General features: G+C 48.5%; 4 protein-coding genes, 3 long non-coding RNA genes and 1 other non-coding gene across 10 annotated transcripts; 4 read left to right on the top strand and 4 right to left on the bottom strand.

Moving 5' to 3' along the window:
- Positions 1–12,485: 12,485 nt before the first annotated feature.
- On the top strand, positions 12,486–13,964 carry LOC136381238 (syncollin-like). Its single transcript, XM_066349734.1, has 2 exons — positions 12,486–12,891; positions 13,803–13,964. Exons 1-2 carry the CDS (start codon positions 12,503–12,505, stop codon positions 13,807–13,809), a joined length of 396 nt encoding a protein of 131 aa, XP_066205831.1. The 5' UTR covers positions 12,486–12,502; the 3' UTR covers positions 13,810–13,964.
- A 2,272-nt stretch (positions 13,965–16,236) lies between these two features.
- On the bottom strand, positions 16,237–19,953 carry LOC136380460 (F-box only protein 50-like). Its single transcript, XM_066348239.1, has 6 exons — positions 19,291–19,953; positions 18,528–18,590; positions 18,390–18,441; positions 17,657–17,752; positions 16,936–17,074; positions 16,237–16,813 (listed from the first exon to the last, which is right to left on the bottom strand). The coding sequence occupies exons 1-6, from the start codon at positions 19,601–19,603 to the stop codon at positions 16,673–16,675; spliced, it is 804 nt and encodes a 267-aa protein (XP_066204336.1). The 5' UTR covers positions 19,604–19,953; the 3' UTR covers positions 16,237–16,672.
- A 14,441-nt stretch (positions 19,954–34,394) lies between these two features.
- PAK4 (p21 (RAC1) activated kinase 4) lies at positions 34,395–86,737 on the bottom strand. 2 transcript variants are annotated; one of them, XM_066348233.1, is made up of 10 exons: positions 86,563–86,737; positions 45,694–45,767; positions 44,178–44,433; positions 40,938–41,399; positions 40,290–40,727; positions 38,838–38,971; positions 38,478–38,604; positions 37,287–37,412; positions 35,880–36,014; positions 34,395–35,377 (listed from the first exon to the last, which is right to left on the bottom strand). In XM_066348233.1, exons 3-10 carry the CDS (start codon positions 44,379–44,381, stop codon positions 35,222–35,224), a joined length of 1,782 nt encoding a protein of 593 aa, XP_066204330.1. In that variant the 5' UTR covers positions 44,382–44,433; positions 45,694–45,767; positions 86,563–86,737; the 3' UTR covers positions 34,395–35,221. The 2 variants fall into 2 exon arrangements, with proteins under 2 accessions (XP_066204330.1, XP_066204332.1); XM_066348235.1 differs by lacking the exon at positions 86,563–86,737 and adding an exon at positions 55,363–55,524.
- Positions 47,838–50,193, top strand: LOC136380854 (uncharacterized). The gene is made up of 3 exons (XR_010746997.1): positions 47,838–48,389; positions 48,767–48,936; positions 49,958–50,193. It is a non-coding gene; the product is annotated as an uncharacterized lncRNA (long non-coding RNA).
- LOC136380466 (uncharacterized) lies at positions 55,369–94,915 on the top strand. Of its 2 annotated transcripts, XR_010746952.1 has the most exons (4): positions 55,369–55,450; positions 55,988–56,154; positions 66,082–66,294; positions 94,602–94,915. It is a non-coding gene; the product is annotated as an uncharacterized lncRNA (long non-coding RNA). The 2 variants fall into 2 exon arrangements; XR_010746953.1 differs by lacking the exons at positions 55,369–55,450; positions 94,602–94,915 and adding an exon at positions 67,977–72,524 and having other exon boundaries at positions 55,767–56,154.
- Positions 94,916–96,968: 2,053 nt separating this feature from the next.
- On the bottom strand, positions 96,969–97,073 carry LOC136381616 (U6 spliceosomal RNA). Its single transcript, XR_010747108.1, has one exon. It is a non-coding gene; the product is annotated as a U6 spliceosomal RNA (small nuclear RNA).
- Positions 97,074–100,775: 3,702 nt separating this feature from the next.
- Positions 100,776–118,757, bottom strand: ACP7 (acid phosphatase 7, tartrate resistant (putative)). Its single transcript, XM_066348238.1, has 13 exons — positions 118,470–118,757; positions 117,450–117,729; positions 109,682–109,882; positions 109,192–109,374; positions 108,209–108,332; positions 107,928–107,990; positions 107,720–107,834; positions 107,516–107,623; positions 107,371–107,428; positions 107,209–107,276; positions 107,038–107,109; positions 102,728–102,865; positions 100,776–101,624 (listed from the first exon to the last, which is right to left on the bottom strand). The coding sequence occupies exons 2-13, from the start codon at positions 117,568–117,570 to the stop codon at positions 101,559–101,561; spliced, it is 1,317 nt and encodes a 438-aa protein (XP_066204335.1). The 5' UTR covers positions 117,571–117,729; positions 118,470–118,757; the 3' UTR covers positions 100,776–101,558.
- An 11-nt stretch (positions 118,758–118,768) lies between these two features.
- LOC136380467 (uncharacterized) lies at positions 118,769–132,460 on the top strand. The gene is made up of 2 exons (XR_010746954.1): positions 118,769–119,140; positions 132,208–132,460. It is a non-coding gene; the product is annotated as an uncharacterized lncRNA (long non-coding RNA).
- The last annotated feature ends 9,118 nt before the right edge of the window (positions 132,461–141,578 follow it).

The raw sequence follows: 141,578 nt of genomic DNA, 5'->3' as shown, positions 1-141,578 counted from the left end.
TCCTGGTTATTAATAGGAGCAATAGAAAACACCATTACTCCCTCATATGGCCATAATTGATAAGACTGAGGGAGAATTTGAGATTATGCTCCCTGGCATATGTCACCAGTCTGGCTCAAAGAAACTCTCATTAAAAAATTCTCTACTGGTTTAGATATTTCTTACATTGACATTTGGCACCATCAGCAGGATTCCAAAGAAGCCCACCCAAGCCCACCCTTTGGACCCGGGCCACGTGTTAGGTATAAACAAAGGCACATTGTGCCCCAGTGGCTCCTTGCTTCCCTTTAGCTGAACTTGGGTGAGTTTCTCTGAGGACCGCTGGCCTTGCTTTCTGTAGCAGGCCATGACAATATTTGAGCTCTTCTTAGAAAATCCTCAAGGTGGATAATGGTTGAGAAGAAGAAAGAAAAAATATATTAAAAATAGCAAGTGCTTGAGTTTAAGAGCAACAGGACTGACAACTGTGCGAGGGCAGGACTCAGGCTCTTTGTCATAGTGTGTGTCCCACTGCCACCCAGTTCGGGGCCTGGCACAGAGCAGGCACTCAGTAGATGTTTACTGAATAAAGGGAGTAAATACTTTCAGAGGACATTTCTTTTCCATTTTTATAAGAGAAAGTTTATTTAGAAAGCCACAGAGGTAGAAGAAATGAGCCAGGAAACAAGGCATAGAGGCTAAACAAGGGGAGCTTAGGAGAAAGAGAGAAAAGCTCCTGTCAGGGATGGGGGGGCGGAGAAGATAGGGGGTGGTGCGCTCATGTGTTAGTGGTAGGGAGAGGACATCTCTTGACGATGACTGGGGTCCCCCTTTAACCTTGGTTATTTTGGGGTCTTCAGCCCTAGAATTTCAGGCTCAGTGGGACGAGGGTGGGGCTGAGAATCTGCATTTCTAAGGAGCTCCCAGAGGATGCTGGTGCTGCTGGTTCAGGGACCACACTTTGAGGACACTGTTTCTAAACCACCCAGCTATGGCTGCTTTGGAGGGTCACATTAGCCCTTAAGAAAGAATCCCATTAGGTGACAACACACAGAAGTGCTGTTAGTGAGTTCTGATGAACCAGCATAAACTTGAATACTGATCTGAATATTTTCCTGTTTTTATTCAACAGACAGCATTTTCATTTAACTAGTGTGCCACCTATAATGCTGTTTATGATCAGGTACTACCGTGATTGAGACTACTACTTTCTTATTTCTTCTAGCGGCAATTTCACATGTATACCAAGCTCCTTTTTTATGATCTAGTGAAAAATATCAAATCAAGGTTGTACATTTTAATTCCCTTGTGTTTGTTACTTCAGTAGGAAATGAGCATCTCAATCAAGAAGCAATATGGAAATACCTTAAATCAGTGATCCCCAACCTTTTTTGGGCCAAGGACCGGTTTAATGTCAGAAAATATTTTTACAGACTGGCCTTTAGGGTGGGATGGATAAATGTATCACATGACCAAGACAAGCATCAAGAGTGAATCTTAGACAGATGTAACAGAGGGAATCTGGACATTTTTAAAAAATAAACATTGTTCAGACTTAAATTTAAATAAAATGGAAATAATGTAAGTTATTTATTCTTTCTCTGCGGACCAGTACCAAATGGCCCATGGACCGGTACTGGTCTGTGGCCCGGGGGTTGGAGACGACTGCCTTAAATAATAGTTTTATAGTTTATTGTCAGGTATTATTTAATACTTTTTCATTAATATTTTAAAACTCTTATATAAAAGTTTACACTGGTGGATGATGTCAGAGTGATGGTGGTGTGAGAGATACTCTTGATCTCTTCCCTTGAAATTTCAACAAGTTGAACAACTATAATGCAGTGAAGGAATACCAGCTGGGCTTGCAGGCATGTCTGAAAAATCCACACACTGAACAGACTAAAAGTGGGACACGGTGAAAAGGGTGGCAGAAAATAAAACACAATTGTGGTGGGCTTTGGAGAGGAGAGGAGACAAACCTGGAGTGACTGAGTTTCTTTTTCTCTACTGGACTATGAGGAGGAGGGAAGCTCAGGCTCTCTGGATTTTGTCTGAGGGGTACAGAGAGGGAAACTCAAAGTAACAGTCTCCTTCTGCTTGAAGGAGCAGAGAGACAGAGGGGCAGAGAGGGAGATTAACCAAAGCAGCCAGAGTGTGAGGTCACAGCCAGTGTTCCCATGGTTTGCCTGCAGCCTTCACTTGGCAGAGACAGAGAAAGCTAAAGTGCAGCCCCCAGCCTCCCAGATCCCACTTTCCTCATTTTGCAGTACAAAGAGTGGCAGAGACAAACCCCACAGCCAGCTCTCCAGACCCACTTTTTCCCCTGAAAAACAGAGGTGCTCCACGTCTGGTCCCAGGTCTGTTGAGACATTGGAAGGAGCCCCTGGAAGCCTGAGATCACCATTTCTAGAGCCATAAAGCCAGAAAGCTGAAGTGATAAGCTGAAGCCATAAAGCCCTCACAACATGCCCCACCCACCAATGGGACTGTGACCATGCCTACATCATTGTGACAGCAACATCTCAGCAGAGGACAGCCCAGGAACTTCACAGAGCTAAAAGTTGTAATACAGCAACACCTACTGGAAAAAACTCTCAAACTAAAAACTTTTTCTTTTTCCCCTCTTTTTTCTTTTTTCCTTCTTATTCTTTTTTCTCTTTTTCATTTTTTGAATTTCATTTTCTTTAATTTTTATATTTTCTATTTTTATTTTTTGTGGGTGGTTTTTAAAAATTTTTTGTTTGCTTTCAATCTTTTTTCCTGTGGTTTTTTCTTTTTCTTTACTTGTCATAATTGTTTAAATTTTAATATTTTTTATTGTATTTAAAAACTTTTTAGTGTTTTTTTGTTAGGGTTCTTAACAACACCACTCCCAAATGCCATGAAGGAAGAAGAAATGAATACCATGGCTACACAAGACAGAGACTTAGTTCAGAAAGAAAATAAAAAATCTGCAGAAAAAAATTTCAATCACATAGAAACCTTGGAGTTAAACGACAGAGAATTCAAAATTGAAGTTCTGAAAATACTCATTGAGATGCGAGAAGACACCATTAGGCAACAATGAGCTGAGAAAACAAACTAATGAACAAAATGAATACCTCAACAAGGAGACTGAAACTTTAAAAACGGAAATGAAGAACTCAAAACATGAATTGAAAACTGGGGTAGTAAGTTTAGCTTACAGAACAAGCCAGATAGGAGAAAGAATTGGTGACATCGAACACAGGCAACTAGAGATGCTACAGAGAGAAGAGGAGAGAGACTCACAAATTAAAAAAAAACAAAACAAAAACAGAGAGCCTGAACAGGCAGTGGTGCAGTGGATAGAGCATCAGACTGGGATGCAGAGGACCCAGATATAAAACCCTGAGGTCACCGGCTTGAGTGTGGGCTCATCTGGCTTGACCATGGGCTTACCAGCTTGAGCACGGGGTTGCTGGCTTGAGTGTGGGGTCATAGCTATGTTCGCTGGCTTGACCTTAAGGTCCCTGGCTTGAGCAAGGGGTTGCTCACTCTGTTGTAGCCCCCCAGTCAAGGCACATATGAGAAAGTAATCAATGAACAACTAAGGTGCCGCAACAAAGAATTGATGCTTCTCATCTCTCTCCCTTAGTAGATGTCTTATATATTTTGGTGCTCCGTGATTTGGTGCATATATATTAAGAATTGGTATGTCTTCTCAAAACAATGTCTTCTTTATTATTTTGAAATGTCCATCTTTGTCTCTGGTTATCCTTGTTGTTTTGAACTCAGCATTGTCAGATATGAGTATGGTTACACCTGCTTTTTGTTGTTGTTATTTGCTTGGAGAATCATTTTCTAACTTTTCACTTTGAATCTACTTTTGTCCTTGCAGTTTAGATGTGTCTCCTGAAAGCAGCACATGGTTGGGTTTTGATTTTTTATTCAATCTGCTACTCTGTGACTATTTATTGATGAGTTCAGTCCATTTACATTTAGGGTAATTATTGACACTTGATGATTTCCTATAGCCATTTTATGTTTTGTTTTCTGGTAGCTCTGTGTCTTATTTGGTTCTTCTCTTCTGTGTTTCTGTCATTTGTTCTTGTTTAGTGGTATTCCATACTTCCTAGAACAATACAATCTTTCTAGACTGAGTCATGAAGAAGAGGAAAACCTAAACAATAAGCAGGGAGGAAATAGAAACAACTAACAAAAACCTCCCCAGAAACAAAAGTCCAAGACCAGATGGTTACACTAGAGAATTCTATCAAACATTCAAAGAAGATTTGCTACCTATCCTTCTCAAAGTCTTCCAAAAAACAGAAGAAGAAGCAATACTCCCCAACACATTTTATGAGGCCAGCATAACCTTCATAACAAAACCTGGTAAGGACAGCACACACAAAAAAAAATACAGACCAATGCCTCTAATATATACAAATGCAAAAATCCTAAACAGAATATTAGCAAATCAAATTCAATAACACATTAAGAAAATAATACATCATGATCAAGTAGGATTTATTCCAGGAGCACAAGGATGGTTCAACATATGAAAATCAATCAACATAATATAACATATCAACAAAACAAAGAACAAAAGTCATATGATCCTATCAATAGATGCAGAAAAGGAATTCAATAAGATACAACATCGCTTTATGTTTAAAACAATCAATAAAATCAGAATAGAAGGAAAGTACTTCAACATAATAAAGGCCATATATGACAAACCATCAACTAATATCATACTAAATGGTGAAAAAATGAAGCCTTGTCCTTTAAAATCAGGACAAAACAAGACTGCCCACTCCTCCTCTCTTATTCAACATAGTTCTGGAAATTTTAGCCAGAGCAATGAGGCAAGAGAAAGAAATAAAAGGCATTCATATTGGGAAAAAAAATAAAGGTATTACTTTTTGCAGATATATGATCCTGTATATAGAAAACCCCAAAGAGTCCATCAAAGAACTATTAGAAATAATAAACCACTACAGTAAAGTCACAGGATACAAAATCCATATACAGAAGTCTACTGCTTTTCTATATGCCAATGATGAAACTTTGGAGAATGAACTTTAAAAATATTCCTTTTACATTTGCAACAACAACAAAAAAATACCGAAGAATAAACTTAACAAAGGATGTGAAGGATCTATATACTGAAAACTACAAAACATGATTGAAAGAAATGGAAAAAGACACAATGAAATGGAAGAATATTCCATGTTCAAGGATTGGAAATATCAACATAGTTAAAATGGCCATATTACCCAAAGCAATATACAAATTTAATGCAATCCCCATCAAAATCCCAATGTCATTTTTTAAAGAAAGAGAATAAAAAATTACCAGGTTTGTATGGAACCATAAAAATCCCTGAATAGACCCTGGCTGGTTGGCTCAGTGGTGGAGCGTCGGCCTGGCATGTGGTAGTTCTGGGTTCGATTCCTGGCCAGGGCACACAGGAGAAGTGCCCATTTGCTTCTCCACCCTTCCCCCTCTCCTTTCTCTCTATTTCTCACTTTCCCTCCTGCAGCCAAGGCTCAACTGGAGCAAAGTTGGCCAGGGCACTGAGGGTGGCTCCATGGCCTCTGCCTCAGGTGCTAGAATGACTCTGGATGTAACAAAGCAATGCCCAGATGGGCAGAGCATTGCCCCCTAGTGGGCTTTTCAGGTGGATCCCGGTTGGGCGCATGCAGGAATCTGTTTCTCTGCCTCCCCCACCTCACTTCAGAAATATACAGAAAAAAAACAAAAACAAAACAAACAAACAAAAAAACCTGAATAACCAAAGCAATCATGAGGAAAAAAATGAAGCTGGAGGTATCACGCTCCCTCACTTCAAATTATACTATTGAGCCACAATAATCAAAACAGCATAGTATTGGCAAAAACAAACAAAACAGACATACAGACCAATGGAACTGAATAGAGAGCCCAGAAATAAAACCACATGTATATGGACAAATCATCTTCAACAAAGGAGCCAAAAACACACAGTAGAGAAAAGAAAGCCTCTTTAATAAATGGTGCTGGGAAAATTGGAAAGCCATATGCAAATGAATGAAACTATACTACAGTTTGTCCACCTGAACAACAATTAATAAAAAATTGGTCAAAGACCTAAATATAAGACCTGAAACTATAAATTACATAGAAGAAAACATAGGTACTAAGCTCATGGACCTTGGCTATAGAGAACAATTTATGAATTTGACCCCAAGGGCAAGGGAAGTAAAGGCAAAAATAAATGAATGGGACTGCATCAAACTAAAAAACTTCTGCAAAGCAAAAGAAACTGTCAACTAAACAAATAGGCAGCCAATTAAATGGGAGATGATATTTGCAAAAAAAAGTTCCTATAAGGGTTTAATACCCAAAATAAATAAAGCACTCATAAAGCTCAGCAACAAACAAACAAAACAATCCAATTTAAAAATGGGGAGAGGGCCTGACCAGGCAGTGGTGCAGTGGATAGAGCATCGGACTGGGACACGGAGGACAAAGGTTCAAAACCCTGAGGTTGCCGGCTTGAGCACAGGCTCATCTGACTTGAGCATGGACTCACCAGCTTGAGTAAGGGGTTGCTGGCTTGAGCATATGTGCCTAATAATAATTGATGCTTCTCATCTCTCTCCATTCCTGTCTGTCTGTCCCTATCTATCCCTCTCTCTGACTCTCTCTCTGTCTCTGTAAAAAACAAAACAAAACAAAACAAAAACCCTAAGAAACATTGGTATGTAAAGACACATGCACTCCCATGTTCACTGCAGCATTATTCACAGTTGCCATATCATAGATATGACCCCATGGTCACTTGCTTGAGTCCAAGGTCACTGGCTTGAGCAAAGGGTTGCTTGCTCTGTTGGAGTTCCCTGGTAAAGGCACATATGGGAAAGCAATCACTGAACAACTTAGGAGCTTCAACGAAGAATTGATGCTTCTCAACTCTCTCCCTTCCTGTCTGTCTGTCCCTACCTCTCCCTTTCTCGGACTCTCTCTGTCAAAAAACAAAAACAAAAACAAAAAAAATGGAAAGAGGACCTGAACAGACACTTCTCCCAAGAGGACATACAAATGGCCAACAGATATATGAAAAGACGTTCTTCTTCACTAGCTATTCGAGAAATGCAAATCAAAATTACAATGAGATACCACCTCACACCTGTTAGATTGGCCATAATCAACAAGCAGAGGTGGATTAAGGTCAGTTGAGGACCCGAGCACAGAAGAAAATATTGGGCCCTTTAAAAAAGAGAGAGAGACAGGAAAAATAAAAGCACATGTTAACCATATTTTTAAATAAATAAAAAATATTATGTACTATTAATGTTAAAATTGCACATATGAAACCAAACTTGGTATCAATAGAAAAATGTATAGTTGGGGTTTTGCAGGGCCCTTCAGAAGTCAAGGCCCAGGGCACATGCCCGGAGTGCCTGCCATTAAAGCTGCCTCTGACAACTAGACAGGTAATAACAAGTATTGGAGAGGCTGTGGAGGAAAAGGAATCCTCATTCACTTCTGGTGGGAATGCAAATTAGTACAACTATTATGGAAGAAAGTATGGTGGTTCTTCAAAAAATTAAGAACAGAATTACCATACAATCTAGCAATCCCTCTACTGAGTATCTACCCTCAAAACTAAGAAACAGCCTGACCAGGCGATGGCGCAGTGGACTGGGATGCCGAGGACCCAGCTTGAGCGCGGGCTCATCTGGTTTGAGCAAAGCTCACCAGCTTGGACCCAAGGTTGCTGGCTCAAGCAAGGGGTTGCTTGATCTGCTGAAGGCCCACGGTCAAGGCACATATGAGAAGGCAATCAATGAACAACTAAGGTGTCGCACCGAAAAACTAATAATTGATGCTTCTCATCTCTCTCCGTTCCTGTCTGTCTGTCCCTATCTATCCCTCTCTCTGACTCTCTCTCTGTCTTTGTAAAAAACAAAACAAAACAAAAAAAAACCTAAGAAACACTGGTATGTAAAGACACATGCACTCCCATGTTCATTGCAGCATTATTCACAGTTGCCAAGACATGGAAACAACCAAAGTGTCCCTCGATAGAGGACTGGATAAAGATGTGGTAAATATAATATATACAATGGAATACTACTCAGCCATAAGAAATGATGACATAGTAACATTTACAACAACATGGATGGACCCTGAGAACATTATACTGAGTGAAATAAGTAAATCAGAAAAATCTAAGAACTGTATGATTTCACACATAGGTAGAATATAAAACTGAGACTTATGAACATAGATAAAAGTGAAGTGGTTAATGGGGAAGGGAATGTGGGTGAGGGGAAGGGGATGTGAGGAAACGGGAAGGGGTAAAGAGGGACAAATATAAAGTGATGGAAAATCATTTGACTTTGGGTGATGGGTACACAACACAATCAACAGTTCAAATGCTGTAGAGATGTTCACCTGAAACCTATGGATTCTTATTGATCAATGTCACCCTGTTAAAGTTAGTGTTCTAGCCCTGGCCGGTTGGCTCAGCGGTAGAGCGTCGGCCTAGCGTGCGGAGGACCCAGGTTCGATTCCCGGCCAGGGCACACAGGAGAAGCGCCCATTTGCTTCTCCACCCCTCCGCTGCGCTTTCCCTCTCTGTCTCTCTCTTCCCCTCCCGCAGCCAAGGCTCCATTGGAGCAAAGATGGCCCGGGTGCTGGGGATGGCTCTGTGGCCTCTGCCCCAGGCGCTAGAGTGGCTCTGGTTGCAACATGGCGACGCCCAGGATGGGCAGAGCATCGCCCCCTGGAGGGCAGAGCTTCGCCCCTGGTGGGCGTGCCGGGTGGATACCGGTCGGGCGCATGCGGGAGTCTGTCTGACTGTCTCTCCCTGTTTCCAGCTTCAGAAAAATGAAAAAAAAAAAAAAAGGTAGTGTTCTAAATAAAATTTTTAAAAATTCTTTTATTACATAATCTAGTTTTTTGTACCTCTTTTATTATTCTTATTTAAGTATTAAATGCAGGAAATGATAAACTACCTTTCCGTGTACCTTTTCTTATACTTAAAACAGTCATTAAGGGCAAAGAACCAATTGTTAAATTATTTGAATCCCACCACTGCTTCTGCTGTAACTCTTCTTATATTGTGCTCAAATTATTGATTCACCGTCTGACTTTCTCAAGGGCTCATGACTCTTCAAGGGCAGGCTTTCTTTCATAGGAAGAAAAAAATGTGTGATAAGGCGTTATTTATTTTCTACTACTTGTCTGGTTTGTGTTAATAAACAGTGAGGAAATTGTTTCTGGATGAAGATGAGGTGTATGTCGTCACGCAGACATGTCAGTGTGTTTTTCAAGTTTGAGATGTGTGGGGTGTAAGGTGGGATGTGTGGGGTGGGGCTGGGGCTTGTTGGGGATGGTGAGTGGGTGTCTGTTGGGGAGGCATGTCTGGGACTGTGTATCAAGCATGTGTCTACACTCAATGCATATAATCACCAGTGAGGTTCCGTGACCATCAGTGGCTGACCCTGTGAAGGAGTGTCCCTCCCCCTGCCCATGTGTGTGTCTCTGGACTAGGGGTGCTGTGACCTCTCTGGGTTCTCTTTGGTGCCGGCTGTGTGCTTTGGCCCAATGGGTTCTGTGTTCTTGTCCCTGGATCGGCCTCCCTGTTCGGGTCTCCTTGCTACCCCATGTTGCCATCTGAGTCTGAAGCTCATGGCCCTCCTGGCAGGCGGAGCTCTGGGAGACTGCGTCCAAGCGTGCTACACTTACCCTGTGTCCATCCCTGAGTCTGGGCCCTGGCAGAGCCCGGAGGGTGGGGGTTCTGTGTCCTTGAGGTCAAGGAGGTCCCCTGGGAAGTTAGCAGCTGGAGATTAGATTTCATGGGGTTGTGGAAGAAAAGGAGGGAGAGGGATCCATGTCTCGTTTGGGGCGGGACCAGAGCAAGGTCTGAGGCCTCAGAATCTATAAGAATAGTCACAATAGTTCCTATTTATTGAGTGCCTATCATGTGCTTGATGCTATACTTTGTGCCTTATATATTTATATGTTTGCTGTTGTCTTATTCAATTGTATATGTTAAGTACTTATATTACATTTATAAATAACAACTATGTACATTATTTTATTATATAATCTATAAAATACTTTATAATATAAAGTGAGTTTTATATTTTTATATTCTATTTCTATTATCCCATTGAAGATAGAAGGAAACTGGACTTCAGAGGGGTGAGTTTACTTGCCCAAGGTCGCACAGCTGGCAAAGTCACTCAATAAGATGACAGAGTGAAAATCTGAACCCGGCCCTGGCCGGTTGGCTCAGTGGTAGAGTGTTGGCCTGGCGTGCGGAAGTCCCGGGTTCAATTCCCGGCCTGGGCACACAGGAGAGGCACCCATCTGCTTCTCCACCCCTCCCCCTCTCCTTCCTCTCTGTCTCTTTCTTCCACTCCTGCAGCCGAGGCTCCATTGGAGCAAAAGATGGCCCGGGTGCTGGGGATGGCTCCTTGGCCTCTGCCCCAGGTGCTAGAGTGGCTCTGGTCGCGACAGAGCGACGCCCCAGATGGGCAGAGATTATCGCCCCCTGGTGGGCGTGCCGGGTGGATCCCGGTCAGGTGCATGCGGAAGTCTGTCTGACTGCCTCCCCGTTTCCAGCTTCAGAAAAATACACACACACACACAAAAAGAAAATCTGAACCCACTTTTGTGTTTCCAGCCTTGGGCTCTTGCTCAGCGCATTACCCTGGCAAAGTGGCAGATAGCCTCTGAGGGGCCAAGCAGGGAGTCGGGTGAGCTGAGTGACCGTGGATAATAGCAAATCACTGCTGTGCTGTGTTGTGCTGGTTTACATTTATGGCACCCTTACTGTGTGCCGGGCTCATGCTAAGGGCTCTCATAGTAGTAATGATGGCACTTGCTCCTATGGCACTTAGTGAGGGCCCTCCCGTGAGTGCTGTTCGGTGGACTGACCCACTTACTCCTTACACCAGTGCTCTGAGGTGGGCCCCACCATTGTCTACACCGGGCCTGGAGATGGAAGCATGTGAGAAGCTCACGGAGGAGCTGGGATCTGGGGCCAGTCTGTTCCTTTAACCCTGGAACTTTCCACTCTCATGCTTTTCAGAACAATCCGAGAGTGTAAGAAGAAATAATCCCCATTTTACAGATGAGGAAACTGAGGACCAGACTTGGACTCACCCATAGAACAAGAGACCTGAACTATTTTCTCTAAACAGTTTATGCACTCTTTTCTTTTTTTTTTATTCTTTGAGATGTTATTTATTGATTTTAGAGACAGGAAAGGGCGGGGGCAGAAGCTGGAAGCATCAACTCATAGTAGTTGCTTGTCATATGTGCCTTGACTGGGCAAACCCAGGGTTTCAAACTGACGACCTCAGCATTCCAGTTTGACACTTTATCACCTGCACCACCACAGGTCAGGAAGTCTTACCCACTCTTGGCCCTGTTCTTGTCTGGCAGGAGACCACGAATGCCCAAAAGCCTCTGAAGGGCCTTGGCCAGGCTTGCAGATGCCCAGGGCCCTGTCCCACCATGATCCCAGGCTTCTTCCTCTTCCTGTCCTGCTCCCTAATTTTTCCTTTGGTTTATGTCATTTCTGCTTGCTGATAGGTTAGCACTCGTTGTATGTTACAAGAATTGTCTATTTCCCCCCAGATTAGGTTTTCTGTTCAGGTTTTTTTGGTTTGTTTGTTTTTGCTTATTTGTTTGTTTTTACTATACAAAGATTTTAAAAGTTTATACATTGCAATAGATCCTATTTATCTGATAGATCATGATTTCCAACCTCGTGGAAAATCTTCTAGCTCCTAGGCAGTGCTGGTGGGTGGTCAGACCCTCCCCTCCATCTCTCCCATCCTAGGCTCTTCCTTCTTGTGGTTGAGGGGAGGTGGTGTTTGATATCTTCTCGTCAATTTGTAAGTACTCTTCTCTTCTATAGCTATTTTCCCCAAGCCTTTGCACGTTGCCTTGCCATGCTTTTTAAGTGTCACACAAATAGGTCTATGTCTATTTCATAGGTTCTAGTTTCTGATCTTGGTTAGGAAGCTCTCCCACTCCTGAGGGAAGGGAGCTCCTCCCTATCTCTCCTCCTGTCCCCTTTCCCATCCAGGGCCTCCCCCTCCTTATCTCCAGCTTCTACTTTCCCAAGGTCTTGGGACTTGCCCAGCCTGAAAGCCCAGCCTTTCTTCCCTTTCCCTTCCCTCAGCTTCTCCTCATGTTGAAGGGGTGGGGGTTTGTTCCATTCTTTGTCAATTTTTAAGAGCTCCTCCTACCTATATACTCATTAACTCCGTTACCTTCTGTGTTGGAAGTGACTGGTCCGCAGTCCTGTTTATATTGACTTTCTTTATAATGTCTTTTGCACATAAAATCTGAAGCTGCTACATTTTATACAAATATGTCCATTTTGTATTTTTTGATTTGGGGTTTGTGACCTGTGTTAAGAAGGTTTCCCAGCTTCTGGGGGAGGAGGCACCCTCCCTTTCCTCCCCGAGTCCTAATCTCACAGCTTCTCCTTTCCCACGGGTCAGGAGCATAAAAGCGACCAGGGGTGCACCCCCTCAGTCTCACCATGTTTTCACTGTGCTCGCTACTGCTGGCCCTTGTGGCCATCCCTTACAGTCAAGGTGCCTGTCCAAAACCCACTGATCTCAAGAACGCTGATGGGACAGTGACATGCGCCAAGGTCTACGACAAGAGTGACCCCTACTATGAAAACTGCTGTGGAGGTGCTGAGCTGTCCATAGCGCCAGACACCGACCTGCCCTTCCTGCCCTCTAGCTGGTCAAACGTCATCTCTTCCCTTGTGGTGGCCCCCCGCTGTGAGGTGACTGTGTGGTCCCGCCAGGGCAAAGCCGGCAAGACTCGCAAGTTCAAGACCGGCGCCTACCCCCGCCTTGAAGAGTTCCGCCGGGGCATCTTCGGCCACTGGTCCAACGCCATCTCGGCCATCTACTGCAGGTGCGCTCCTGCCCGCGCCCCACTCTCCCCAGTGCGCACATCCGTCCAGAGCTCTGAACCCAGCACCCAGGACTCAGCCCTAGTCCTGGCTTCGGCTTCAGTGCTTGTCCGGACACATGGGCCCCTGACCCAAATTGGGAGTCCCTAGATCCAGTCCTGAAGGTCCCCCTTCTCACAGGCACCCCCTCCCTTAAGCCATGGCCCTTGGATCTCTCAGACCCAGTTCTGGGATTCCCAGACTCAGTGGCTGACAGAACCCTCCCTCCATGCTGGGAGCACCCCCTCCAACCTTCCTGAATCCCCCACCTGCCTACCCACCCATAGCTGCTCTGTCCAGGAAGGGCCACTAACTCAGGAGTCGTCAGCCTAGCTTGGGGATGGAGAGCCATCAACCCCCTCATCTTGAATGCCCCAGACCCAAAGCAGGTCTCCCCTCTCCAAATCATCAGGTCCCAGAGCCTCCTGGGTCTCCCAGACTCTAAATCTGACCCAGATCTCAAGACCCGAGGTCAATTCTGGGAACCCCTTACCCAGCCCTTACGCTCCCTACCCACCTAGACCCTCTAGGACAGCCCTCACCCCAGAAACCAGTCCAGGGCTCCTGGTAGGGTTCTGGGGCCCCAGACCCAATTTGGAGGCCCATAGCCCACCCCGCACTCACATGTCCAAACTCACAGACTCTGGGAACCTAAATCAGGCCATTGCACCTTCCAAAACCACCTCACTTACCCCGCTACCCCCAAGAGCTCCAAGAGGCCTGAGCCCCACACTCCCAGCCAGGACACCTAGCTCCTTAAACTGGAGGCCAGCCCCGCCCCCACCTCAGCTCAAGTTTCTAGAACCCCCACTCCAGAACCTCTGAGCCCCTGGCACTCCCTGGTGATCATTTTTTATTTTTTGTTCTGTTGCAGGTGCTAATGATGCCCTAGAGATCCCTCATCAGCAGCTCCAGAGTGCTGAGTCCTCACCTGGTCTTGTTCTTGGGGTCTGCTGAAGACCCCAAGTCCCAAACAGAGAGCTCTCTGCCTGACACCGCAACCGCCCTGCTTTCCCTGCAATACAGTCTTTATGAAGTCCTGTCTGCCATGTGCTTGTGCTTGGGACCCGAGTCCACACAGGATGGGGGTGGGGTGGGGAGACAGCAGGGAGGTCATGCTGGGATCAGTCCATACACCTGTGACAATGCTGCGGACGGGGACACACACATAGATACTGACTTTGATTAAGGATGCACAAAGACTCACACCCCCAGGACACTTGTGTGGATGTAATAGCACCACTGGACAATAGTTAAACACTGATATGCTTCCCAAACTTTCCAGTAGATAGCCCTTCCCTGAGTGCCACCAGCTGTCTGGCTGCCAGTAACCTCCAGACTCAGAATTCAGGTGAGTCAGCAGGAGGCCTTCAAGGAACTCCCCCGGCTGGGGCCAGGGTCTCTTTTGAGATCTGGTCAGAGCCTAGGACTTACAGGTTGTTAAATATTTTAACCCTCTCTTCCCCAACACATGGAAGACACTTTAGTTCAAGTCTGCAAATTTCGAATTGCAACCTATTCCCACCCTCATCCCCAGGGACGAGGGCCCTTGATGGATACCCGGGTTTGTGGCCCTTAAGAGAAGCTAAAGAAGAGAAACGAGAGTGTTGAAGTAAGGACGTGAAATGAGGGTGTCACAACAGCAGGCCGTGGGGGTGACTACTTGGAGTTGGAAGGATGAGGGGAACTCAAAGAAATTCTGAGAATTAAGAAAAAGCGGCCTGCCTGCCCAAGGAATGATCAGTGGATAGAGCGTCGACCTGGGACACCAAGACCCAGGTTCAAAACCCCGAGGCACTGCTTGAGCGTGGGCTCATCCAGTTTGAGCACGAGTTCACTAGCTTGAGCACAGGGTCACTGGCTTGAGTGTGGGACCATAGACATGGCCCCATAGTTGCTGGCTTGAAGCCCAAGGTCACCATCTTAAGGAAGAGGTCACTAGCTCAGCTGTAGCCCCCCTCCCCCACCCCGGTCAAAGCAGATATGAGAAAGCAATCAATGAACAACTAAGGTGCCACAATGAGTTGATTCTTCTCATCTCTCTTCCTTCCTGTCTGTCTATCCCTGTCACTCTCTCTCTCTCATTTAAAAAAAAAAGCCCTGACCAGGTGGTGGCACAGTGGATAGAGCATTGCCCTGGATGCTAAGGAACTAGGTTCAAAGCTCCAAGGACACCATCATGAGTGGGAGCTCATCCAGCTTGAGAGCCGGCTCACCAACTTGAGCATGGGGTCACTGGCTTGAGCATGGGATCATGGACATGACCCCATAGTCACTGGCTTGAGCCCAGAGGTCGCTGGCTCGAAGCCCAAGGTCACTGGCTTGAATAAGAGGTCTCTGGATCAGCTGGAGCCCTCCAGTCAAGGCACATATGAGAAAGCAATCAATGAACAACTAAGGTGCTGCAACTATGAGTTGATGCATCTCATCTCTCTCCCTTCCTATCTGTCTGTCCCTGTCTGTCTTTCTCTCTGTTTCCCTCTCTCACTTAGAAAATAAAAAAATATATGAGGCCTGACATATGGTGGAGCAGTGAATAAAGTGCCAACCTGGAATGCTGAGGTTGCCAATTCAAAACTGTAGGCTTGCCCAGTCAAGGCACACCTGAGAAGCAATTACATGTTGATGATTCCCGCTCCTCCCTGCACCCCTCTGTCTCTCTCTGCTCTAAAAATCAGTAAATAAAAATCTTAAAATATAAAGGACTTAGGCCCTGGCCAGTGGGCTCAGTGGTAGGGCGTTGGCCTGGTGTATGGAAGTCTCAGGTTCAATTCCCCATCAGGGCACACAGGAGAAACACCCATCTGCTTCTCCACCTTTCCCCCTCTGCTTTCTCTCTGTCTCTCTCTTCCCCTCCCGCAGCCAAGGCTCCATTGGAGCAAAGTTGGCCCGGGAGCTGAGGATGGCTCCATGGCCTCCACCTTAGGTGCTGGAATGGCTCGGACTGCTACAGAGCAGCACCCTAGATGGGCAGAGCATCGTCCCCTGGTGGGCGTGCCGGGTGGATCCCAGTCAGGTGCATGCGGGAGTCTGTCTGACTGCCTCGAACTTCGGGGAAAAAAAAAAGAAAAAAAAAAGGACATGTATTTTAAAATATATATGGGTAAAGGGGTAGGTGATGATGCTAAGAGACCATAAATTGGGGATATGTAAACAGATCAGAGGTCAAGGGAGGTGCAGAAGGTCAAGGAGTTGTGAGGTGCTGGAGGATCATAAATGCGGAGGGGGGGCGTGAGTGAAGTAAGAATTCAGTGAAGTTCTAAGGAGCAAAGAGCAGAGAAATAGCACTCTTGGGCACATGTTATTTATTCATTTAGTCATCAAAGATTTATTATGCACCTACCATCTGTCAAGCACTGACTCAGAAAGAAGTGGCCCCTGCCCTCATGGAGCCCAGAGCATGCAAGGGAATTACCAAAGAGTCAGCCACTTAAGGGTGGGTGAAGATGTCAAATGAGAAGCCAAGGACCAGGCAGGATCAAGGGGCCTAGGAGGTGGTAAGTGGTCAGGGAGAAGCTGAGGAGTCCTGAAGGTATTAAGGGATCAGGGTGGTCTGAGCATCAGGGAGGTACTAAGAGAACATGGCAGTGCTAAAGGGTCAATGAGGGGCTAAGGGTTAGGGACAGCTAAGGGCCAAGGAGGTGCTGAAGTCACAGAAGTGCTAAGGGGTCCGGAAGGTGCTAAGGGTGCGGGAGGTGTCAAGGGGGAAGAGACAGGGGCCAGAACAGGCCTGGAGCCAGCCAGTCACTCCCTGAACTGCACAGACACGGAGGAGTCGGTCACCCTTGTTCGCCGCAGCCCACCAGGCTCCGTCCGGTTCTTTGTCTTGTGCAGGAAATGCACAAAGCGCACACCAGGACCATACTGCCGGAATACATGGGACACCTGTGGCAGCACCGGGGTCAGAGAGAAGTCCTTAATATGGACCCATGAACCCTGTTCTCCTCTCCTCCCTCTGTGAGGTCTTAGGACATGTCAGAGGTGGCAGCAGCGGGAGGCAGTCTCACCTGGATCCATCGGCCAGGAGGGCCCCTCGCAGAGGTCCGGGGGGCCACATGGTGCTGCGCAATGACGGTGTGGCGGTCAGCTGCCAGCAGCCAGACATGCAGCTCATAGACACACACGTCCAGCCTGCTGTCCTCATACCTGGGGGTGGGGCCCAGGCCTTCAGCTGCCACTGCAGCTCCAACATCCCAACCCCAAGCTCTGGCCCCAGTCACCATTAAACACACACTCACCGGCACCCACTCTGTGCACCTGGGCTGGGTGGTGCTGGCAACACAGCAGTGACCCAGACAGCCCCACGCCCTGCCCTCACGGGAGTCACAGTCCAGTGGGGGAAGAGACCTTTCACAGGGCAGCACAGCGACAACCAGGAATGGTCAGGGCCGGGATGGGGGAGCTCTGGGACACTGGAGCATAATGTATCTGACCCAGCTGGGGCTGGTCAGGGAAGGCTTCCTGGTGGAGCCATGTGGAGCTGAGCCCTGAAGGATAAGGAGGACTTTGTCTTGAGATAGACAAGCATCAAAGGAGGAAGGAACAGCCTCGGGACGGACACATTTCAAAAACTCAAAGTGTCAGAGAGATAGGGCCAGAGAGGTGGGCAGGGGTGGGTCCCGAGGGGCAGGGGGGCCCGGTGGGGGGCTCAGAGCAAAGAGGAGGACGGGGCGAGGCTTGCGCTTTGCGGAGCCCCTGTGTGCAACCTGGCGGGGCAGAGGCACCTACCAGTCCATGACCGTGATGTCTGGCTGCTCATCATCAAGCAGCTGCTCCCACAGGCCCTCAGCCAGCAGGTCCACACACTGATGCTTCACCGTCCAGCTGGGAGACAGGGCACAGGGGAGGCGGGCGCTGGGACCTGCTGCATTCTTGGGCATTTCCCAGGTCAGCCTGATCCCAGGGAGCAGGACACTGATCACAGCATCCTGGTACTGAGGGTGCTCACGTATGGGCGCTGAGCACTCACTCAGCATCTTACAGTCTCAGTTCCCACCAACCCCTCGGAGGATGATGCTTTCTGAACCCTGGGTTGCAGATGGGGAAACTGAGGCTAAAAAGGGACTTGACTTGCCCAAGGTCAAGCAGCAGAGAAGTGGCAGAGCCGCAATCCCAACCTGGGCATCTGTGACTGAGCCCCGAGTTACACCATCGCACCCGCCGTCCAGAAGCAGGGCTCAGTTTCACACAGACAGAGGCCTGGGACTCTCTGCTTCCCGAGGAAAGAGGCTCAGAAGAGGAACAATAACAGCGGCCATTCATTGAACACTTACTGTGTGTAAGCCAGACTTGGCCAGAGCCTGTGCTCTGTTCTTTACGGGCATCCTCTCTGGTGACTAACTCTGTGTTTACAGAGCAAGAAACTGAGGCCCAGAGAGGCAAAGTCATTTTCTCCAGGTCCCACAGCAAGGAAGGCTGGAAGAGGGACTCAAACGCAGACCACTGTGTCCTGGCCACTCACCTGCGGTTGTGCTGCAGCTTCTCAGTTCTAATGTACCAGCCATGGAAGTTGCCTGCCAGGTGGAGGAGCAAAACAGGTCAGAAGTGCCTAGTCGCCAGGACCACTCCCTGCCCTGGAGCCCAGCCACCAGGCACTCACCCAGAGTCTCCAAGGGCTGCTGCGTGGGACCTGTAGGGGGTGCTGGCTCATAAATGTTGATGCCTGAAAGGGGCAGGTGATAGAGCCTCAGGCCTGCTGAAGCTGTCCCTCTCCACACTCTGCCCACCCCTGCCCCCAGGGCTCCTCTGGAAGGGCAGGAAGCTTGCCCCACCCATCAGGCCAGACCAGCTTGGCAGGGATGAGTGAGTCAGGGCCCAGAAAGAGCCCTGAGAATGTCCCAGGGGAGAGGGACGATGCTCATTCTTGTGAGACAGAGGGACAGAGATGCACCAAGAAAAAGAGACTTAGAATATAGGAGGAGGGTCCTGGTCAGGTAGCTGAGTTGGTTAGAACGTTTTCCCAATTTGTCAAGGTTGTGGGTTGGTCAGGACACGTACAAGAATCTACATGAATGCATAAATAAGTGGAACAACAATCGATGTTTCTCTTTCTCTCTCTCTCTCTCTCTCTCTCTCTCTCTTCCCCCCCCCCCTCTCTCTAAAATCAATCAATCAATAAAAAATTTTGGGTGTTTTTTGAAAGAATATAAGAGGAGAAAGGAAGGGAGAGAGAAGAAGGGTGATCCAGAATGACAAAGAGACACGAAACGACAGAGAGACACATGACACAGAAAGAGAGAGAGAGTCACGGAAACAGAGGGCAAGAAGACGAGACAGACGGGAAGCAACTGGAGGGGAAGATAGAGCCGGTGGCAGCCGGCCGCTCCAGCTCCCGCCCGGCCGAGGCCGAGCCGCGTCCGCACCTTCGGGGTTGGGCGAACGCAGCAGGTTGCGGTAGAGCGGCCGCCGCAGGAAGAGCAGCTTCCAGGTCAGTCCCGGCGGCAGCTCCAGGCTCCTCCTGCTCGGCGTGCCCCACTCCTCCAGCAGCAGCTGCCGCGCGTGGGCCTCGTCCGGCTGCTCCTGCGAGGACAGCGCGGGGCTCTCCGGGGGCGCGGGCGACGGCGGGGAAGGCGGCGATGGAGGTGGAGGCGGCAGTGGCGGCTCCTGGGGGCTCGCGGGCTCCTTGGCCTCCATCCCGCCAGTGCGGAGCTCGTGTCGGTCCTGCACCTCCTCCATCGGTCGGGTCTGGGCGACTGTTTTGGCTCCTCCGCAGGACTTGGGTTAACTGGGGCAGGAGGGGGGCGGGGCGCCCCAACTGGTGTTTAGAAAGGGGTGTGTTGGGGAAAGGATCTGGGCCCCCAGGCCCACCTCCCTCCATCAGCCCCTCCTCCTTTGGAAGGGAGTCCAAGCCCTCAGCCCCTTCTCCCTGAGACCCAGGAGTCCAAGCCCTCAGCCCCTTCTCCCTGAGACCCGGGAGTCCAAGCCCTCAGCCCCTTCTCCCTGAGACCCGGGAGTCCAGCCTCTCAGCCCCTCCTTGTCTCAGAAAGCAGGAGGCAGGTCTCAGCTTTTCCTCAGTTTCCCAACCCTCCTGCTCCAATTTCCCCATGCCCTGCCAGCTGAGGACCCAGACACTGGCCCTGGAATTGGGGTGTGACAAATGAGCTAATGCCAGGGTTCCTGGCTCTCCAATGAGGCCTGTCTAGCTCATTAAGATCTGGCATAGCAGGAGGTTAATTAATGAGGACTCCCCCTCTTTCTGCTTCTCCTCTCAGCAAAGAGGGGGGGGGTGGCGGGAGGTCCTGCTTCTGCTACTTCCTCCTCTGTGCTCATCTGGAACACCCCCTTGGGACCCTGACACTTCTTATCTGGAAACCGAGGTGAGTGGTGGAGGGCAGAAAGAGACCTGGAACCAGAGATGGAGAGTCACCAAGATGGGGGCCCCGGGGTACACTGAGACAGCAGCAACCCCACCTGGGTTTGGGGAGTGCCTGTACCCTTTCCTAGGGCTGAGGCAGGCAACACAGACTACCAAAGCCTCCTCCCTCTGTGGTCATGGGGAGTTTGGAGTGAGGGATGGGGCAATGGTGGGGACAGAAGGTCGGGGTGCGGAGGAAATGGGGTGGCTGAGAAACCTGTAGGGCCAGATACCCACACCACATCCTGCCCACACCACATCCCACACCAGGTAAGCACAGGCGCAGTCTGCAGATTACCAGGAACAGCCACCAGCGAGTACTTTCTGCTTGCTAGGCACTGGTCTAAGTGCTTACAAGTTCATTTATCTTCCAAGACCATAAGAGGGAGGTGCTGCTGTTATAAAGGAAAGGTAACAGCAAACACCAACATGTGTGTGCCGCCTGATGTGCTCCAGCCCCCATCTCCCCTGTGCACCACCCCTGTGTGGGGTACTGTTGTTATCCCCATTTCACAGATGAGGAAACAGAGGCCACCCTCACAGGCCTGGTCCCTTATTGCCCCAGGTATAACAACTTCCATGGGTGCTTCCTGCCCCAGGTTTCTGTTTTGTTTTGTTTTACAGAGACAGAGAGAGAGTCAGAGATAGGGACAGACAGACAGGAACGGAGAGAGATGAGAAGCATCAATCATCAGTTTTTCAGTGCGACACCTTAGTTGTTCATTGATTGCTTTCTCATATATGCCTTGACCGCGGGCCCTCAGCAGATCAAGTAACCCCTTGCTCGAGCCAGCGACCTTGGGTCCAAGCTGGTGAGCTTTTTGCTCAAGCCAGATGAGCCTGCGCTCAAACTGGCAACTTCGGGGTCTTAAACCTGGGTCTTCTGCGTCCCAGTCCGATACTCTATCCACTGCACCACCGCCTGGTCAGGCTTGCCCCAGATTTGAGGAGAGACACATACTGCAGACACTGGGAGTTGACCTCACACTCCAGTGAGAACAACCGGTAACTGAGGGCCAACTGTGTGCCTGGCATTGTTCTAGGCTCTTTTAGTAGGGTAATTAATTCAATTTCTGCATCCCTAGGAAATAGATACTATTGTTAAACCCATTTTGCAGATGAGGAAACTGAGGCACAGTGTGGTCTAGTAACTCACCCAAGGTTGCACAACACAGCTGGTATGTGGTGAATTGGACACACAGAGCCTCAGATGAGATGTACAGGGAAACAAATTGAAATCACACCCAAGTAGAAAAACACTGGGTCCCACAGAAGCAGACAGGAGAGAATGGTAATAGTTATTGTCTGTCTTTAACTCACTGAACCTCTCAACAAACCCAGAAGGCAGAAACTGGTAATGGTACCCCCATTCACAGACCAGGGGCAGAGAGGTGAAGTGACCTGTCCTGGGAATGTTGGGAATTAGCCAGGGTCCTGGAGGGCGGGGACGACCCATGGGAGGGGGCAAGCCATCTAATGCATACCAGAGCCTAACACCGCTGCACCTGGAGTTTCCAGTTGAGGAGCCCATGACAACCCAAACAACCACAACCAGAGACACTCCCCTGGCCATCACAAACACACAAACCCACAACTCTGGCCACCTGTCCTCACTGGGGAAGGAGCAGGAGGAAGAAGGGGCAGAGGCAGAACAAGAGTGTGTCCTGTGTAGTGGAGTCAGAGTCACCCCAGGTCAGAATCCAGGGCGGAGAGTGGCTCGGAGCCAGACACCTAAAGTAAGGAAGGGGAGGGGAGAGTCTGCAGACTAGAAATCAGCGCCCTCCTCTGCCTGCCCCCTGCCTGCCATGGCTTCCACATCACCCCCTCCTTGCCAGTGGACACACACACACACACACACACACACACACACACACCCCGCAGCCAAGGGGATCCTAAGAAACCCAAACCCAACCACTCACTCCCCCACTTAAACCCGCCATGGCTCCCCAGTGTCCTCAGCAAGTCCCAGCTGTTCAGCTGGCATTCGAGGCCCTGGATTTCTGCTTCTGCCTCTGTGACTATTCTCTCCCATCTCAGGGATTTTGCTCATGAAGTTCTTTCTGCCTGGAATGCCCGGCCTTCTCACCTGCATCACCATACTCAGAGATTCCTAAACATTAAGGCATATCAGATTCATCCAGGGAGTTTATTTAAAATACGTATTTTCAAGCCCTCCTCCCAGGAGTCTGATTCAGTTCCTCTGACCCCCAGAATCTAAAGTTTAAGAAGCACCACACTCCCACATTCCTACTATGAGAAGCATTTTTACATAAATCTGAGGGATCCAGGAGCCCAGCCAGGCCCTGCAAAGCCCACTGGCTTTCAACACTACCTCTCAAAGGTCCCCTTTCCAAAGATGCCAAGGCCTGGCTGACCAACATGGCACCCTTCCCCCAAAGCCATCCTCTATATGACATGAAAAGTTAAAGAACATGAGTGATGGGAGACCACTTTGGGAAACAATTTGACAATTTCTTATGAAACTGACGATCCTCCCACCCCACAATCAGGTGATCCCCCTCTTGGAGCTAAAGGCTGTCTCCACAAAGGCCTGCACGCAACGCTTTCTCAAAATACAGTTGACCCTTGAACAACACGAATTTGAACTGCATGGGTCTGCTTATAAGTGTTTTTTTTTCTATCAATACTGGCAAGGTATTTTCTCTTCCTTATGGTATTCTTAATAACATTTTCTTTTCTCTAGCTTACTATAGTATATAGTATATATCACATACAAAATATGTGTTAATCCACTATTTATGTTATCGGTCAACAGTAGGCTAGAGCAGTTCAATTTGGGGGGAGTCAAAGATAATATGTGGATTTTTTACTTTGTGCAGGGGGAAGGGGGTACCCCTCATCCCTACATTGTTCAAGGGTTGACTGTAGCTCCAAATCAGGACAACATACATGTCCATCTACAGGTGAATGGAGCCTGACCAGGCAGTGGCACAGCAGATAGTGTCGGCCTGGGATGCAGAGAACCCAACTTTGAAACCCTGAGGTTGCCAGCTCGAGTGCAAGCTCACCAGCTTGAGTGTGGGGTCACCAGCTTGAGCATGGCATCAGACATGACCCCATGGTTTCTGGCTTGAGCCCAAGGTCGCTGGCTTGAGCAAGGGGTCACTGGCTCGGCTGGAGTCCCCTTGGTCAAGGCACATATGAGAAACCAATCAATGAACAACTAAGGTGCCGTAATGAAGAATTGACACTTCTCATCTCTCTCCCTTCCTGTCTGTCTGTCCTAATTGTCCCTCTCTGTCTTTTGCTTAAAAAAAAAAAGTGAATGGATAACATAGCCGACATTTATCTATAGCATGAAATACAATGAGTAAGAAGAAAGCCTGAAGTACCAAATCATGCAACCACGTGGGCAAAACACAAATTGTCGTGCAGAGTGACAAAGGCCATGCAAAAAAAAAAAAAAAAAAAAAAGAGCACAGACTGTGTGATTCCATTTATATCAAATTCTGGAAAAGGCAACAGTAATCTAGAATCAAAGAGAGCAGGTTGAGGGTAGCCTGGGCTGGGGGATGAGCTGCAAAGACACATGGGATGTGTACTTCTTGGGGTGATGACATACAGGTGTAGACATTTGTCAAAACTTATCAGACTGTCCATTTAATATGAGTGTATTTTATTGTAAGTAAATTATACTTTGAATGAGGAATGAAATGAAAGACTGCAACTACTCTGTACATTCTAAAAAGGAAGTATCTACAAGTCTATTAAATGAAAAAAGCAAGATATAGAACAGTGGGCCTTAAGTGCTACCGTTTGTGTGAAGAAATAAAACAAGTTATCTGTCAGACTCCCCTGGAAGGAAACCCCAGAAAGACTCTGGGTAGTGACCTGGTAGTGGCCAGGACACACAGGGGGAACAATGACTTCTGGCTGTGTGTTTTGTACCTTTTGGATTTTGGACCATTTAGGTGTATTACCTCTTTCCAAAAATATATAATAATTTTTATAAAGGAAACAGGATCCTGAGTTTTCTATTGCCCTTCCTACCTTTTATTCTTATAACAAATACTTATTAAGCATTCACAGACAGATGCCTGTCCCCATGGGCTTCTGGCCACACAGGAGTGGGGGAGATGGACCTCACCAAGTCAAGAGGAACTAATTTACAAACAGGACTAAGTGCCTTGGAAGTGAAGGCTGTGACGACAGAGAAGAGGAGCTGGCTTGACTGGCCTTGAGGACTTAAGCAACAGGCAAAAGGTGGCACCGTCTGCTGAGAGGGAAAGACAGAGGCCAGACCAGATGGGGCAGGGGCAGCAAATCAAGAATTCCACTGCAGATGTGTGAAGTCCTACACATTCACAGGGGAGATGCCAGGGGGCGGCTCAGCAGGCAGCTGAACGTTCGAGGCTGGAGCTGAGATGAGTCAGGGCTGAGACACAAATTCGGAGGCATCCCCACATGGACAGCTGAGCAGCTGAATGATGTAATAAAAACAACAATAGGCATAAAGCCAGTTGTGATCTTTTTGCTGGTGGAGGGTCTTGCTTTCAGTCTGTAAAAAACACAACATCTGTGAAGCACAAAAACAAAGTGCAGTTAAACGGTCTGCCTGGAATAGCTATGTTGGAATGCTGAGTGCGTGCCGGGCACTGCTTTATCTGCTCTGCGTGTGTAAACCCAATGGACCCACTAAGGGAGGTGTTATCATTAAACCCACTTTACAGATGAGGAAACTGAAGCACGGAGAAGTGAACTGACTTGCCCAAGGTCACACAGCCAGGAAGTGACAGAGTTGGCATTTGAACCCTGGCAGTTTGGCCCCAGAGTCTGCATCAGCAGGGAAGGTGGCGGCCAACGTGAAGGTCCACGCCCCTTATGTTAGTATCTGGCATTCAGGATAATGCTTCCCACCAGCCATCTGGCCATGGCTCCTCTCCTTAAACCCCTTCTGGCTTCCCAGTGGCCTCAGGTACCATTCTAATTTGCAGCCCAATTTCTAAGTCATTAAGTTGGTTCCGATCCACTCATACACTTTCCCATCCCTTTCTTTACATTCCAGCAGCTCCAAATTCCTTTCCTAAGAAGACTCAGAGCTCCTGCCAAGCACTGTGAGAGCAAAGCTCTTGTTGCGGGTGGAAAATCATGCTAAGCCCAAAATCAAGGTGTGGGCAGGGCTACACTCCCTCTGAAGGCTCTGGGGGAGAATTCTTCCTCTTTAACTCCAGCTTCCGGTGGCTGCCAGCACTTCTCGGCTGTGGCCACATCGCTCCACTCTCTGCCTCTGAGGTTGCATTGCCGCCTTGCTCTCTAATTTCCCTCTGCCTCACTCATATAGATACTTGTCACTGAATTTAGGGCCCACCCAGGTAATCCAAGATGACCTCTTCACTTCAAGTTCCCCAACATATTTATATCTAGAGAGCCTTTCCCCATATGAGGTAGCATTCACAGGTTCTTGGGATTGGGCTGTAGACATATCTTTGTGGAGAGCACCATTCAACTCACAGTGGACAGGGATCCCTCAGAAGACAAGAGCAAAGCTTGGGGAGGCCAGAGAACCTGGCTCAGTGGTTCTCAAATTTGACTGCAAGTCAGAATCTTCTGAAAGGGCTGTTGAGCGCCGACTGCTGGGCTCCACACCCCCACTACCAGTTTCTGACTTTGTAGTTCTGGGTTGGGGCCCAGGAGGTTTTGCTGATGCTGCTGATCTGGGATCCCTCACTAAGAACCACTGTCCTATGGTTAAGAGCAGTGTGGTCCCCAACCTTTTTTGGGCCATGGACCAGTTTAATGTCAGAAAATATTTTCACGGACCAGCCTTTAGGGTGGGATGGATAAATGTATCACGTGACCGAGACAAGCATCAAGAGTGAGTCTTAGACGGATGTAACAGAGGGAATCTGGTCATTTTTAAAAAATAAGACATCGTTCAGACTTAAATATAAATAAAACGGAAATAATGTAAGTTATTTTTTCTTTCTCTGCGGACCGGTACCAAATGGTCCACGGACCACTACAGGTCTGCGGCCCGGGGGTTGGGGACCACTGGTTAAGAGCATAAGGCTGCCTGAGCAACAGTTTCCATCTTGGCTTTGCATGTCCTTAGGCAAAGGACTTCCCTTTCCAAGCCTTCGTTTCTCATCTATAAGACAGCGCCATTCTCCTCTGCACCCATGGTGTCCCATAGTTCTGCTGGTCCTTGATCTAAAAATCACTTCCACCTCAGGGCCTTTGCATATGCTGCCTTAGATGCCTGAAAGGCTTTACACTCCATAGCGGCTTTCATCTTCATTCAAATGTCACCATTCATAATGCACACCTCCTCCTGGCTTTTTTCTACCTAACAAGGTATCTTGATGATTGTTCCCTGTTGGTACATCAACAACAATCTAGGCCTTCCCCTGCTATTTTCTATTGCCACACCCTGTTCTTTCTTTCTTGAACTTAGTATGATTTGTAAATACCTATGAGTATGTGATTATGTTCACTTGGTCATGAACTGTGTCACCCCATGAGAATGTCAGCCTCACCAGGGCAGGGCCTTGGGCACACTTATTTATTATTTGTCCCTAACTCAGGACTGACACAAACTGATTGCTGTCATTGCTGACAGAGAGGGCAGGAAGGCCTGGCTCCAGGCAGGAGGACAAGGGTCTGTCTAGACAAGGAACCACATCCAATGCACCCAAGTCTAGTTCTCACCATTCCTGCTGCCTAGACTGTATCACCCCCAGGAGTGTCCGTGCATCCTAAGGCCTAACCCCGCTGACAGGAAGGGAAGGAGGGACCTGGAGGGCAGGCACAGTGGCTTCGAGGAGCCAGGACTGTGGCGTGGGAAAGCGCGCCAGCTCAGGAGGGGGCTGAAGGTGGGAGAAAGGTGGGCTGGGTTGGGCGTTGTCTCCCCCAATAGAAACCACACAGTGGGGGTTGGAGATGCTATGAGCCAGCTTCACCCTGCAGGGGGCAACAGAGAGGCAGGAATGGGTTGGGGTAGAAAGAAGGAAATGAAAAAGAGCAGAAGGAGAGGAAGAGGAGGAGGAAGGAGGGAAGGAGAGTGGGTGGGAGACAAAGCAACAGAGAAACAAAGATACAGAGAGAGGAGAGGTAGAAAGATCTAGAAAGGCTGAAGCATAGAGACAGAGAGACTTACAGACATTGGGGAGATGTTGACCAGAGCCAAATTCAGAGGGTCAGAGATACCCAGAAAGCATTCCCTGGGACAGGGGGCAGGTGGGAGTCCTGTAGCAGGGGGGCCGGAGGCAAGGCGAATGCATACAGGAGAAATGTGCCCATGTGCCAAATGTAAAGTTTGTGCAGATCTCTGCCATGGCATCGATTGGAACAGCAAACCACTGGCAGCTTCCTGAACGGCCATCAACAGGGACGTTCAATAAAGCATGGTATTAATCAATCATGTTTTCATATGCTCCATGGACTAGTACCCAGCCATTAACAGGTTGCTTTTTATGTAACTGTCAAGGCCAACCACCAAGATACAATGTTAGGTAGAAAAAAAGCAAGGCATAGAAGGAGGTGTACAATGCTAAGAGTTGTGCAAAATAGGACATGTATCTGTGTATGCCTGTGGGTGTTTCCTGGTACAGCATGCATTTCCAGGAGATACAAGGAGCTGGTACTCCTGGCTGCCTCTGGGGAGATATTGGAGAGGCTGAAATACGGAGGGAAGTGAACTTTGCATTTCTCCCTTGGAATCTTATACATTTTTGCTATGTGCTTGGGTTACCTGTTCAAATACTAAATAAGATTAAACAATAAAATAAGAGAGAGATAGAGACAGAGAAAGTCAGAGATAAAGGAATAGAGAAGAGAGGGAGGAAGAAAGAGCAAGTTTAATTTTGTTTAACCCAGGAGACCCCAAACTTCTATAGATGCCTCTGATCTTCCAGAAAAAGGCTCTGAGCTGTTCCTACCTCCCCAGACCAGATGCCAGGACCCCATTTGCTGCTTCCTCTCACCCCCACCCCAACACCCCCAGCCCAAGTTTTCTCCTTGAGCAACTGTCTCTCTTCCAGAGTCCCCTTTTTGGGGTTTGGCCCTAGTCAAGGTGACTGACTGCCCAGGAAGACAAAGGTTGATGCTTGTCTGTTCAGACATGTGGTCCCTCAGGCGCTGAAGTGGAGGGGCCCTGCCCCACTATGCAGGAGGCTGTGGCATGGTGATCATGTGCAGAGACTCCTGAGCCAAGTGCCTGGGTTCAAACTCAAGCTCTACCCTTTTCTTACTTTGTGACCTGGTTGGTGTCTTCCTGCCCCTGTTCCTCAGTCCTCCAGCTGTAAAATGGGATGAGGATGGTGCATCCTTAAAGGGCTGCTAGGAGGACTGTATTCATTTCCTGTGGCTGGCTGCTGTAAGAAATTGCCACAAACTTGGATGCTTAAAGTAGCAGAAATGTATCCTTTCCCGGTTCTGGAAGCCAAAGTCTGAAATCAGTGTCAGCAGGGCCGTGCTCCCCCTGAAGCCTGGGGGAGAACCTTCCTTGCCTCTCCCAGCTCCTGGTGGTGCCAGGGTGTGTGGCTCCTGCCTCATCACTCCAATCTCCACCTCATCTCCACACTCTTCCGTGTGTCTCAAGTCTCCCTCTGCTTTTCTCTTATAACAGGGGTCCCCAAACTACAGCCCGTGGGCCGCATGCGGCCCCCTGAGGCCATTTATCTGGCCCCTGCTGCACTTCCGGAAGGGGCACCTCTTTCATTGGTGGTCAGTGAGAGGAGCACATTGACCATCTCATTAGCCAAAAGCAGGCCCATAGTTCCCATTGAAATACTGGTCAGTTTGTTGATTTAAATTTACTTGTTCTTTATTTTAAATATTGTATTTGTTCCCATTTTGTTTTTTACTTTAAAATAAGATATGTGCAGTGTGCATAGGAATTTGTTCATAGTTTTTTTTATAGTCCGGCCCTCCAATGGTCTGAGGGACAGTGAACTGGCCCCCTGTATAAAAAGTTTGGGGACCCCTGTCTTATAAGGACACTGTCACTAGATTTAGGTCCCACCCATATAAACCAGAATGATCTCAAGATCCTTAACTTAACCACATCTGCAAAAACCCTTTTTTCATATAAGGTCACATCCACAGGTTCTACAAGGATGTCTCTTTTGGTGGTGGTGGTGGTGGTGGGGGCAACATTCAACCCACTATAGGTTAAGTGAGGTCAAAATAGGGGCTGAGCAAAGCCCTGATGCAGTTAAGATATATATATATATTTTTTGTATTTTTTCTGAAGCTGGAAATGGGGAGAGACAGTCAGACAGACTCCCGCATGCGCCCGACCAGGATCCACCCGGCATGCCCACCAGGGGGCGACGCTCTGCCCACCAGGGGGCGATGCTCTGCCCCTCCGGGGGCGTCACTCTGTTGCGACCAGAGCCACTCTAGCGCCTGGGGCAGAGGCCAAGGAGCCATCCCCAGTGCCAGGGCCATCTTTGCTCCAATGGAGCCTCGCTGCGGGAGGGGAAGAGAGAGACAGAGGGGAAGGAGAGGGGGAGGGGTGGAGAAGCAGATGGGCGCTTCTCCTATGTGCCCTGGCCGGGAATCGAACCCGGGACCTCCACACGCCAGGCCGACGCTCTACCACTGAACCAACCGGCCAGGGCCACAGTTAAGATCTTGATCACTATTAACTATGACCTTGATTTTGCTTGGCCCACACAATATTTTTAAATGTTCTGAGTGAGTTGCGTAGCTTCAAGATTCAAAAACATTTAGCATTGTGGGCCCAAAGTCCTACAAGGTCACAGTAGCCTAAGAAGTGACTGCCCTTCAAAAAGGCATTGTGCGGTCACTTCCCCACCTGGCCCTGGGGGCATCAGAGTTTGAGCCTCTCGGACCTCTCCGACCAATCTCTCCTGCTCGCTGTTCAGTCGCACCACCTACGCAAGCAAGGCTTCAGGCCTGGTTTCCTAGGCCCTGTCACCCTGGACGGGCTCTTCCTCTCCATGTACCTCAGACTCCACATTTGTGAAATGGAGGAAGCAGGGAGATGGATTCCCTGGGCCCTTCTTAATAAGTTGCGGGGTGCTTTGGGTGATGGGAATGCAGCATAATCAAATGTCAAAATAACGTAGAGATGTTTTCTCTGAACATATGTACCCTGATTTATCAATGTCACCCCCTTAAAATTAATTAAAAAAATAAGTTGTGGGGAGGCATAAGGTTTGAGGTCCACAATGACTGTCACTCTCTCGCTCTCAATCCTGGTTACATGTTAGAATTACCTGGATAATTTTCATTTTAAATACCTGTGACTAGACCCCAATCCACACCAAAGGGGCTGCCCTTCGCTTATATTTAATAGAACAGACCTTCAGCTTGGCCTTTGAGGCCCTTATTCCTCCCAAGGTCCATTTCTTGTTTATTCATTCTTTCCTTTTATCCTCAGCCCTCTACCTTTCTCCCCACTGGGAGCCATGTAAATGTGTCTTTTCTGGTCTTGCAAAATGACTGTTTTATGTCCTCAATTTGTAATTTATACACCTGACCTGGTATTGTAGCTCTTCATTTTACTTTTCCATCACTGGTTTGGTTCCCACTCCCCATGGGCACACTTGGTCCCTGGCTCCTGCCGGCTACACGGGAGCCCTTCCTTGTCATGCACCCCTCAATGTATCACTCACTACCCTGGGATAGACACCCCGGCTGCCTCCAGCTCCCGTCTCATAAATCCTGCTGCAGTGAACATTCTCAGGCATGCTCCCACATGGTCTGGAGTGAGATTTCCTTTGGTAGGTCATCTAGGAGCTGAATTACTGGAAAATATTATTGTGCAACTACAGTTGACCCGTGAACAAGGTGGGGGGTTAAGGGTGTTGACCCCTCATTCCTGCAGTTGAAAATCTGTGTTTAACTTTTGACCTCTCCAAAACTTAACTTCTCCCTTGGTATCCATGGGAAATTGGTTCCAGGACCCCCTGCAAATATCAAAATCCACAGATGCTCAAGTTCCCTATATAAAATTACTTAGATCGCCTGACCTGTGGTAGCGCAATGGGATAAAGCGTCAACCTGGAACGCTGAGGTCACTGGTTTGAAACCTGGGCTTGCCTGGTCAAGGCACATATGGGACTTGATGCTTCCTGCTCCTCTCCCCCTTCTCTCTCTCCCCCCCCACCCCACCTCTCTCTCCTAAAAATAGAATAAAGTCTTAATAAAAATATTTTTTTTTAATTACTTAGATAAATGCATACTGTTGGCCCTCCACATCCTCAGACTCTCAACCAGGGATTGAAATAGTACAGGTATTGCCCTGGCCCATGGTGTACTGGATAGAGAGTCATCTCAGAGCACTGAGGTCGCTGGTTCAATTCTGGGATCACCAGCTCAATCCCAAGTGTGCCGGTTTGAGCCCTGGTCAGGGCACATAGGAGAAGCAATCAATGGGTGCACAACTGATTGGAACAAGTTGATGCTTCTCTCTCTCTCTCAAAAAAAATTAAAAAGTACAGGTATTTATAGAAAAAATTCTGTGTATAAGTGAACCCATGCAGTTTAAATCTGCATTGTTCAAGGGTCGGCTTAGTGATAGAATTTGTCTTTTTCCAATTTCTCCAATTACTAATGAATTGAGCACTTGTGCACACTCTTGTTGGCCTTTGGGGTTTTTCTTTCTGTAAGTTGCCTGTTTGTACCCTTTGCTCATTTTTCTATTGGGTTGTTCTTTTTCTTGTTAAAAAAAAATCTTATCGGTGTTAGACTTTACAAATATTTCACCTATTCTGAACCTATTATATTTGTTCATGTCCTTCCTTGAACAAATTATTGATATAATCAAATTTTTTCTTCATAATTTGTTCCTTTGAAGTTTTAAGAAGTCCTTCTCTGCCTCTAGGTCATCAAATATTTTCCTCTATAGACTTAATAGTTTACCAGCAGGAGTAAAGTAACACAATTCTATAGTAATAGAATTTTTTAGCTAGACACAAGACTACATTTCCCAGACTAAGCTCTGGCCAATGAGGCCATAATACAAACAGCGTCCTGTCCTTAAAGGGTAGTGCCTTCTTACTATCCTCCCCTCTGGTGGTGGTACCACATGGAAGAGGCCACAATCTGAGTGAGGAGAGTGAGATGAAAGGAGACCAGGACCTTGCTGACTGGGCGGGGCTGAATCCCACATTCCTGTCTCAGCGGCTCTCAAACTTGAACTGGCCTCAGAATCCCATAGCGTGCTTGTTACAGTGCAAATTGCCAGGCCCCTCCGGAGTGTGCTTGAGCCTGAGGTGAGTGGGGGCCAGGAACTCGCATTCACGTCCAGTTCCCAGAGATGCCACCAGTCCCGGAACCACACTTTGAGAACCACTGTTTTGACTTACTTAAATCTGACCTTCACATATCCCTTGGCTCCCTCTCCCGGGCCGTTGCTGTGGCTGAATTCTCGCTGCTTGTGGAGCACAACTCTGGACAGCACCTGGACAAGGCGAGACCCTGTGCCCCATTCCGCAGAGGCAGACGTGTATTGAGCCGCCACACCTGCCCTTCTGGGTGCATCCTTGTTCACCAAGACTGGAAGCCTGAAGTTACCCCGTGAGACTCCCTTGCTTGCTCGGGTCTGTGAGATCCTCCAGTAGGAGGCTTCCAGTGGGAACAGGATGGAAAGCTGAAGTCATTCCATTCAGTGCAGCAGAGAAACAAGTGCACTCTGATAGTGCCACTGACCCCTTCTGTCCCTCTAGACCCATGGTGGCAGCCCCCACCTTTAAAGACTACTAGTTCGGTTATAGGCCCTCTGTGGCTTCTTAGCCTCCTCAGTGTCTTGGTAATTGACCCCCTATACTAAATCCCATTCACAATTAGAGGGGTTTCTGACTGATACCATGGAAAACCCTTCAGCACGGGCATCAGCAGGGCGAGGCAGTGGGCCTGGAGGAGGAGTTCCCCAAAGTCATTCTTTAAGAGTGCAGTGATGTGACCAATCATAGTTACCGCGGGGCTCCGCATCCACAACCCCAGCGGCCTCTCCACAGGCGCCCAGTGAGATCAGTGTCCTTGAGCTGCACGCATGGCGGCAACATTCGGGTCTTCACCGTCCTCATCTGCTTTGGCTATCATGGGCATGCCAGCCTCCTAAATTGTCTTCTGGAACAATTTGTACAAGGTAGGAATTACCTGATCCTTCAAAGTCTTCTAGAACTCATTTGTAAAAGCATTCTTGCTCCAAGTATTTTTTAAAGTATGTGTATGTGGGGGGCTATTTGGTCCTTTGTTTTCTATTTCCCCTTACACCAATTCTGGCATTTTTCCCCAGACACTCTGTGACTACCCAGCTAGACCGTGCAGGGACTTGGCAAGGCTGTCACAGAAACAGGACCCCAATTCTTGGGGATGCTCAGGAACAGTGGAGAGGGGGGTTAGGGGACATCACATGACAGTGGAGGAGAACAGGAGATGTGGAGCACGCCGGAATCCCTCTGCCCGTACTACACACTTCCACCCACAAACCAGGCTGAGGAGGCTGGTGCCAGTGACGCCTGCCGGCTCTGGCGGGGGCTGACTCCTCGTCCCTAGCCGTCCCTGCCCGATACTTCTCAGCATGCTGGGGAGGACACATACAAAGTCCAGCACTGGCCTGGAGTGCTCGGCGCCCAGAATGCAGAAGGTGCCCTGTCACCTCAATGTCAGCTAGATTCCTTCTCCCCAACTTGGGACCCAGGCTCAGCCTCCTGGAGGCTCAGCCTGGAGGGAGGAGCTTAACTGATGGTTCTCTCTGGAGCTGGCAGCCCCAGGTCCATCCGCCCTAGCCAAGCCCCAAAGCCCGTCTGCCCACTGGCCAATTTACTAACATCAGCTCACTCAGGATCAGTTCCTACCTACTCAACACACTCAAGATCACCTTTAAAATAAGTTCCCAGGAATCACAGATTTGGTAGATTGGTCATCTTGGCAAACTGACTTCTCCCAGGCCTGGGAGGGCGGTATCAATCCTGCCCCCATGACCAGGGGCTTTATCAGCTGCTCTCCACCTGGCACTCCCTTACCACCCACAGACACAGCCCTTGCCCTTCGCTGGGCTGGAACCCTGGGGTTAGCCAGGCCACCCTCTCCCAACTCCAGAGCCCCTCCCCCCAGGTGGCCTGGGTATGGAGGGGCCTCTACACACACATACACACACAAATCAAGAAAATGTTTTAATTGTAAAACTAACTTGAGGGAGGGGAAGGCAAGGCTGCACCAAGGGGACAGAAACCCGATTCTTCAAGCAGTGGTCCTGTCCCTGGTGCCACCCTGCAGGACAGGGACCATCTGTTCCAGGTAGGAGCAGGGGCTAGAGTGTTATAAAATGACAATATAAATAGACTTCTAGAAAAGAAGAGGCTGTCCAGGTGCAGTAGTCATTTTCTGCAGAGGCTGGGGGTGGGAGGGGAGCCCTGACTCGTCTCCCCGTCCAACCACAGAAAGGGGCGCAGGGCTAAGGGAAAAGGCCACTCTTCAGACATTCATGATTGACCCCCGCCATGGCTCAGGGGAGTGGGGGCTGTCTGTTAGGCAAGGTCTCAGAGACACCCACTCGCAGGCTGGAGGGCAGAGGCACGGGACCTTCCGCTGCGTGCACACCCGTTACACACACACACACACGCACGCACGCACACACACACACACACACACACCTCTTTCGTAGTGTTCTCTCCACCCCAAGCAGCTCCCACTGCAGATTTCCAGTGATGGGAAGGCCGCCTGTCCTTCCTGGAGACAGGAAAACCAGCAACATCCTGTCCCAGATGTGTGGGGAGTGGGGGTCCTGGGAGCCTTATTGCTCCCACAAGTCTCCATGTTTTTAGACAAAATCAAAACCAGAGTTCAGTAGTAGGGTCCCACACTCTGCCCCCCAGTAAGGAAGGTGGTGTCACACGGAGTGTCTCCCAGGCTGGGGGGAGCAGGGGGTGGCCCCCCGCTGGCCTCTGGCAGGGCGAGGGTGACCCAAGGGGCTCTTTGGTTCAGGGACAGGGTGCCAAGCCTCATCTGGTGCGGTTCTGGCGCATGAGGGGCACAATGCTGGCGGGCGGGCCCGCTTTGGCCAGGAACGGGTGCTTCAGCAGCTCAGCTGCCGTGGCCCGCTGCGCTGGGTCCCGCACCAGCAGGCGGTCCAGGAAGCCCTTCAAGGACGGTGACACCTGTGTGGGAGGCAGGGGAGAGAGTCAGGGGAGAGGGTCCCTGCTTGGGTCTGAGAGCCAGCTCCACTGCTCACTCGCTGTGGGGGCCTCGGTCTCCTCCTCTATCTACTGCTCACATCTACTGCACAAGTCGGGAGGAAAAAGGTACCAGATGTCTAAAGCTTGGCCTTAGGAACTCATTTCCTCCCTATTTTCAAAGTTTGGTGAGGCTCTGGCAGACGCTGGTGCTGGAGGTGCCCCTTCTCACCAGGTAATGCCTTTTCTGAACCTGGCTGTTACATGCCTTCAGCCAGGCAGCCTAGGCCCCTCTGTGGGATGAGGAGGGCAGAGGCATTTCCACAAACACTGGAAGCCTGGGAGGGGATGGCATTCAGTGGCAGGACATATCAACACCCAGGCCCATCCACACCCAGTGCTCTGGCTGGGCAAGTGTGGGTGGTGCCCAGCCACCCTGAGGGCTTGGGTCACCTTGCCCACCCACCTGCCTGCCAGCAGGGCCCACCTTGTGCAGGTTCTTCAGTCGGGGTGGCAGGTTGTCCCGAATCATCTTCATGGCTTTGAGGGGTGGCTCATTGAAGTAGGGGGGCTCTCCGTCCACCATCTCGATCACCATCACTCCCAGTGACCAGATGTCCACCTGCAGGGAAGGGACAGCAGGGCGGCACTGTGCTGGGCAGGCAGGGCCCGAGGGAAGCCTGGGAGGGACGGCTCGCAGCTCCGCTTCTGCCTCTGCAACCCAAGCTCTGGACCCAGAACACCCACTCCGACGCCACGCCTGCCAACCCCACCGCCCCTCACCCAGGGAGCCCGCGGAGGGGTTCTGCCCACCCAGCCTTTGTCCCCTCTTTCTGCTGAGCACTCAGTTTCCTCTGGACCCTCACCTCACTCTCAGCCAGGGGCAGGCAGGGGTTGTGGGGGCATGACCAGGTTCACTGGGACATAGTAACTGGGTTAGGAAAAGGCAGTCAGAACCAATCAGAACCAACCTGAGACAGTAACCCAAATATGCTATGGTGCCCAAAGGCAGGGAGACGTGTCCCAGTTGCCAGGGTCATCTCTGCTGCCGTAAGGGCAGCACCTGCCTGAGTAAACCCTACAGAGATTCAGGGCCCGAACAGAGACCACGTGGACGACTAGTCCTGAAGCCCACTACCCTCTAACGTCACAGTTTTGGCGACCCACAGCTTCTAGGTTTCGCTAAATCCATTTGAGCTGAGTTTGTCACTCACAGGCTGCCATGACTTAGATGTCCCCTCAGAACCTCACACCAGTCTCCCTTCCCAATGTGACTCCACTCCAGCCTGAGGGCCCCCATGACATGCTCCCCAGGGTGTGTTGCACGGCCAGGCATGGGTCAGGTGTTGCTGACTGGAGAAACCTCAGGGCCAGGCAGGTGATGGCGCTGAGTGAAGCAGGTCAGTGCGGGCAGCAGGAAGGGTGGGGGCTATGGCCAAGACGAAGGTGCTGCCCTTCATACAACAGAACACCCGTCCATACTGCCAATGGTTGCCAGGTAGGAATTTGGCCACCACGTGGCCAGTTGTCTTGGTTTTCTGACAAAGAATGGGAATTTGGACTTTAATGAGAGACTTTTAAAAATGCTTGCAAAAGCATCTTCAGGCCAACCAGCCAGGAGCCGGCCACTTTGTGGCCTCTGCACCAGCTGTCAAACAGTCGTGACTACTTCTGCTCAGCACTTTGTTATCATTGCCAAGCACTGCGCCTGACTCAGAACAAGTACCCAGCAGGAATGAATGAATGAGTGCATGCTTGCCTTCCTCTTCTCCCACAGATTCATCCCTAGAGACCCATTCCCCAGACTGAGACCCACTTTACCCCAACACTGGCTGTTCTGATGTCACAGCATGAACTGGTGCTGACAGTGAACAACCAGCTGCCTCTGGCTCACCTCTGGCCCGTAGGGGAGGCGGGAAATGAGCTCCGGGGCCATCCAGTAGGGCGTGCCGACCAATGACTTCCTCCGTGGTACCTCTTTGCTCACCTGAGCGCAGAACCCGAAGTCTGACAGCTTCACCTGGGGTGGGGCAGGGCACAGGCAGTGGGGTCAGAGGTGCTGGCAGGGCGAGGGTGAGTAGAGGCACTCACCTTTTTAGTTCCTTGGCCTCCCTCAAGCTGAGTGTATACCATGTAGCCCAGAGGTTCGAGTCGGACCATGGGTAGCTCCACCAACTCTGACAGGGAGCCCTCAGGTGTCACTGCCCCAAGATCATACCATCTGCTTTCCAGACAGGGTCGCCCTAGGGTTGCTGAGGGAAGTGGCCTGAGTCCCACAGGTACCAAGGCTGGTACAGGGGGCCTCTGCTTCCCTGAAGTGTGAGGACACTTGGACTGCCTTTGTGACAACCAGGGCCATGGAACTAAGAATTTACATATTCTTGGAACTGTAGGCACTTTTCAAATTCTTGAGGACATGTATGGGCCTTCTCAACACCAGAAAGCATGCCCACAGAGAGTGTGTAAGTTCGGGTGGCTCACAGATTTCCCTAAAACACATCTACAGATCTTTGAAGGTACACAGTAGATTGAGACTCCCAGTGAAAAGGAGCTCCACGCTGCCACCTCTGTTGTCTGGATTAACTTTCCTGGGGCAGGGCAGGTGAATCACCAAGAATTTGCTTAAAGCCAAGGGGCCCTTCCACTGAAAGTCCACTCTTGATATATAAATGCAGGTTCTGGGCACTCTTGAGGCTCATCCATATACTTCACATTCAGAACTTCAGTCCAGAAGATGGGAGGCAGGGCCGCGGCCCACGGCCACCCCAGGTGTCTAGTCCCAGTGGCAGGAGATGCATATGGCAGAACTGCAGTAGCCACCCAAACGCATTCTTCCCTCTTTGAGCCGAGGGCAAGATTACAGTGGCCAGCACCCCGTAATCTTACTGATGGCAGAGCCCCTGCCAGCCTGGGCCCCAATGACTTCCTGAACAGAGCCCCTCACAGTCCTGACTCTGAACTGTTGCACGAGGAACAAACAAGTTGAATGCTCCTCAGGCTTCCGAATTGGGGGCCAAAGTACGCCATCACCGCAGAGGGGGAGCTGGGGAGGAGTAACAAAAGCCCAAGCCACCCAAATCCTCACCCTGCCGTCGTGGGTTAGCAGAATGGAGTCACTCTTGATGTCCCGGTGGATGACGCCCTGGGCATGGAGCACAGACAAGGCCTGCAGCACAGCTAGGCACACAGAGGCTATCTGCTCCTCATTCATCCTGTGTGGGGAGGGGTAAGCAATGGGGCAGGTAGGGCACCAGTCCAGGGTCTGAGAGGGATCCAGCCCCACCCTGGGGTGTGAGGGGGACCCAGCCCCACCCTGGGGGCCTGAGGAGCACATGGCCCTGCTGGCTCTGCCACCCCAGAGGTCTGAAGGGACCCAGCTCCACCTTGGGGAGCCTGGGGAGACAGCAGGCTGGGTGCCAGCCAGGATCCAGCTGCCTGGCAGTACCTGGTGTGAGTGACGATGTCGGTGAGGGCGCCTCCCTCCAAGAACTCCATCACCACCCAGAGCTCATCCCCCACCAGGTAGCTGTTGTACATCTCCACCACGTTCTCGTGCTGATAGTCCCGCATAATCACCACCTGGCGCAGAAGGCTGTGTCAGCATGGTAGGCGGAGGACCACCAGCTCCTGCCTTCGGACCCAGCCATCAGCTGCCCTCCTGCCTCACTTGGGCCTGGGCGTGGGCCCTGCCACATTGCAGGCGCAGTCCCACCGCTCACTCTTGCTCATTGAGATTACCCTGGACTGCCCTCCCCAATGCCAAGTCAACAGACCACAGAGGCAGCTTAGGCCTGAAGCTTCCGTTCTGAGGGTGCTCTCTACCGCATGCACTCACATTTCTGATCCCAACCGGTAACCGGTCCTGAGCTGGTCTCTGAGTGGCCCTGAAGACCAGGCTGGTGTTGAGAGAGGAAGGTGGGAAGAGAGCATCTAAGCACAGGGTTGAGACCAGGACAAGTAGGTATTAACCCAAGAATAAAAGGTGGTGGGGTGGGGGTGGGAGGAATTCACAGCAAGAAGGCCTAGCCAGGCAAAGCCTGGAGGGAGCATAGAGCTCACAGGCCGCATGCATCAAAGCTCAAGGCGCAGCTGAAGCACTATAATATGGGGGCTGAGGGATGGGTAATGGGGCACAGTTGAGTGCTGAGGGACCCCATATCAGAGCCCAGAGGCGGCTCCCACACAGACCACTCTCTGGAAGGAGCCAGGTGTCTGCCTTTGCAACAAGCTTCCTGGCAGAGAGGCCACCAAGAGCCAAAGGCCAAGGCCGGACAGAGCCAAGGACCTGGATGGGGGTGGGATTGAAATACTAAGCAAAGGGGCCAGACCTTTACCCTGCGGGCACTGGGGCCCTTCAGGAGTCACTAGGGGGAGGAGGGTAGCATGGTCCTACCATCATAAAGAGCCCTTTGGCTGCTGTGTAGGGGATGCCCAGCGGGCACCCAGAGGAAGGCTAGAGCAGGGCCCACTGGGAGAAAACGGGGCTGCACGGAGGTGGCAGGGGACATGCACCAGTGAGGTCCAGGGCAGGGGACAGGATTGGCAGGGTCTCTCTAGACAGGGAACCAGAGGACAAGCAGGAGTTTGGGGAGACACTTTGGGGCCAATTTGGGAGTCAATGGGTGTGCACGGCCTGGAAGACGCTTAGAGGACAGACTTCAGTGGGCCCAAGGGTCCTAGAGCTGGGGTTCAGGGAGGGGCCAGGAAAGGGACAGACATGTGGCTGTGGGTACTGTGGGAACAGAGGAGTAGATGTGAGGAGGGAGAAGAGAGCCCAGCTCTGGGAAGTTAGCCTTGAAGCGCCTTCTGTCCCCACCTCCTAGGGCCTCAACACTATTGTGTGTGTGGTGGAGCACCGGGGAGATGGGAAGGGCAAGACAGGGAGGCGGAGGCCCACCTCGTTGAAGAGCAGCTCACGCCTCTGCTGCTTGCGCAGGTCCATCTTCTTGACGGCCACCAGACGGCCCGAGCTGCGCACGGTGGCGATGCACACAACCCCTGTGGAGCCCTCACCGATCTTGATGAAGTTGTCCAGGTAGGAGCGTGGGTCACCAGGGTCCACCACCAACTGCAGAGCAGCCCGAAACTGCTCATGGGACACACGCTGGGGTTCTCGCTGTGGAGAGCGGGGTCCGGGGGGCCCAGGGGCAAGGGGGCCAGTCGGGGCAGCGAGGGTTTGGGCTGCAGGGCCCAGCTGGGGCTCAGAGGCATGGGGGCCCAGCACTCCAGGGCTGGGGGGGCCACGAGCTCGGGCGGGAGGTCGGGAGGAAGAGGACTGGGGGACAGCCAGGCCCCCCACTGATGGCCCATTGGGGGCCATATTGTGAGGCTCCCCCTGAAACAGAAAAGAGAGGAGGCTGTCAGTGGAGGGGCCCAACCAGCTCTGCCCTCCCGAGCAGGACAGGGGCCCGGCTGCGGCACAGACACATGGTGGTCAGGATGGAGATGGACACTGGGCTGGGCACAGGTTGGAGTTGGTGGGTAGGGACAGGGAAAGCTCTGGGCAAGGGGCCAGTAGGGAGTCCTGGGCAGGGAGATCAGTTACCTGGGCGCCCCGGGACGGGTGATCTGTATCGGCCCGCGGGTACGTGTTAAAGGGCCGGCCAGCTGCCACTTTCGCCCCACTGGCCACACCAGCAGGCTGGGGAGTGCTGACATCAGGCCCAGAGAGGGGACGCTTGTCTCGGGAGGATTCCTGGGGCCCCCCTGAGCCTTCCCTAGAAGACTTAGGCTTCTTCTCTGGCCCCACCCGCCGCCGGTCACCACTGCTGCCAACCCCCTCGCTGCGACCAGCAACCCGGCCGTGGCCGCCCGCCTTCTCTGGGCTCCCTCTGGTCATGGCAGCCTGCTCCACGGGCATCCCATTTTCATGGCGGGCACGGGTGGGTGGCGGCGGTGGGCTGTCTCTCCTCAGGGAATTGGAGCGTGTCACCGACATGTTCTCAAACTCGTCCAGTAGCAGCGTGAGGGCCCCATCCTTGACACCTTTGCTGCCCCGCACGATGGTCTGGGGTCCGGGGTAATGGCGGGGTAGGGGCCGGGCAAGGAGGAGGGGGACAAAGGACATGTAACCAACACACAAGGAGAGAACACAACACACAGAGAGACAAGACAGAGACAAATGAGGAAATGCCATGGGGTGACGATGGCTGGGCAGGTGGGGGCAGCCCCGGGGAGGCCTGCAGCCCCTCCCCCAGCTCAGAGCAGTCAGTCACAGGAGCAGCTGAGGGAGTGAGCTCTCCTCAGTCAGGCTGTCACCTCCTCACTCCCACCAGAAGGCCACCCCTCCCCCACCAGAAGCACCCTCCTGTCTTTCTCTGGCTTCCCTGGCTGGGGGAAGGTTCTTGCCCTGTGGGGTGAAGGAGAAGGAGGGTAGAGACCACGCCACCCATAATCAGCCCCGGAGAGCTGCAAATTACAGGACGCTAGGGCCAGGACACAGCTTGGCTCTCCCTGCCCTGCAGCCTGCCGGTGTTGTTAACCCCAAAACCCACGTCCTCTGTTCCCCTGGAGGCCCAGGGTGGGGTACAGGGAGAGTCAGAAAGGACTAGGCACAATAAAGTGTGTCCCAAACCCCTCCAGTGCTCAGCCTCTACGCCCACACTCTGATCCAGGCCTGGCCACTTCTCGGAATCATGGCCTCCAGGGTTTCCTGCCTCTCACTTAGCTCCAGCACATGGGTTTCAGTGCTCTTCAAACACACAGGCAGCGTCTACCTCAGGGCCTTTGCAATGGCTGTTCATACTGCCTGGAATATCTTCCCCCCAAATAAGCCATCATTCCCTCCCTCCCTTCCTTCAGGTCTTTGCTGGAAACTCAGCTTCTCAGATGGAGGCTTTTACTGACCAGCCGTCCTAAGTGCCAGCCAACAATCCCTATCTCCCCAACCCCTGGTTTTTTTTTGGTTAGAGCACTTAAAACCAGTGGACATAAAAAAGCACACACAGCTCCTCTGGTGCAATGTGTGTGAAGGCAGTGACTGGGTCGTTTCTGCTCTGGTTAAATCAGTGCTCAATAAACATGTGCTGAAGGAGTGAGTGAGTGAGGGGAGCTGGGTGGAGGCTGTGGGACGTAAAGAATATGGTCTCACCCCTGTGCTGTCAATCACTGACACACCAGACATGGCTGAGGGCTGCTAGACACCCTGAAGTCAGAACTGTCTTTGGTGTGCAGAAAACACCGATCCCACATGCCCACCTACTGGCTACAGTGCCCCTATACAGCCTGCCCCTGCCTCTCCTGAGCCTGGGCTCCCAGCTGGGAAGTCCGGCTTTGCCCAGGGACCCAGTGAAGCAAGGCAGAAGTGTCTGGGGGTTGCGGAAGGGCCTAGGAGAACTGGGCAGCAAACAAGCAAACACAAGTGCCACAGGGCCCCCAAGACAGCGTTAGCTGTGTGGCACCTTTGTGTGAATTATGACAAGGTGCCCCTTCCTCCTGCTGGACACAGCCCCAAGCAGGACCCATGGCTGGCAGGCCAAGCAGGGGCTAGGTTCTAGGAGGTGCCTTAGTAGGGGCATAACCAGCACTCGAGCAGCTACAGGGCTGGGTAGGGGACGAAACTGAGGTTGCCTGGGTGGGGCCTGTGGCTCAGAGCAGCCAAAGCCCTGCCTGTGGACACAGCTGCCACTCAGCTCCAGCCGATCAGTCAGGAGGAGCCAGAAATAGAGGTCTGAACATAAAATCTCTCACTTCTTTATGCAGTGACAAACAATTCAAAATATTCAGAAGCACCCTGCATGAGACACAGGAAACACCTAAGAGGGCCATCAGATTGAGGCCCTGGTGGGAGAGTGTATCCACTTGTGTCTATGCCCACCTTGCTGACCGCAGGGCCTCCTCCCACAGGCTGGGCCGGGCACTGGAAAGGATGAGTCAGCTGCAGCCTGGCCCTGGGTGCCGAGCCTGCTACACCCACCCCCACCCCTGAAACAACCCTGGCTTCGTTCCCCTGGCCTGAGGCCCTTCCCATTGCCACTGCCCTTCGGATAAATTCTGTGCTCCCAGGCTGGCTTCACAGCCAGGCCACCTCACTGCAGGCCATGCCTGGGACCTGAACCATGGAGAGGAAAGAGATTAAGAGCATGAGCCTTTTAAACAGACCTCGATTCATATCCTAAGTCTGCCCTATTGCTTAAGATGGCAGGAAAAATAAAAACAAACAAAAAAATCCAAAACCAAAAACGCCCAATGCTCATGTGGGCCTCTTCCTCCACTAAAAGCCCCACCACCTGCCTCAGGACTCCTCCCCCTCAGCCCTCAGGGCTCAGCTCAGGTGTCCTCTCCTCCAAGAAATGGACCTGGACCCCGGGCCTGGGTCAGGGGCCTTCTCTGGACTTCCCTAGCTCAGCCCTGACTACGTGGGGTGGTCACATCTAGGAACATGTCCGTGTGTCTCCCCCCCCCCCCCCCCCCGGCTGCCATGGGAGCTTTGTGTAAGGCTCAGGACAAGTTTGTGGCACTAAGGGCAGGAACACGGTGCTCTAGGTCTGAGGCTCCAGGAGAGCACAACTTAGGAGCTGGCGTGGAGGGACTGCTGATGGGATCAAGGTTAAGTGTGGGGTTGTCAGGGTTGCGGTCAGTACCGGAGGCACAGTGAGGGGTCAGTGGGTGGAAGAGTGGGTAAAAGGCCAGCATCAGGGGTGAGGATGAGGGTGGAGGGTTGGGGTGTGTGTCTGGAGGTCATAAGGGATTGGTCAGCGAAGAGATCAAGTGAGGGGTTAAGGGTTGGGGTCCCTCTGTGGGAGTTGGTGTGAATCAGCGGAGGAGGTGGTGGGTGCCAGCATACCTTGGGGGCCTCGTGCTGGATGGAGGTGATGCAGGCAGGGTCGATGAGGGGCTTGGGCCGGCGAGCCGACTCCTCGATCAAGCTCTGCCACTGGCGGGGCAGCCCCGTGAACTTCTGCTCGTGCTGGTCGAAGCCCGTGTGCACGCGGTGCTCAAAGTTGGATGGCGCTGAGATCTCTACCCGCTTCTTCTTCTTCCCAAACATGGTGTCAAGGCTCTCAGCACCAGGAGGGCAGACTTGGGCTCCTGCGGCAGGCCTGCAGGTGGGGGCTGCTCACCAAACCCGCCATTTCCCCTGCTTCTCTGGCCTTGCCCTGCTCTCCACCCCTGTCCCCTCCCTGGTCTCCCACTACCCCTGCCACCTCCGCAGTCTGTCCCTCATATATAGCCAAGGGGCCCCGTAAGCACCTGAGCCAAGTCACACCTCTCCCCTGCTGAGTGCCCACCTGTGGTTCCATCTCGCTCGGGGGAAAAGCCAAGTCCTCCCTGTGGTCCACCCCACAGGACCTGCCCCCATCACCTCTCTGCTTGTATTTTCCCCTTGCTCACACTGGCTTTCAAACCTCAGGGTTTACATTGGCTGCTCCCTTCATGGAATACTCTTCCTTAGTATCCATACCTGGCTCCTCCCTCCCCTCCTTTGTGAATCTTCTCCTGACTACTCTGAGTAAAAAAGCCCCCTGCTCCACTATCCTTCTCCTACATCACTTCATAGCACGTTTAACGTCTAGAAATTCTGCTGTTCCTGTTTGTGTTTGCTAGTTTAGTGTCTACAGCCCCCACACTAGAGTACTAGTGCCAAAGGCCAGGTCTCACGTGCCCAGTTTCCCCGGGTACCACTCCTGTGTCCAGCATGGTGGGCTCAGTGACCAGTAACTAATGGCCTGGCCACAACCATCGTGCTTTCCCAGCCTGGACTCTGGGACAGGAACACCACGCCCCTTTGGTTACTTTTTCAACAAATGGTTACTGAGCCTCCGTTCTAAGCATGATGCCTAGGCAGCCTCACCATGACACTCCCATATATAGGGAGTGTCAGAGGCTCAGAGGAGGGAAGTTCCTCACCAAGATTACATAGTGGAGAAAGACCCATGACATAACAGATACTAACAAACAAAACAGTTTCCATTTTTAGGGTCTGGGGTCTCCATTCAGGTAACTCAGAATAGTACCAGGCACAGTGTACATGCTTAATGAAAGCTGGTTTAAAAAACAAATGGTCTGAAGGGAAGACACACTGATGGTCCCACAGGAGACCAGAGAAACAATGAAAAGGGCAGCGGGATGACCAGAGAGCAAATCTCTCTCTGCCACTTACTCTGTGTGGTTTTGGACAATTGACTTAACTTCTCTGTGCTTTGGATAAACCATCATAGGGCACGGGGCTGGGCACAGGGGAAGGGCCCTGTCCTCGTTTGCTATTCCAATGGTTAGGATTACTCCTAGAAGTGTCCAAAGGAGGAGGGGGCTCAGGTCTAGCTCCCCTGTCCCACACATGGGCCCTGGAGTCCACAGACCTGGTTTGACACTGGCTGTGCTAGAAGTGCCCTTGGGCATGTGACATCTCCTCCTGGGGCTTCGGGTTACTCATCTGTAAAATGGGAAGAAAATGTCACTTACCTACTCATTCATTATTCACTCACTCATTCAGTAATAACTCATTTCTCTGTGCCCAGCCTGTGCTGGTTGGTGTCAGGGACACAGTGATGACTGAGATAGCTGCTGACACCCCAGAGTGGCTGGGACTGGGGTCAGGGAGCACCAGACCATCCTGAAGGGATGGCAGAGTGGAAATAAGGGGAGGCTTCCCAGAAGAGGTGCCATGTGAGCTTAGGCCCAAAGGACTAGGGGAAACACCCGGAGTATTTTATCTGGTTTCTGGCTAGCTGCCCAGCGCCTGGCACAGTGCCCAGCACAGGGTCAACCTTAAGCTCAGTGAGCCTGTGATCTATGAGGATGCTTAAAAGCACGTCTGGATGCAGCCCCCCCAGACCCTGGCTCTCCTTCCACGGGAGTGCTGCTCCTTTCCTGTGGGAACCCTGCGAGGGGAGGCCAGATAGGCTGCCACCCCTGGCTCAGAGGAAGGACCATCAATGGGCAGCCACCAGGAGAACTGGTTTGGCAGTGGGAGGGAGGTGGGTGGGGACTCACTAGCCAACTTGTCTCAACTGGTACGGGCTCCTCGGCCAGCAGGGGGCCAGAACCAGGTCTGGGCAGGGCTCCCTCTGCAGGCCCAGCCCAGTTTTCTGCAGGCTCCAGAGACCCCAGCTGCCTGGATGTGGTCAGAAGGGGGCCCCTGTGCCTCTGCCTCTTCTCTAACCCCAACCAAGCCAGAAGTCCCCTCACAGGGTCTCCCCCATCCCGGTGCCCTGAGCACTGCTCACCCCTCCCTCCCAGACGCCCACTGGTACCCGCGACCCACCCGCCTCCTCTCTCCCTGCTCTCAGCTCTTTCTAGCTGGTTTCTTGCTTTGTTCCTACACCTGACAGAGACCTGCTGTCACTCCAGGTCTCTGCCCTACGTCCTATCATCTCCTCACTGTCTTCCCAGATGCACCCCATTTTGGCCCCCAACCCAGCCTCACTACTCCCCTCACGTGGCCCCTCTCTCTTGGCCCTGCCCATCCTCCACCCCTAGCCAGAGACCTCTGCAGGACAGGATTAGCCACGTGACCCCTTACTGCACCCAGGAGAGGGAGGAGCTCAGGATCCACATGGGGTGGGCAGGAGGCAGCCAGAAAGATGGGCAGACAACCCAGAACCCCAGCCTGCGAAACCCTAAGCTGCCTCTGCACAGTGTAGCCAGTCAAATGTGACCTCACGGGGGAAGGAGATGGAGGGGCACACCTCCGGATATTTGCCTAGGGCCACCACTTCCCTCTGGGCACAGCATGGAGGGTAGGACAAACAGAGGAACTGGCCGTGTTTATAATGACCAGGAGGGAGCCCCACCCTGGGGAAGCTCCAAGCACAGCCGGTTCCTTCACCAGGCCCCCCCTTCCCACCAAGTACCCAAGCTCCTGACCTCCTGGGGGCCTCAGAAGCAAACGGAGAGGAGCTGCTACTTAAAGGTAGGGGCCTGCACCAGAGACGGAGGTGGGGGTGGCAAAGAGCGGGTGCTGAGGTTCAGGCAAGCTTGGAACTTCAGTCAGACAGCCCAGGGCCCAAAGCCAGGCTCTGCTGCCACGCACTGTGCCACCTCATTTCCGGTGCCCATGGAGTGGGATGAGCCAACCCACCTTGGGAGCCCTGAGCCAGCAGCTCAGCCAATCTGTGCCTTAAGTTTCCGCCTCTGTTAAAAGAGAGCTATCACAGTACGGGCTCCCAGAGTTTTTATAAGGAGTCACAGAGAGCACAGGCACTTATGGCCAAGACCTTAAGTAGCTGCACAGTAGGGAAGTATGTCACCACTAGAGCAGCAGCTAACACTTATTGAGCACCTACTGGGTTCTGCCCCCCCCCCCCTTTCTTAGTACCTAACCCAGAGTGTTACAGACAAAACAAGAACAACGAGGCACAGAGAGGACACACCACTTGCCTAGGTTACACAGCTTGGTAGCAGTGTGGACATGAGACTCCAGGCCTGTGCAACCAGAGTCTGGGGTCCCACAGATCTCAGAATGAGCAGCAGCTGCCTCTTGGGAGATTGACATGTGCTGGGCCCTGCTCAGTGCTCTCTGTGCCTAATCCCATTTGTTGGTCAAATAAGTTTGTGAAATATGATTTTTATGTTTGCTTGCTTATATTTGCATTGGGCTGGGCAGCACCAGTTATATGTGGGTCTGTGAAATTGCAGATTACTTTCCTGCTTAGGAAGGGCCATTGTTTTGCTAATATCTGCTGAAGGAGAGGTTTCATGTCAGAAAGTTTTGAAAAGAGAGAGGAGGAGAAGCAGAAAAAGCCATGGTTTGCAGGGAGAGCAGACAGAATGCAGAGTGCTGAAGAAGACAGTTTGTGCAGAGAGAGGGGGGGTGCAGATGGGGGACCAGAGCTGAGGGGCTCTGTGACTTCTGAATGAAGAGAGAAGTGTTTTCCCTGTGTGTGTTGCTTGTCGTCCGGTGCGAGACTTTAATAAAGGAATGGCCCACCATTTTTTGGCTCCACTGTTTCTTTACCATCCGTCCGAATTCAATGAGAACCTGCATGTGCACGGCCACAACGGCGGCGGCTCCTGGCCTTACACCACTCCACCCTCACAAGGAAATGTGAGACAGGTACTCTCATCATTTCCAGTATTCAGACAGGGACCCCAAAGCCCAGAGAAAGGAGCCCCTTGTCCAGGGCACCCAGGATTTGAACACGGGGAGTCCAGGCTCTTCCCTGCCTGTCCTGCCCCTGAAGGCTGCATGAGGCTATTGTCATCATTATCATCATCATTCCAGGGCTGGTCTTGGCCTCCCGACCCCCCTCCACTCCCCACCCCACCCCCACACCCAGACCTTGCCCTTCTTTTCCAGCCCTGAACCCTTCTGGGGGAGGGTCCCCACTTCCTAGCTGATCTGTCCCAGGCCTCCAGGAGTAGCAAGAGACAGCATAAAGTTGAGCTCTTGTTCCCTCCACTCCCCATGGTCCCTTATCTACCTTTTCACAGGCCTTTCGCATGACAGTCTGAAGTGGAAAAGATGTCTGAAAGCCCGTGTCTAAAACCAGATGTGGCTCGCTGAGGCTCGGCCCCAGTATTCATGCAGCCATCACCACAAGGGGACACTGATGACCCCACACATATGCTGAAGAGGAGCTCACTGTCTCCCTACAAGCTCGGTAAGGTGGCTATTCCTCTTCTCAATTTGCAGATGTGGAAACAGGCTCACAAAGGGAGATCTTGCACTAAGGTTACCAAGCAGAGATAGGCCAGGAAGATAGTCCAGTGCACTCCAGAGCTGTCATCCTTAAACTCTATGCTGGCCCAAGACTCCGCCCTGTGGCCCACAAGGCCCATTTCCTCTCCCCTCCTGTCCTTCCTCGTGCCCCCTTGCTCACTCTGCCCCAGCTACATGGACTTCCTCACTCTTCTTCAAACCCTAGAAATGCTGACACCTCAGGACCTTTGCACTGGTGGCTGCTACCTGCTGGAATTTTCTTCATTCTAATTTGCAAATGGCTCTCTCTCTCTTTCCCTCCATCCACATCTGTGCTCAAAATTCCCTGCTCCTGTCCTATCACTTTCTGTGCCCCATCTCCATTGTGTTTTCCTCGCTGCACTCAGCATACATTGCACATGTGTATCTGTGTGAGACTCTTCAGTGTCTGCCCCACCCATTGGAATGCCAGCTCCACGAGAGCAGGGCCTGTCATCTGGATTGCTCCCCACTGTACCCCAGTGCCTGCAATATGACTGGGCCCACAGTTGGCACTGATTCATCTGACCCTACTATGCTACTCCCCTGCTCCCATGCCTCAGCCTCTGCCCAGGCAGACTCGTGAAAGTGGTAGAAAAAGCCCCAGAACCCGCCTGACCGGGCGGTGGCACAGTGGATAGAGCATCAGACTGGAATGCGGAGGACCCAGGTTCGAGACCCCCAGGTTGCCAGCTTGAGCGCGAACTCATCTGGTTTGAGCAAAGCTCACCAGCTTGGACCCAAGGTCACTGGCTCAAGCAAGGGGTTACTCGGTCTGCTGAAGGCCCATGGTCAAGGCACATGTGAGAAAGCAATCAATGAACAACTAAGGTGTCGCAACGAAAAAAACTAATGATTGATGCTTCTCATCTCTTTCCATTCCTGTCTGTCTGTCCCTATCAATCCCTCTCTCTAACTCTCTCTCTGTGTAAAAAAAAAAGCAGCCCCTGGAACCCAGAGGCAGAGCGTGAACCAGTAAGGCCAGAGACAGAATGGAGGAGGACAGCATGAAGCCGGCAGCCACGAGCAGGAGACAGATACCTATGAGGTCCAGTGTTTGAACCCAAGAATGCAGGCACATTTTGCATTCTACTCTACAATGTTTGTTTCAATTTTAAAAAATCTTTTAAATTATTTCTCAGTGGGACAGGCAGTTTCCAAACTGTTCTAGTAAAAGCTTCACATTTTCCAGTCACCTTCCACTGGCCTGTCCTACCCTGACCTTTAATGAAGAAAAAATGGCCCCCCTCTCAACCCTCCCCACCAAGAAAGTGAGCCTAGCGGAAGAGCAGAGCTGCTGTGTGACAAAATTGTGTGTGTGTGTGTGTGTGTGTGTGTGTGTAAAACTCTTACCCCCGCCACTCCCCCTTCCCCCACCAGGCCCTAAATAAAGCAACTCCCCTGTCAGTAGAGGGAGATGACCCAGCTAGAACCTAGGGGCTCAGGGGCAGAGCAGGGGATGTGATGGGGTCACAGCCATCCTTTCATCTTCACCAAACTGAACCCCAAATCAGGAAGGGGACAATAAAGGGCTCACTGTCCACAGCCTGCACTCAGGCTTGTACCACCGGCTCCTGTTCACTCTTCTGCCATGATCTTTACCTTCTAGCTCTAGGAAGCCCTGCCCATGCCTCAGTTTACCTACTACCTCCCTGGGCTATGCTGCAACAATGGAGGGGAAACCTGGCTTACCTTCCTGGCTGATGGCAGGCTCCTCACTGACCACCCTTAATATCCCACGCCACTCCCACCTTCCCACGCCTCCTCCGCCCCTACTGCCCACCTGCGCTGCTCCTTATCCAAATCACTCTTCAGCCTTCCCACCACGAGCCTAGTTCCTCCGAGTTCTCACATACCTGGTCCCCAGACCCTGCCTCAAGCTTTGGGACAGACACATGCCTCCCTCCTTGGCAAACACCTACTCTACTCACAATAACACCATGATACTGACGCACCAACCCACTATCCAAACATTACTATCTACTGAGGACTGGTATCTGCCAGGTCCGGGAAGGGCTGACAGCAGCGGCCTGAACAGCCAGAAACATCCCTGCCCTTCCAGCGCTTACACTAACAGGAAGGAGACTGTCAATGGATGAAATAAGTCAGAAAAACAGTAAGTCAGATGATGAGTGATGAGAAAAATGAAGCGGGGATCAGAAAGGTTAAGGGGAGGTCTGAATTTTCAATGCGGTGGTCTAGGAGGGCCTCACTGAGAAGGTAACACTTGAGCAGAGACCCGAAGGGGGTGCGGAGAGGGAGCCACGTAGATACCTGGTGGAAGAGCACTGGGCATCAAGAAGAGCCCGGGCAAATGTCCTGAGGTGGGAACAAGCTTGATGAGATCAAAGAGCAGGAAGGGACACCAAGTAGCTGAGGCCTGGGGAGCAAGGGGGCATGTGATGAATAAGAGGGCAGGCAGGCGGTGGAGGCAGGTTGAGTAGGGACTTGTGGGCCACGGGAAGGACTCTGGCTTCCACCTGAGTGAGATGGAGCCACAGGAAGGTTCTAAGCAGCGGAGAGATGGGGAGAGATGGGACGTGATGCAGGTGTTCACAGGTTCCCTCTGGCTGTGCGCAGAGCACAAACTCTGGGGTTAGGACAGGAGCAGGGGGCCAGGGGGACCAGGTAGGAGGAGGATATGATGACCTAGGGGGAGACACAGGTGGGCCATGTGGGTGTGGTGGAAAGGGGAAAAAAGGGCAGGTTCCGGGTTCACGATAAAGGTCAAGATGGTAGGACTTGCCAAGGACCAAGTACCCTTTTAGTAATAGCTGGAGCGTGAGCGCCCCGGCGTCAGGAGCATGGTATGGTCTTGTCTATCACCACATCCTCCAGTGTAGCGTACTCTGGTGGTTGGTCCACCCTCTTCTGATCCTTAGCATCACCTAACATGTTATATGGTTATGTGTATGTCTGTTGTTATCTCCTAACTAGGTCTGTGGCTCGGCACAGGTAGGAACCACATTTCAGTTGGTTATGGCCAGACTTCAGAACCTAGAACAGGTCGCCCCTTCGAGGCAGCCGAGTGAATGGAGGGGACACACACAGACTTTGGCACTGACTCTAGCTTGGGCTGGTGCCAGGCATGCAGACTGAGCCATGCTGAACCCTCCAAACAGTTCTTGGATGAGTGGGTATGGGGTCTTCTTCCTTCCTATTTTCAAACCAGGAAACAAGCCCGGAGAGGAGAAGCCACTGCCCAGGGCTGCCCACCAGCAGGTCACAGAAGGGCCCACTCTGACTTGCAGAGGCCTTGTTGCCACCTCCTCAACCTCCTGCTTTCCAGCAGCCTTGGCTTCGGAATCTATGGGACCCCAGAATCTATGGGACAAGAACCAAAACAGAGACAACTCCACTAGAGATGACAGAGTCAGGATCAGAAAAGCTGCCATGGTTAAAGGGAACTGAAAACATGTTAAACAAAATTCTCCAAGGGCTTCCCCCTTGGCTCAAATTATGACTTGACGACTTGACACAGTACTTCCCCGCAGCCCTGCCAATCTCGGGACCTTGTCTCCTCCCCTCACTTCACTCCGACCACCGGAATGTTTAGTTTTGAACACCAGAATCTTGTCCCAGCCTCGGGGCCTTTGCACCTACTATTTCCTCTGTCCAGAGCTGCATGGCTGACCCTTTCTTAATATTCAGGTCTTAGTGCAAATAAAACTGTCTCAGAGAGGCCTCTTGACACCCCTTGACACAATTTATATACCCTGCTTTATATTTCTCTATGGCATTAAGTATTACTTATTATTAATGAATAATTATTCATTATTACTACCTGTTGACTGTCAGACAGTCCCTGGGAGAATGTTAGCTCCCAGAAAGCAGGGGCCTTTGTCTTGTTCTTGCTGTATGCCCGCATCTAGAGCAAAGCCTGGGCACACAGTAGGCACCCAGTAAGTATCAGTAGAACAAAGGACTGATGCCCTTGCCAGTGTGACAAGTCTGGACCCTGAGGAGAGGTAGAGAATGGTGTTGGGGGCAGAGGGCAGACAGGAGTCCGTACGACCCGTCCCACACTGCCTGAATCTGACCTTGATGCCTGAGAAGGAAATGGGGCCCAAGTCTTTAGAGAGCGAACCTGTTTTTGTGTTCCAAACACAGGAAGCCCCCCTTTGGGGATCTATCCCCAGGCCCTCCTCACCACAGGGAGGCCCACCCCAGCCATGTGTCCTCGGCTGGAGAGCTGAGAAAGGGACAGCATATTTGGACTACCGGTAAGAGGCAAGTCATGCAGCGGGGGATGATGCCGGAAATCCATGAGTCTCCCCAATAGGTCAAATCCCAGAAAAACACATAGACCCGATTCACCCTGGCCTTGGGAAGCAAAGCCTAAAGTCAGGAGTCTGGGGAGTGAGGAGCAGCCTTGCTCTCTGAATTCTGGCCAGAGGCAGCGTCATCCTCCCCCACCAGGCCTTGCACAGACTGTGCCAATACAAGGACTCAGCAACAGCTCATGGTTAAGAGCAGACTGTGCAGGCTCAGGTACCAGCTCTACCGCTGCAAAGCTGTGTTTCTCTGAGCAAGTAACTCAACCTCTCTGGGCCTCAGTGTCCTTATCTGCAAACTGAGTGGAATAACAGTCCCTATTTCACAGAAATATCTATTAGATCAAGTCAGATGACATTTAGAATACTGCATGGCACCCAGGGGATCCTCACTCCATGTTAGCTGCTGTTACTATTACTGCCTTTGTTGTTGCTGCACTGAGTGAATAAAGGAACAATCAAAGAGAATGCTGGGCAATAGCTCCTGGCCAGAGCAACTGTGCCATTCTTACTATCGCTGTTCAATTTCACTTTCCCCAGGGCTGTGCTGGGGGAGTATCATGGGCTGCCCCTGTCTGACGACACATCTGCCTCTCCTACTGGACTGGAAGCCTCTGAGAAGACAGGGCCTGGGGCCATCTCAGCCACCCTGTGTCCTCTGCTCTGCACAGCCAAGGTGGGGGGTGGCAGCTCGGGCGTGGCTGGATGTAAAGACGCTGCTTCCTTTACAGAGCTGGGCCCAGGCCCGGCGCCTGGCACAGAGGGAGCACCTCCGCCAGACCCAGGCTTGAATACCCCCGCCCCTCCTGGCCAGGCACAACAGGGCACAGAAACAAAGGGCCCCGTTCTATCCCTCACCCCCCAGAGGCACCCAGGCTGGGGAAGAACAGCACAACAAACCTGACTGTGGGTGAGCCCGCAGGGACTGAGGAAATCAGATTAGACTTCATTCATTCCTCCCCAAAGCAGGCAGGAAGGAGGGAGAGAGTACAGGCTCTAGAGCCAACCCAAGCCCTCTCCTGCCATCACATACACACCACACACACACACACACACACATGCGCGCGCACCCTTGCAACAGAGGCACATGAAGACACTCCACAGTACACAGGCCATCTGCAGAGACTACGACACAGACACAGCATGTCCAGCCACACAACCACAGGCACACAGGAACAGACACAGGTCATACAGAAACCTCCCTGAGCAGCCAGAGGCAGCAGCAGCCAACCCAACCCCACACGGGTAGCAACTGTCCAGGAGCTTGGACATGGGAAGGGACATCGCAATCTGAGCCTCAGCTTCTGCCTCTCAGATATGGGCCCTGGCAGAGTGAGCCCAAGGGAAATGTGAGGCATCACTGGGAGGATATGGGGAAGCAGTCTGAGAGGGGCCCGGCTCAGAGGAAGCTCAAGTAATGGAAGGGTTGGGACACTAGGGAAGCCACTGCTAGGTCCCTGAAGTCCCCATTTACCCAGGACCCTTCTAAAAACTCTGTAAAGACCCACACACATCCCAGAGATGCAGGCACTCCTAAGAGACCCACAGACACATACCAGTGACAAGCACGATACAGATCTGGGCCACCATCCAGACACTTAGGTACACGCCTGCACACACAATTCCAGACACTATAACTGAACTTTCCTAGAAAGGTGGACCCAGGACCACACACACCGAGGATCAATCCCCAATTCACAGAGCACAAGACCCACAGAAGCCTAGATCCATACACAGTAGGTAGTGAGCCCCCATGGCACCCCCATGGCCAACTCCAGGAACACCCAGGCAGGCACAGCCCCTCAGAACCACCCCCATGCAAACCAGACCCCAGGAACGCACTCCCACTGAGATGCTCAGGGACCTGTTCTGAGACATGTAATAAGCCCCAGCAAAGACATCTGCCACCACTGACACATGGCAATGGTGACCCTGCCCTTGGCCCCAATAAAGGCGTGGCCCCGTGATCACATGCTCACGCTAGCTCAGGTGACCAGGCAGCACAACTGCTCTCCTCACACCCAGTGCAGCCCGCCCCTCTCCTCCCCTCCTGCCTGGGGCCAGGGCCAGCTCACCTCCACCATCCTCTTCCCTTAGTCCTGGGTCACCCTCAGCGGGGTGAGCCAGCAGACAGAGGCTTCCAGCTGGGAGAACAGAGAGCAGGTATCAAGGGGCTGCCCTGGCCTCTGACACAGGCACCCACCAAGGAGAGCTGGCTGGGCTCTGTGCCCCAGCCTCCCTGGCAGCGGGAGTGACGCTGCCCTGCCCTGGCAGGAGTTGAGCTCGCTGTGGCTCCAACCCATGGGAGGGGGAAGGGGGAGACTGAGGGGGAGGGACAGAGGGAGGCAGGGAGGCGGGCTGAGCCTGGAGAGCCTGGGCCACATCACGCACAACTGTCCAGCAGAGGGTGGGGTTGGGCAGGGACACAGGAAGAGGGGACTCCAACCACAGCCCTGACGTCAGCAGGGCCAGTCCCTCACTAGCACCCCCACACCCCCACCTCGCTCCCCAGCTAGGCTAGGGGCCAGGGGCCAGGGAAGCAGCGGCTGCACAGCGCCGAGAGCAGCTGGCAGGGCAGTTAGGTTTGAAACAATGACCTGGCTGGAGGGCAGACAGAAGGATGGAGAATGAGTGGACTCTGGTAAGGAAGGGTGGCTGGAGATCTTGGGCTCACTGTATTCCTTATCCTCCACATCCAAGCTGTGAGTCCAGCAAGAGCTCCAAGAAGGCGCAATGAAGGCGAAGCCGCCTCTCCAGCTCTGCCGACTCACTCACTCGCTCACTCACAAGCACAAACCAGAGACTTGCAGCCTAGCCAGGAGGGGAAGATCAAGATCATGGTGAAGCCCCTACACGGCCATCAGCAGGTATGAGAGTGGGCCTGGGAGATATGGATGACAAGAATGGGGACATAGGAGGTGGGGAAGGCTGTGTCATGCTAGCTCTGTCTTACCAGGATGCAACTAACTCTTCTGAAAATAATGGCCCTTTAAAGTTCTCCTTTACAGAGAACTTACTTTGGGCCAGGGCCTATTCTCAGCATTGATTTTACCTCACCATTGCCCTCAATGGACAAGTTTTTATCTGGCCCATTTACAACGGAGACACTGAAACCTGGAGAGGTTGAGTGACATGCCCAAGGCACATGGCAGGGAAGTTAGGTACGTGCGATCTGTCCCAGTGCCTCTGTCCTAAACTAGCTTTTCTGAGCAACAGGCTAGCTTGTTCAGAACCCCATTTCAGAACAAGAGAAAAAGACACTCAGAGATGTGGGAACTGAGAAGGGGCCATGCTGGCCCGGCCTCAGACCCCTCACCCTTCAGACTCACTTCCTCTGCAGGACCTTCGCTGGCCCAGGTCAGATCTGCTGGTGTGGCTTATTTCTGTCTCACTCACAACGGAGGACTTGGGGGACAGGAGTCAGACTGCCTGGTTCTTCCCTATTCACTCTTTGGACCCTACGTCAGGCTGCTTCCACAGGAAGCCGTCCCTGACACCCTAGGCTGGATCAGGTGCCTCCTTTGGGACTGATGCTAGCATGCTGCCCCTCCAGGCTGCCACTGTCTCTAATATGTCTGTCACCTCCACTGGTTCACACATCTGCTGGGCTCCTAGCACATACCAGGCAGGCCTGTTGGAGGCCCTCAGAACTCAGCAATAAACAAACTAGGCAAAACTCCCTGCCTTGGGGCTGACATCGATTAGGACTGATCCCTCACTGAGGGGTCCTATGAGTGACAGGGACCAGGTTCGAGTAGGTGGCTGGGTCCAGGACAGGTGCCCAGTCGCTGGTGAGCCCGGTGTGAACAGTGAGTGGCCCAGGCAGGAAAACAAACACCTTGCCATTCCCCCACAGTGGCCAATTCCCTGACTGACGTCATCACTCAGACCAAGAAGGCCTGGAAATCCCTCAAGCCCCATCCTGTCCATCACCTCCTCAGCAAGCCAGAGGGTCCCAGCAAGGCTGGGGCCGGGCCTGGGGTCACAGCAGGGTAGGTAAGGGACCCCAGAAGTCCCAGATCCCAGGCCACACCTCCCCCACCAGGGTGGAGCACCTGTCAGGCAGCCACCCAGACAGGAGCCAAGTGGGGCGGCTCCCCTAACCTTCCCAAACTGGACAGGCTGGTTTGGGCTCTGGTGGGGGAGGGGTCAGGGATCAGGCAGTTCTGGCCAACCAAGGGGAACTAGGTTCCCAGGGGAGGTTGGGGGAGAGAACAGGAAGGGAGGAAGGAGAGAGCACCCAGCCTCCAGAAGTCTCATTTAAAATAAGGGCATCCCCTGGTGATAAGCCTCAGGGGCCAGGAGAGGTCATTCAAGATCCTCTCACACTAGAACAGATCTTCATTATAAAACTTTTTAAACACATCCCAAAACAGAGACCAAACCAGTGAACTCCCATAAAACCCACCACTCATATTCCCAACTGTTAACATTTTGTCTCATTTGGGCTTCATCTGCCCCCTTTCTTTCCCTTCCTTGTCCCTGGCTCGGTGTCTGTCTCTTTATTACACAGGCATATGGTTCAAAAGCCAGTGGCACCAGAGGGTAAACCAGTGGTAGTCAACCTGGTCCCTACCGCCCACTAGTGGGCGTTCCAGCTTTCATGGTGGGCAGTAGCGGAGCAAACAAAGTATAAATAAAAAGATAGATTTAACTATAGTAAGTTTTATAAAGATTTATTCTGCCAAACTTAGCAAAAATCCGACATAAAGCACTTGGTAAGTAATTATTATTATATACTTTAACTTGCTGTAATTCTGCTTTATAAATTTTATAAAGTAAAGTTACTTCCCTACTTTATAAATCACCATTACTGTGGAACCGGTGGGCGGTTAGAAAATTTTACTACTGAGAGAGATACAAAAGTGGGCGGTAGGTATAAAGAGGTTGACTACCCCTGGGGTAAACAGTAACAGGGTGGTTCTTCCTGTCCTGTCCCAGCTTGGCCCTGGAAGCAACTCTACTAGTTTATGGGGTTTTCATTTTTCCCTTTCTGAGAGAGCCTACAAATACACCTGTGAGTGAGGGCACGCACACACACAATTATACACTCTTTTTAAAAAATAAAACATAAATGTCAGCACATCACACAGACTATTCTGCACCTTGCTTTTCTCAAGAACATTCTTTGGAGTGCCACAGCACCTAGCAAAGGTGAAGACACACACAGGTCACGAGCACTCTCCTGGGTAGCTATCAGGAAAATGTAGTCCCTGAGCCCCAGGGACACATGTGGGAAAGTTCACAAAGCAGTCTGACTGCCAGAGAACGCAAATGCTCATCTCCAGGAAACGGGTAATAAAGTGTAATCTACGGGCTCCAATAAATTGAAACTGCGGGGCAATGCTCAGCACTGCCACGTTGTCCCGTGCAAGGGCCTCACCGCCCAGGGTGTTGTCAAACTCGGATCCTTGCCAGTCAGATAGCTGAAGTCTGGCCCCTCTCAGTCTAGTTGTCATCCGTATTTTTCTGCTTAGCAGGATGCACATCTTTTCAGTTATAAAAGCAATCATAATTCCTTTGCTGCAAAGTGTCTCTTCAAAGTCTTGACTTATTTTCCTGCGAGGTCAGGGAGAATTTTGTAAACCCAATGTTCCTCACCTGCTGAAAGCCTACTGGGACCTTCACGGCTAAAGCTACCTCCTTCCCAGGTTCCCCAGGCTCTTACCACCTCTTGGTCTCATTTCCCAATCGTCTCCTTCCCCAGTCATAGGCTTCAGTAACATGCAACTTCCTTCCCACATTCATGGATTCCACCAACAGAAGTCCAATCCACCACGTGCTGCCCAGTGCAGCATGGTCCTTGTCCTGTGGAGCTTAGAGTCAAGGATCACACAAATGAAATGTGAATTTCAGCTGACTCGCTGGCTGGAGGGACGAGGGTGTGGAGGCACCAGGCCACAGGTGAGCCAGTGGGCCTGAATCTGGAAGATGTAGCTCTGGCTGCCTTGTCTGTGGAGGATGGAACCAAGGAGGCTCGAGAAGGCGTGGGGACAAGTGACAAGAGTACATCACTGCTCCAAGCAACAGATGAAGGTAGTCAGAAGAGCTGAACACGAAGAGAAGGAGACACACAGGAGCTACCCCCCCCCAAAAAAAAAAGCAACACCAAGGATAACTCTGAAGCTGGGTAAACCAAAATGCTACCTTCCACACAAGGAGTCCAAGAGGAACTCCAAAAGTGCCAGGCCCCAAGCCCTGGAATAGCTCAATTTTGAAAAAGATGAATAAAGTGGGAGGACTCATTGTCCCCAATATAAAGCCCTAACAAATAGCTACAGTAGTCAGGACAGTGTGGAGAAACAGAGATCAGGGACCAGAGAGAGAACCGAGAAACAGACTCACACAAACACACCTAACATTTTAAATATACTGACTTGTTTCATTGTGGTAAAACATACATAATATTGATCATTTTAGCCATTCGTAAAGCATATAATCCAGGGGCATTCACAACACAAAACATTCACAATGTTCTGTAACCATCATCACTGTCTATATCTAAAACTTTTTCATCATTCCCAACACAAATCCTGTACACATTAAATAACAGCTTCCCATTCCCTCTTCACCCCAACCCCTGGTAACATCTATTCCATTTTCTGTCCGCATGAATTTGACTATTCTAGGGACCTCCTATAAACGGAATTTTACAGTATTTCTCTTGTTTGACTCATTTCACTTAGTATAATGTTTTCAAGGTCCACTCAAATGGTAGTATATATTAATATTTCCTTTTTTTTTTTTTTTTTTAGTGAGAGAGAAAAAGACAGGAAGTGAGAGAGATGAGAAGCATCAACTCATAGTTGCAGCATTTTAGTTCTTCATTGATTGCTTTCTCATTTATGCCTTGACTGGGGGGTTCCAGCTGAGCCAGTGACCCCTTGCTCAAGCCAGCGACCATGGTGTCAAGTCTATGATCTCACGCTCAGGCCAGCAACCCCATGCTCAAGCTGGAAGCCCATACTCAAGTCGAGCATGCACTCAAGCCAGTGACCTTGATGCTTCAAACTTGTGTCCTCAGCATCCAGGTTGACGCTCTACCACTGAGCCACCACCTGGTCAGGCTAAAAATAAATTATTTAAAATCTTAATTTAAATGCCAGACCCATTCCCACCTTTTAGCCTTTAAACAGGCTGTTCATATTCCTTAAAACACCCTTTCACACAGTAACTTCTGTTCCTCTTCTAGCCAGCAGCTCAAATGTCTCCTCCTTCAGGAAGCCTTTCCTGACTTCCTAGGCTAGAGCAAGGGCCTTCCACAGTCCTCTGGATTTCCACCAGCACAGCCAGAACACTCTGAACTGTGCTTTCCCCAAGGTGACTTGGCACTGTCACAGCCTCGAGTTCCATTAGGTAGGACCTCACTATCAGATCACCAGCCTGTCCCAGGAATCAGCCAGCACAGGGCTGGACTCAAGAGCAGATACACAGTGAATACCCACAAAATGAGTAAGTGAATGACAGCAACGATTCATTAAGAGGTTTCTCTGTGCCAGCTCTCTTTTGAGTGCTTACCTGGATGAAGTAACTTCCTTTAAAAATTTATTTAGTGAGAGGAGGGAAGGCAGAGACTAACTCCGCATGTGACCCGACCAGGATCCACTCGATAAGCTCTCTACCGGGTGATGCTCTGCCCATCTGGGGCTGCTCCTCTGTTGCTGACAACCAAGCTATTTTAGCGCCTGAGGCGAGGCCATGGAGCCATCCTCAGTGCCAGGGGACAGCTTGCTCAAACCAAGCCATGGCTGTGGGAGGGAAAGAGAGAGAGAAAACAAGAGAGAAAGAGAGAAAAGGGGGAGGAGTGGAAAAGCAGATGGTCGCTTCTCCTGTTTGCCCTGACCGGGAATCAAACCTGGGACTTCCACATGCCAAGCAGACCCTCTACTGCTAAGCCAAACAGCCAGGGCCGAAATAACCTTTCTATAACCCCATTTTATAAATAAGGAAACAGGCAGAAGGGCTGAGGGTAGCACATATACAAGGTTACCCAGCTACTGGGTGGCAGAGCCAGGTGGCGAACCCAGGTCTCCAGATCAAAAGCCTTTGATAACAATCTCCAACCCAGAGGGCCTCTCCATGAAAGACTAGATGAGATCACTAAACAGGGCCCTCAGGGGAAGCGGAGGGGCACAGGAGACAGGGGAACAGAAGAGACCCTCCCACCCCCAGCCCCCAGTCCATTCCAACATGGAGGGGGCGGGGCCTCATCTCTCTCTAACCAGAACCAGGATGATACCAGAGCCCCTTATAGGTGCTCAGGGAAAGCTCCTTCAACTGAATCCCATCTGGCAACCTGTAAAGCCAGCAGCGCCCCTCGCCCCGCAGGAAATGCCCACTTTCACTTGGAGGCAATGGTTTCAAACCAGGCTGGGGCAGGGGCTGCAAGCCTGGGGCAGAGGAATCCCAGAGCACCTCCCGAGGCTCTGCCAGGGCTGGCCGCTTCTATGTGGCTGGGGGGGAGGGGGGGGCACTCTGACACAAGCTGGGAGCATCCCTATTGGCATAGGCCTTTATTTATCCACCCAGAGAAACCTCAAGAGATAAATATTGAGAGCAAGCAGCAGCCAAGTGCTGGCGGCCTGGGACCATTTACACAGCTTTAGAACCTGAAGAACCATCCAGCAGACTATTTAGGGAAGCCCAGGAGGGACCACGGTGAGGCTTTAACCAGGGCACGAGTATTTCCTCTCTTAGCTGTTAATCGGCTTAAGGGGGTTCATCAGGTGATTCTCTGTTCTCTTGGGACATCTGAAATCTTTCATAATTCACAAAAAAGAAGTAATAATTAAAAGAAGAAAAGATGGTTCAATTTACTTGATAATGCTAGAAAGAGCACATGAAGGAAGGGACTTTTAGGGTGCTGGCAATGCTTGTCTTGATCTGGTTGCTGATAAATGGGTGTTTGCCTTATAATTAATTATTCATTAAATCAGGGAAGTTTTATACACGTTTACGTACACGTCATATTTTACACTCACACACAGGAAATATCAGTGATAGCAATTCTGACAGCTGGAATCTTCATCTACACATGCATGTGAGCACTGGCTCTCTCTCTTTCTATGTCTCAGACACACACTCTCTCTCTCTGTCTCTGACACACACACTCACTCTTTCTCTCTCTGCCACACACACACACACACACACACACACACACACACACACACACACACACAGGCTGTAACTGCTAGGGTAATCAGAGCAGCAAGTCCTCTGGGCCTCTTGCAGCTCTTTGCCTGCTTCCTGCAAGGAAGACAAAGCCCTGGAAGCAGCCGGCCCCAGAACCCTCGGACTTGGCCACAACACACAAGTACTCTACACATCCTGGCACTCTCACGTCCTGCGTGAGTCACGTTCCCCGGGGAGCCTTTCTGACCACGGGAACCCACCTATCCACATCCCTGGCCTGCCCTGGGCACTACAGCTGGGCACTCAGACTAGAAGGCATTGTTTAAGATTTGATAAAGTGTCCCATGGCAGGGACAGCCCTGGGCTAGCTCATCTGTGCTCTGTGCTGAAGACACAGGACAGCAGTGAGGCCAGCTACAATGCGTTATATGTAGGCAGCATGCTAGTGCAAAACAAGGCAATGAGCAGGGTGCTAACGCCCCCATGCTGCAGAGGAGAAAAGTGAGGCTCAGAGAAGAGAGGTGCTGGCCCTAGGTCACACAGTGTTTATCAAAGTCAGGATTCCATGCAGGTCTGACCCCAAGCCAAAGCCCACTCACTTAACCACATTCATCTTCTCATTCATTCATGCACTAAGTAATTCTTGATTATGCACTCAGTTACCCACTGTTTTAAGCACTGGGGACACAGCAGTGAACAAGATAGTTCCTCCTTCTTGCAGCTGGCATTCTAGTGTGGAAGACAATACACAAGAAAACAAAATGGGCCCTGGCTGGCTGGCTCAGTGGATAGAGCATCAGCCAGCGTGTGGACATCCCAGGCTCAATCCCTGGTCAGGGCACACAGGAGAAGCGACCATCTGCTTCTCTTCTCCTCCCTTTTTCCCTCTTCTCTCTCTCTCTCTCCCCCTCTTGCAGCCAGTGGCTCCGATGGTTCAAGTGTCAGCCTCAGGTGCTGAGAATAGCTCAGTTGATTCGAGCATTGGCCCTAAACAGGGTTGCTGGGTGGATCCTGGTTGGGGTACATGTGGGAGTCTGTCTATCTCCTCTCCTCTCACTTGAAAAAGAAGAAGAAAAATGTATATAACAAGTGAGGGAGACCACAAAGAACAGTCAGAGAAGTCTGGCGGGTGGCATGTGTGCAAGACCAGAGGAAGTGAGGGAGCCACGTGGGCATCTAGGGAAGAGCGCTGAAGGTGGAGGAAATGGCCACTGCAAAGGCCCGAAGACTGGGCCCACTTGGTCCATAGCCTGCCTGGTACATTCCAGGACGTGCGAGAAGGCCAGCGTGGCAGGGAGGGAGGAGAGTGGGAAGAGAGAGTGGCACTGTCGATGTCAAAGAGATCTATACTAAATGCGCAACAGCAGCTCCAGAGCACATGCCATACACCATGCCCTTTTCTACATGGTCACTGAGTCCTGACCACAGCCCTCTAAGGGAGGTAAAGTCCCCAGTAGGTTATGGAGAAGGAAGCAGGCGAGGGATGGGAAAGGTTCACAGGGTGGCCCAGCCGGCCAAGGGCTGGTCCAGGGCAGGAGTCTAGCTCTGTCCCTAAGGCTTAACCTTCAGGTCAGGCTGAAGGGGGTAGGCGTCAGGGACAATTCTCACCTGGAGCCATTTAGTCCTAGCAAAGTAGGAGCCCAAAGCTGTGCGTTTATGACAGTGTTCACTGAAGCTGGGAGCAAACACTGAGCCCTTTGTTTCCGGAGTTCCCAAACCTCAGTCCTGCAGGTCCCCGCTCCACTCTGCTGTATCTGGGTACCAGCACCACGAGGGGCAACTAGAGATTGTTCTCCCAATCTACTCACTTTTCCTAAAATTCAATTAAATTTATTTTTAAAAAGCATCCAGGTACTACTGTTCATATATAGCACTGCCTATGAAAGAAACGCAACCTGAATATAACCAAGTCTCCAGACCTAAATACCAATTTACAGGAAGCACAGGAACCAAAGAATATATTAGCTGACACCACAAAGAAGCATTAGCCAGGGTCTTTGATAGACAAATGACCCAAACAGCAAGCACACAAAAGAACTGAAGGAGGAAATCTTATGGATTACAGAAGACATAAGGGGCCTATCAACCAAATCCAAAAGTGTAGACCTGTCTGCACTCCAACTCAAACAGACAAATTAAAAAAAGGATGACAGCCTGACCTGCGAGGGCACAGTGGATAAAGCGATGACCTGGAATGCTGAGGTCACCGGTTCGAGGCTGTGGGCTTGCCTGGTCAAAGCACATATTGGGAGTTGATGCTTCCTGCTCCTCCTCCCTTTTCTCTCTCTCTCTCTCTCTCTCTCTCTCTCTCCTTTTCTAAAATGAATAAATAAAATCTTTAAAAAAGAAAAAAAGATGACAAACATTGGGGAAATGTGAGGCTATAAAGGTATATATATTTTCTGTGACAATGGTATTGTGGCTATTTTTAAAAAGAGTCCTTATCTCTTAAAGGAGGAAAATATGAAATATTTATAGCCAAAGTATATATTTGTGAATTGTTTTGAAATAATCACAGAGGTAGGGATAGGGTACAAATGAAAATCCTGGTAATGACTGGTGTATTGCTGAAGGTGGTAATGGGAAGTGGGGAAAATATTAGATCATGCTTCTGAAGATATGTGAACATTTCCATACATGAAGGTTTTAAACATTTTACAAAAGGAAATGTGACCTAGTCATAATAGAAAGAATTATGGATCACTCATCCTGTGGATCTTAACTATTAAATCCAAACATGTACCCTGCCTCTAATAATTGTAACAGTAATCAAGTCAACAGTAACCATAATGACATAAAGATCGCCCCCCTCTGTTGAGCGTTGCCCATGCACACTGACTCAATTACCCAGCTACCCTGGGAGGCAGCAAGAATCCTTCTGCTCCAGATGTGGGAATCAACAGAGAGATATCTGGGACTCAGGGCTTGGCCCGAAGTTACAGAGGAAGCTCTGCTGGAGTTGGGAGAGGCTGGAGGGGAAGCTGGGAGCACTGGGCCTTCATTCCCCCTCATTCCCATCAAATAATAAAGGCTCCTGCTATGCAATTATCACATCTTAGCATTGCAGTTAAACCATCAGCCACTCCACAGGAGCCTGAAATGGTAATGACAACAGATGACACCCAATTTTGAGCCAATGAAGTGGCAGGGATCAAGAATCTGTCAGAGTTCACCAGTCTGACAATCCTCCCCACAGGTGCAGAGCTGGCCCCAGTGAAATATAGAAACACCATATCCCTGACCATAGAACAAGTTTTGCAAGATTTGCAGATGAGTAAATAAAAAGAGTTCCGTAAAGGTCATAAATGCTCCCTAATGTCTAGATTCCGGAAAGCCCTCAGGATGCTGCCTTAACAACCTCTGGAAAAGGCCAAGATAACCGAGCACATTCTTTTGCTTTTTGTAAAATGCTTCGCTGAGCACTCTCTCCCTAGATTGTTCCAACGATAACCGAAAGCCTGTTTCGCTTCTGGAAAACTGCTTTGGCTAGATGCTCACCCCCTCCCCTCCCTTCTTTTTACCTTTAAAAGCAAACCCCTCAGTTCGTTCAGGGCCGCATGATTAGATAACTACAGTTCCCATGTGGTCGCTGGCATTAAATTGAAGACTCCTTAATTTGCTACTTAATTGTGTGGCAAAACGTTTGTTTCCTCGCTTTACAGATATAACATTTATGTCCTTTGGACACATTTGGTTTCTGCCACACAAGGGCAACTGGCCTCCTCCGCCTAACTGCCAGAAACGGAAACCCAGCAGGGGACACGCCACGTGAGACATTCCAAGGCCCCACTAGTCTTCTGTCTGGCCGACAGTCAGCCATGGACAAATGAGCATGCCCAGCCACCCATTTGGAGTCATCTGGAAAGCCTCCGGAGGTGAGCAGAGCAAATTTTCAATTTGCTCAATTTGTAACTTGCTTGTGGTTAGCCGTCTTGCACCTACTGTGATCGAGGATCGGACACTATAGCACTCACACAATGGGCTCTCAGGGCCAAGACACTGGCGGAGAGTGAGTGTGCTCTCAGGGAAGACATTAGTGGGGACTGAGTTAAGTCCTGCCTCGGGCTTCCCGGGACACGTCTGTTTGTGCTGTGTTCTTGCCGAGATCTTGTTCCTTGCTTTGCTTTGTTATTCTGTCTCTACACTGAAAACCCCTGAATGAATGGTGTGTGAATGAGGGGCTCTGGTGCCTGCACCCGAGTTTCCAGGTTGTGGCTCCTCATGGGGCACCCCCTTCCGTGGTTTGTCAAACTTTGTCTGAAAGCTCTCTGTCCTTTGGTTCTCCAGGGATTAACCCAACGGGGCACATTTTAGAGAGCTGGCACAAACCTCAGTTCTTGATCCCTTTTGTGATCTTGGGAAGCTCATTTATGTTAATATTGTTTGTAACAATAGGGGAAGGGCAACGTAAGAGCCAAACTCTCCTTGAGTATATGCTTAAAAATTTCAAAATTGGATTTTCTAATAATTACAGTGTAAAATTAAGCAGAGGGAGACTTCAAACTCTTTGTGAATTAGAGTAGCCCTCCCTTAGGGCAGCGTAGCCAACACAGGGCTCAGTAGGTCCTAGAGATGTCAGAGCTGTATAGAATACAATAGCTAAGCCCCAGGGCCACCCAGACCAACTCTCCTACATAGATCAGTGGAGCGCCCTGGTAGGAAACCCCCCTCCCTAGGAAAAGGCCATGCAAGCAGGGACAGTCATCATGTTTTATTAGCAACAGCCCCAAAATCAAGAAAGAAGGTCCCTGTCTTACAGACTGTTGAGGAGGAATCTGAATGACCTCCTCCATATCCTCCTTCTCCATTGGCTCCACCTGCATCAGACAGCCCAGAGCCACTGTGATGGCAGGCTAGGAGGCAAGAAAAGAAAAAGGAAGCAGAATCCCTCTTACCATTGAGAGAAGCCCCACCAGCGAGGGAAGGGAAAGGGAAGAGCCTTTTCTTGTTTATGTCCCTTTCTCCTCTAGTGACTTGTGTAATTAGAAGGCTCAGAATCCTCCTTTCTCAGAGAAGCCTCAGGCCCTAACAGGACTGTTAGAATTTGTATTATACACACTTTGCCCCACTTGGGACGACTGCCAGCAGCTTCTAGTTACCTTGTTTACTGCTGAAGAAAGGGAAAGAATCAAAACAGGCGAGAAAAGCTGCTATGTTAGGAATAAATGGGTCTGAGGAGGATAACTGAGACCACCTCGAGAAGGTGTTCCCGGTTACCCGGCCTAAACAGGACCCTAACACCACAGCAGGATGGGAAGCTTTGAACATTTTTCAGTTTCTGTTAGCTGGGATCAGGGGAGCTGCTAAGAAACCCATGAACTTGTCTAAGGTGTCAGAAGTTATTCAAGATCCTCAGGAGACTCCCGCGGCTCTCTTATAGAAAGACTTCCTGGAAGCCTATAGGGTCTATACACCTCTAGACCCAGAGGAATCAGAAAATGCTAGGGCAGTTAACTTAGAAACTTTACCCAGTCTTAGACTTAAAGGATGCTTTCTTCAGTATTCCCCTGGCCCTGTAAGTTAGCCAATCTTTGCCTTCAAGTGGAACATCTCACAGGCAGGCATTTCAGGCCAACTAACCTGGACCAGATTGCCACAGGGCTTCAAGAATCCACCGACCCTCTTTGATAAGGCATTAATTACATCAGGACCTGCTGGCCTTCCACCAGGATCATCCAGAATGCACGCTGCTACAGTACGTAGATGATTTGCTTCTAGCTGCAGAAATGGAGGTAAGCTGTCAGACAGCCACTGAGGGTCTTTTATAAACACTGCAAACTCTGGGGTACCAAGTGTCAGCTAAAAAGACACAACTCTGCACCTCTAAGATGACCTACCTAGGCTGCCACATTGAGGCGTGGAAGCGTACTGGCTCCTCCAGCCGTATAGAAGCTATCCTTTGGATCCCAACCCCCACCACCAAGAGACAATTTCAAGAATTTCTCGGCGCAGTTGGATACTGCAGGTTATGGATCCCTAGGTTTGCAGATAGCCAAGCCTTTGTACTCCTGCACGGCAGGAACCCAAGAATTAATTTGGACAGATAAGGAACAAGAGGCTTTCAAAATCCTCAAAAAGGTCCTCACTAGGGCTCCTGCCCTGGCTCTGCCCAAAATTACAAAACCTTTCCAGCTCTTTTGTTCATGAGAGCAAAGGAATCGTGAAAGAGGTCTAGACCCAGATGCTAGGGCCGTGGCGTGGGCCTGTTGCTTACCTCTCCAAGCGGCTAGACTCTGTTGCATCTTTATGGAAAAACTGTCTCAGAGCCATAGCAGCCTCTGCTATACTAGTAAGAGAGGCAGATAAATTGACTATGGGGCAAGAACTGTTCTTAACAGCCCCCCATGCAGTACAGACTTTGCTTAAGGGGACTCCAGAAAGGTGGATGTCTAATGCTAGAATCACACAGTATCAGGCTATGCTCATCGATCAGCCTCGCATCAAGTTTATTCAGACTCAGGCCATCAATCCAGCAAGCCTGATGCCTGATGAGGATGTTAGCATCCCCTTGCATGACTACTCTGAGGTACTAGACTCTGTTCAAACTGCAAGGCTGGACCTCACTGATAAACCCCTAGCTGGTGTAGAAGAACAGCTATTCACAGATGGTAGCAGTTTTGTCTTGGACGGGGTTTCACATGTGGAAACAGCTGTAGTGACTCTTGATAAGGTCATCTGGGCCCAAGCCTTGCCCCACGGGACCTCGGCTCAGCAGGCAGAACTATCGCTCTCACCTAGATGTCAAGGTGGGCCAAAGGAAAGAAGGTCAATATCTACACTGACAGTAGGTATGCTTTTGCTGCTGCTCATGTTCATGCAGCAATCTACAAAGAGAGAGGATTTCTGACATCTGCTGGTAAGGACATCAAAGAAGAAATTTTAGCCTTACTAGAAGCCATTTGGTTACCAGAGACTGCAGCCCTTATTCATTGCCCAGGGCACCAGAAAGGAAACTCACTAGAGGCAAGAGGAAATAGGTCTGCTAATCAAGCAGCAAAATAAGTAGCCCTGCCTGACCAGAAGGTGGCGCAGTGGATAGACATCGGACTGGGATGCGGAGAACCCAGGTTCGAGACCCTGGGGTCGCCAGCTTGAGCGTGGGCTCATCTGGTTTGAGCAAAAGCCCACCAGCTTGGACCCCAGGTCACTGGCTTCAGCAAGGGGTTACTCGGTCTGCTGAAGGCCCGCGGTCAAGGCACACATGAGAAAGCAATCAATGAACAACTAAGGTGTTGCAATGCGCAACGAAAAACTAATGATTGATGCTTCTCATCTTTCTCCATTCCTGTCTGTCTGTCCCTGTCTATCCCTCTCTCTAACTCACTCTCTGTCTCTGTAAAAAAAAAAAAGAAGTAGCCCTAAAACCAGTGGGGCCTTTAGAAATTTTAGTGACTTTGCCAGAACCCTTGTTGCCAGAGGCGCCTTTGTATAACCAACTAAAAGAAGATTTTGCTGACAAGAAAGGAATGTCTAAAATTAAAAAAGAATAGTTAGAACTGCCAGATAAGAGACTTTTCTTACCTGAAGCCCTAGGCAGAGAGATTATCAGTCAGTTACATCGAGCTACTCATCTAGGCCAAAGCTAATAAAAAATTACTATTTGCCTGACTAAGTGGTGGCACAGTGGATAGAGCCTTGGACTGGGATGCGGAGGACCCAGGTTCGAGACCCCAAGGTCGCCAGCTTGAGCGAGGGTTCATCTGGTTTGAGCAAAGCTCACCAGCTTGGATGCAAGGTTGCTGGCTTGAGCAAGGGGTCACCTGCTCTGCTGTAGCTCCACCGTCAAGGCACATATGAGAAAGCAATCAATGAACAACTAAAGTGCCGCAACAGAAAAAAATATTGATGCTTCTCATCTCCCTTCCTGTCTGTCTGTCCCTATCTATCCCTCTCGCTAACTCTCTGTCAAAAAAAAAAAAAATTACTCTTTGCCAGGCTCAGAATCTATTATAGAAAGCATAATGTCCAAGTGTTTAGTATGTGCTCAAGTAAATGCTAAGCAAAGTAGAGAAGTTAAAAAAAAAAATAGGGAAAGAGGAGCTTTCCCCAAGAGAACATTAGGAAATAAATTTTACTGAAGTAAAGCCACCGGCACAGGAATATAAGTACCTATTAGTTTTTATTGACATCTTTTCAAGAGGGGTAGAAGCTTTTCCTATTAGAAATAAGACCACAAAAACAGTTATTAAGAAATAGCTGTATGAAATTATTCCCAGATTTAGCTTGCCCATTAATATTGGGTCTAATAATGGGCTTACATTTGTATCCAAGATCTCACAGTTAGTAGGAAAGGCACTCAATATTAACTGAAAATTATATTGTACTTATAGGCCTCAGAGTTCGGGACAAGTCGAAAGAATAAACCGAACTCTGAAAAAAAGTCCTAACTAAATTCATTTTAGAAACGGGTGAAAACTGAGTCAATCGCCTTCCCTTTGTTATTTTGAAAACATAATGCACCCCTTACCTAGCAGAATTCACCCTGTATAAAATTGTACTAAGCGGGGCAACACTCCTCCCTAAGCTGCCTTAAAGACACCCTCGTAGATGGTGCAGACGGATCGCACCAACCCCTGTTAAGATGACCCTGAGAAAGATGACATGCCCTGCTCTAGCCACAAACAAAAGTTGGCTGATCTACGTACTCCAGAAGCCTGAGGAACCTCGCCGTAGGATTCCTTATAATTGAACTTTGGGAAGGGAGGGAAACTAAGGTCAAAGAAAAGCCAGAACAACTCATCTTAAGGTTTAATATATGTGCTGCTACGAGTCATACAGAAAAGGGTGTAGGTCCTTTTGCTGGGAGAGAAACTACAAGGTAAATGAAAAATATATGTATGCTCATAGCTACCCCTGTAAATATTAGTCATGTGTCCAATAGGCTACTTAGGGAGAGGATACCTCCAAAAGGAAGTATATTTTAAAAGACAATTGCTTGTTGCTAGCTTGGTTGTCACTGAAGGTTGAGGTTTTTAAAAATTGAGTTCTGATTAATTAAAAAAGAATTACATAATTTTAACAATAAAAAGTATAAAGTATAGAGATACTTTTTTAAACAAGAAAAAAATAAGTTGTTATAAAAGCTAGTTATTTCTGAATTAAAAAATTCATGAAAGTTGAAAATTTATGTAAGTTGCAGAAAATTAGTGCAGGTTGTAGGTTTGTACAAAAAAACAAAACAGGTTTAGAGAACAGAATAAGCCTCTATTGTATATTCTAATATTTGTTATGCCTCAAGTTTATTTGTATAGAGGAAATAGTTTTACAAAATAGAAAAGGCTTAGATTTATTTTTTCTTCAACAAGGTGGCTTATGTATAGCATTAAGAGAAACTTGTTGATTTTATGCTAATAATTCTGGAATTATTAAGGAAAGTCTACCTGTAGTCAGGAAAAACAGAAAAAAAAAGAAAAATATTTGAACAGTCAAAAAACTGGTTTCAGAGAATATTTAATTAGTCATCCTGGCTAACAACCCTATTGCCTGCGGTGATTGGTCCTCTTACTTTAATATTGGCTTGTCTAATATTAGAACCATGTTTGATCAATTTTATAACAAGATTTGTTCAAGAAAGGGTAAACTCTATTAAATTAATGAAAATCAGAGGGCAATATACAATTATCTAAGACAATAGCGATAAAACTGAATCAAGGATTTGATTAAAAATTAAGTAAAACCAGTAGGGAATGAAATGTAAAAACACCATATCCCTGACCATAGAACAAGTTTTGCAAGATTTGCAGATGAGTAAATAAAACGAGTTCCGTAAAGGTCATAAATGCTCCCTGATGTCTAGATTCCGGAAAGCCCTCAGGATGCTGCCTTAACAACCTCTGGAAAAGGCCAAGATAACCGAACACATTCTTTTGCTTTTTGTAAAATGCTTCGCTGAGCACTCTCTCCCTAGATTGTTCCAACGATAACCGAAAGCCTGTTTCGCTTCTGGAAAACTGCTTTGGCTAGGTGCTCACCCCCTCCCCTCCCCTCCCTTCTTTTTGCCTTTAAAAGCAAACCCCTCAGTTCATTCAGGGCCTCTGATTAGATAACTACAGTTCCCATGTGGTCACCGGCATTAAATTGAAGACTCCTTAATTTGGCTACTTAATTGTGTGGCAAAACGTTTGTTTCCTCGCTTTCCAGATACAACACCAGTGCTCCCAACCCTAGTGGGACGGGTGCTCTCCCCGCACTCTCTCCACTCTAGGGGCAGCGAGGGAGACTGGAGCACAGTGACATCAGCATCCTTCCCATCCCTGTCCTGGGCCTGCAGAAACCATCTCCCTTCCGTAACTTCAGTAGGATCCTGGCTCTAAACAGGGAAGCCTGGGAAAGCTTCTGCCAGGGGGAGAGGGAAGCAAATACTGAGGATGGGAAAGAGGGAGAGAGAGAAAGAGAAAGGATGGGCAGTGAGTCAGAGAGATGCAGTCAAGTCCTGGGGGTGGGGAGTGGGAGGTGGGATAGGACAGTGACAGGCTGCACCGCCAGGGACAGAAGAAATCTCTAGGCCTCAGTTGCCTCATTCATAACATGGGAGTAATAGTCACATCTTCCTATAGTGTGGCTATGGGGGTGACGTGATAATCATGCCATGTCAGAGCCTAGAAAAATGTCCTGAACATCATAAATGGGAATACTTTTGCTGTCATTTCTGTAGGCCAGTGGCTCTCATCCCAACTCAGAGTCACACTACAGTCACCAAGGGAGCTTTAAGAAAAAAAAAAAACAATGCTCAGATACCATAGCCAGAGATTTGGAATCAAACGGTCTGAGCTTGGGTCCCTGTATAGAGGCTCCACCTGATGACTCATGTGTAGCCAAGGATGAGGATGGGATTGGGGGGTGACGGAGGGGGGGGGTGGCTGGGCAGACTGATGAGGGAGGGAAAAGGAGTGGGAGAAGGACAAGGTCAGTACCCAGGAGGCTCCTCTCTGCCTGCCCACCATCCCCCACCTTGCACCACCAGGAGTCTGGGGCCTGCTAAGGAATGCAAGGAATGAACCAGGCCTGGCACGGCCATGTTCGGATCCCTTCCCCCACCAACAAACTCCCAGGAGCCCACCCCAGTCAGTCCAGCCCAGCCTCCCACGAAGGCCACAGCCTGAACGCCTGCTCCCAGCCATTACACAGGAGCACTAGTTCTGAACTGCTTCTCTTCTTGGGTCCCCTGCAACTCAAATGCTGGACCAGGGAGCCCAGCTCAGACACCCCTTCACAAAGCACTCACCAGTGGTGGAATGAGTAACCCTGACAGCAGGCAAGGGGAGGCCAGAGCTTATCACCTGCTCTGGCTGGTGGGGAAGTCTGAGATGGCTTCCCAGAGGTAATGGCCTTCATGCCAAGACCCAAAGAATAAATGAAGTGAGAGTACTAAACAAAGGCCAGTCAGACATTAGTGCAGCCAGCAAGCAAAAGGGGGCAGAGTCTTGTGGACCCAGTGAGGGAGTTGGTCTTGGTTCCTCCCTGGACAGTAGGAGCTATGGAAGGAGTCTATGCAGGAAGGGACCCACTCTAACCTTAACCACACCTGCTGCCCTCCACCTCCACCTCTTCTCTCCCAGGCATTGAGAAGCCTAACTCACCCAGAGGGTGCTAGGGTATCCCTAGCCCCCCCCCCCCCGGGTTAGGGCTGGGCCCTGGCTCCATCAGGCCACACTGTGAGGAGAGACCCTACTGGAGCTGCTGCCTGCATCCCTGAGCCTGTTCCCAGATAATTAAACTGTAAGCTGATTAGTCAAGGCAAACCTTTAATTAGCCCTTGAAATTATTCAGGAAAATTACAATCTACTCTGCAGGCACCCTGCCTGCCCTCTGCCAGGGCCCAGAGTAGTACCAGGGAGGAAGGAGGGGATGCCGCTGTGGTGAGAGCCTCACCTAGCAAGGCCTAACCTAGGGAGCAAGGCACCTCGTAGGAGAGGAGGGCACAGGCTCCCCCAGCTACCGCGTGAAACACCTGGGAGTAAACCCAGCATGAAGTACCTGGGAAGAAGTGGGCTACGCCTGTCATGGAAAACTATGACACTTCTGAGAGACATCAGAAAAGACACAAATAAATGGAGAGACAGACCACGTTCATGGACTGGCTCAATGTCATGTCTGTGTATATGACAGATGCTTGTCTAATATTTAAATGAGATTACAAAAAGCCAAAAATGACCAAGACAAGTGGAAGGGCTTGTTCTCCTATGATCAAGACTTATTATAACTATAGAAATCAGGACACTGTGGCATTGCTCCGGGAATAGACAGACAGAGCAAGAGAAAGAAGACAGCTCCCAGAAACAGACCCACTTACGCAGAAACATGATTTATGATCAGGACCACAGTGGAGAAAAGTTGGTCTATTTTTAATAAATGGGGATCCAGGTGGTAAATATAAAACTGGATGCCTACCAAACACACACACCAATTCCAGAATGAATAAACTAAATGTGATAAGCAGAACCATAAAATTATAAAGGAAATGAGTGACAAATGTGACTACATTAAGTACTTCTGTTCATCAAAACACAATAAAAAAAAGTGAAAAGGCAAGCACAGAATAGGAGAAGATAGGTAACTAACACCTTAGAAATAAAAGCTCTCCTCTAGAATCTAGGATTTAACTCAAAGAGATAAAAAATAAAAATGCAGATAGCCCAAGGGAAAAAGAAGCACATGACTTGAAGGGGCACTCGACAGGAGAGGCACTCCAGATGTTCGAGGAACATGTGAAGAGCTGCTCCACCTGACCGAGCACCAGGGAAATGCAAATTAGCACCCTGAGGAGATGCCACCACATCTGCTCAGCACTGGTCTGCCGCCTGGGCCAAGCACATACAACTGGTGTCGTCCTCACCCTCCTTATCTGTGAAACAGGTAGGCTTGTCGTAGCCATCTTCTGGGATTTTAAAAAGGATTGGGCAGAAGTGTGGGAGTGCTGTGCAGGGCACTGGGCCTGGCACATTCCACCCCTCAATTAGTTTTTCTTATTAATCAATCGGCCCAAGGAAGAAGGACTCCCCAGGCCTAAGATTATTTCAGGCCTTCTCTTGCCTCCAGGCATGGGTGCCTGAGAAGGCTGAGAGTCCGAGACTGGCTTCGTCCAAATGGGTAGCAACTGGGTATGTTTAGCCACCACTGTGTCTGTGGAGGCCAGCCACTAGGGCCAGGTACTCCAGAGTATTTGTGTGAAGAAAAAGAAAACAATCACATTCACATTTACATGCCAGGCACTGGGGAAGTGTGTTAGGATTAGAACTTCAGAGGTGCGCCAAGACACCCAGTAGCCTCAGTTCTAGAGAGAAAGAAGCTGAGATATGGAGAGGTCTGAGCGGCTGTCAAGATTCAAATCCAGCCTGATCAGGTGGTAGTGCAGTAGACAGAGCATTGGACTGGGACGCAGAGGACCCAGGTTCAAAACCACAAGGTCGCCGGCTTGAGCAAGGGGTCACTTGGTCTGCTGTAGCCCCCAGTCAAGGCACATATGAGAAAGGAATCAATGAACAACTAAGGTGTCACGACGAAGAATTGATGCTTCTCATCTCTCTCCCTTCCTGTCTTATCTGTCCCTCTCTCTGTTGCTCCCTCTGTCTCTGTAAAAAAAAAAAAAAAAAAGATTCAGGCCTGACCTGTGGTGGCGCAGTAGATAAAGTGTCGACCTGGAAATGCTGAGGTCGCCGGTTCGAAACCCTGGGCTTGCCTGGTCAAGGCACATATGGGAGTTGATGCTTCCAGCTCCTCCCCCCCTTCTCTCTCTGTCTCTCTCTCTCCTCTCTAAAAATGAATAAAAAAAAGATTCAAATCCAGACCATCTGAAGCACTGACCCTGACGCTAGTTTTCCTTCAATTCCTCAAATGCCCGTACCCTCTCCCAGCTGGACCCCAGCACAGGCGGCTCCCCCAACCTTCAGTGCCCATCCACCCCCCCAGGCTAACTGCAAGTGCCATTTCCTCCTCAGGAAGCCTGCCCTGTATGCCTCACCCAGGGCAGGTCCCCAATCCTAAATTCTAGCAATAACACTTACCACTTATTACAGTTCATTCATTCATTCATACATTCATTCATTCATTCATTCACATTTGGTCCACCAGCGTTTACTGAGCCACTACATATCATGTTCTGATGATACAGCAAAGGGACACAGTAAGCTAAGTTATGGGCAGCGAGGACAATAAACCAATTGAACCACAAATTATAATGTAACATAAATAGCAATGATGAGTGCTACAAAGAAAATCAAGCAGGAGAAGGTGTGGGGAAGAGAGAGACAGGTCACAGAGACAGCAGCAAGAACAAAGGCCCTGAGCTAGGACCTAGCCTGGCATGTTCTAGGGGTTGCAGCAATGGTGAGCAGAGAAGCTGGGCCAGAATCTTGTGGGTCCTCCAAGGCTTCTCCTGAGAGAGATAAAGCCAGGGGAGGGTCCCATGGAAAGGGTCATGATCTAACCCAGGTTTCCTCTGGCTTCTGTGGGGACAGACTAAGGGGGCAGAAGGAAGAGAGGAGTGAGGAGAATGCCGAGATGCTCCAGGCTGGAGAGGAGGGTGGCCTGAATCGGGGGTGACAATGGAGAGTAAAAGGTACCAGGTTCTAGTCTGAAGGTAACAGGCTTCCCTGATCCCATGGATGTGGAGGAAGAGGACAAGAGGAATCAAGATGACACCAGATTCTTGGCCCAATCAAGAGGATAGATGGGGTGCCTGTTACCCAGACAGGGTCACTGAAGGAAGAGAAGGGCTTTTTCACCTGTCTCTGTGTGGCAATTCGGTCAAGGACTGTGTCCCCTGCCAGGGGGGGAGAGCCTGTTGTGTTCAATTCTGGGTCCTGTGGCTCCAGCACAGGGCTTATCAAGGACTAAGCACTTGACTGCTATTGGCAGGAGGGGCAAGAGCTAGCATGGAGGGGAACACGGGGAGGGACTCATAAAACAAGGGACATTTTTCAGTGATAACAAACACGTTCCTTTTGCAGAAGAACAGAATATAAAATGTTTGATAAACAATTAAAAAGTCTGACAAAACAAGTGTTGGTGAGGATGTGGAGCAGCTGCTGGGCATGTACACAGGTACAAGCACTCTGGAAAGTTGTGTGGCAGTGTCCGCTAAAGGTGCCGATACCCTACCCTCTAACTCGAGCAGCAACCCCTGCCTATGGTCCTTGGAGAAATTTGTGTACACACACACACACACACACAGTGGGCATGTTCAAAGAGGATGTTCATATCTGCACAGTAGGAGACAGAGAACTGTCTCACTCACACCACAAAATACTACATAGCAATGACAGTGAACAAACTGCCAATACACACGGCCACATGCACAGAGGGTGAAAGAAGGCAGGAACAGACAAGGACCTGAGAAGGATCCCATTTACGTCAAGTTCAAAAGCAGGCAAGGTGGCACTGGCACTCTAAATTCAGGGATGCACACCTGGTAAAAGCTACCTGGGAAAGTAGGGACACAGTGACCCCTAAGATCAAGGGAGTGATCACTACTGGGGTTGTGATGAAGGGGGTGATGGGGGTTTCTAGGATGCTGAGCTCTCTGTCTTCTCCTGGGTCTGGTGACCTTACCATTACCTTATCATTATCTATCAAACTGATATGTTCACTTAGGGACTTTCACATATATATATATATATATATATATATATATATATACACACACACACACATATATATACATACACACATACATACATATATACATATATACTATATATATATGTATATCTATATATACGGCACTTCAGAGTCAAATAACTTGGGGCAGAATACTGTGGAAGTGTGGGGGAAGGGGGGCAGGGCTGTGGAGGCCCCTGTGGGCAGCAGAGGAGGGACACCTAGGAAGAGAGGGGTCAGAACTCCCTGGTGGGTCCTCACCTGGGGGCTGATATACTAAAGAGCCCTGCCCTCCCACAATGTCCTACTTTCTCCCCTGCCCAGCACTGATGGGAGGGAAGGGCAGAGAGAGAGGAGGAGGGAGGGTGGAGGAACAGGACAGCAGGCCACTTCCTGTGGTGTGGGAGTGGCTGAAACCAGAACAGGGAAGCCAGCCGAAACTGCAGCACAATGCCACTTTATCAGGAGTTTCCAGGTTAGGGCACCTGGGAGTCACTGGGGAGGGCCCAAGAGGGAGGCCCTATGCGGGGTCCCTGCCCGGTGACCCCACCTGTCAAGGAGTTCCCCTTCAAAGCTCTGCTGCAGCTTGCCTGGACTGAAGACACAACTGAGGGGCCAGATGGGAGAGTTTCCTAATCCCTGAGGCTTAGTTAGGGTGGTGGCAGAGGTGATGTGCCACAGGGGTTGGAGCCAGAGTGGGCAGCCAGCAGCCTGGGGCCAAATCCCTGTCTGCCGGCTCTGTGACCTCAGGCAAGTCTCCCAGGTTCTCAATTTCCTCCCCTATAAAAGCGGAATAGTAACACTTACAACTTGGGGGTGCTGGGAAGATCCCATAAGTGAGTTCACAGAAAGCATTAAGAACAGTCTTTTCTGTGAATATTAACAATATAGAGTAATACTGAGTACAGACGGTAGCAGCTAACAGTCTTTGAGTACTCGCTATGCATTCTGCCTGATGATTATGCATTTATTACCTCAAGGAAATTCTATGAAGAGGTACCATTAACATGCCATTTTATAGATATGGACACCGAGGCACAGAGAGGTGAAGTGACTTGTCTGGGATCACACAGCCAGTAGTGGGAAAACTGGTTCCAGTCCATGCCCTCTATGGTGTCAGACAGATTAAGAACTCCAAATTGCAGCCAGGTAAGCGTAGGTTTGAGTCCTCAATCTGCCACTTACTTGCTGTGGGGTTTCCAGTCTGTGCCTCAGTTTCTACTTCTCAAGGAAAGGAAAAATATCATGAATAGACAGATCCTAGAAAAGAAAGCCCATATGGCTTTCAAAACACACAAAGGTGCTCCACTTCACTCATATTAAAATCAGAGCCACAATGAGGGCCATTTGGAACCTATCTGACAGGCAAAATTTGAAGTATCAGATAATACCCCGTGCACATAACCAGCGTGTAAGGAAACCTTGGTGCCCTCAGCCACTGGGGGTAGGGGTGTAAACAGGCATCTGCCCTCAGGAAGGCCAGGACACCAAGAACAAGCTACCAGAGCACACCTCTCAGACCCCCAGCCCAGCCCCAGGGGCGAATCCACAGCTGCGCTCCCAGGCACATGAAGCCCTGTTCAGAGGGCCCAAATGGCCATCTGCGGGGACATGTGCATGCCACAAAATATGACACAACCACAGTGGGCACGAGGAAGCACTCTGTGTCCTGACACAAAACTTAAGAGTGAAAAATGAAAGGGGACAGGACAGGATTCAAACATGGGAGTAAAAACATAGAGGGGAGAAGGAGTGTAGGAACCAATATAACAAGAAAGAGGAGAAACTGGGAGCAATGGCTGCCTCTGGGAGGGGTCCGCCAGCCAGAGCGGGAGAGATGGTCTTGTCATTGTATACTCTCTGTGCTATGCACAGTGCTTCAGTGATTATTTAGAATAATAATACAGGCACATGGAGCAAAACTGTGCCTTCTTAAAATTAAAATGCAGCCCTGGCCGGTTGGCTCAGCGGTAGAGCGTCAGCCTGGCGTGTGGGGGACCCGGGTTCGATTCCCGGCCAGGGCACACAGGAGAAGCGCCCATCTGCTTCTCCACCCCTCCCCCTCTCCTTCCTCTCTGTCTCTCTCTTCCCCTCCCGCAGCCAAGGCTCCATTGGGGCAAAGATGGCCCGGGCGCTGGGGATGGCTCCTTGGCCTCTGCCCCAGGCGCTAGAGTGGCTCTGGTTGCAGCAGAGCGACGCCCCAGGTGGATCCCGGTCAGGCGCATGTGGGAGTCTGTCTGACTGTCTCTCCCTGTTTCCAGCTTCAGAAAAATACAAAAAAAAAAAAAAAAAAAATTAAAATGCAGGAAAAGAGATATGAGGTCAATAACACCTCCTCCTTGGGGTCTACGGGTGGTGCCACCTTGATGTGACCACAAAGCACACCTCCAGCGCCTGAGAAGCAGGGAGCTAAGGTTAGCACTGTGTCACTAGAGGCTGGGAGCAGGTCAGGAAGAGGATGCAGCCTAGAGGAGGACAATTAACATCAGCTTACTGTGGGCCAGGCAACATGCTAAGCACATTATAGCCTTATCTCTTCCAACCCTCCAAATAGGTTATGACTGTATCTTCCTCAGGGACCCCAGCAGAAAAAAGAGGGGTCAGGCCGAGGGATATGTGTGTGGTCTATGTGGCCCTGACAGTGAAGTTGCCATTGCCCCTGAGGATGGCAGCACCCTGGGAAAGGTCAGGTCGGGACCAGAGGGCCCCATGAGACAGGCTGCAGTGAGTGGTGGCTTCTGTCATATCTACCACAGCTGGCTCCTCTGAGACTTAGGAAAGTACCCCTTCTGACCCTCCTTGCTCCCCTGACACCCTTCCTGTGGGCCAAGGCAGCTGGCAGACAAAAAGCCCCAGCCCTGGATGGGTGGCTGGGGCGGGAAGGGTCCCATTTCCCTAGCTGTGCCTTGGAAGGAGACTGTTTCCTGCTGGCTGCATCTGTGGCCACCGGGCTCGGCTGATGGGAGAAACAGCTGCTGGGGACACCCCAAGCGGTGTCTGGCCAGGAAGTCTGGCTCACTGTGAGCCAGCAGGACAAGGAGGGGTCTAGCAATAGACAAAAAAGGGAAGTGGGTTGTGGGAGGGGGCCTGAGGTAGAGACCCAGGGTCCAGAAACTACCCAGGTTGAAGAGGCCCCCAGGGAGTTTCTATCTAAAGAGCAGTTAGGTAAGAACCAATTGGACAGGAAGTAGCCTTATCAAAACCATTTCCAAATCACTGGAGGCAATCACAACAAGCAGCCCGAAAGTGTGAAGTGTAAGACCTGCCTCTAACACTTGCCTGCTGTGTGACCTTAGACAACTCACATACCTCTCTGGGTCTTAGTTTCTTCATCTCTAAAATGGGAGTGATAAAAGTACCTACCTTACAGGCTGGTGTGAAGATTAGATGAGCTAATGTGGGTAAAGTACATAGGACTCTCCTCCATCACTGCCACCCTCATCCTATCTACCCCCCTACTACTGGACTACCACAGTAGTCCAGACTCCCTGCCACTGTCCCCCACGATCTGCTCCCCACATGGCAGCCTGAGCAATCTTTACAGAAGGAAGCCAGACGTTGCTTAAAGGCCTCCAATGACTCCCCATTACATTCAAAGTGAAATCCACCCCGTCCCTCCACTTGAAAGCCCCTGTTCCACATGCCAATCCTCCGCACCTTCCTGACCGCGTTGCCTATTCTGCCACACTGGCCTCCTTAATGGCACTTGATCACCTTAAACTAATTTGAATCTCACAGCCTTTGTACTTCATTACTCACTACCTGTGCAATTCTTTCCATCTTCTTTCTAGGTGTAGCTCACTCTCACTGATCAGATGTCTCCTCAAGATAGTCCTCAATGGCTGCCCATCAGGGTCAGTCACCTCCACTGGATTCCTACAGACCCTGTGCCTCCCCTATCCCAGCCCTGACTACTCTGGGCTGTCAGTGGCAGAGGAAAAGCCTGTCTCCTTCATTTTACTACAACACAATGGGTCAGGGAAGGAGGCGTGGGGCCAGGAGCTGTGTTGGTCACCACTGGGGCCGATGGTCAGACACAGAGAGTGTAATAAGACTTTGCCTTTCCCTTTCCAACTTCACCTCCTCCTCCCTGCCTCCTTCCTGAGTCAGTATAGCTTCCTTCCCCAAATGCCAGCCCTGGGAGAAGCCCCACAGGACCGTTGGATCAAAGTTGCACTCACTGTCCTGGGTGCCCAGAATGCAAAGGTTGAAGCCCTCTGGGCTCAGCAGTATGTGTCAGGCCGCAGCTGAGCCTGTCATGTGCACAACTGTTCCCCACCAACCTGGGAGGCCATAAAATCTACCATCTCATGGCTGAGTAAATCATTTCAGCAGGGCCACAAACTTGCCCAAAGGAAGATGCAGAGTGAGGGAGCCCTCAAGTCCTGTAGGGAAGCACACTGGCACAAGCATTTAGAAAAGCAATTTGGAAGGTCCAGTGAGACATCTGCCCAAGAGAGATTCTGGCCATAGTATATAAGGAAACATCTTCTAGAAGGTTCACTGCAGCATTGTTTGTTAGAGTCCCAATGGGAAACCATCTAAATGGCCATCAAAAGGTGAACAGAAAACTCCTGTGAGGCAAAATCACACACACATACAAACACTCAACAGCAAGGAAAACCAAGGACCTGCCCAGACCTACACACATCCCACACAAAAAAATATCCAAACCCACCTGACCAGACTGGGATGCCGAGGACCCAGGTTCGAGACCCCGAGGTCGCCAGCTTGAGCGCGGGCTCATCTGGTTTGAGCAAAGCTCACCAGCTTGGACCCAAGGTCGCTGGCTCGAGCAAGGGGTTACTCGGTCTGCTGAAGGCCCGCGGTCAAGGCACATATGAGAAAGCAATCAATGAACAACTAAGGTGTCGCAATGAGCAACGAAAAACTAATGATTGATGCTTCTCATCTCTCCGTTCCTGCCTGTCTGTCCCTGTCTATCCCTTTCTCTGTCTCTGTAAAAAAAAAAAAAAAAAAAAAAAGAAAGAAATATCCAAACCCCATTGCTGAGCAGAAGAAGCAGACTGTTTATCGTGACCCCATTTACATGATCTGTAAAACTGTAAACAGGTGGTGGTCCACCCTGGCAGGCCACAAGAACCTCATACTGCAGCTGGTCCCACCCTGGACCAAGAACCAATGTCAGAATCTCTATGGCGTGCCTGGGCAACAGCGTTTTTGAAAGCTCGCTGGTGACTGCAGTCTGTAGCAATCTGCAGCCGAGTTGCGAGCCATTGCTCTAGCATTTGTGAATACAGTCAAGGACAGCAAAAAAAGGAAAGCCTGCCGAGAAATGCTTAAACCAAACTGTGGTACTAAAGCTGCCACTGGCAGGGAGGGCAGGGAGAGCCAGGAGGGGTGGACAGAGGAGTGGAGCCTTTAACTGTATCCACTATGTGTTCTCTCCCAGGCCAGATGCTGGGGTGTAGGTGTTTTGGTATATTGAACCAAAAATGTATCATAAAATGTATCATAATGAACAAAACTGGCATGTAAGAAATCTTTTGCCCAAGGTCCCACATTGGTAAATGGCAGGGCTAGAACCAGAATGTGGGTCTTCAATTCCAAGCCCCACCACTCCTTCCCTGTGCTGATCCCTGAGATGCTGAGTTAGCCTGCACCACAAGGGCCTGAGGTAGGACTGGTCTCACAAGGCTGCCCAGGGGATCTGCCCACTCAGTGGCCCTACCAGAGCCAGGGGTAGGGTAGTTGCCAGAGAAAGCCAGAGGGAGGTGAAAAGAGGACCCTCTACCATCTCTGAGGCCCTCCCTTGGTAGCAGGAGCAGCAACAGCATTAAGGCTAGTGCATACTTGGCCCTAGCCAGATGGCTCAGTGGATAGTGTCCGCCCAGTGTACAGACGTCCCAGGTTCAATCCTCGGTCAGGGCATACATAAGAAGCAACCAACCATCCTCTTCTCTTCCCGTCCTTTCCCCCCTTCTCTTTCTTCCCCTCTAGCAGCCAGTGGCTTGATTGGTTCCTTCATCATCTCCGGGTGCTGAGGATAGCTCAGTTGGTTGGAGCACATCAACCTCAGGTGCTGAGGATAGTTTGGTTGATTCAAGCATCAGTCCCAGACGCGAGTTGCCAGGTGGATCCAGTCGAGAGTTGCCAGGTGGATCCAGTCAGGGTGCATGTGGGAATTTGTCTATCTCCCTTCCTCTCAATTAAAAAAAAAAAAAAAGACTAGTGCATACTCAGCACCTGCCGTGTGCCAGGCCTTGGGCCAAGCACTGTACACTGTGCATCCTCACAGCAATCCTGTGAGGTAGCCACTATGATTATGCCCATTTTACAGAAGAGGAAACTGGGGTCCAGGAAAATTAGGCAATCTGCCCACAATCACACAGCCTGTGAGTGACAAAAGCAGGGTGTGAACCTGGCATCCTTGCTCCAGTGTCTGCTCCCTGAACTATCCCCAGAACAGCCTCATAGCTCCACAGACACAGAAAACTACTTATCTGCCCCTGCTCCACTCACCAAGCCAGGCATCCCTGTGGTCTCACACAGCCTACAATGACCAGCAAGCCCCCAACTCCATAATTATCCCCTGACCTCCACTCAAAAAGAGGATTTTTCCTTCTGCTGCTTTGTAGTTTCCCATTCTTCCTACTCATGCTTCATAACTTACCAGGGGATTTGCCCAGGGACACAGTCCCCAGCCCAGGTTGGGACACGGGGTCTGGGCACTCTCCTTGCTCCTTGAACACGTCCTTGCAGGTTATGTCACTACTGGTAGAGACGTAGCCATATATAACCAGTTAGGGGTCTCAGTCCAGTCTGTTCCCACCAAGGGACACTGAAAGCCCTTGCAGGTCAGGGGCTCTATGTGTCTTGTCCACTGCTGCTGTTCCAGCACCCAGTACAGTGCCCAACATTCAACCCCCACCAACTGAGCACCCTCTGCAGGCCCGGCAGTGCTTCAGGTGGGGATTCAGGGAACGAGCAACATGGAGCAATTCCTGCCCAAAGACGGACCCGCATTCTAGTGGGAGAGGCTGATAGCCAACAAGGTGAGGACAGAGTGAGGGTTGGGGAGAAAGCAACTGTGAAAGAAAGTGTCTGAGGGCAGGGAGAGCTGGGTGGTCCTGGTGGGGCTGTGAGTGAGTGACAAGCTTGTGAGGGGAGGCAGGTGGAGAAAGGATTCCAGGCACAGAGAACAGGAAAGTCAAAGACCTGGAGGGAGGCAAAGCCTACGGACTTGAAGAACAACAAAGAGGTCAGTAAGGTTGGACAGAAGCGAGGGATGCAGAGAGCAGTAGGAAACGAGGTGGGAGCAACTGAGGACCATAATGAGAGCTTGGGGTTTTAAGTACAGAGAACAGCAACTTTGTACAGGGTACCACCCAAGGACACACTCCCTAGCCAGAAGAAGATTAGATGCACTTGGACTCTGGGCCACCCACAAACACCCCATCTCATAGGCCCAGGGAAACCTCTCCTCCCAGTCACACCCTTCAACAAAGGCCAAACAGACAATCCTTTCCTGCTCAAGGAGTGGCCCGCCCTTGCCCAGCCCCCTACTTCCAGAAAGCAGACCTCCACCAATCTACAAAGCAGTAATCAGAAGTAGGAGCTCTGGAATTCGGACCCAGCCTGCAATCTGCCCCTGTAACTTGGCAGAAATTCTCTGAACCTCACTTTCTCTGTCTATAAAGTGGGTCTATGTATGTAGCACCCGTTTCACAAGATTGTTGTGTAATAAGACCAGGCACACAGGCACTCCACACAATGTTAGCCCTCATTAAACATTAACCAATACTATGATTATTTAAGAGGCAGCAGAGAATAGTACTCAGGGGCCAAGAACTCCAGCTTCACAACTTCTTATCAGGTGCCCTGGGCAAATCATTTAGGCTCTTAGTAATAATGGCACCAACCCCTTAAGGTTATAGTCAGGGTTCAATATGTAAAGAGTTTAGAACAGGGCCTGACATATAGTATTTTATGAGTGTTAGCTATTATTTTCATTATTTGTGGGAGGGGAGCTCCCCTCTCCCCAACCAAGAAGCACTTTTACCTCTCTCTTGGATGTCCTGTCCCTCCTCTCCAGCAATAGGTCCCACTTGGGTTTTAACTTTTGACCTTTAGGAACACGATCTGTCCCTTTGGCCACGCACCACCTTTGATCCCATAAAAGATGCCCCCGAACCTCAATCTCATTCATCTGCTCCGCTGTCTGCTGCCTTAACCTTCCGACCCACTATTCCCATGGCTGTGACCTCCGACCATCTAAGGTGTATCCATTCCTCAAATTATTAATTTTGACCCCCTTTTTTGCCACTCGCCCCAACCCCCTTTAACGTACCCTCACTTCAAATTTCGAACATTGCGCTCAACTTGGCCACGCCCCTCGGTTGGCTTGACCTTTGACCTCCTCTACAACAACCTCCCCCTCAGCATTGACCCTCGACTCCCAGAGGCGACCCGTCCCTCCACGAGTGAACTTTGACCCCAGCGACCCCGCCCCCTACTTGCGTTAACCCTCTCCCGCAGCCATTGCCTAGCCCACCCTAATCCCCTGGCCAGACCGCTTATCCTACCGGCTCAGCGTCGGAGTCGCTCGCGGCCTGGCTGCTCGGCCCGCAACTCAGCGCTCTCGCGTCGCCCTCAGCTCTCTTGCACCGCCGCCACCGCGGCCACCGCCGCCGCCATGTTGAATCCCCAACGAACATCCGGGGCTTTCCCCCTCGCCGCCCACCAGTCCCCATAGCAACCGCGCTGACCCGGCAAGAGGCAGGGCCCGCTCAGGGGCGGAGCTAGGAGCCTGGCAGCTCCCGCTCCAACCTCTGATTGGTGCAGGTTATCCAATTGGAGATCTTCGGTCAGAAAATGCCAAGCCAGGATTGGGAAATTTGGAAAGGGTGCGGGAAAGCCCACTCGAGTTCTTAAAGGGGAAATGACTACGTATTCTTTTGTAACTGTCATTCCCACCTTCCTCCGGAAGAAGATAGGGAGCGCTAGGCAGTAACGGACAATAATGACCAGAAACAGTTCTTAGACACTTACTGTCAGTCAGCCCAGTGCTTTACTTGTATTGTCTTGCTGAATACTCACTACAACCCGATTGTATTATTTATAACCGTTTTACAGATAAACTGAGACCCAAAGGGATGAGCGCTGATTTGGGATTGCAGAAAGTAAATAATGAGTTTTGGACCACAGTCTGTCTTGTCTGTCTGAATCCGGGACCTTTACCTGGAACCAAGACACTATCTGATCTTACTCTTTTAAGAAAATTTTTAAAAGTAATTTATTATATATGTAGACATATATATAAAATCCAAAAAGAAACCCAAAACAAAACAGAAAACCCGCACCAGAAACCATAAACTAAACTCAGACCTTTTTTTAATTAAGATTTTATTTATTGCCTGACTAGGCAGTGGCACAGTGGATAGAGTGTGGGACTGGGATGCAGAAGACCCAGGTTCAAATCCTCAAGATCGATGGCTTGAGTAGGCTCATCCAGCTTGAGCGTGGGATCATAGACATGACCCCAAGGTCCTTGGCTTAAGCAAGGGGTCACTTACTCTGCTGTAGCCTCCACCCCCCATCAAGGCACGTATTAGAAAGCAATCAATGAACAACTAAGGTGCGGCAACAAAGAATTAATGCCTCTCATCTCTCTCCCTTCCTGTCAGTTCCTATCTGTCCTGCTCTCTGTCTCTCTCTCTGTCACAAAAAATAATTTTTTTTATTGATTGATTTTAGAAAGAGGAGAAAGAAAGAAAGATGAAGGGGAGTGAAGAGCTGGAGGCATCCGCTCATAGTTGCTTCTCACATGTGCCTTGACCCAGCAAGCCCAGGGTTTGCAAACCAGCAACCTCACCATTCCCAGTCAACGTTTTATCCACTGTGCCGTCACAAGTCAGATAACTTTTTCTATGATTTCATTCACTGGACTCCAGCCTCTTTACTCTTCCAGAAAAATATCAGGTGCTCTCTCACTTCAAGGTCTTTGCATGGACTGTTCCCTCTGTCTGGAACACATTCTTCCCCCAGGTATCCTTATGGCTTGGCTCCTTCCTGCTCCTCTTTCAGGGATTTACTCAAATGTCACCTTACCAATGAGACTATTCATCCCCACCCTAACTAAAGCACCAAACATCCTTCTCACATACTAGTAAAGACCTTACCTTGTCTGCTTTTTTCTTATTTTCTGTTGCTCAAATCACCTTTTAAAATACTAAACAGGCCTGACCTGTGGTGGTGCAGTGGATAAAGCGTTGACCTGGAAATGCTGAGGTCGCCGGTTCGAAACCCTGGGCTTGCCTGGTCAAGGCACATATGGAAGTTGATGCTTCTAGCTCCTCCCCCCTTCTCTCTCTCTGTCTCTCTCTCCTCTCTCTCCCTCTCTGTCTCTCTCTGTCCTCTCTAAAAATGAATAAATAAAATAAAATAATTTAAAAATAAAAATAAAATACTAAACAATTAGCTAGTTGTAGTTATTGTTTTTAAGTTGTCTCCCCTGCTGGAATGTCAGCTCCATGAGAATGTGGATTTTTGTTCACTGTGCATGCCCAGCATTCTGGCATTATTGGCATGTAGATGCTCAATAAACATTTGTTGAATGGGTGGTTGGATGAATTGTCATTCCATCTCCTCAGAGATACTTTTAAATGTTTAGTGCATTTCCCCTGCCACAGCACAGTGTTTAGCACATCGTAGGCATTTAATTAATGTCTGCAAAAGCAATGAATAAATGAATGACTGCACAGAATCATTTGTTTTGTACTTTTACTTACATTTTTAAACAGACCCAGAAACACACATTTATAAAGAATTTTTTAATTTTTTTACAGAAAACAAACTGATGATTGCCAGATGGGAGTAGGATTGGGGACTGGGTGAAAAAGGTGGAGGGATTAAGAAGCATATATTGGTAGGTAGAAAATAGTCATGGGGATGTAGAGTACAGCATAGGGAATATAGTCAATGATATTGTAATAACTATGTATGGTGCCAGTGGGTACTGAAGTTATTGAAGGGATCATTTGGTGAGTTATATAAATGTCTAGCCACTATGCTGTACACCTGAAACTAATATAATAACAAATAACCAATATAATAAATGAATATAATAATAACTATTAATGATATATTTTTAAAATTAAAAAATATAAAAAAATAATAATGAATTTTTTTGTATCCTTTAAAAACAAGATTCTAATATCACCAGTATCTTCCCATGCCATTAGGATTCTTTAAGACCATTAATTTTATTTGGGGAGACACTAGAATCTATGTAAACACAATAAATTAAAATCAATAATAAAATAATAATAATAGCCCTGGCCGGTTGGCTCAGTGGTAGAGCGTCGGCCTGGCGTGCAGAAGTCCCGGATTCGATTCCTGGCCCAGGGCACACAGGAGAAGCGCCCATCTGCTTCTCCACCCCTCCCCCTCTCCTTCCTCTCTCTCTCTCTCTCTCTCTTCCCCTCCCGCAGCCGAGGCTCCACTGGAGCAAGGATGGCCCGGGGCGCTGGGGATGGCTCCTTGGCCTCGGCCCCAGGCGCTAGAGTGGCTCTGGTCGCAACAGAGCAACGCCCGGAGGGGCAGAGCATCGCCCCCTGGTGGGCAGAGCGTCGCCCCCTGGTGGGCGTGCCAGGTGGATCCTGGTCGGGCGCATGCGGGAGTCTGTCTGACTGTCTCTCCCCATTTCTAGCTTCAGAAAAATACAAAATTAAATAAATAAATAATAATAATAATAATAATAATAATAATAAAAGATATTTGACTTAAAAAAAAAGACCATTAATTTTAATGGCCGCATGGTATTGGCAGAAAAATAGACACTCAGACCAATGGAACAGAATAGAAAGTCCAGAAATAAAACCACATATATATAGTCAAATAATTTTTGATAAAGGGGCCAAGAACACACAGTGGAGAAAAGAAAGCCTCTTAAATAAATGGTGCTGGGAAAACTGGAAAGCCACATGCAAAAGAATGAAACTGGACTACAGTTTGTCCCCTGTACTAAAATTAACTCAAAATGGATCAAAGATCTAAACATAAGACCTGAAACAATAAAGTACATAGAAGAAGACATAGGTACTAAACTCATGGACCTGGGTTTTAAAGAGCATTTTATGAATTTGACTCCAATGGCAAGAGAAGTGAAGGCAAAAATTAATGAATGGGACTACATCAGACTAAGAAGTTTTTGCTCAGCAAGAGAAATTGATAACAAAATAAACAGAAAGCCAACTAAATGGGAAATGATATTTTCAAACAACAGCTCAGATAAGGGCCTAATATCCAAAATATACAAAGAACTCATAAAACTCAACAATAAACAAACAAACAATCCAATAAAAAAATGGGAAGAGGACATGAACAGACACTTCTCCCAGGAGGAAGTACAAATGGCCAACAGATATATGAAAAGATGCTCATCTTCTTTAGTTATTAGAGAAATGCAAATCAAAACTGCAATGAGATACCACCTCACACCTGTTAGATTAGCTATTATTAACAAGACAGGTAATAGCAAATGTTGGAGAGGCTGTGGAGAAAAAGGAACCCTCATACACTGTTGGTGCGAATGTAAAGTTGTACAACCATTATGGAAGAAAGTATGGTGGTTCCTCAAAAAACTGAAAATAGAATTACCTTATGACCCAGCAATCCCTCTACTGGGTATATACCCCAAAAACTCAGAAACATTTATACGTAAAGACACATGCAGCCCCATGTTCATTGCAGCATTGTTCACAGTGGCCAGGACATGGAAACAACCAAAAAGCCCGTCAATAGATGACTGGATAAAGAAGATGTGGCACATATACACTATGGAATACTACTCAGCCATAAGAAATGATGACATCGGATCATTTACAGCAAAATGGTGGGATCTTGATAACATTATACGAAGTGAAATAAGTAAATCAGAAAAAAATAGGAACTGCATTATTCCATACGTAGGTGGGACATAAAAGTGAAACTAAGAGACATTGATAAGAGTGTGGTGGTTACGGGGAGAGGGGGGAAAGGGAGAGGGAAAGGGGGAGGGGGAGGGGCACAAAGAAAACTAGATAGAAGGTGACAGAGGACAATCTGACTTTGGGTGATGGGTATGCAACATAATTGAAAGACAAGATAACCTGGACTTGTTGATCTTTGAATATATGTATCCTGATTTATTGATGTCGCCTCATTAAAAAAATAAAATTATAATTAAAAAAATGTTAATGGCTGCATAAGATGCCATTGTATCAATAAACTCTAATTTATTTAACCATTTTTTCTTGTTGAACATCTAAGCTGTGATAAATATTTTGCTGTTACTAATAATCTCTCCCCACAAAGACTCCAAGCAGCCAAATATTTGTGCACATCGATAATTTGAAAAGATTACCACAAATGGAACTACTGGGTCAAAAGAAATATACATCTTTAAGATTTAACAATAGTAGCAGTTTTCATATTTCTGGCATTTTAATGTAATTTTTGTGTAATTTTAACAATAAGGGCTATGACTATTGCTGTTTCACAGAGGAGGAAACTGAGGTTTACAAAAGTAACTTCATCTGTTCCAAGTCACATTTGACTCCCAGGAGCTCACTAACTGCCCTCTGCTGCCCTCCCACGGCCTAGGACACATATTGCCAAATTGTATTCACACTCCCACCAGCATTCAGAGGGAATGTTCCCTTTAAAGCAGTGGTAGTCAACCTGGTCCCTACCGCCTACTAGTGGGCGTTCCAGCTTTCATGGTGGGTGGTAGTGGAGCAACCAAAGTATAAATAAAAAGATAGATTTAACTTTAGTAAGTTGTTTTATAAAGATTTATTCTGCCAAACAGTGAAAATCTGACATAAAGTACTTGGTAAGTAATTATTATTATATCCTTTAACTTGCTGTAACTCTGCTTTATAAATTTTATAAAGTAAAGTTACTTCCCTACTTTATAAATCACCATTACTGTGGAACCGGTGGGCGGTTAGAAAATTTTACTACTAAGAGAGATACAAAAGTGGGCGGTAGGTATAAAAAGGTTGACCACCCCTTTAAGTATCCTCGCCAGCATTAAACATTCTTGGTTTTGTGCACTTTTGAAATCTTACATAGTTTCTGATTAAAAAAAAAATCAAGACTAGTAACTGAGACAACAGCACTTTTTTCAGGTCACAGCGAGGACCTGAGGAAAGAGGGCCAGGTGTAGCCTTTGCCTCTTCAATGACTTACACAAATTGCAAGGCATTAGGCTCTAGAACAGGGGTCCCCAAACTTTTTACACAGGGGGCTAGTTCACTGTTCCTCAGACCATTGGAGGGCCAGACTATAAAAAAAAACTATGAACAAATCCCTATGCACACTGCACATATCTTATTTTAAAGTAAAAAGACAAAACGGGAACAAATACAATATTTAAAATAAAGAACAAGTAAATTTAAATCAACAAACTGACCAGTATTTCAATGGGAACTATGGGCCTGCTTTTGTCTAATGAGATGGTCAATGTCCGGTACCATATTTGTCACTGTTAGCCTAACAAGTGATATGATGTGCTTCCGGAGCCGTGAGGCGTGCATCCCGTGTCACCAGAAGTAGTACTGTACGTGAGCGACGCTGCACTTTGTGGTACTGCCACATACACTACTCTCACTGACCACCAATAAAAGAGGTACTCCTTCCGGAAGTGTGGTGGGGGCCGGATAAATGGCCTCAGGGGGTCGCTTGCAGCCCGCAGGCCGTAGTTTGGGGACCCCTGCTCTAGAACCTGTTTTTAGGGAAGCACTATTGTAATGTAGTTGGGGATCTCGGTCAGAGATCAGACCTCTGGAACAAACCTGGTGACAGACCTGCTCCAACAGCTTACTTAGGATCGGTGCTCAGGCCCTCTTACTTTGGGATTCTGGGAGAGAAAAATCAGCCCAAACAACCTACAGAGAAGGCTTCCTGGAGGTAGTGCTGAGGAGGTGACTCCGAAAGGATGGAAGCAGGAAAAAAAGGGGAGGCAGACTTAGCTTATAAAAATGATACATTTTAATTCATCAAGGAAAAAGATGGCAGTAAGAATGGCAAGCAAGGCTTTCTGTTCATCACATGTAAAGAGCATTTAAAAATAAATGTGAATGGTGAACAAACAATAGAAAAATAGGCAAAGGACATGAACAAAAATTAAAAATACAAACAACAGATAAGAAAAAAATGGAGTTGGCAAGCAAGAAATTAATGAAATGATTATTGTTAAAAAAGAAAGAGTAACAGCCAAAATGGAGTTACTTTTGCTAAACCAGCCACCAAACCAAAACTTAATAATTAACCTAATTGCAGTTTCAGCCTCTCCCATGAGTGGAGTTTTAAACCAATCAGTAAGGAATTTCTTGACCAATACTAGTGAGGTAATCTGCCTGATAAAAACCCTGGCCTTCCCCTAAGGGAAGATTACCTTGCCTGAAAAAAATCCACTCTTTTCTTAGTTTCACCCTCTTTCTGCCTATTAAAACCTTCCATTTTGTACAACTCCATGGAGCTTCCTTCCAGTTGTTATATGGGATGCTGTCTGATTCATGAATCACTTAATAAAGCCAATTAGATTCTCAAATTCTTTCAGTTGAATTTTGTTCTAATACTATTAAACAGATATTTTATTTTAATCTCTTAGAAAACTATTTTTAAATATTAGAATTGAGTCCTGGCCAGTTGGTTCAATGGTAGAACATCAGCCTGGCATGTGGAAGTCCCAGGTTCAATTCCCAGTCCCAGTCAGGGCACACAGGAGAGGCGACCATCTGCTTCTCCACCCCTCCACCTCCCCCTTCTCTTTCTCTCTCTCTCTCTTCTCCTCCTGCAGCCAATGGTTCTATTAATTCATATACATTGGCCCCTGGTGGCCAGAGCATCCATCCCAGATGGGGGTTGCCAGGTGGATCCTGGCCCTGCCACATGCTGAAGTCTATCTTTGTAGACTTACAAATAAATAAATAAATAAATAAATAAATAAATAAATAAATAAATAAATACTAGAATCAGTGCTGATGAAATACTAGATAACAGCCATTCCCATACCCCTCTTGTACCACTGCTCAGGGGCAGGCTTTCGGCAATATTCATCAAAAGACTTAACAGTGCTATCTACCCTATGATATAGCAATTCTACTTCTAGGAATTGTTTTTCAATGAAAAGATAGACAAAGTTGTAAGCTATTCATCATTAGTGTTTTTTTAATAAGAATTTTAAAAATCACCATTGTTTTGCCTGACCAGTTGGTGGCGCAGTGGATAAAGCATTGGACTGGGAAACGGAGGACCCAGGTTCAAAACCCCAGGATCACCGGCTTGAGAATGAGCTCACCAGCTTGAGTCCAAGGTTGCTGGCTTGAGCAAGGGGTCACTTGCTCTGCTGTAGCCCCCCTCCGTGCCCCCAGTCAAGGCACATATGAGAAAGCAGTCACTGAATAACTAAGGAGCTGCAACGAAGAATTGATGCTTCTCATCTCCCTTCCTGTCTGTCTATCCCTATTTGTCACTCTCTCTGACTAAAAAACACACACACACAAAAAAAAAACATTATTTTTTTATTCTGATGTATTATACTGTACTTAAAAATTCCCCTATCTTGCCTGACCAGGCAGTGGCGCAGTGGATAGAGCATCGGACTGGGATGCGGAAGACCCAGGTTTGAGACCCTGAGCTCTCCAACTTGAGCGCAGGCTTATCTGGTTAGAGCAAAAGCTTACCAGCTTGAGCACAAGGTCGCTGGCTCGAGCAAGGGGTTACTCAGTCTGCTGAAGGCCCGCGGTCAAGGCATATATAAGAAAGCAATCAATGAACAGCTAAGATGTTGCAACACGCAACGAAAATCTAATGATTGATGCCTCTCATCTCTCCGTTCCTGTCTGTCTGTCCCTGTCTATCCCTCTCTCTGACTCTCTGTCTCTGTAATAAAATAAAATATTCCCCTATCTTTACAGATTTAGGTTGCTTCCAATTTTTTCACTGTTCTCTAAGCAGAACCTCTCTAAACACTATATGATCTTATCAAATTCTCATTACTTATCTATAAGATGAGATTCTTAGCACCATTTAATAGACAAGAAAACGGAGGCATAGGAGTAGGGTGGTAGGTGGAGCAAAGTCCCACCACCCCTAAGCAGCTTTGCTAGAATTTTAATCAGAAAGTCTGAATTCAAAGCTGCTGCTCTTAAAGATTGCTCAAATTCATTCAATCAATATATTAATTGAATGCAATCTATGTGCAAAGCATGTTGAAAATGATTTAACTACAAGCAGTTATTGAGTATTTTCTATATGGCCAGCCCTTTACTACTTCATTTCATTTCCACAACAGCCCAATGCACTATTGTTATCTCCAACAAATGTGCAAACTGAGGCAGAGAGGTTAAGTAACTTCTCCAAAGCCACACAGGCATCCTAGCTTCAGGGCCTAGGTTCTTAACTATTTCTCTTTTTCAGAGGACAGATGCTTGAGAGATAGATGAGCAAACAATGAACAAATAAATAACATTACATAAAACAAGGGGATTGCAGAGTTCAAAACATGTCATGGAATATATCCATGTAGCCACAGAATGCAGAGGACACAGACCCAGCAATCCCACTCCTAAGTATTTACTCAAGAGAAATAAAAACATACACAGAGTAGGCAAATGTAGGTCTACGGTTGTAAGTACACAAAACACAAGTGTAGCATGTAGACTATAAGAATGTGTTAAATAATGAAGGCCAGCAATTTGAGCGCTTGAATTATATCTAAGTGCACTGTGACATCGTGTGTGTTTTTTTTGAGTTAACAAAGCTATTATTAACACTACATGATCTTATCTAATAAGCACAACCTGCATATCTTTTCTCATAAGAAACAATTGTAAACCTACTTTTGCCCATCCTTGTGTACACAACTTGTACAGGAATGTTTATAGCAATTGTTTTCATAATTGCGCCAAACTGGAAACAACCCAAAATGTCCTTCAACTGGTTAACAGATAATTACACTGCAGTAGATCTATTCTGTGGAACACTACTCAGCAATAAAAAGCAACTACCGACAAGCAGGACAACATGGATAGATTACAAATGTATTCGGCTGGTTAAAAGCAGCCAGTCTCAAAGGGCTGCATACTATCTGATTGTATTGATAGCATTCTGGGAAGGGTAAATCTATAGTGACAGAGAGCAGATTGGGGACAGAGGGCAGGGTTCATGGCAAAGAGCAGTAGAGAAAGTAGGGTGATAGAAATACTCTGAACCTTGATTGTGGTGGTGATTTCATGGGAATGCACAGCTGTCAAAACTCAAATTGTACACTTTCAAAAGGTGAAGTTAATTGTATTAAATGACATCTTAATGAAGTTATATTGTAGTTAAACATTTTTTGAATGCAATAAAATGACGTTACAGTTAAACATTTTTTAAAAGGGACTTCAGTTAATAGTAATGTATTGATAGTGGTTTCTTAATTGTAACAAATGTATTCTACTAAGGTGAAAATTTTAATAATAGAAGAACGGGGTGTGGGGTTTTTGAGAACTCTGTACTGTCTTTGAAATTTTTCTGTAAGTCTCAATCTGTTCAAAAATAAAGTTTATTTTTTTATTGCTGCTTTTAGAAAGACAGAGGAGAAAGAGAGAGAGAAGCATTCACTTTTTATTCCACTTAGTTGTGCATTCATTGGTTGCTTCCCATTTGTGCCCTGACCGGGATCAAACTACCACCTTGGTGTATTGAGAGGACGCTCTAACCAGCTGAGCTAACCAGCCAGGGCTAAAGTTTATTTTTTAAAGTGAAAATAGAAACAGAATGGAGATGATATTATGCCCATGTTAATTTTGATGGGAAAGAAAAAAACAGTTACAAACTCACCCATATCATATGATAGTATTTTCTTTCTTTTTTAAAAATTGAGACATAATTGACATATAACGTTATATTAGTTTCAGGTGTACAACATAATAAATATTTGTATATATTGCAACTGAGAAATATGGAACACTTCACAAGTTTGCATGTCATCCTCATGCAGGCCATGCTAATTTTCCCTGTATCACTCCAATTTTAGTACATGTGCTGCCAAAGCGAGCATGATAGCATCTACATGTTTGTTTGTTTGGTTTTCAATCAAGGTTTCTAAGGAAAAATAGTAAAATGCTCAAAGTTAAAAGCTGTTAGGAATGGGACAGTCAAAAAATTTCTGGTTCTATTTTATTTATTTATTTATTTGTTTGTCTTTGCATAGTTTAGATTTGTTTATTCAACAATGAGTGTTATTTTCTCTCCTGAAGAAAAATAAGGATATTATCATTTTTAAAGAAATTGCTGCAATGAAGTAGCAAAGATCTGGAAGGAGGTCTTGGAAGGTGAGGAGGGGGCTGAGAGGTGTGGCTACTGCCCAGGAAGTAGGGACCCCCCGCAGAACTCAGAGCGCATCTGTCTCCTCATGTATACATGTAGGAGGGTTCAGAGACGAATCTTCACCCTCTCCATGTCCTTTGTCCTCAATTCCCTCCACTGTCTCCCTGGCTCACACCTAGGGTTGCCATAAAAATATAGGGTATCCAATTAAAATTGAATTTTAGACAAACCCAAGTCATTTTTTTGGATAGTGTATCCCATGCAATATTTGGGACATACTTATACTCAAAATGTATTTATTGTCTGAAATTCAAATAGAACTGGGCATCTCCTATTTTACCTGGCATTCGTACTTGCTCCACACCAGCCACCCTGGCCTCATGGCTGTTCCTCAAACACACAGGCTCAGTCCTACCTCAAGGCCTTTACGCCCACTGGCCCCTCTGCTTGGATCACTCTTCTAGGTCTTTGCTTTGACCGACTTATCTTTTGATTCAAACTTTACCTCCTTAGGGGGGCCTTCCCTGTATATCATATCTAAAGCAACTTTACTATCCCACACTGGAATTATCATGTGACAGTATGTTTTTTTTCAGAGGTTCTTCTTTACCTCACTGGGTAGAATTTAAGCTTCACAAGCGGAGAAATCTGGGCCACCATGGTACTTCCAGCATTTGAATTATAACAGGTGCGTAGGTCTCTCCTGGTTCTTAGTCACAATCAACAGAAACCGTTTCTGACTGATCGGAGCAATGGAGGACTTGAGAAAATAAAATTTGTTAGTGAATGAATCCAGAGATGTGCAGCTTCACCCTCCTTGTCTCCTCACGGACCCCCAGCCATCCCACGAGCTCTCCCCTGGGCCCCGTTGCTGCTTCTGGGAGCACTTGCCCCAGTCCTGCTAGGCAGGCCTCTGTGTAGCCTCCAAAAGCTTAGCTCTGCTTTGTCTTCCAGTGGCCTCAAGGTCTCTAGCCTGGCAACCTGTCACTCCCTGTGCATGTCACATGTCACAGGTGTTGCAATCTGCTGTACGTGCCTGTCTCCTGCATGCTAAGCAGTGGGATCCCTAAGGGTGGGGCCTTTATCTGATTCACCTAAATCATCATCATCCCTACTCTTTGTTACCTGCTCCCTCAATGCCAGGTGCTGTATTAAGCCTTTTGCCTTCATTTCTCCTTATTTCAGTCAACCAACTACTATTCTGTCAAACAACAACAATGAGCAACTAGTGTGTATTGGGTACTGGGGCTGCAGAAATCCCTGTATCCTGGCTCACATTCTGATGGAGGAAACAAAGAATACATAATTAAACATGTATCTATATATCAGGTCCATAGTCTAAATGGCCTGAAGGAAAATAAAGCAGGAAAAGGGGACGGGAATAGGGGTGGAATGCTGCTTTAAACATGTGCTCGTGGAAGGCCTCACTGGAAAGGCGAGATTTGATCAGAGGCCTGAAGGAGTGGGAGGGGACCCTGTGAGTACCTGGGGGCCAAGTCCCAGGCCCAGGGAACAGCTAGTGCAAACCCTGGAGGGTAACCTGATAGATCTGAGGCCATGATGGCTGAAGCAGAGTGGGCAAAGGAGACCAGTGGGAGATTAGGGCAGGGAAGTGTTGGGGGCAGATTGTATTGGAGGGGCCACAGGGAGGACTATTGCTTTTCCCCCAAATGAATTGAAGGCACAAGAGGGTCGAGGCAAGGGAGGGACATGATTTAATGCAGGTGTCCACAGGTCACTTTGCTGCATGTGGGGAACAGACTGTGGGGGCAGGAACAGGAGCAGGGAGACCAGGCAGGAGGTAAGAAATAAAGTGGACAGGACTGGGGTAGGAGCCTTGCAGGTACTAGAAGGAGACAAATTCTAGATACATTTTTAAAGACAAAACCAACAGAATTTACTAGGCAACTGACTAAGGGGCATGAAAAACAGAGGAGTCAAGAACAACACCAACGCTTTCCTCACTTAATCCCACACAGTATGATCATTACTTTGTTACAGATGAAGAAGCAGAGGTTCAGAGAAGGCTGGGGACTCCACACCCCACAGGAAGTGGCCGAGCTGAAATCTGAACCTGGTTTCTGTCTGGCTCCCATGACAGGCCTTTGCTCTCTCTGGATCCCATCGCCTGGGCATGCTCACAGCCTCACCCAGCACACATAGAACATGCCAGGACCACACAACACCTGCTCAGTCTGGCTCACCATGCAATGAATGACTCCCTAGCTTCACGGGCTTGGTGCACCCCTCCATGGCATTCTCTTATTGCTCATCACCCATGTTGGGTAACCGTGTTTCCTTGCCTGCCTGCAAGCTCCCACGGGGCCTGACCAGCTCTGATTCATCGCTATCCCCGGCGTTCCCCAGAGCCTGGCATATGGCAGCTTCATTAAGGCAACACATATTTATTAAGCATCTATCTTGTGTTGGGCCAGGCTAGGCTGGATCGAGCCCTGGACACCACCGTCCTGAGCTGACGATTCAGTGGTGGAGACAGACCTACCCTCAGACAGTGACGGCCCAGGAAGGACAAGGCTTAAAAGGGAGGTCTCAGGGCCCTAACTCAGCCTGAGAAGGGTCTGGGAGGAGCTGGTGGAAGTGAAAGACCCAGGAATGAACAAGATGGCCTTGGTCTCCACCCTTACAGAACCACGGCCCAACAGGGCAGACTGATGAACAGTTAACAAATCAATGAGAGATTTGTAGAATGCTAAGTGCTGAAAATGAAGTAAACAGAATGAAACAGAGTGATTGTGGTCATTTTAGCTGGGGCTGTCAGAGAAGACTGAGACCTGAGGCTGAGAAGGTGTCAGCCTGATACGAGCAGGGGAGAGGGCACCCAGAGGATAAAGAGCCAGTGCAGAGCTTGGTGTGTCAGAGAAACGGCCAGGAGCCGGTGTGCCGTGTGTTGAGTGTAGGTGAGTACAAAGAAGTGTGAGGAGGCTGACAGTGTCAGCACAATTGAAGAACAGGTGTGAGGTCAGCCTGTAGAACTGGAACTCACGGGCTTCCCTGGGGAAGCCCTTAGCCTTTGCCTAGGACTGCTGGAGTCAGATCATGTTCCTCAACCAGCCAAAAACCCTCTCACGGCTCCATCTCTCTCAGGATAAAAGACAGGGTCTCCCCTGTGGTCCACAAAGCCCCAATGATCTGCCTCATCACCTCCTTACCCCCATCTCCCCCTCTTTCTCTCTGCTCCAGACACACTGTCCTCCCCACTGATCCTCTGACAGGGCAGGCACGTTTCTGTCTCAGGGCTTTGGCACTGGCTGTATCTTTACCTGGAACACTGCCCACGTGACTCCTCATGTGGCTCCTCCCTCAGACTTCCTCCCCTACCCTCCCTTCCCTGTTTTTTTCTGTGCACTTACCACTAAATAGTGACACCATCATATATTTTACTTATTTATTGGGTTCGCTGTCACCTGGATAGAATATCAGCTCCAGTAGGGCAGAGATCTTTGTCCTATTCATGGCTGACTCCCCATTACTGAGTACAGGGCCTGGCACATGGTAGGTGCTCAATAAATAATGGCTGAATAAATGAAAGAAGGGAAAGAGGGGAAGGAGGAAAAAGGGAGAAAAACGGCAGGTCTGTTAGCACCTAAGGCTTGTCAGCCAACCCAGCTGGGAGGCAGGAGTGTTAACGCTTCTCTTCTCGGCTTCCAGGATAAGTCAGTGCCTGGCTGAGAAACTGTGACACAGAGACATTTGTTAGCACTTTCTGGCCACTGGCGCACTGAGCTGGCCTGGGGGAGAAAGTCACTGTCGCCATCTGCTGGAGAGTGGTGTCATGATGGCCGCGCCCACCTTGCCAACTTGGGGCTGATGATGCCTCTGGCCCCGGCGGCAAGAGAGGGGCACCCCAGTGGGCATCACCAGGAGAAGTGCAGAGTCCACGGAGCCACAGCCATAGCCTCTTCATTCCCGAGGCCCTGTGGGCACCCCGCCCAGTCAGTACTATGCGGCAGGGCAGGGCTGTGCCACCCTCCTGTGTCTGTGTCTGCCACTGCCCTCCAAGACAGCCTCCAGGACCCCCACCTCTCCAGGAGGGGAGAGCTGCCCTGCTCCCTCAGGGCTGCATTTACCCACATGGGGCCTCAGGAAGGCAGAAGAGTCGAGGCCCGCCCTGACTCCCCAGCCGGGCCTGAGTCGAGTCCGGTTATACCAGCCAAGGCAGCACGGCCCAGGGTTCCTGATGAGAGCTGCCCTATTCCTAGAGGTACATCATCCGGTGGAACAGGGGTCTCACAACCCATACGTCATCCACAATCTTCCCATCCTGCAAGGAATGAAAACAGACACAGTATAAGGGCTGAAAGCCCATACTCTAAGGCCAAGTGGCCTGGGTTCAAATCCCAGCTTTGCCTCTGATGGGCTGTGTGGCCTTGGGCAAGTTGCCAGATCTCTCTGAGTCTCTATTTTTCTTATCTGCAAGGTGGGGATGATAGTAACAGCACCTGACTCATAGATGTTATAGGAATTAAATGGGATGTTTGGAAAGGGCACTTGACAAGGACTGTGTAAGTGTAGGTTGTTGCTGTCAGAGCATAAACCCTGGAATCAGATAAATCTCGCTTTAATCCCAGCATAGCCATTCTCTATGCAGCCTTAATTAAGCACATGATGCGACTCTGAGCCTAACTTCCGCGTTCTGTGAACTGGGGAGAACTGAAAAAGGTAACACGCACAAGAGCCTGCCACTGGTGCACGTGCCACTCAGTAAATGGTAGTTATTTGTGATAAAAATAGCATGGTCTTTGAGATCAGATCCTAACTTTGCCGCCCTCTGCTGTGTGACCCTGGGAAAATCACTTCCTCTCTCTGAGTCTCAGTTCTCTCACCTGTAAAATAGATTAAAAAATCCTCCCCATGGGATTGTTGTGTTCAAAATGCTACTAAACATAAAGCGTCTAGCCCAGTGTCTGGTACACAATAGGTACTCAACAGATCACAGTAATTATCATTATTTTAAAGTTACAATGGCAAAAACAAAGAAATGTGAGCCATAGTTACCTGGGTCCATCTGACGAACCTTGAGCCACCGAGCACACACACACATGGCACTGGCTTACCTTGCCCATCTTCCACCACCTGTCTTTTTATTCCCTCTGCTTCATGTTGATAAATAGCTATAGACTTTACCATGTTTTAGAAGCTGTTCTAAGCACTTTATTTATATGTCACTTAATACCCACATCATCCTGTAAGGTAGAAATTATTAAACATCTCCATTTTACAGATGGGAACACTGTGGCTTACAGTTAAGTTTCTTGAAGTCAGCTGGTAAGTAGCAAAGGCAGCATTTGAACCCAGGATTCCTGGCTCTAGAGTCCTCAGCTCCAGAGCATGCTGAGCCTGGCTACTCGGGCACCCCTCACTTACCTGGTCATCAGACACCTGCTGGATGTGGACGTGGGTCCCATTGAGGATGTGTAACCGCGTGTACCCGTACTCCTTCACCCGCACAGCGCTCCAAGGCCGCGGGAAAAGGGTGAAGCGAGTCAACCGCTCCTCGCAGCCCTGCAGAAGACAATCATTCAGACCTGGGGCCAGGGCAGGTGGAGGATGCTCAGAGGCACAGAAACAACCTGCCATGCCAGGACCCTGCTGCCCCCAAGGAAGACAAAGTAAATTAAGACTGGATCTTGCTAATGTTCACAACTCGGTGTTTTGGCCCATCCAGGCTTTCTGTACCCTTCTAGAAAGTGCATGGCTGTACAAGACTGTCCACTGCAGCATTTTCCGTAAAAGCCCTGAGCTGGAAGCCACCCAAAAGCCCATCAGTGGGGCCAGATAAGTAAATTATAGCACAACCATCACAAAGCAGGGTGATACAGAGAGGCCAGGATGTATCATCAAAGGGAAAATGCAATTGCAGAATAGAAGAAATTAGAGGGTCTCCATCTCACTGCACAGTAGACCCTACAGAAAAGCTTTTCAAAATCACCAACGTCTGGGGCAGAGGGAGTGCTCACCCTAACAGGAGAATATGCCAGGTGAATGAGAGGGCTCAAAAAATCAGCATTTTGCAGCCATCATTATAATAACTGGTTGAAGCAAGAATCACCAATAGAGAGTAAAACTAGTGGTGAAAGTTTGAAGTATAATAGGATATTTGCATAGTCTCAAATGATCTCTCCAGGACATATTTGTTAATTATAAAGGGGGAAAGAATATCTATCTTTGGCGGAGAGGCCAGCAGACACTACCTTGTATACCTTGTATTTTTTTTTTTTTTTCTGAAGCTGGAAATGGGGAGAGAGAGTCAGACTCCCGCATGCGCCCAACCGGGATCCACCCGGCACGCCCACCAGGGGGCGACGCTCTGCCCCTCCGGGGCGTCGCTCTGTCGTGACCAGAGCCACTCTAGCGCCTGAGGCAGAGGCCAAGGAGCCATCCCCAGCGCCCGGGCCATCTTTGCTCCAATGGAGCCTCGCTGCGGGAGGGGAAGAGAGAGACAGAGAGGAAGGAGAGGGGGAGGGGTGGAGAAGCAGATGGGCGCTTCTCCTATGTGCCCTGGCGGGGAATCGAACCCGGGACCTCTGCACGCCAGGCCGACGCTCTACCACTGAGCCAACCGGCCGGCAGCAGAACTACCTTAATCAAGCAATCAGAGTGAACATCATCAGTAATGAGACAGGTCCCTTCCACATCTACATGATGGGAAACAGGCTGACAGGGGTTAAAGAGGTACCATGTGCCCCTAGTTGGATGCCCTGAGAACATGGCATTGCTTTTGTGTATTCTTACCAAAAAGGCATGACTTCCATCAAACAAACCCAAACTGAGGTATATTCTATTGTACAAAATGATTTTGCTGTATTTTTCAAATTTTTCAAAGTCATGAAAAATGTTTCTGATTAAAGGAAGCTAAAGAGACAAGACACCGAAATAGAACATGTGATCTTAGACTAGATCCTGAGCCAGAAAAAAAAATTCTTTGCTTTGATTTAAAGGAACAATTGGCTAAATTTGAATGAGATCTGTAGATTAGATAATATATTATCAAGGTTAACTACTTGAATTTGATTGTTATACTGTAATGATAAGAGATAAGATGATGTCCATGTTTTTTAGGAAATACAGATGGGGGGGGAAGGGGCATCATTTCTGCAACTTACTCACCATTGGATCTGAAAAAAATAATAAAATGTGTATATATATATGTGTGTATATATGTGTATATATATGTATATGTATACAGAGACAGACAGAGATCAAAATAAGTATGTTTAAATGTTCACATTTGGGAAATCTAAGTAAAGGGGACGTGGAAAGGCTTTGTATTATTTTTACAACTTTCCTGTAAGTCTGAAATCATTTCAAATTTTTAAATTAAAGGGAAAAACTAATTTGTGCTAATAAAGATCAGAATAGCCATCACCTTGGGCCTGAGGAATGTCTGGTGCTGATAACATTCTGTTCCCTGCTCTGGGATGTGACTACACAGGGTGTGCATTGCCAGGGCCCCACCTCGAGGTTCTGGTATTTGGTCTGGGGTAGGGCCCAGGCATTGAAGTTTTAAAATCTCCCCGGTTAATTCTTTTTTTTTTTTTTTTTTTTTTTTATTTTTCTGAAGCTGGAAACGGGGAGAGATTCCCGCATGCGCCCCACCGGGATCCACCCGGCACGCCCACCAGGGGCAATGCTCTGCCCACCAGGAGGCGATGCTCTGCCCCTCCGGGGCATCCACTCTAGCGCCTGGGGCAGAGGCCAAGGAGCCATCCCCAGCGCCCGGGCCATGTTTGCTCCAATGGAGCCTTGGCTGCGGGAGGGGAAGAGAGAGACAGAGAGGAAGGAGAGGGGGGTGGAGAAGCAAATGGGCGCTTCTCCTATGTGCCCTGGCCGGGAATCGAACCCGGGTCCCCCGCACGCCAGGCCGACGCTCTACCGCTGAGCCAATCGGCCAGAGCCTCCCTGGTTAATTCTAACAGGCACCAAGACTGAGAACTGCAAGAGTATGAAGCATGATCCAAGCTCTTTTTGAAGAATGGATGATGCAGTAACACATTTCTACGTAGACAATTACTCATTTGTACATGCAGAGAACAGTCTAAAATGCCACCAAGAGGGGGAACAACAGAGAGAGGGAGTAATAAGGGGTGTGAATGGCTGGTGTTCACCTCTTGCCCTCTGTTCTGTTTGAAATTTTATCGTGAAAGGCTCTTACTAATTTGTAGGAATCAGCTTAAAAACTAAGCCTGCTATCCTTGCAGAAGTGATTGATTCCACGGCAGGGACAGGGAAACCACAAGATGATCCTGGAGCACCTTGTAGTGCCAAAAAGTTGGCCAGGGCAGGAGCAACCTGAGCAGCAGCATAGACAATAGTATTGAATCATAGCCCACAGAATAAAATAATTACCCATGATTCCCCATTGGCATAAATCAATAACTAACTAACCAAATAAATGAGACATACGGACAGCTTTTCCTTACAAGAGGATTCTAATAGATCTTGGTGGAATGAGGGAAACAAATGATGTCAGTAGAACACCACAGTATTGATTGTTGCAGGCAAGACCCACTGGCAGTAAAAAATTAGTGGGTGAAAGTTTGAGGAGAAGCGGGACATTGGCATGGTCTAAAAGGACCTCCCTGAGATACTTATTAATTAAAAAGGGAGATATGACAACTTTATGGTGGAGGAACCCAGCACACACCTGGTGATTCAGAGAAACAACTCCAGGGTAGACACATCGACATCATGTACTCCCTGGTATGATGTGCTGAGAGGACACAACATCACTTCTGTGATCATCTTGCCCAAAATGTGTAACCCGAATCTCAGCATGAGAAAATGTCAAATAAACCCAAATTGAGGGCATTGTACAAAACATGAGTGTCTTGAAAATATGTGAAGGATGAAAGACAAGGAAAGACGGAGGAACCATCACAGATTGGAGGAGACTAACAAGACACAACAACTAATACAATGTGGGATTCTGGAAGCGAAAAAGATCATTAGTGAGAAAGGGGTCAAGTGTAAATAAAGTCTGGAGTTCAGTTACAACAACAATAATAAACCCTCTGCCTATGGATCCATATATTCAACCCAGGCAAGCCCCCAGCTGCTGCTACCTACTGAACTGTGACTTTTTTTTTTTTTTTTTTGCATTTTTCTGAAGCTGGAAACAGGGAGAGACAGTCAGACAGACTCCCGCATGCGCCCGACCGGGATCCACCCGGCACGCCCACCAGGCTACGCTCTGCCCACCAGGAGGCGATGCTCTGCCCATCCTGGGCGTCGCCATGTTGCGACCAGAGCCACTCTAGCGCCTGGGGCAGAGGCCACAGAGCCATCCCCAGCGCCCGGGCCATCTTTGCTCCAATGGAGCCTTGGCTGCGGGAGGGGAAGAGAGAGACAGAGAGGAAGGCGCGGCGGAGGGGTGGAGAAGCAAATGGGCGCTTCTCCTATGTGCCCTGGCCGGAATCGAACCCGGGTCCTCCGCACGCTAGGCCGACGCTCTACCACTGAGCCAACCGGCCAGGGCTGAACTGTGACTTTTAATGAGTATTTTATTATCTGAGCCTCTGTTTTCACATCTGTACAATGGGCATGTTGCTGGTTGTACCTAAGCTCTAAGGTTGAGTTAGGGAGTGTGACTGCATGCAGCACCTGGCTCGTACAAGTTCTACCCTCAATAAATAGCAAGAGGAGAGAAGCCAGAGGCACCCTCCCACCCTACTCACAGCAGATCCTGTGATGATGTGGACAGGACCTCGAGGGTTTGTATAGGGCATCTCTTGGCTGCCGTTAAATACCTGGAGGGGACAGAGAGAAGGTCAAGTCATATGAGACCATGCCAGAGGGTCTGACCAGGGGTCCATTGACACCAGCCCTCAGCCTTCCCTGAGCCTCACCTGGTAGTTGTAAATTGGCCATAGCCGTTCATACGAGTGCTCATGAGCCCACAGCTGCAGGTCAACCCCTGAGACAGAGCAAGTGAGGGTCAGGCCCCTGAATCCAGGAGAAGTGGGGAGGTAAGACTTGGCACTAGGGACACCCCTCCCCCAGTCACTTACCATATTTGTAGAAAAGATCCTCTAATCCAAATAACTTGCCATAGAGGCCTTTTCGAACCTGGGCAGGAGGAGCAAGGAGTGAGGGGTGGCTCGGACCAACCCTTGCCTGGCTGTCAGCACCCTGACCCTAGGGAAGGGTCCTCACCTTGCTTTCATGCCATGTACAGTCATCCAAGTCAGCATTGGAACAGTACATGGGCCGGTGGCCCATGGTGATGATCCACGGCCGTGCTGCCCGGTTCCTGTTGGCTTTCTAGAGAGAAGGAAGGGCCAGAGTGACAGATGAGGGGTGGAGGCAAGGGAGGGGAGGCAGGTCCAAGAGGTGACAGGGGACTTCCACCCAGGTTACCTGGAGGTCTCTCTCCAGCCAGAGAAACTGACTCTCTACCAAGTGGCGGCCGTAATGGAGGTAGAAATATACCTCGGTGGAGAAGGAGATGATGTGCGCAGGGCCCAGATCCCAGCTGAGGGGGTCAAAGGGCAGGGGTCAGAGATGGGGTCTGTGCTGCATCTGCCATCCTTCAGGGGAGGCAGTCCCTCGGCCCCAGCCGGCTTACCTGTACCACAGGCCCTCATTGTTCCCCGGCATGCTGAAGCGAGCCTTGTAGTTAGAGAAGTTGCTGGATAAAAGAAAGTAAAAGGATGGGGGGGGGGAGGAGTCCAGGCACCCTGCCCACCCCATCTCTCTAGGATGGTGAGATCAAGTCTGGCTCTCAGCCCATCCCTCCTCTCCTCTCTCACTACCACAAATGATCTGCTGCAGTATGAGGGACTAAGGTGAGACACGTCCCTTCTCACTGGCCGAGCCCACAACCACCCTGAAGCCCCTCGCCCTCACTAGCGTTCCTCATGGTTCCCAGGGCACGTCATGTATGGCAGGCTGGCAGCCACAGGTTCGATGAGCCGCATGAACTCGTCGCCCACGCGAGCGTTGTCCTGATCCATGTTGTAGGCAAAGTCTCCTGGTGGGGTGGGCATTGGAGGAGAGTGAGGATCCAGACTTAACTCTGTTTTTGCCAAAATTGAGAGACCTAGTTGCTATGGTGTGGACTCAGCAACCTCTGGCTTCCGAGCCATCCCAGTTCTCTGATCCCTACCTCACACCCAGCATGTGTTCCCTTGAACCTCTGGTCCCTGGGCCCTCCACAAGACAATGCTAGTCTCCTGTGCTCTGATCACAGCAGCCCCCATCTCTGCCCCTCCTTCTTGTGCCCTCCCAGAACAACAACATCAAGACTGACATAGTCTGGCATTTGTTTCATACAAGACACAGTTCCAAATGCTTTACATGCTTGATCATTTGAATCTTTAAAACACCTTCTGACATGGATGTTATTATTATTATCCCCATTTCAGGTGGAGAAACTTTGGCCCAGAGAGGTTAAATGCTTGCCCAAGGTCACAAGGCTGCTTAGTAAAGATCTAGGAATCAAACCTAGAAGTCCAGTCCCAGAGTCTGTGGATTTGAACCATATTAGCCCCAATCTTCTCCTCTCATCTGGTTCCCTATCCCCTCAAAGCACAACAGCAATGATAATAACTAACATAACATGCCAGGCAATGTCAACTTATTTAGTCATCACAACAGTCCTGTGAATTCTGAACTCATTTTAGCTCTAATAATAACACAAAGGAGAAAACCAACGCACATAGCTTCAAGGGTGGGAGCTGGGATTTTAACTTTGCAGTCTGGCAACCACAAATACCATATCCATGGTCGCTTCCATCCCCAGGCCCTTCAGAACCACACTAGCCCCTGCCTCAGCCCCTCCACAGTCCCGCCCCCCCATACCTCCAGGTGCACCCTTGCCAATGCCTCACCCACATGGAGAACAGCATCGTACATGCCCTGCTGAGTGTCCCTGCGCAGTCGGGGAAGGGCCTTCGGGTTGTCAGTCCCCAGGTCCCCAAACACAGCCAGACGGGGACTCCAGTGGGGCCCATTCTTTAGGGCCCTGAAGCGAAACCGACGGCTCCAACCCTGAGAACTGCCACAGCGGTAAACTGAAGGGAAGGGAAAGGTCACAGTGAGATGGGAGCCCCCAGTATGTCTCCTCCACTCCTACCCATCTTCAGTTGGCAGCTGGAAGAGGTAAGGGGTTGAATGGGTCTGACTCATGTCCCTTCTGTCCACCTCATTCTAGGTCCCCAACACCTTCCATTTTTATCCTGAAGTCTCAGACAATAAGCTTGCAGACAAGCAGGGGGAGTTACTAGCCTGTCTGAGCCACCTGCCTGTGGCAGCTTCTATTCCATAGCCCACTTCTTTTCCCATTACCCCCTCAACAACTGGGCTCAAGACCCCTCTCACCATACTGGACCCCCGGCAGCAGCCCCTGCAGTGTGACACGGTGTATGTAGAGCTTCCGCCGGAGAAGACCCCCATCCACAAAGGTGCTGACAATGCCATTAGCCCGGAGGGGCAAGGGCCCAGATAACTGCACCCCGAACTGCACTTCAGAGTAGGTTGGGACCCATGTGGTCCAGGTAACAGTCATGGAGCCTGGCTGACCTGGGCAGAAGGAGAAAGAGTAGGGCTGGGCAGTGAAGCCTGGGCAGGGCAGGGAGGGATGTGCAGACAGAGTGAGGGGCAATGATTAATAGCTCCTGAAGACTCAGTAGTTAATGACAGGTTGTGCAATTCTCAAGTTCAATCCTAGCTCTGCCATTTTCAAGCTGTGCTTTCCTTGGGCAAGTCACTGTTTCCTGAGCATCAGTTTCTTTATCTGTCAAATGGAATAATAATAGTATCTACTCTATAGGGTTGTTATGAGGCATAGATTAACAAATATAAGTAAAGCACTTGAAACAGTGCCTAGCACAGGCCCTGGCTGGTTGGCTCAGTGGTAGAGCATCGGCCTGGCGTGCAGGAGTCCCGGGTTCGATTCCTGGCCAGGGCACACAGGAGAAACGCCCATCTGCTTCTCCACCCCTCCCCCTCTCCTTCCTCTCTGTCTCTCTCTTCCCCTCCCGCAGCCAAGGCTCCATTGGAGCAAAGTTGGCCCGGACACTGAGGATGGCTCTGTGGCCTCTGCCTCAGGTGCTAGAATGGCTCTGTTTGCAACAGAGCAATGCCCCCGAAGGGGCAGAGCATCGCCCTCTGGTGGGCATGCCGGGTGAATCCCGGTTGGGCGCATGTGGGAGTCTGTTTGACTGCCTCCCTGTTTCCAACTTTGGAAAAATACAAAAAACAAACAAACAAACAAAAAACTTATATATAAAAAAAAGAAACAATGCCTAGCACAGTTATGGTTATATGAGTGAATGGATATTATCATTAATATTATTATTTACTATATTCAGGCCTTGTGCCAAACATTTTACATACATGATATCATTTAGGGGTTATAAACTCAGATATCTAGACACCAGCTAAGTAATAGAAATGGGGAAAGAAACAACTGTAAGAAGTAATGCAGTAGGGAGTTGTGGGGTGTGTGGCAAACTGTAGGCCCTGCCTGGCCTAAAAGGGGCAGCCATCACTCAACTCAGTGCCACCAAACCTGTCAGTTTCTAGAGTAAATCTTTATATGGTGGTTCTTATGTCCAGGAGCATATGTAGAAAGAGATACAGATCCACACTTTTAAAGTGATTGCTCCAAATTTTTTTATTTTATTTATTTATTTGATTGGTTGATTTTAGAGAGAGAGGGGATGGGGAAGAGAGAGAGAAAAAAAGCATTCATTTGTTGTTCCACTTATATCTACATTCTTTTTTTAATTTTTTTTTTTTTTTTTTTTGTATTTTTCTGAAGCTGGAAACGGGGAGAGACAGTCAGACAGACTCCCGCATGTGCCCGACAGGGATCCACCCGGCACGCCCACCAGGGGACGATGCTCTGCCCCTCCGGGGCGTCGCTCTGCAGCGACCAGAGCCACTCTAGCGCCTGGGACAGAGGCCAAGGAGCCATCCCCAGCGCCCGGGCCATCTTTGCTCCAATGGAGCCTCGCTGCGGGAGGGGAAGAGAGAGACAGAGAGGAAGGGGGGGGGGTGGAGAAGCAAATGGGCGCTTCTCCTATGTGCCCTGGCCGGGAATCAAACCCGGGTCCCCCGCACGCCAGGCCGACGTTCTACTGCTGAGCCAACCGGCCAGGGCCAATTTTTTTTATTTATTTTAGAGAGGAGAGAGAGAGAGAGAGAGAGAGAGAGAGAGAAAGGGAAAGAGAGGAGGAACAGGAAGCATCAACTCCCATATGTGCCTTGACCAGACAAGTGCAGGGTTTTGAACCAGCGACCTCAGCATTCCAGGTCGATGCTTTATCCACTGTGCCACCACAGGTCAGGCTATTCTGCATTCTTGATTGCTTCCCGAATGTGCCCTGACTGGGGCTTGAATCCTCAACCTTGATGTTTTAGGATGATGCTCTAACCAACTGAGCTAACTGGCCAGGGCCTGCTCCAAATTTTTAAATTTAGCAACCAAATCCAGGTTTTAAAAACATCATGAGGTATAGTGTAATGTTAAGAGGATGGGTTGTTCTTCCACCAACATGAGAGTGTACATGCACAAGGTTAATCATTGCAGCACTGTGTGTAATCGCAAAATACCAGAAACAGGTGAAGTGCCATTACGTAGGACTATAACCGAATAAACTCTACAACATGCATACAGTGGAGCACTATGCAGCTGCCAAAAAAAGAGAGGACAAGCTCTATGAACTCTAGGATATGGAATGATGTCCAGGACATATAGTTAAATTTAAAAAGCAAAGTATATAAGAGTATATAGCTACTCTTCATGGAAGGTGATATAAGACAGTACACAAGAATATGATCATGTGTACAAAAGAAATACAGGAAAGATATACCAGAAACTAAAAGGCTTGATTATTTATATGGGGTGGATGGGAAAGGGTGGAGTAGAAAAAAGGAGAAATGGGGTAGTAGGAATAAGGAGGACAGATGCCTCTGTGAGTCTATCTGTTTTGTATAAAAATTCTGACTCCTACCACTATAGACATGTTTCATATTTCCTTCATAGGCCCCCAAAATAAACTAACAAAACTACTCAGGATGCAGGAAGAAGCTAGTATGGAATTTAAACACTAACAAATGGATGTAACTATACTGCTTAGAAAAATTAGGAGATAATTTCAAAACGAATATGAAGCAATAAAATATCCCCTAATTTTTGTGAGCAGTATATATATTTAAATGAATAAAGTAACTATACAAGTGGTAGGGAAGAAAAGTAATGGTGGGAAATAGGTGTTGACTGGGCACTGTGAGAAGACAGAAAAAAAGGACTCCATATAAGTGTCATCATCCAGTAAGTGTTCTCACAGAGATATGGGCAAACCATTCCAAAACCACTTTATGCACATCTAGCATTGAACAAGTATATTGTAGATAGTGGGAGCTAGTTTTCTCAATGTTGGAGAAAGAAGTTACAGACAAGGAAAAAAGTAAAAAATAAACCCTTGATGTTGGACTGAAATCAGAAGTATCAGTATGATCCCATGATATTTAAATATATATACAGAGAGATACAGAAATATAGATGTGGCATATGCTTATAAACATACACACATGTATGGCCTAGCTCCATTTGTGAGGGTCTAGAAACAATAATGCTTTAGTAGCAATGAGCACACCTAGTGCTCAGATTTTGGTTTCTAAACACTCATTCTCTAATAGGAGGAATCAGGACACTTTTAAGAAGTTGTTGGCCTGACCAGGCAGTGGCACAATAGACAGAGCATCGGACTGGGACGCGGAGGAGCCAGGTTCAAAACCTTGAGGTCACCAGCTTGAGTGCGGGCTCATCTGGCTTGAACACAGGCTCACCAGCTTGAGCATGGGGTCGCTGGCTTGAGCATGGGATCATAGATATGACCCCATGGTCACTGGCTTGAGCCCAAAAGTCACTGGCTTGAAGCCCAAGGTTACTGGCTTGAGCAAGGGGTCACTCACTCTGCTGCAGCACCCTAGTCAGGGCACACATATGAGAAAGCAATCAATGAGCAACTAAGGAGACTAAGGAGCCGCAACGAAGAATTGATGCTTCTCATCTCTCTCACTTCCTGTCTGTCTGTCCCTATCTGTCCTTCTCTCTATCTCTCTATCTCTCTCTGTCACACACACACACACACACACACACACACACACACACACACACACACACACACAGTTGTTGATTCCAGAGATGGGGCAGGAAATATATGGGATGAGTTTTGAATAATTTGTGTTGTCAGAAAGTGAGGAAGTGCTCAAAAAATTATGGGGTTTTGTTAAAAGAACACAGAAGCCAACCTGAAGGAATTTCAAAAGACCAAATCAGAGACAATTTGAGCCACAAAATAAGTAATAATAGTACAGGATTTTAACACATGAAATAAAATAAGTATCCATGAGTTCATACCGGTATAAATAAATAATTGAGTAAATAAATAAATGGAGGAGGAGGGACAGCCTTTCCTTAGAGTAAAATTTGAATTAGATGGAAAGAGAGAAGTAGAAAATGACAAAATCACAATTAAGCAAATACCATGCTAATAATTGTTGCAGACATGATTCACCAACGAATACTAAAATCAGTAGTCAAAAGTTTCAAAAGAAACATGATTTTTTTAAAATTTATTTTATTTTATTTATTCATTTTTAGAGAGGAGAGGGAGAGAGAGAGACAGAGGAGAGAGAGAGAGATGGAAGGGGGGAGGAGCTGGAAGCATCAACTCCCATATGTGCCTTGACCAGGCAAGCCCAGGGTTTCGAACCGACAATCTCAGTATTTCCAGGTCGACGCTTTATCCACTGCGCCACCACAGGTCAGGTAAGAAACATGATTTTTGTAGTCTCAAGGAATCTTTCCTAAGATATTTATTAACAACAAAAGAAAGAATAAAAACTTCACAGTGGAGAAACCCAGCAACTGAGGAATGATGGTTAACATCACCAGTACCAGCAACAAGCTCTGACAGCACCATGGATTCTCGGATACCATGCATTAGGAAGGACACATCACATCTATCGTCTTGCCAGAAAAACACATAACTTAGTTCCAATCATGAGGAAACATCAGATAAACCCAAAATGAGGTACACCTTAAAAATAACTGCTTACTACTCAAAAATGTCAAAATCATGAAAGGTTTGGAAAGACTGAGAAATTGGCAGACTGGAGGAAACTAAGGAGACACAACAACTAAATGCTAAATAACTAAATCAGTGGGAAAACTGATGAAATTCGGTCTGACCAGGCAGTGGAGCAGTGGATAGAGCATCGACCTGGGATGTTAAGGACCCAGGTCCAAGACCCCGAGGTTGCCAGCTTGAGCGCCAGCTCATCGGCTTGAATGTGGGATCATAGACATGACCCATGGTCACAGGCTTGAGCCTAAAGGTCACTGGCTTGAAGCCCACGGTCACTGGCTTGAGCAAGGGGTCACTCACTCTCCTGGAGACCCTCAGTCAAGGCATATATGAGAAAACAATCAATGGCCTGACCTGTGGTGGCGCAGTAGATAAAGCATCAACCTGGAACGCTGAGGTCGCCGGTTCAAAACACTGGGCTTGCCTGGTCAAAGCACATATGGAAGTTGATGCTTTTTACTCCTCCCCACCCTTCTCTCTCTCTCTTCTCTAAAATGAATAAATTTTTAAAAACCTATTAAAAAAAAGAAGAAAGCAATCAATGAACAACAAAGATGCCACTATGAAGAATTGACGCTTCTCGTCTCTCTCCCTTCCTGCCTGTCTGTCCCTCTCTCTCTCTCTCTCTAAAAAAAACCCAAAAAACCCCCCACAAAAACCTGCTGAAATTTGCATGAAATCTGTCTTTTGGTTAATAGCATTGTCACAATATAACTAATATTAATAGTGCCATGGTTAGTAAGATGTTAATATTAGGAGAGACTGGGATATAGATGGGAAGTAAGATGCTAACAATAAGAGAGGGGGGCGGTATAAAAACTGTAATATTTGCAAAATTTCTTTTAAATCTAAAATTAGTACAAAATTTAACATTTTAAAACAAAGACCATGGATTTTGAATTGCTCAGGTTCAAATTCCAGACTGTATAACTCAGGATCAGACACTTCATCTCTATGAGCCTCAGTTTACTCTTCTGTATAATGGGAGTAACAGTAGTACCTACAGCTCAAGGTCCAAAATGAGACTGAGTTATCCATCAGAAGCACTTAGTCAAAGGACCTATTTGCTCCTACCATTTTGTGGGCCAAAGAACAGCTGGGGCAAAGGACAGCTGGGGTCTCACTGGATCACACAGCAGCCCCATGAGATGGGTTTCATTGTTGTTCCTTTCACAGAGGCCTCCAAGCAAAGTGTTTTGTCCAAAGTCACTTGGTCAGCTAATGCCAAAGCCAGTTCATTCATGCAGTTTTAGATTCTATGTGGCAACTAACCTTTAAGAATCTATCTTTCTTAAAAATGTCAAGGACACACACACGCAAAAAAAAGAAACAAGGAAAATTTGAGAAAATGTCACAGATAGAAAGGGACTAGAGACATGGCAGCCAGGTGTAATCAGGGATCCTGCAGTGGCTCCTGTATCAGAATAAAGACATTAGTGGAAAAACCGGTGAAGTCCAAAAAATATATACAGGTTTAGTTGGTAACTTGATGCCAAAGTTAATTTCTTAGCTTAGACAATGGTACCATGGACACATAAGAGATTAACATTAAGGGAAGGTGGGTGAAGGGTATATAAGAACTGTAATATCTTTGCAACTTCTCTCTGAATCTCAAATTTTCTCAAAATAAAAAGCTAAAATAATTAGGAAGGAGGAGAAAACGAAGGAGGGACAGAAAGAAGAAAGAGAAAGAAAGAGTTGAGTTTGGTGCAAAAAAAGAATAGAGATGATTATTTGAAACTCCTTTTAAAATCCCCCTCTCTGAAAAATAAAAAATAAAATAAAATCCTCCTTTCTGTTTCTATCACATTATCTGCATGAGATCAAATTTTCTTCATATGTATCATCTAAAGTAGCATGTTGAAACAGACCAATGCAGAAGCAGATGTGAAAAAGGATCTGGCTGTCTCCAACCAGTAAAGAGACTTAAAAAGATGTAACTTGATGCCACTCTTTTCACTAGCTTTCTTTTCTTTGTAAAGTTGTAGTTATTTTTCATGACAAAAAAAAGTCATTTACCTTAATACAGAATGAGTTTGTTATTGTTCATTTTAAATTACAAAAAATATTTCCAAATGCCACAGTTTTGGTTTCTTTATTTTTTTAGCGAGACAGACAGGAAGGGAGAGAGATGAGAAGCATCAACTCATAGCTGTGGCATCTTAGTTGTTTATTGATTGCTTTCTCATATGTGCCTTGACTGGGGGGCTCCAGCCAAGGCAGTGACCCCTTGCTCAAGCCAGCAACCATGGGTCATGTCTATGATCCCACACTCAAGCCAGATGAGCCTGCACTCAAGCCAGTGACCCCAGGGTCTCAAACCTGGGTCCCCAGTGTGCCAGGTCGATGCTCTATCCACTGTGCCACCACTTAGGCTCAGATTTGGTTTCTAATATGGATATAACTCACATAAACTAAAGCTCTTTGAGGTTCTCACTACTTTTAGCTGTGCTAAGGGATACTAAGACAATACATGTGAGAACCCCTGCTACATATCAAGCTTTGTTTTTTGCCACTTCACAAGTAATATCTTATTTATTTCTCACTATGAGGTCCCACCACTATCATCTGATTGTACAGATGAGGCCATAGAAGTTAAGTCATTTGTCCAAGCTCATGCAGCAGATAAGTAGCAGAGTTGGGATTCAAACCTAGGGAATGTGGGTGTAAAGGGTCCAAGCTCTTACTGCCCAATACATCACCACCTTATGATCAAGGGTCAGGAGGCAGCCTTGTGGTGACACAATAATCAGTGATACAATGAGGAAGAGCTACAGCAGCCACTTTGGGGAGCGCTTACTATAGACTGGGCACCAGAATTGTCTCCCACACAGCCAGATGCCCCTTTGCTTGTAATCCCAGACAATTGAGGCTCAGGAAGAGCCAGCCACCAGCCAGGGTCCCACAGCAATCAGTGTGGGACTTCTGAGCCCCCAACCCCATGGGCCTCACTGGAAAATGCCCTGGGAGGGGTTACAGACACTTACCTGGGTAGGACAGGTGGACTTGCTCGGGGGTAGCGCTGGGATCTTTTGGGACCCCCTGGATTCCCAGGGAGAAAAACAGGAGCAGACAGCAACAGGACCAGCAGGGATGAAAGAGGCACATGGTGAAGGGGAAGGGGGGAGAAGGGGAAGAGGATGGGACAGGAGATGGGATTTGGTCAGGGACAGTAGGAGGGGCTGGGAAGATGGAGAATGGAGGGGGGTCAGGCAATGTCACTGGGAGGGAGGCAGGATGGTCTTCAAGGGGGTGGTTATCCAAATGCTGGAGAGCAAACAAAAATAATGATCACTACTGAGCAGCCAACACTCTCTGAGCCTCACTGGGTGCTGAGCACTTTGCATAGATTAACTCATGGGAGCCTCACAGCATTCCTCCCTGCGGTGGCCACTGTGATCAACAGCCCATATCACAGATTAGGGAAATGAGCAACCCAGTGATTCAGTTGCACAGCTCAGCTATGATGGAGCCAAGTTTGGAATCCATGAGTCCCGGCTCCAAAACCCTGGCTCTTAACCACAGATCACTCAGCACAAGTGGTTTGGGAGTGGGATGGCGCTCATGTAGAAAGTTACCTTTGGCAACCCCACCCAAAGCGTTCCAACCTGCTTTTAGTAACCTCAGTTTCTTCTACCTGATTCCCTACATCCCTAGCATTCCACCCTGCCCTCAGGGACCTCATCACTGCTCCATCCTCCAGCCTTCTGTTTTGGTCTTAGTGACCTCAATCTTCCATTACATCCCCAGATCCCCCCGAAGTCCATCCTACCTGAAGCGGCCCCGTTCCCTCTGCCATCCCACCACCAGCATCCCGTCCTGCCTTTGTGACCCCAATCCCCACCTCTACCCCATCTCCACCTGTACACACAAACCCCCTCTCCAGAGCCCTTCCCTGCAGACTCCAGTTAGGTCTCCAGCTCCCCGAGGACCTGCCGGGCCGGGGTGGGGCCTCGGCCCGGAGCCCGGGAGCTGAGGTGGGGGCTCCCTCCCTGACCCCGGCTCACCCTCTTTGGGCACCAACTGCCCGAAAGCACGTCTCCGGCCACCAGTGCAGCTGCGGTATTTATGAGTGTGCAAGCGCCGAAGCATCCCGCCGCCCACAGCCGTCCCAGCCCCGGAAGAGCCTGCCTTCTCGAAGTGACAGGCTCCGCAGACAGCCGGAGCCCCGGGTCCCACAGGTCGGGCCGGTCCTGGGTGCCCCACGCCCACCGCCCCGCTCCCCCGGGGCGTGGCGTGAGAAGGGGGACCCAGAAGATTGCTACGCCGCCGCCGCTGCCACCTCCAAGCCGGCCACCAGGTGAGCGCCCGGACGGGTAAGGCTGCGCTTGTCCCCCAGGCGCCCCACCCCGCAGCTGCGGAGCCCCCAGGGCACGGACATCGGCCCCCACGCCGGCCCTGACGGATCCCGCGGTACCCAGGTGTGCTGGCACCGGCGCCTGCCACCCGGGGATCCCCTTCCCGTGGCTGCGGCTTCACCTTCCTCTCAGCTCCGCCTTCCTCGCTCCGCAAGCTAAGCCCACTGATTCCTCCCCAGAGCTCCCACCCCGCCACGCGCGGGCAAACACAAAATCAGAATCCGGGACTGACAGCGCTGCTTCTGAGCTGTGCGCCCTAGGCCGGTTACTCGACCTCGCTGGGCCTCGGATTCTTTACCTGTAAAATGAAGGTGATAATGGTACGTACGCTATGGGCTGTTGTGAGGATTAAACCAGTTGTCACATGAAATTTCATGCTGAGAATGCAGCCTGGCCCAGAGTAAGGGCTGGATAAGAATCAGCTGTTATTTTTACTATTAATGCATGAACTCCAGAAATGCCCTAGGGTCTAGGAGGAAGTAAATGAGAATTTGTTCATCTTTGTGAGCTATTGGAAGGTTGTGAGTGGCTTGCCACAAAGTATGGTTGGGGATTCCTGGAGCAGCAGGAAAAGTCTGAATTACAGTTATACAAGTATTTTTTAAACATGTGATAAGTAATATATGTCCTTTTTTTTTTTGAGCTTATATATTTGAGTTTATTCTTCATTTAACATTTAAAACACTCGTATAAGTGAAGCATGTGCTTCTTTCTTTTCCATTTTACTTTTAATTACAGTTTATAATCTCTATTACTTTGTATTAGTTTCAAGTGTACAGCATAGTGTGTGCTTTTTTTCTTAATGCATTAAATTCAAGATTTAGTGTCAGGTCTCAAAATTATGGTAATTTAGAAGTTTAGATGTTTGAGAGTCCTGTAGTGAGTATAATGGGATTTGAAAACATCTGTGTCTCCTTCTCTTCACAAAGCCAGAGGCTGCTAATAGTCTTGTGGTCTATCCGCCACCCCTGCCCAGCATATCTCTTCCCCCCACACTTCCCCACCCCATGACAGAAAGACATACTGAATTTCAACTACATCATTACAGCAGCAGTTCTTAAACTGCTTTCGTGGGTTTACAGCGAAAGAGAATTTATGAGTAAAGCAGAGGGACAGAGAGGAGGCTGTTCCACAGGCAAGCAGCCCAACTTCACCCTCCTAAAAATTATTGAGGACCCCATAGACTTTTGTATGTATGGGTTCTAATATTAACATTGACCAAATTAACTATGTCATACACCTGAAACTAATATATTATTGTATGTCAACAATAATTTAAATTTAAAAGTAAAAATTATTCAAGAAAACTGAGACCTGGCTGGGTAGTCCAATTGGTTAGAACATTGTTCCAATACAAGTAAGGTTGTAGATTTAATCCCAGCCGGGGAACATAGCAAACTGATATTTCTCTCTCTCTCTCTTTCCAAGGTTACTAAATAAATTAAAAATTCTTTTTAAAAAGGAAAGAAAAGAAAAACTAAGAAGTTTTAAAACACATGCATATATTTCATTAGGCAGCAGAGCGATGATGTCATCACCAGTCTGATAGGCTTTGGCGTGAAAAGGGCAAAAACATCATCTTAGTATATTATGAAATAGTTTTGACTTCATTATGCCCCTGAAAAAGGTTTTGGGGACTCACAAGGGTTCCCAAAATAAATTTTAAGGACTGCTGAGTTAAAAGATAGTAAAAGCGCCCTGGCCGGTTGGCTCAGTGGTAGAGCGTTGGCCTGGCGTGCTGAAGTCCCGGGTTCAATTCCCGGCCAGGGCACACAGGAGAGGCACCCATCTGCTTCTCCACTCCTCCTCCTCTCCTTCCTCTCTGTCTCTCTCTTCCCCTCCCGCAGCCAAGGCTCCATTGGAGCAAAGTTGGCCCGGGCACTGAGGATGGCTCTGTGGCCTCTGCCTCAGGCACTAGAATGGCTCTGGTTGCAGCAGAGCAACGCCCCAGATGGGCAGAGCGTTGCCCCCTGGTGGGCATGCCGGGTGGATCCCGGTCGGGCGCATGAGGGAATCTGTCTGACTGCCTCCTCGTTTCCAGCTTCAGAAAAATACAAAAAAAAAGCAAAAAAAGCAAAGAGGTCGTTGTCTTTCCCATCCAAGTTCACACAACCCCTGAACTCTGTGCACCACTCAGGTTAAAAGGCCTCACTGGAGCTGTGGTAGATGAGGGTCCAAAGCTCACTTATGGCCCCTCCTCTACTTTCAGGATGCCCATACAAGTATTTCTAGTTTCTCTTTTTAGATACCTTGTGCTTTGAGGAATAGACTTTCACTTCCCTATCTTTTATTCCACTCTTTAGAGTGAAGCCTCTCATGGTGCCGAACAGAGCATGTACTTTGGGACTAAAAAGCCTGGTTTAGACCTAGCTTGAGCATACCTCACTATGCCTCAGTGTCCCCATCTTTCCAATGCAGATAATAATAGTAACTACCACCTGACCAGGCAGTGGCGCAGTGGATAGAGCATTGACCTGAGACGCTGAGGACCCAGGTTCGAAACCCCAAGGTCGCTGGCTTGAGCAAGGGGTCACTCACTCTGCTGTAGGCCCCCGGTCAAGGCACATATGAGAAAGCAATCAATGAACAACTAAGGTGCCACCACTATGAATTGATACTTCTCATCTCTCTCCCTTCCTGTCTGTCTCTAACTAAAAAAAATAAATAAATAAAATAGTAACCGCCTCAAAGTGTTGTTTTGAGGGTTAAATAAGGTAGGAGCTATAAACCTCTTAGAACAGTGCCTAAATAGAGCAAATAGCCCACACATCTCTTCCAATTATGTATTGTACCTAGGATATCCAGTCTGTCCAGTTTGTAAGATAAGGCTATGGTAAACCTACTTTTGAAGTCATTTTTACATTAGTCAAATCTTTTTTATTGTGAAATATGACACATACAGAAAAGTACCTGAAACCTGAATATTCCTCTTAACAAATTATGGTAAATGGAGCACACTCCTGTCCCCACAACCCAGGAGAAGAAACAATCTTACCAGCTTTCCACGGGCCCCTCCTGTCTCCTGCCTCCTCCCGGGCACTGCTTTCTCTCTCCCTCCGAAGGTCCCCACTTGACTGATTTTTACCTGACTCAGGTTTAAGAATGCCCTCCTGTATACAGGGTTTTGACTTTGCCTACTTTCCACATGATGTAAACAGAATTATACAGGATGAACTCTTGTGCCTGGCTTCTTTCACTCAGTATTATGATTGTGAAATTCACCTGGTTTGGGTGTAGAAGTACAATCCATGCCTTCCCACTGCCGAGTAGTATTCCACTGCAGGAGTACACACAATTTGCTTATATTCCGACTGGGATGGAAATTTGAGTTGTTTCCATTTTTTTGTCTTTAGCAAATTATATTGCTCTTTGCATTCTAGAACATATTTTGTTCTAATACATTCACAATATAATGTGAACATATACACATTTCTCTTGGATATGAAGCCAGGAGTAGAATGGCTGGGTCAGAGAGAGAGAGAGAGGAAGAGACAGAGAGAGTGATTAGTAGATACTACCAAAAATCTTTCCAGAGTGGCTGTAGTAATATTTTCTCCTCCCTCCAGCCATGTTGGGGCATTTCCATTGTTCTACAGCCTTGCTGACACTTAGCTGTGTCAGGCGTTTTAATTTTAACAATTCTGGTGGATGTGTAGTGACAACTCATTGTAGTTTTAATCTGCATTTTTCCTGATGAGAATCGAACACCTTTTCATTTGTATGTTAGCCTTTTGGATATCCTTTCTTGTGATGTGCTTGTTCAAGTGTCTTGCCCAATTTTCTATTGGGTCATCTTTTTTTAAAAAACAAAAAGATTTTATTTATTAATTTTAGAGAGAGGAGAGAAAGAGAGGGAAAGGTGAGGGAGGAAGAACTGGAAACATTAACTTGTAGTAGTTGCTTCTTGTACATGTCCTGAACAGGGAAGCCCAGGATTTCAAGCCTGAGAGCTCAGCATTCCAAGTCAAAGCTCCATCCACTGCACCAACACAGGTCAAGCTGGGTCATCCTTTTTTTTTCTTTCTTTCTTTCTTTTTAAATTTTTCCATTGATTTGAGAGAGAGAGAGAGAGAGAGAGAGAGAGAGAGAGAGAGAGAAAGGGGAGAGGAGAGAGAGAGAGAGAGAGAGAGAGAGAGAGAAGTGTCAGCTTGTTGTTCCATTTAGTTGTGCACCCACTGGTTGCTTCTCATATGTGCCCTGACCAAGGATCCAATCTGTGACCTCAGTGTGCTGGGACAATGCTCTATCCACTGAGCCACCTGGTCAGGGTCAGGTTGTTCATTTTTTAAATGGTCTTGTTCATATATTTTGGACATCAGCCATTTCACTTTCTTAATGACATTTTTTAGTGTACAGAAGACCTTAACTTTAGCATAGTTCAATTTCTCAATCTTTTCCTTAAGGTTAGTTACTTTTACATCTTATTTAAGAAATATTTTCATATATCCAAAAACATTATTATCTGGCATTACATTTAAGTTGGCAATCTAGCTAAAGCTGGTTTTTGTGTATGGTGTGAGGTAGGTTTTTAAATTTCATCAAAGGAACACACATGGCTAATAAAATAAAGATAAATTAGTCTACTTTACTTATTTATTTTTTATTGACTTTAGAGAGCAAAAACAAGGGAAAGAGAGAGAGAGAGAGAAACATTGGTTTGTTGTTCCACTCATTTATGCATTCATTGGTTGATTCTTGTATGTGCCCTGACTGGGGATTGAACCCGCAACTTGGCATATTGGAACAGTGCTCTAACTACCTGGCCAGGGTGAGTCTACTTTTTTAAGGAAACCTTTTTTTCATGTATTTTTTATTATGAAAGTATAAGTTTCTTATTACTGAAAAATAAGAAAGTAAAAAGCATCGAAGAAATTAATGATTCAGGGAACTGACAGGCCTAGATTTGAATCCTGGTTCTGCTACTTCTTGGCTGGGGAATTGTGGGCAAGTCCTGCTCTACTCTTAGCCTCAGTGTCTTAATCTCTAAAATGGGTATAGCAGTGCTTACTTCACAAGTTGAAAAGATACAGCATATAAAGCCTGTAGTGCAGGTTGGGGCACAAAGAAAGAGCTTAATTAGTGGTAGCTGCAACTATTAGCTAAGGATTTAATTTAACCACCCAATGACCATTTATCCCTAACCTACCTCTGGTAACAGTGGGTACTTACCCTTGGAGCATTATTTTTTTTTCTTAGACACAAGATCTGGGTTGAATCATGGTCATACCATAGCCCAGTATAATTTTTACTGAATCCTTCTAAACGTTCTTCTACACTGGCTGCACAATATTTCATTGTGTGGCATATTTCACCCATTCTGAGAAGAGAAATGGCATTAAGGGAAAAAGCCAAGGCTTTGGAGCCAGATGGCCCAAGTTCAAACCCAACTCCAACCTTTAGTATCTAAAAGTCTTTTGCTTCTCTGTGCCTCGATTTCTTCATATGTAAAATGAAAATAATAAACCACACTGTATATTTGATATATTTTAGAGAGTTGCTATAAGAATTAAAGGGGTGGTGAACACATAGTGCAGTGTCCTGGTGATGTTTTGTGGAATATGTGATCAAAACTATTTTGCCAACCAGTGTCACCCCAATAAATTCAATAAAAAGAAAAAAAGAGCCTGACCAGGCGGTGGCGCAGTGGATAGAGCGTCGGACCAGGATGCAGAGGACCCAGGTTTGAGACCTCTGAGGTTGCCAGCTTGAGCGCGGGCTCATCTGGTTTGAGCCAAAAAAAAAAAAAAAAAAAAAAGCCCACCAGCTTGGACCCAAGGTCGCTGGCTCGAGCAAGGGTTACTCAGTCTGCTGAAGGCCCGCGGTCAAGGCACATATGAGAAAGCAATCGATGAACAACTAAAGTGTTGCAATGTGCAATGAAAAACTAATGATTGATGCTTCTCATCTCTCTCCGTTCCTGTCTGTCTGTCCCTGTCTATCCCTCTCTGTCTCTGTAAAAAAAAAAAAAGAGAATTAGATGAGTGAATGGATGTAATGAACTAAGAACAATGCTAAAAATGGTGCTTAGTATAGACTGAGTCCTCAAAATCTTAATAAAAATATTTCAGGATTTTGAAATTTATCTTAAAAAAAATAAAATGGAGCCTGACCAGGCAGTGGCACAGAGGATAGAGTATAGACCTGGGATACAGAGGACCCAGGTTTGAGGTCCTGAGGTCGCTGGTTTGAATGTAGGGTCATAGACATGACCCTATGGTCGCTGGCTTGAGCCCAAAGGTCACAGGCATGAAGCCCAGGGTTGCTGGCTTTTACCCTGAGTGAGATGAAGCCATGCGAGGGCTCTGGGCAGCGGAGGGACATGATCTGATTCAGGCATTAACAAGGCCCACTGGTTGCATGTGGGGAATGGACTGCATAGGACAGGACAAGATCAGAGAGACCACGGAGGGGCCGCTGAGATTGTCCAGAGGGAGACGATGAGTAGAGACTGGGGAAAGAAGGGAAGTGGGCAGATTCTGGATAGATTTGAAGGTGGAGCTGACAGTATTTCTCTGTAGATAATATCCAAACTGGGGAAAAGTCTCCTAAAAGTGTTCACATCTGGGATTTCAAATCAGACAGACCAGGGTTCTCATCCCAGCTTGGCTACATACCAGCTGTGTGATCTTGGGTAAGTTGCTCAATCTCTTTTAGCCTCAGTTTCCCCATCTATAAAATAGGGTTTATAACTGGGGTGTAATATCAGTGGGATCATTCATGCAAAGCACTTAGTATGGAACCTGGCACACCGGGAGTGGTTTCTACAGAGCAGCTGTTGATAATGAGGATCAGTCCCCAGGAGAGATCTCAAGACCTGTTGGCCCAGGTCACTGTCCCTGAAGTGTATGCCACCTCCTGGAAGGGAGCTGTCCCTCCCTCACTCACCTCCTTTGCTCTCCTACTCCTCCTCTGCTCCTTGTCGAGTCAGGGATCTGAAGGCGGCACAATGAGGTGCTAAGTCTTGTTAGGCCTTGGTTTCCTCATCTGTAAAATGAGCTTTGTGAAGTCTACAGTACAGATAATGAACCATTTTACATCCACGATGCCTGGTGCACACCAAGTTCTCAGGAATCAATAGCTGTTCTGTTTTCACTATGACCATCCACAACATTTTATTATGAAATTTTTCAAACACACAGTAAAACTCAAAGAATTTTATAGGGAGCATACATATATACCTACCACCTGGACCCTACCATTACCATTTTACCACTTTTGCTTTTTCCACACATATGTTCATTCCTTCACCCATCAGTCCATTTTATTTTTTATTTTTATTTTTAGCAAAGTAGAGAGAGAGAAACAGACAGACAGGAAGCATCATCTCATAGTTGCGGCAATTTAGTTGTTCACTGATTGCTTTTTCATATCTGCCTTGACCGGGGTGGGGGCTCCTGCCAAGTCAGTGACCCCTTGCCCAGAGCCCTCGGGTGGCTCTATCTCACTCAGGATAAAAGCCAAAGTCCTCCTCATGGCCCACCTCACACGATCTGTCTCTGTCACCATTCTGCCTTCACCTCCCTCTTCTCCATCCCTTTCCTGTCCTGCTCCAGGCACAGGGGCTTCCGCAATATTTCTTGAAGAGAACAGAAACATACCTACCTCAGGGTACTTGTACTGGCTGTTCCCTCTACCTGGAATATTCTTTCCACCATGCCCACATAGCTTCCTCCCTCCCTCCTTCAGGCTTTATCTAAACGTCACTTTCTCAGTGAGGCTGTTCTTGACTTTCTAATATCAAGTTGCAATGCACCTCCATATACCATTTCCAATCCCCCAAGCCAGAGAGAGGCCTGCAAATTTTTTCTCTGAAGGGCGAGACATTAAATACTTTAAAGGCTTTGTGGGCTATATATGGACTCTGTCACAGCTACTGAACTCTGTGGTTGTAGCACAAAAGTAGCCACAGATAATATGCAACCAATAAGTCTGGCTGTGTTCCAATAAAACTTTACTTATGGCCTGACCTGTGGTGGCGCAGTGGATAAAGCGTCAACCTGGAAACGCTGAGGTTGCCGGTTCAAAACCCTGGGCTTGCCTGGTCAGGGCACATATGGGAGTTGATGCTTCCTGCTCCTCCCCCCTTCTCTCTCTCTCTCTCTCTCTCTCTCTCTCTCTCCCTTCTCTATAATGAATAAATAAAATCTTTAAAAAAAAAACTTTATTTATGGACCCTGAAATGTGAATTTCTTACATCCCATGAAATCTTTTTCTCTTGATTTCCCAAATATTAAAAAAGTGTAAGAATTATTCTTAGTTTGGGAACTGTACAGAAACAAATGATTGCCTCGACTTAACCTGCAGGCTGCAGTTTGCTGACCCCTGTCCGAGGCTCACCCTGCCCAGTATTTTCACATGTCACTCACCTCCTAACAGACTAATATTTACTTATGTATTATGTTTATGGTCTAACTTCCCCACTAGACTGTCAACTTCAGGAAGGCGGGGAGCTTGTCTGTCCAGCACATGCAGGTGCACAATAAAGATTTGTGAAACGATTGAACACACGAATCGGTCCTACTGACTATTGGAAGCATGAAGCCACTCCTAACTTCCATGCCACCTTCCTAACTGGAGGTTACGTGGCCCGTGCCCACACCTGAGGGCCCTGCTGCTTCAGAAGGAACCCAGCTAAGTGCAGGGTCCGAGAATTTGAGATTGGGAGGAAGAGGCGAGCAGAGAAGCGTCTCCTCTCATCCCAGCATTTGAGCTCCATGATTTCATCCTGACTGTGGTGTCACATGTCAGGGGACCTGTGAGCCACCAAAGGTGAGGGGCATGCTCAGGGCACAACTCACGTCCTGGGAGATTCCACCCTGCCTCAGGTGATGGCAGGAAGGAAAGGTGACTCGCCACCTTGGACATGGATGCTTCCTGTGATAGACCCAGGTCAGCCCCCCACCCCAGCACTCAGTCTCCCACCCACCTGAGGCCCCATCCTCATAATCATGGCCACAGCTAGTAGGGCACTCACCATGTGGGTGATTGTGAGGATTCCACACACACCCCTCATACCCCACTTTCTAGAAGAGGAAACTGAGGCTCAGAGAACTGAGTTCACTTACCTGAGATCACACTTAATCAGCAGAAGAGCTAGGATTCATCCCCAGGGCCCTCTGCCTCCAGCTTTAACCATTGGGCTCTACTACCTCCAATTCATCCCATCACATCCTATATTTCAGGCCTCAAGTCCAACACCATCTCTCAATACTGTCTAGCCACCAGATGGGAGTGATGGCTCCATAAGACCCAGGACTGAGGTTGGAACAGAGTAGACCCCCAACAATATGAGCTCTCATCAGTATTTGCCCTACTATTTGTTGTGCTGTTGTTTGGCTACATTTTCTGTTTGAGTCATGTTGAGAAATGGGGGAGGGTTTTGAGTCAATATGTAAAAATTAAAAATGGTGTTATTTAAAATTACTTTTAGAAAACTTTTCATATGTCCTTTATTTATTTACTTTCCATTAATTTGAGAATGAGAGAGAAGAGAAGGGAACAAGATAGAGAAACATCAACTTGTTGTTCCATTTAGTTGTGTCCCCATTGATTGCTTCTTGTATGTGCCCTGACCAGGGATCGAACCTATGACCTCAGCACACTGGAACTATACATTATCTACTGAGCCATCCAGCCAGGGCCCGTTTTTGTTGTTGTTTTAATTAAAAATATATATATATGGGCCCTGGCCAGGTGGCTCAGCAGTAGAGCGTCGGCCTGGCGTGCGGGGCACTTGGGTTCGATTCCCGGCCAGGGCACATAGGAGAAGCGCCCATTTGCTTCTCCATCTCCCCCCCCTCCTTCCTCTCTGTCTCTCTCTTCCCCTCCTGCAGCCAAGGCTCCATTGGAGCAAGGATGGCCCGGGCGCTGGGGATGGCTCCTTGGCCTCTGCCCCAGGTGCTAGAGTGGCTCTGGTCACGGCAGAGCGATGCCCCAGAGGGGCAGAGCATCGCCCCCTGGTGGGCAGAGCGTCGCCCCCTGGTGGGCGTGCCGGGTGGATCCCGGTCGGGCGCATGCGGGAGTCTGTCTGACTGTCTCTCCCGTTTCCAGTTTCAGAAAAATACAAAAAAAAAAAAAAAAAAAATGTATATATATATATATATATGGGCCCTGGCCAGGTGGCTCAGCAGTAGAGCATCAACCCGGAGTGTGGAAGTCCCAGGTTCAATTTCCAGGGAGGTGACCATCTGCTTCTCCCTTCTCCCCCTCCTTCTCTTTCTCTCTTTCTCTGTCTCTTTCTCTCTCTCTCTCTCTCTCTCTCTCTCTTTTCCTCCCACAGCCATGGCTCAATTGATTTGAGCACATCTACCCCTGAGCCCTGAGGATGGCTCTCTGAAGCCTCCACCTCAGGCACTAAAAATAGCTCAGTTGCAAGCAGCCCCAGATGGGCAGAGCATTGGCTTCAGACAGGGGTTGCTGGATGAATCCCAGTTGGGAGGCATGCAGGAGTCTGTCTCTGTATCTCCCCTCCTCTCACTTAAAAAAAAAAGTTCCTGAGCGGTTGGCTCAGTAGATAGAGCATCAGCCCTGTGTGTGGATATCCCAGGTTCAATTCCCAGCCAGGGCACACAAGAGAAACAACGATCTGCTTCTCTTCCTTTCCCTCTCCCCCTTCTCTCCCTCTTTTTGTCTCATAGCAGGTGGCTCAATTAGTTCAAGCATTGGTCCCAAGCACTGAGGATAGCTCAGTTGGTTTCAGCACCAGCCTCAGGTGCTAAAAATAACTTTGTTGATTCAAGCATCAGCCCAAGATAGGGGTTGCCAGTTGGATCCCACTCAGGGCACATGCAAAAGTCTATCTCATTATCTTCCCTTCTCTCACTAAAAAGAAAAAGAAAAAAAAAAGCATTTCTAGAGCTGTCAGCGAGTGTCAGGCACCATTCTTAGTGCTTTACTCATCCTGTGACAAGGCTGTGAGGTGGGGATTTTATTATGCCCATTTCACACATGAGGAAAGTCAAGCATAAAGTTCCTGTCTCTGAGCAAGCCACCACACAAATGGCTTGGGTTTTTTTGTTTGTTTGTTTGTTTTTGTTTTTAGATTTTATTTATTGATTTAACAGAGAGAGGGGTCAGTGAACAAAAAGTACAAACTCATAGTTGCTTCACTTTAGTTGTTTATTGATTGCTTGTTGTATGTGCCTTAACCAGGCAAGCCCCAGGTTTCCAACTGGTGACCTCAGCGTTCCAGGTTGATGTTCTGTCCACTGTGACACTGCAGACCAGGCCACAGATGGCTTGTTTCTCCTCAAATGTTGAAGTTGATCACTAAATGGTGGTTTGGATCAAGCTTATGTTAAGATTAAAATCTGAGAACCAAAACAGAACACCACTGAATATGGTTGGCTTGCATTAGGATCCTTAAAAATACATATTATAGCCTAACCAGGTGGTGGCACAGTGGATAGAGCATCAGACTGGGACACAGAGGACCCAGGCTCTTCACCCCGAGGTCGCAGGCTTGAGTGTGCGCTCATCTGGCTTAAGCATGGGCTCACCAGCTTGAGTGCTGGGTCGCTGGCTTGAGCACAGGATCATAGACATGACCCCATGGTTACTGGCTTGAGCCCAAGGTCAATGGCTTGAAGCCCAAGGTCACTGGCTTGAGCAAGGGGCCATTCGGTCTGCTGCAGCCCCTGGTCAAGGCACATATGAGAAAGCAATCGCTGAACAACTAGGGAGCTGCAATAAATTGATGATTCTCATCTCTCTCCCTTTCTTCCTGTCTGTCCCTATCTGTCCCTCTCTTTTTTTCTGGAGCATTTTCTTAATCCTTTGAGACTATGTTCTGGCAATTGTTGACAGTTTGGCTCAAATAAACTCATAAAAAATCTTACAGGTTTGGACGTTTCTTTTTTTTTCTTTTTGTTCTGGTGACTCTCAAAAGACATGTTGAAGAAGATATCAACTGACTTAGTAAAGAAGACAGATCTACGTGTCATGTAGACTGCCATTTAGAGGAAATCTAAGATCTCAATCTACATAATAGATTCCTGTGTTTCTTCTTCATCGTGGGCTAATCCCATGATCCTCTTAAGAGTGTGTCATCAGAACCTTTGCAGATAGCTCTACAAAATTGTGGCTTATCTATGGCTTTATTGCCAAGTCAACAGCTCATACTATTTCCCAACATTTTAAGACTTTATGAGACCAGCTGACCCCATGATTTATGGTCCTAAAAGAAATCCATTGTTTCCCTCTTTTGTGACTGTCAACCTACACCTTTCAAGAAACGGGAGCGTGGGAGTCATCCAATTTGTAGGTATCCTCCTTCATTCCTTCCATGTCATTCCAGTAAACCACAAACCCTCTTAGATCTGTGATCCTTTTTTTCTATGACATTTTCCCAAAACCTCACCACCCAGCAAACTTCCCTTTGCACCCCATTGGCCAGAACTGGGTCTGGTGCCCTACCTGAACCAATAGGAGTTGGGGTTCACTGATCAGCTTGATCAGAACTGGTCCCTGGAGGCCTCCTCAGCAGACAAGAGGTAGGAGATGTGTGGGGAGACGGCCACCATCTGACATCCACAGCAGGCTCTCGCACACCAGGTACCCACCGAGTGCACAAGTGCCGCGCTCCCCACTGTACCATCTAGCCGGTGGGAGGCCAGGAGGGTTTGCTTTGTCCGTAAGAGGCCCTTGCATTTCAGAGGAGCTTCAGGGAGAAAATAGAAATAAGAACAAGGAAGCTGGCAGGCCTGAATGACAATGGCCGTTTTCCTTGGCCAACAAGGAGACCAGTGTGTATTGGAGCTGATCCTGTTAATGAGAGGTGACCACAGGTGACAGTTTAAGTAGCTGTTTTGTCTCTACATGTTGTGAACTACCAGTGCCCCCTTTACCATGGCAGTAGGATTGATGATGATTTTAAATCCAACATATCAGAGAATCAATTCCAGATCTTCGTTCCTAAAGTTCTGTTCTTCTCTAACCACTTTCAGCACCATTAGCTATCAGTCAGGGTCCAAATATATCCGGGTCCCAAGCCCTGGAACCTATGAATGTTGTTGTACATGTGAAGTGTAGCAGAGTACACCACAGCAAAATATGCCTCTTCGGTGTAAGGATTACTTTGAGTTGACCACTTTGAGAAACTGCAGACAGAGAAGCACTGAGGCCTGGCCTGTGGTGGCGCAGTGGATAAAGCATCCACCTGGAATACTGAGGTCACCGGTTCGAAGCCCTGGGCTTGCCTGATCAAGGCACATATATATGGGAGTTGATGCTTTCTGTTCCTCCCCCTTCTGCCGCCCCCCAAAATGAATAAATTTTAAAAATAATTAAAGAAGAAGCACTGAAACCAGAGTAGAAGTTACCCTTTGTAAGGGACGTTTAGGTTTAAAGGAAATCTCCCTTGGTAAGTGTGTTTACCTTTCTGTTCCAGGAAGAGAAAGAAGACTGTAAATCACCAGAAAATCTCGTCAATGGAGAAGGCACTACTTAAATCTACAAACAACCTTAACCATTGTTTGCTCTGCTTTTCCTGGTAGCCTCTGATAAGTGCCCCCTACATGCCCATTCTTTTGTCTTTAGCTGAAGATGGTATTTAAGGTGGGCCACCTGGGGAGTTACTCAGTTTACCTGGGTATCTCCCTCATGTGAGTGGAATATACATGTTAATAAACTTCTGTTTGTCTCTCTCTGGTTATCAGTCTTTTATTTCAAGGAGGTCTCAGCCAAGAACTCAGAAAGTTAAAGAGAGAACAATTTTCCCCCTACATATGAAAAAAGGGCCTTTGCAGATGTGATGAAGTTAAGGATCTTGAGATGGGGAGAGTATCCTGGGCAATCCCCGTGGGCCCTAACTGCCATCACAAGTGTCCTTATAAATGAGAGGCAGAGGAGGTTCCACACAGAAGAGGAGAAGGCAAGGTGACTTTGGAGGTCGAGATTGAAGTGATATGGCCACAAGCTAAGGAGTGCTGGCAGCGACCAGAAGCTGGAAGAGTCAAGGAATGAAATTTCCCTTAGAGCCTCTTCAAAGAATGCAGCTGTGCTGATCCCTTGTCTCTAGCCCCATGAAGCTGATTTTGGCTAACAGAACAATGAGACAATACATTTCTCTGTGTGTGTGTGTGTGTGTGTGTGTGTGTGTGTGTGTGCGCACATGTGTTTATTTTTTGTTTTGTTTTATTGGTTTCAGAAAGAGAGGAAGAGAGAGAGACAGACACGTCAATCTGTTCCTGTAAGTGCCCTGACTGGGGATTGAACCCACAACTTCTGAGTTTTAGAATGACGCTCTAACCAACCAAGCTGTCTCACCAGGGCTGAATTTCTGTTTTAAGTCACCAGGTTGACCAGCCACCCTGCAGCATTGTCACGGTGGCATGTTGGAATGCCCAGGGAAGTCTGGGAAGGTGGCCTTGCCTAGTAGCTGGATGAGTAAGACATTGAAGGGCAGCTGGTAGGGAAGCTTATAGAAGGCTTCTGGGAAAAACAGAGCAAGGTCAGGAACATAGAAAGTGTAGGTGGAAATATTAAACATGTTAAGGCTGAGAAGGTGGCATCTGAGCAAAAACTCAAAGAAATGGAGAGAGGGAGCAATGAGCATACGTAGGGAAGAGTTTTCTACCAGGAGGAAACAACCAGTGCAAAGGCCCTGAGGTGGAACATGCTCGATGTGGTCATGGAATAACAAAAAGGCCCAACTGGCTGGAACAGGGTAGGCAAGGAGGCAAGTGGGAGGCCATGGGGGCAAAGGGCTGACGAGGGTGGTTCATGTAGGGCCTCAGGGGCCACAGTGAGGACTCTGACCTTTACTCAAAGCAGGATAGCACCCCCCGAGGGCTCTGAACAGAGGAGATTGATCGGATACAGGTGTTCACAGGGGGCCTCTGGGTGTGGGACAGACTGAGGGCAAGGAAGAAGGAGCAGGGAGACTGTCGGAGCTATTTCAACTGTCCAGGCAGGAGATGAGGGTGAACAGGACAAAGGGTGACCACCATGGTGAGGAGAGGGGAAGCAAGTTCCAGATGGATTTATGAAGTTGGAACCAGCAGGGTTTGCTGAGAGGTTGGATGTGGATGAAAGAAAACAGAGTCGAGTACTTGACCTGGGCTGCTGACCGGCATGGGGCACAGTCCACAGTGAGGTCCCGCATGCCGGCACTGCAGGGGCCGTGTTTCCAGGAGTGCCTGAGTCCGGGAGGTATGGACAGGCCCATAGTGGCTGTTTCCCAGTGTTTCAGCAGGAGTGATATCTTCCTTTAAGTGCCTCTCCCATGGCCTTTGCATGGGGCCCTTGCAGGACTGGTAACGCCTAGGACATGTGAGACCGGGGCCAGCTGGGTCTGAGCAATGTAAACAAAATAGCAGGGATGAGTCCACTCAGCTCCCCGATTCCCAGAGGAAGGAAGGGAGGGAAGGAGGGAACCTCAGGAAAGCCTGGCCCAGGACAGAAGGGTTCTGTGAGTGCACACGTGCGCTTGGACTCAAGGCCCACTGATCTCTGCCACCTCCTTAGACGGAGCCCTTGCGCAAGATCTTTTCTGAGTCTCTTTTGTTTCCCCTAAAAGGGGATCAGAATGCCCATTGTTGGGAAGACTGACTGAGATCATTGATGAAACAATGCACAGCACCAGGCCTGGTGCAACACATGCTTTAACTAGTGCTTCACATGGGGTTGGGGCAGGCAGCGATGCCTGGGGGTGAGGAGACACAACGGGTTCACATCCTCGCCCTGCTACGCCTTTGGATTTAACTTTTCTGTGCTTCAGTTTCCCCCAAAATGAGTCCTGATTTTCCCACCCTTTCCCACCTGCTTTTTCCTCATACTTCCCAACTTGTCAATGGCAGCACAATGTCTTTCATTCTTGGACCTGAAAACTTGGAGTTGACCTGTACTTTTGGGTGTTTCTCACATGCCACCGGGAGCTCCTTAGACCAGGAAGTGGGGGACCTACGCTCACATTTGCTCAACATTCTCCAAACCAGGGCTGCTGTGCTATCTTGACAGGTTACCCTGAGTTTAGCCCAGAACCTGTGTGAAGCCCACCCTGTTTCTCCCCTTGAGGGTGTTCAAGGCTCTACCTCTGCCCTCATACCCCCACTTTTGCATGGGGTCCTCTGGAAGTCCTGAGGAGTTCTAAGACTTTTGTCCTAACGGGATCGTCCCAGGACCCTGCAGCTGGACCTCAGTTCCAGATGAGCAGCCTGGCAAGCTGATGGCTCCCGCTGGCTGGCTGCCAAAACAGTGCTGGAGTGCTGATTTTGGACACGTCACCTGGAAACACAGGACAAGTTCAGGGCTCTGGGGCATCAGCTGCCTGCTGCCATCCCTCCAGCTGGAGCCGAGTAGGTGGGTCCAGGCGCCAGCTCCCGCCACCCTGCTGCCTCCAGTCCACAGCGCCCCAGGGTGGCGTGGGGGTAACACAAGTGTCTTTTTCTGCATAGTCTGGCCACCCCTCTCGTGGTTCTAGGCCAAAGGTCAGGTAGTCTGCCTTTCTCCTCCAAGAGCTTTTTTATTTTTTCTTTTAACCACATAAAGGAGGACTAAATTTTATTACTTAAAATATAATAACGTATAGTCTGTAAGATAGTAGAAAAGATATATATTGTTCTCTGCCTTCAGTTCTTGGCACAGGGCTCTTGAAACCCTTGTCATTTCCTAAGGGATAAGAATGCTAGGGGAAACTATTGTTCTAATATTTGGTCTCTGACCCTGTCCTTGACACAGGGCTCCTAACCTTTGTAAAGTCTAAGTCATAAGAGCACTGAGAACAAGTTTTGTTCTAATGAGCTGACCTTAGGTGAGGCCTGGGTGGCTCCGGGATGGGGGCAGGTCATGGGAAGGACCAAACCACGATTTCAAGCTTGGGATTTCCAGACCCTCCTTCCTTCTCCACAGGGAGGAGGGGGCTGGAAATTGAGTTAATATTGATTATGCCACGTGAGGAAGTCTCCATAATACAATACGAGGTTTGGAAAGCGTACAGGTGGGTATATGCCTGTATACCATGAGAGTGACGCTCTCGAGGCCCACTGGGACAAAGCTCCTGCGCTCAGGACACTCTCAGACCCCTCTGTGTCCCTTTATCTGGTGTTCCTCTGTATCCTTTACTGTATCCTTTAATAAGCTGGTGAACATGCTCCCTGAGTACTGTGAGCCACTCTAGTAATATAACAAATCTGGCCTGACCAGGCGGTGGCGCAGTGGATAGAGCGTTGGACTGGGATGCCGAGGACCCAGGTTTGAGACCCCAAGGTCGCCAGCTTGAGCATGAGCTCATCTGGTTTGAGCAAAAGCTCACCAGCTTGGACCCAAGGTTGCTGGCTTGAGCAAGGGGTTACTCGGTCTGCTGAAGGCCTGCAGTCAAGGCACATATGAGAAAGCAATCAATGAACAACTAAGGTGTCGCAATGTGCAATGAAAAACTAATGATTGATGCTTCTCATCTCTCCATTCCTGTCTGTCTCTGTCTATCCCTCTCTCTGAAAAAAAAAAAAAAAAAGAATGAAAACAAATCTGAGGAGGGAGTCGTGGGAACCTCCAGTCTGTAGCCAGTTGGTCAGAAGCCCAGGTGACAGACAAACTGAGCTTCCAACTAGCAGCGCAGAAAGTGTTTACTGTTAGGAGGTGGGGGGGAACAGTCTTGTGGGACTGAACCCTTAACCTGTGGGATCTGATGCTATTTCCACGTAGACAGTGTCAGCAGAGAGCTGCTGCCATGGGGAAACACCGACGCGTTTGGTGGCCAAAAGTATCAAAAGTGAAGTATTCTGTGTAAAAAATAAAGGCAACCAAAAGGAGAGACACAGCAGGGAAATTGGGTTTTCCCTGGTAAGAAGGAAAAATCTGAGTTTGTTTGTTTTTTTTACAAGTCTAAATAAAGCATCATCAAAAATCACCATATGCTGCCTGATCAAAATACAGATCATAAACGCTCAGCATGTACTTCTAATCTAAATGGCCTATTATCTGAGAATTACACTTTCCCCAATTTTCAATGAGGAGGCTAATAATATAGTAAATTTGAATTTACAATAAGGCCATGTCCCTTCAGAGAGTAGTTGTCAACTTTTTTCTCTGCTCTCTGTGACAGTCCCTGTATTTATACCCCAGAAACTATTGTTCATGGCCTGTAACTCTCACTGCCAGGAAGAGACGCCAAATGGTAAAACCTCTGTCCTCCCAGGGCTGTTGAGACCGTGAGTCTACAACCCCGCGGGACCCTCCAGGCGTTGGGCAACAGCACGCTCCCCAGGTCAGCCTTAAGCTGAGCTAGAGGCAGGGAGGAGAGGAGAGATGCCATCTTGCTTCCTTTCTCCTCACTTGGGGTGGTGTGTGGAAGGCCAGGGTGCAGTCAAAGCTGAAAGCTTCTGGCACTGCAGGTATCATGGTCTAAAGAACGTCATATGAGAAGCACCTGGTCAGGAGATGTGTCCACATTTACACTAGGAAATTCTAAACATGACCAGAAAAATTCTCACTCACACTTTCCTACATCCTCTGGTTAAGAATTGCATTTGTGGTCATCATCAACACAGCCCCGTCAAACCATGAGAGTCACTGGAAGCTGGTGTTCACGATGGCATGATGGATGAGACTGTGTTGTGAGTAATGATGTAACCAGAGCTAAATAAATGGCATGAGAGATCAGCAGAAGCAAGAAGAAAATGAGAAATAACAGTATGAGGGCCTCTTTCTCATGACGAGCACTATTGAATTACCCAGAAATGGCACAATTGGCAATGAAGACTATAAAGGGAGAGTACGTGGACACTCCGAATGATAAACAAATGTGTAGCACATCTTCTCCACCCATTATTCTAACTCTTCATTGGAAAAATCACCATATCTCACTTGGGTCCATGAATTTTGTAACACATTTTTCAATCAAATTGTTTTTATAGACAGGGACTCCACACAAAAAAAATCTTTGCCTGTGGCCTCTTGCATCCTCAGTGTGGCTCTGCACCCCACACCCAATTCTCCAGCAAATCCAGCTGGTTTCCCTTACAAATATATCCAGGAGCAGTGCACTTCCTCCTGCTGCAATGTCCCTGCCCTGGTCCAGTCCACCCTCCTCTGCCAATACCTGTATAATGGCAGCTCCTTCTTCCTGTATTCTCTTCCTCCTCCTGTTTCCACATGCAGCAGATGTATGTGAACACCTGAGTCAGATACATCCCTCCTCTGCTCAGAGTTCTTCTGTGACTCCACCTCGCAAAGGAAAAAAGAGAATGTCCCTACCATGGCCCACAAAGACTCCATAGTTGCCCCCATCATTTCTGTAAACACATTTCCTACCACTCTTTCCTTTGCTCCCTGGGCTCCAACCCATATGCCCTCTTGTTCCTTGCTCCTGCCACAGGGCCTTTGCACTTTCCTCCCCCTTCAGAAGCACTTCTTCCCCAGATGTTACCATGACTAATTCCTTATCCCCTTCAGATCTCAGCTCAAATTCAATTTCTTCGTGAGGCCTCTCATGCCCTGCACTTCTTATATCCCTTCCCTGCTATATTCTATTTATTTACAACTTATTTATCATCTGTTTTCAGCTCCAGAAGGATAAACACTTTGCCTGTTACATTCATTTATTGTGTTCCCAGTGCCTAGCCCAGGGCCTTGCAAATTAGCAGTGCTGCATAAATGCTTCTGGAATTCAGGAAGAAACTGCAGCACTTCCTTAAAGGGTCACAGTTCCATTTTAACCAGATTCAGCATTGGGTCACTGTATGATGGTAGCTATGAGTCATGACAGGAAATCATTGTCCAACTCTAGGAGTAAAGGTGACAGTCCACGTTTACGGTAATTCAGGATGAAATCAAGCTTCTGAGAGAAGACAAGTGATTTGCGCAGCTTGAGGGGGTTACTGGGCATGTCTGAATCCTGATTGGTGCTGGCCTCATTGGACGGAACTGGTGTTAGTGTGACTGCTGTCTCCCTTGCGCTGGAGAGAGATGTAGGTTTCTGGAGGGGATTCTGTTTCTGGTATGCGAATGGGGAGGTCAAGGGCTGATTGGATTACCATTGGATGATGGCTGAGCTTTCTCAAGCCCATCCACTCAGGGAACATGGTAGTAATAATAATAAAAACAACACCAATATTAATGCCTTCCTAATCCCAGGCATGTTGCTAAAAGTCTTAAGAGCACTATCTCATCAACTCCTTTCAATTCTCCTTAATTTATGTATTGCTACCATTCCATTTTACAAGATGAAAAACTAAATTTCACATGGAGAGGGCAGCAGCCTGCAGAAAGTCACACAGCAGAGCCCTGGGTGGGTGGGCCAGCTCCTGAGCCAGGCTCCAACCTGCTGTGTGGGGCATCTGGTTAGGGCAGTGACTGGATATGAGAGTCAATCTCAGCCAGGACCTGTCTCTTGGATGGAGGCAAGTGCCTGAGCCCCTGACCCTTCTTCATTCAGAGCCCATGGACTTGGCATAGAGCCTAGGAATGGTTAGATTGCCGATTCAAAGCCAAGGCTGTCAGGTTTCAAATCCTAACTCTGACAAACCTAATACTCCCTTCTAATTCCACCCCTCACTCCCAACCACAGTTCTAGGAAGGATAACACTTTGGGTTATTTTCTCCTTTTCTACATGCCTCTGTTCCCCCAATCATTATATAGCATTGTTTTATGTGTTTTTAAGTTCTATATAAATGGTATTTTGTAATCAGCAAACTGCAACTTCATGTTGCCCTGAGGATGCGCTTTTGGATTGGTCCGTTAATTGGAGTAAAGGTCAAATTTACCATCTTGACCATTTTTGTGTACAATGCAGTGATACAGTACACTTACATTGTTGTGCACCCAGTCTTCGGGTCCTTTTTCCTCTTGTCAGACTGAATCTGTGTCCATTCAACACTTACTCTCCACTTCCCGTACCTCCAGCCCCTGACAACCATCATTCTATTTGTCTCTATGAATGTGCCTGCTCTAGGTACCTCACATGCGGGAATCATATAGTATTTGTCTTTTTTTTTTTTAACTTTTTTAAATTTTTATTTTATTTATTTATTTTTTTTACAGAGACAGAGAGAGAAAGTCAGAGAGAGGGATAGATAGGGACAAACGGACAGGAACGGAGAGAGATGAGAAGCATCAATCATCAGTTTTCCGTTGTGACATCTTAGTTATTCATTGATTGCTTTCTCATATGTGCCTTGACCGTGGGCCTTCAGCAGACCAAGTAACCCCTTGCTCAAGCCAGCGACCTTGGGTCCAAGCTGGTGAGCTTTTGCTCAAACCAGATGAGCCCGTGCTCAAGCTGGTGACCTCAGGGTCTCGAACCTGAGTCCTCCGCATCCCAGTCCAATGCTCTATCCACTGCGCCACCGCCTGGTCAGGCCGTATTTGCCTTTTTGTGACAGCCCTTACTTCACTTAGCATAAGGTCCATCCATGTTGTAGCTTGTGTCAGAATTTCCTTCCTCTTTAAGGCTGAATAATGCCCCACTATATGCATGTACACATTTTGTTTATCCAGCCTTCCATCAACAGACATTTGAGTTACTGCCACCTTTTGGTGCCATGAACATGGGTGTACAAATATGTCTCTGAAACTCTACTTTCTGTTTCTGTGAATATATCATTGTAACCACAGAGCCAGCTCAAAATGGTCATGTCCTGTTTAACGAGATACTGAGTTGCCTTTCAGAGTCAAAAGACCCAAACTATAAGTCATGCAGCTAAAGCACGCACAAAGGAGAGAACTTTGACCTCCCACTGCACCTAGAATCAGCCTGTTTTACCCTCCCCCCAATGGAACCAAAGAACCAGGACATAACAAGAACTTGAACACCAGAACCCTTTCAGGAACCAAGGGTCCATTGTGCAGGAAGATCCAGTGTTACTACTCCTTTACCATAAATGACCAAGATTCAAGGTCCTCCAATTAAAACTTGCATTTCCACATACTTTTCCCCCTAACCCCTTAAAATCCTTGGCCTGGGCCAGAGAGCAAGACAGATTTGAGGCACCACTAGGTCTTCTATCTTCTCATTCAGTCCCTTGTCTTTCTTTCTTTCATTCTTTCTTTCTTTCTTTCTTTCTTTCTTTCTTTCTTTCTTTCTTTCTTTCTTTCTATTGTTCTTTCTTTCTTTCCTTTTTTCTTTCTTTTTTTTTGTGTGTGAGAGAGAGACAAACAGAGAGACAGAAAGGGAGAAAGATGAGAAGCATGAATTTAATAGTGGCAGAACTTTAGTTGTTCATTGATTGCTTCCAATATGTGCCTTGACTAAGGGGCGCCAGCCAAGCCATTGACCCCCTGCTCAAGCTAGCGTCCTTTGAGCTCAAGCCAGTGACCACTGGGTAATGTCAATGAGCCCATGCTCAAGCCGGCAACCCCACACTCAAGCCAGCGACCTCAGGGTTTTGAACCCAGGACCTCAGCATCCCAGGTCGACAGTCTATACCACCACCAGTCAGGCAGTTGGCACCTTCTTGATTAATAAACCTTTCTTTAGTCTAAACCCTGACTTTTGAGTTTGGCCTTTCAAAGCACTGGGCACAGAGACTTTGGTTGGGTAACATACCCAGAAGTGGAATTGCTGGATCATATATAGAATTTTAATTTTTTTTTTTTTTTTTTTTTTTTTTTTTTTTTTTGCTACAGAGTCAGAGAGACAGAGAGAGGGACAGAAAGGGACAGACAAACAGGAAAGGAGATAGATGAGAAGCATCAACTTTTCATTGTGGCACCTTAGGTGTTCATTGATTGCTTTCTCATATGTGCCTAGGGGGGGGGGCTACAGCAGAGTGAGTGACCTCTTGCTCAAGCCAGCGACCTTTGGGCTCAAGCCAACGACC

The sequence above is a fragment of the Saccopteryx leptura genome, chromosome 9 (assembly GCF_036850995.1).
Source record: "Saccopteryx leptura isolate mSacLep1 chromosome 9, mSacLep1_pri_phased_curated, whole genome shotgun sequence".
In the NCBI taxonomy this organism is placed as follows: Eukaryota; Metazoa; Chordata; class Mammalia; order Chiroptera; family Emballonuridae; genus Saccopteryx; species Saccopteryx leptura.
The sequence above is the reverse complement of the archived record's forward strand: the minus strand, read 5'-3'. Positions and strand labels throughout refer to the sequence as shown.

What these genes read in the sequence shown, in the direction of transcription:
- LOC136381238 (XM_066349734.1), top strand. Translation starts at nt 12,503, where the DNA reads ATGTTTTCACTGTGCTCGCTACTGCTGGCCCTTGTGGCCATCCCTTAC.
- LOC136380460 (XM_066348239.1), bottom strand. Translation starts at nt 19,603, where the DNA reads ATGGAGGAGGTGCAGGACCGACACGAGCTCCGCACTGGCGGGATGGAG. An exon ending in GCGTTCGCCCAACCCCGAAG is followed by an intron (nt 18,591 to 19,290) that starts GTGCGGACGCGG and finishes TGCCCCTTTCAG; the next exon opens with GCATCAACATTTATGAGCCA. An exon ending in GACATCACGGTCATGGACTG is followed by an intron (nt 17,075 to 17,656) that starts GTAGGTGCCTCT and finishes CCCCACCCCCAG; the next exon opens with GTATGAGGACAGCAGGCTGG.
- PAK4 (XM_066348233.1), bottom strand. Translation starts at nt 44,381, where the DNA reads ATGTTTGGGAAGAAGAAGAAGCGGGTAGAGATCTCAGCGCCATCCAAC. An exon ending in TGCTAACCCACGACGGCAGG is followed by an intron (nt 37,413 to 38,477) that starts GTGAGGATTTGG and finishes GCCCCACCCCAG; the next exon opens with GTGAAGCTGTCAGACTTCGG. An exon ending in GACTGAAGAACCTGCACAAG is followed by an intron (nt 35,378 to 35,879) that starts GTGGGCCCTGCT and finishes CCTCCCACACAG; the next exon opens with GTGTCACCGTCCTTGAAGGG.
- ACP7 (XM_066348238.1), bottom strand. Translation starts at nt 117,570, where the DNA reads ATGTGCCTCTTTCATCCCTGCTGGTCCTGTTGCTGTCTGCTCCTGTTT. An exon ending in AATGAGGGCCTGTGGTACAG is followed by an intron (nt 107,835 to 107,927) that starts GTAAGCCGGCTG and finishes TGACCCCCTCAG; the next exon opens with CTGGGATCTGGGCCCTGCGC. An exon ending in GGCTGGAGAGAGACCTCCAG is followed by an intron (nt 107,624 to 107,719) that starts GTAACCTGGGTG and finishes CCTTCTCTCTAG; the next exon opens with AAAGCCAACAGGAACCGGGC.